Source organism: Vigna unguiculata, chromosome 1 (genome assembly GCF_004118075.2).
Source record: "Vigna unguiculata cultivar IT97K-499-35 chromosome 1, ASM411807v1, whole genome shotgun sequence".
In the NCBI taxonomy this organism is placed as follows: domain Eukaryota; kingdom Viridiplantae; phylum Streptophyta; class Magnoliopsida; order Fabales; family Fabaceae; genus Vigna; species Vigna unguiculata.
The window spans coordinates 40726539-40850507 of record NC_040279.1 but is presented as its reverse complement, the minus strand read 5'-3'; the positions used below and the strand labels follow the sequence as shown (position 1 = coordinate 40850507).

At 32.0% G+C, this 123969-nt stretch overlaps 13 protein-coding genes, 2 long non-coding RNA genes and 3 other non-coding genes across 28 annotated transcripts; 8 read left to right on the top strand and 10 right to left on the bottom strand.

Moving 5' to 3' along the window:
* Nucleotides 1-9083: 9083 nt before the first annotated feature.
* Nucleotides 9084-10396, bottom strand: LOC114174532 (protein SENSITIVE TO PROTON RHIZOTOXICITY 1-like). Its single transcript, XM_028059368.1, has one exon. The coding sequence runs from the start codon at nucleotides 10217-10219 to the stop codon at nucleotides 9146-9148; it is 1074 nt and encodes a 357-aa protein (XP_027915169.1). The 5' UTR covers nucleotides 10220-10396; the 3' UTR covers nucleotides 9084-9145.
* A 4218-nt stretch (nucleotides 10397-14614) lies between these two features.
* On the top strand, nucleotides 14615-19214 carry LOC114192071 (ubiquitin carboxyl-terminal hydrolase 4-like). The gene is given in 7 exon segments (XM_028081646.1): nucleotides 14615-15111; nucleotides 15865-15981; nucleotides 16176-16274; nucleotides 17268-17412; nucleotides 17415-17455; nucleotides 17878-18059; nucleotides 18503-19214. Coding segments are annotated over 7 exon segments (1107 nt in total). The 5' UTR covers nucleotides 14615-14994; the 3' UTR covers nucleotides 18909-19214.
* Nucleotides 19215-24841: 5627 nt separating this feature from the next.
* Nucleotides 24842-29694, top strand: LOC114183209. The gene is made up of 7 exons (XM_028070143.1): nucleotides 24842-25090; nucleotides 25624-25732; nucleotides 25830-25888; nucleotides 26610-26894; nucleotides 27033-27108; nucleotides 27851-27959; nucleotides 29109-29694. Exons 1-7 carry the CDS (start codon nucleotides 25067-25069, stop codon nucleotides 29185-29187), a joined length of 741 nt encoding a protein of 246 aa, XP_027925944.1. The 5' UTR covers nucleotides 24842-25066; the 3' UTR covers nucleotides 29188-29694.
* Nucleotides 29695-29900: 206 nt separating this feature from the next.
* LOC114183218 lies at nucleotides 29901-32771 on the bottom strand. Of its 2 annotated transcripts, none has more exons than XR_003604314.1 (4): nucleotides 32207-32768; nucleotides 30654-30678; nucleotides 30435-30568; nucleotides 29901-30081 (listed from the first exon to the last, which is right to left on the bottom strand). XR_003604314.1 is itself a non-coding variant. In XM_028070151.1 (4 exons), exons 1-4 carry the CDS (start codon nucleotides 32701-32703, stop codon nucleotides 29989-29991), a joined length of 702 nt encoding a protein of 233 aa, XP_027925952.1. In that variant the 5' UTR covers nucleotides 32704-32771; the 3' UTR covers nucleotides 29901-29988. The 2 variants fall into 2 exon arrangements, 1 of the variants encoding a protein (XP_027925952.1); XM_028070151.1 differs by having other exon boundaries at nucleotides 30435-30521; nucleotides 32207-32771.
* A 1139-nt stretch (nucleotides 32772-33910) lies between these two features.
* On the top strand, nucleotides 33911-37963 carry LOC114193365 (asparagine synthetase [glutamine-hydrolyzing] 3). The gene is made up of 14 exons (XM_028083131.1): nucleotides 33911-34175; nucleotides 34479-34617; nucleotides 34781-34876; nucleotides 34969-35110; nucleotides 35392-35487; nucleotides 35602-35696; nucleotides 35910-36071; nucleotides 36142-36222; nucleotides 36316-36537; nucleotides 36674-36808; nucleotides 36947-37027; nucleotides 37116-37202; nucleotides 37284-37391; nucleotides 37600-37963. Exons 1-14 carry the CDS (start codon nucleotides 34096-34098, stop codon nucleotides 37801-37803), a joined length of 1728 nt encoding a protein of 575 aa, XP_027938932.1. The 5' UTR covers nucleotides 33911-34095; the 3' UTR covers nucleotides 37804-37963.
* A 375-nt stretch (nucleotides 37964-38338) lies between these two features.
* On the bottom strand, nucleotides 38339-41741 carry LOC114193373 (TLD domain-containing protein 2). Its single transcript, XM_028083142.1, has 8 exons — nucleotides 41412-41741; nucleotides 40768-41285; nucleotides 40538-40610; nucleotides 40068-40148; nucleotides 39908-39971; nucleotides 39438-39525; nucleotides 39249-39333; nucleotides 38339-38635 (listed from the first exon to the last, which is right to left on the bottom strand). The coding sequence occupies exons 1-8, from the start codon at nucleotides 41541-41543 to the stop codon at nucleotides 38552-38554; spliced, it is 1125 nt and encodes a 374-aa protein (XP_027938943.1). The 5' UTR covers nucleotides 41544-41741; the 3' UTR covers nucleotides 38339-38551.
* Nucleotides 41742-41804: 63 nt separating this feature from the next.
* On the top strand, nucleotides 41805-41877 carry TRNAR-ACG. The gene has a single exon. It is a non-coding gene; the product is annotated as a tRNA-Arg (tRNA).
* Nucleotides 41878-41946: 69 nt separating this feature from the next.
* TRNAR-ACG lies at nucleotides 41947-42019 on the top strand. The gene has a single exon. It is a non-coding gene; the product is annotated as a tRNA-Arg (tRNA).
* A 127-nt stretch (nucleotides 42020-42146) lies between these two features.
* On the top strand, nucleotides 42147-42219 carry TRNAR-ACG. The gene has a single exon. It is a non-coding gene; the product is annotated as a tRNA-Arg (tRNA).
* A 368-nt stretch (nucleotides 42220-42587) lies between these two features.
* Nucleotides 42588-45741, bottom strand: LOC114193384. Its single transcript, XM_028083153.1, has 5 exons — nucleotides 45515-45741; nucleotides 45358-45431; nucleotides 44455-44584; nucleotides 44005-44319; nucleotides 42588-43403 (listed from the first exon to the last, which is right to left on the bottom strand). Exons 1-5 carry the CDS (start codon nucleotides 45632-45634, stop codon nucleotides 43131-43133), a joined length of 912 nt encoding a protein of 303 aa, XP_027938954.1. The 5' UTR covers nucleotides 45635-45741; the 3' UTR covers nucleotides 42588-43130.
* A 3626-nt stretch (nucleotides 45742-49367) lies between these two features.
* On the bottom strand, nucleotides 49368-50199 carry LOC114178800. The gene has a single exon (XM_028064902.1). The coding sequence runs from the start codon at nucleotides 50096-50098 to the stop codon at nucleotides 49523-49525; it is 576 nt and encodes a 191-aa protein (XP_027920703.1). The 5' UTR covers nucleotides 50099-50199; the 3' UTR covers nucleotides 49368-49522.
* A 2366-nt stretch (nucleotides 50200-52565) lies between these two features.
* Nucleotides 52566-73887, bottom strand: LOC114184439 (ABC transporter D family member 1). Of its 8 annotated transcripts, none has more exons than XM_028071750.1 (27): nucleotides 73707-73887; nucleotides 73412-73544; nucleotides 71988-72131; nucleotides 68234-68501; nucleotides 66518-66742; nucleotides 65694-65891; nucleotides 65082-65536; nucleotides 64812-64950; nucleotides 64646-64724; nucleotides 62202-62440; nucleotides 61804-62108; nucleotides 61621-61726; nucleotides 61378-61536; nucleotides 59698-59797; nucleotides 59512-59620; nucleotides 59144-59234; nucleotides 56127-56251; nucleotides 55865-56014; nucleotides 55693-55765; nucleotides 55027-55207; nucleotides 54788-54946; nucleotides 54519-54677; nucleotides 54188-54424; nucleotides 53667-53827; nucleotides 53457-53509; nucleotides 53275-53353; nucleotides 52566-53040 (listed from the first exon to the last, which is right to left on the bottom strand). In XM_028071750.1, exons 3-27 carry the CDS (start codon nucleotides 72047-72049, stop codon nucleotides 52954-52956), a joined length of 3999 nt encoding a protein of 1332 aa, XP_027927551.1. In that variant the 5' UTR covers nucleotides 72050-72131; nucleotides 73412-73544; nucleotides 73707-73887; the 3' UTR covers nucleotides 52566-52953. The 8 variants fall into 8 exon arrangements, with proteins under 8 accessions (XP_027927551.1, XP_027927566.1, XP_027927556.1 ...); XM_028071765.1 differs by having other exon boundaries at nucleotides 71988-72126; XM_028071755.1 differs by having other exon boundaries at nucleotides 73412-73505; nucleotides 73707-73885.
* Nucleotides 73888-74299: 412 nt separating this feature from the next.
* Nucleotides 74300-75242, top strand: LOC114175180. The gene is made up of 3 exons (XR_003602807.1): nucleotides 74300-74439; nucleotides 74675-74803; nucleotides 74884-75242. It is a non-coding gene; the product is annotated as an uncharacterized LOC114175180 (long non-coding RNA).
* Nucleotides 75243-86485: 11243 nt separating this feature from the next.
* On the bottom strand, nucleotides 86486-88369 carry LOC114186889. Its single transcript, XM_028074957.1, has one exon. It carries the CDS (start codon nucleotides 88131-88133, stop codon nucleotides 86772-86774), a length of 1362 nt encoding a protein of 453 aa, XP_027930758.1. The 5' UTR covers nucleotides 88134-88369; the 3' UTR covers nucleotides 86486-86771.
* Nucleotides 88370-93559: 5190 nt separating this feature from the next.
* On the bottom strand, nucleotides 93560-99950 carry LOC114182982 (mucin-6-like). 3 transcript variants are annotated; one of them, XM_028069803.1, is made up of 3 exons: nucleotides 97887-99950; nucleotides 97317-97361; nucleotides 93560-93878 (listed from the first exon to the last, which is right to left on the bottom strand). In XM_028069803.1, the coding sequence occupies exons 1-2, from the start codon at nucleotides 99307-99309 to the stop codon at nucleotides 97339-97341; spliced, it is 1446 nt and encodes a 481-aa protein (XP_027925604.1). In that variant the 5' UTR covers nucleotides 99310-99950; the 3' UTR covers nucleotides 93560-93878; nucleotides 97317-97338. The 3 variants fall into 3 exon arrangements, with proteins under 3 accessions (XP_027925604.1, XP_027925611.1, XP_027925596.1); XM_028069810.1 differs by lacking the exon at nucleotides 93560-93878 and adding an exon at nucleotides 93894-94400; XM_028069795.1 differs by lacking the exon at nucleotides 93560-93878 and having other exon boundaries at nucleotides 96195-97361; nucleotides 97887-99949.
* Nucleotides 99951-105196: 5246 nt separating this feature from the next.
* On the bottom strand, nucleotides 105197-106188 carry LOC114174187 (PLAT domain-containing protein 3-like). Its single transcript, XM_028058979.1, has 2 exons — nucleotides 106019-106188; nucleotides 105197-105916 (listed from the first exon to the last, which is right to left on the bottom strand). The coding sequence occupies exons 1-2, from the start codon at nucleotides 106091-106093 to the stop codon at nucleotides 105383-105385; spliced, it is 609 nt and encodes a 202-aa protein (XP_027914780.1). The 5' UTR covers nucleotides 106094-106188; the 3' UTR covers nucleotides 105197-105382.
* A 10374-nt stretch (nucleotides 106189-116562) lies between these two features.
* LOC114175855 lies at nucleotides 116563-118250 on the top strand. The gene is made up of 3 exons (XR_003602932.1): nucleotides 116563-117319; nucleotides 117515-117652; nucleotides 118147-118250. It is a non-coding gene; the product is annotated as an uncharacterized LOC114175855 (long non-coding RNA).
* LOC114175849 (probable trehalose-phosphate phosphatase J) lies at nucleotides 117904-120844 on the bottom strand. The gene is made up of 11 exons (XM_028060683.1): nucleotides 120355-120844; nucleotides 120102-120242; nucleotides 119925-119996; nucleotides 119704-119796; nucleotides 119514-119576; nucleotides 119324-119425; nucleotides 119099-119176; nucleotides 118943-119012; nucleotides 118571-118641; nucleotides 118325-118417; nucleotides 117904-118248 (listed from the first exon to the last, which is right to left on the bottom strand). The coding sequence occupies exons 1-11, from the start codon at nucleotides 120604-120606 to the stop codon at nucleotides 118180-118182; spliced, it is 1104 nt and encodes a 367-aa protein (XP_027916484.1). The 5' UTR covers nucleotides 120607-120844; the 3' UTR covers nucleotides 117904-118179.
* Nucleotides 120845-123969: the final 3125 nt, after the last annotated feature.

Here is a 123969-nt window from a genome sequence, read left to right as displayed (position 1 = left end):
AAATTTTATAAGATATACAATCCCTACATCAACTATTAACATACTTATTTTTACTATAATAAAAAAGTTATAATTTTAGTAAAAAAAAGCTTTAATTCTATTAATTGTATTAATAAATTTCTTAATGATTAAGGTAACTACACAATATTTCATCTTTAATAATTATGACATATAATTACCAAAAAGAAAAATTGATGTTTATATGTAATTAATTTAATTTTTATGTATTATAAATAAATATTTTTCAAGAGTAATTGTATATCAAGAGATGGATAGGCTTTAAATTGAAACAAAGAATATAGAACATGAAAAATCAAGAGACACTCTAATATATATATATATATATATATATATATATATATATATATATATATATATATATATATTGTTATGAATTAATGGTCGTCCATTGATTTATACAATTACTCATATGATTGATAATCATATTATTCATTACTCTTTATGATGTAATATTTTGTATTTACTATTTGATTTTATATCCTTTCTGGGTTACCATATTGTACCTATAAATAGGACTCGTCCTATCAGTAATTAGACACACATAAAAACAGAAGTTGCTCCCTACTCTCTCATTCTCTATTCTTCCTCTCCTTTGTCTCTCTTATTACCTTTATTTTATAACACGTTATCAGCACGAGGGTTATCCAACTGAGCGTGAAGGCATATTTTTTTTTTCTTTTTTTTCTCCCTAAGAACAACGCTCTATATTCCTTAACCGAGGTTCTTTCTAATCTTTTTCTCATTCACAAACTTTATCTCATTTTCTTTTTTTTGTGTAATGATAATTGTTTGATTTATTTTTCTCTGTCATATTATTATTATTATTATTATTTGATTTTAATAATTTCATACATGAAATTTGATTATATTAATATTTTATGTGCTAGTTTTAAACACGCGAAACGTTGCAAAATTCTCTGTCATAATATTTTTATTATGACGATGATTATTATTAATATTATTATTTTGATGATGATGATTATTATTAATATTATTATTTTATGTGTTAGTTTTAAACACGCGAAACGTTGCAAAATTTGGATTTGTGACCCTTGATATTGTAAGGAAGAATTCCTTATATTGGATTTTAAATGTTGAAATATATTTAGATGCAATGGATATTGGGATACCATTAAATAAAGAAATAAAGCAACTAATTTGCTCATAACAAAAATATTGTGAAAAGAGACTTCACAAATATTGTGAATTTATTTCATGCCTATGCATGGCTGGCTGGACAAAGCAATAAAGCTTTTGATGAAAAATCATGAGATCCGCCTAATCTGCTCCATTCCCAGAAGTGAATGGAGCAATCAATATTATGAATTGATTTCATGCCTTCTTGTGGCTGAACAAAATAATGAGCTCTTGATGAAAAATCATGAGGCCCGACCAACTGGTTCTGCTCCATTCCCAGAAGTGAATGCAGCAACATCTGATCCATATAATCATGGACGAGGTCAAGACCATAATAATAATCGTGGTCGTAATTTTGGCCGTGGTCGTAGCCATGGTCGTGGTCGTGGTCGTGCTATTAATCATGGTCGTGGACATGGTTATAAAGGAAATTTTCAAAGAGAAACTTCATCAACAGAAGTGGAACAAGAATGCGAAAAAGGAAAAAGAAAGGGGTGAAAATAATGGCAAAAAGGCTGAAAATATATGTTACCGTTGTGGTAGTAAAGGTCATTGGACCCGTGCCTGTTATACACCAAAGCATCTTGTTGAACTCTACCAAGAATCACTTAAAAAGAAGAATGTAGAAACACACTTTGCTTATGAAGATGGTGATTCTGATTATGGTCATATGGATACTACTCATCTTGATATTGGTGATTTCTTTTCTAAACCCGATGGAAGCATTGATCACCTTATTGGTGATGGGAGTGTTAGAAAATAATTTTATTTTATGATTAATTTTTAAGACAATGTTTTATATTTAATTCATGTTGCTTTTATATGTACAAGTTTTTATGTTTTTATGAATAAAATCCTCTATTTTATTTTATTTTTTTTTCTTTCTCTCCTCTTACAAAGTAATCTCTAATATTGATATTTATGTTTATATGAAGAATGAATATTGGCATTAACACCAATGATGAGGATCTGTGCCTTGCTGATAGTGCAACAACTCATACAATTCTCAAGAGTAATAAATTTTTCTCTACTTTGGTAATGCGAGAAGTCAATGTTAGTACTATTTCTGGTACTACAAATATAATTGAAGGCTCTGGAAGAGCTACAGTACTTCTGCCAAGAGGTACAAGATTGCATATTAAAAATGCATTTTATTCTCCTAAGTCCAATAGAAACTTATTAAGTTTCAAGGATATTCGTCTAAATGGATATCATATTGAGACAAATAATGAAGGAGATGTTGAATATCTTTATATCACTCAAATTGAGTCAAATAAAAAATGTGTATTGGAGAAATTATCAGCCTTCTCTTATGGCTTGTACTACACATATATTAATGCGATTGAGACGCATGTTATTGTAAGCCAGAAGCTTACAAATAAGAATGAATTTCTTGTTTGGCATGATCGGTTGGGTCATCCTGGATATATCATGATGCGAAAAATAGCTGAAAACTCATGTGGACATCCACTTAAAAGTCAAAAGCTTCTTCAGTCCAATGATTTCTCATGTACTGCATGTTCGCAGGGAAAATTGATAATAAGACCATCACCAGAAAAAATTAGAAATGAGTCAATCTCATTTTTAGAACGAATACAAGGTGATATTTGTGGTCCAATACACCCACCATGTGGATCATTTAGATATTTCATGGTATTAATTGATGCGTCCACTAGATGGTCACATATTTGTTTACTATCAACTCGAAATCAAGCATTTGCTAAGTTATTAGCACAATTGATCAAGTTAAGAGCCCACTTCCCAGATTATCCAATTAAGAAAATTCGTCTTGATAATGCTGGTGAATTTACATCTCATGCTTTTAATGAGTATTGTATGTCAATTGGAATTGAAGTTGAACATCCAGTAGCACATGTTCATACTCAAAATGGACTTGCAGAATCATTGATAAAACGTCTAAAATTGATTGCACGACCTTTACTTATGAAAGCTAATCTTCCAATGACTACTTGGGGATATGCAATTCTGCATGCTGCAGTATTGATTCGCATCAGACCAACAAGTTATCACAAATACTCTCCTTTACAGTTGGTTTTTGGTCAACAACCAAATATTTCTCATTTAAGAATTTTTGGGTGTGCTGTATATGTCCCAATTTCCCCACCAAAAAGGACTATGATGGGTCCTCAAAGACGTTTGGGAATATATGTTGGATATGATTCTCCATCGATAATAAAATATCTTGAACCATCAACAGGTGACTTATTTACAGCTCGATTTGCTGATAGTCATTTTGATGAATCAATTTTTCCAACGTTAGGGGGAGAAAGAAAGAAACTGGAAAAAGATATTGGTTGGAATGAATTATCATTATCTCATCTTGATCCTCGTACAAAAGAGTGTGAACTAGAAGTTCAACGGATAATTCATTTACAAAAATTGGCCAACCAATTACCAGATGCTTTTACTGACACAAAAAGGGTAACTAAGTCGCATATACCCGCTGCTAATACTCCAATCAGAATTGATATTCCTGTTGGACAATCTAATATAGCAAATGAATCTCAAACACGCCTAAAGCGTGGTAGGCCTTTGGGTTCCAAAGATAAAAATCCTCGTGTGAGAAAAAGGGAAAAAAGGCAAGATGGCCTAATCGAGGGGGTAAAAGTCCCAAAAGATTCTTTTGACATAATCAATGATTCGGTTCCAGAAGAACCTCAGGTACCTGAAATTGTTGAAAATGATGAGATCTCAATAAATTATGTCATGAATCATAAAATATGGAATCGAAATAAAGTCAATATTGACGAGGTTTTTGCATATAATGTAGCAAAGGATGTCATAAGTGACAATGATGATCAAGAACCAATGACAATTGAAGATTGTCGGCAAAGAAATGATTGGCCAAAATGGAAAGATGCAATCCAAGCAGAATTAGATTCGCTTGCTAAACGAAAGGTTTTTGGACCTGTAGTTCGCACACCTGAGGGTGTAAAACCTATTGGGTACAGATGGGTTTTTGTACAAAAACGAAATGAGAATGGTGAAATTGTTAGATACAAAGCACGGTTAGTTGCTCAAGGTTTTTCACAAAGACCTGGTATTGATTTTGAGGAGACATATTCTCCAGTATTGGATGCAACAACATTTAGATATTTAATTAGCCTTGTTGCACAAGAAGGTTTGAATCTGCACCTCATGGATGTTGTTACAGCCTATTTGTATGGCTCTTTGGAAAATGATATTTATATGAAACTCCCTGAAGGATTTAATGTGCCCAACAAAGCAAATTCTAAAAAGGATTATTCAATAAAATTGAATAAGTCCCTTTATGGATTGAAACAATCAGGACGTATGTGGTATAACCGTCTAAGTGAGTACTTATTAAAGGAAGGGTATAAAAATGACCCTATTTGTCCTTGTATTTATATGAAAAGATCCGAGAATGAATTTGCCATAATTGCTGTTTATGTAGATGACATAAACATAGTTGGAACTCCTAATGAGCTCACAAAGGCAATTGATTGTTTAAAGAAAGAATTTGAGATGAAGGATCTTGGAAGGACAAAGTTTTGTTTGGGATTACAAATTGAGTATTTAAACAAAGGTGTTCTTGTACATCAAGAAGCTTATATAACGAAAGTGCTTAAAAAGTTCTATATGGACAAATCACATTCACTATGCACTCCAATGGTGGTGAGGTCATTAGATGTTGATAAAGACCCTTTTAGACCTCAAGAAAAAGATGAAGAACTACTTGGTCCTGAAGTACCATATCTTAGTGCTATAGGAGCACTAATGTATCTTGCTAATTATACTCGACCCGATATAGCATTTGCTGTAAATTTGTTAGCAAGATATAGTTCTTCACCTACAAGAAGACATTGGAATGGAGTAAAACAAATACTCTGTTACCTTAAAGGCACTATGAATATGGGCTTGTTTTACCCAAATGATTCAAAATTAGATCTAATGGGTTATGCAGATGCAGGTTATTTATCAGATCCTCATAATGGTCGATCACAAACAGGATATTTGTTCACATGTGGTGGCACAGCGATTTCATGGCGATCTGTGAAACAAACAATAACAGCAACATCGTCAAATCATGCAGAAATTTTAGCATTACATGAGGCAAGTCGTGAATGCGTTTGGTTAAGGTCTATAATTCAACATGTGCGACAAACTTGTGGTTTATCCTTGGGAAAAATGAAACCAACAACGATATATGAAGACAATAGTGCATGCATTGCTCAATTGAAAGAAGGATATATTAAAGGAGACAGAACAAAACATATTCTTCCAAAATTCTTTTTCACTCATGATCTTCAAAGAAATGGTGATGTAGAGATCCAAAAGATTCGCTCATGTGAAAATCTAGCAGATTTATTTACAAAGTCTTTGCCAAGGAGAACTTTTGAGCAATTGGTTCATAGGATTGGACTCCGCCATCTTAATGATGTAAGTTTACATGAGGGGGAGAAATTAGAAGATGCAAAGAACAATATTATATAGAATGATGTACTCTTTTTCCTTCACTAGGTTTTTATCCCAAAGGGTTTTTCCTAGTAAGGTTTTAACGAGGCACATTCTTTTATCAATGGACACCCAAGGGGGAGTGTTATGAATTAATGGTCGTCCATTGATTTATACAATTACTCATATGATTGATAATCATATTATTCATTACTCTTTATGATGTAATATTTTGTATTTACTATTTGATTTTATATCCTTTCTGGGTTACCATATTGTACCTATAAATAGGACTCGTCCTATCAGTAATTAGACACACATAAAAACAGAAGTTGCTCCCTACTCTCTCATTCTCTATTCTTCCTCTCCTTTGTCTCTCTTATTACCTTTATTTTATAACATATATATATATATATATAGACACACGCTCTCTTTCTGAAAATGTATCGTTTAAAAATAAATTTATTGGAAATCATCTATAAAACTGCATTTTTGTATACAAACTCTATTCTAACTAGACAGTTTCCTTATTTTTATTAAAAGTAAACGAATTAAGAAAGAATAGTTGTACTCACACAAGATCATGTCACTATTACATTGCATACTTGTTCAACACGGAAAGAAAAAAAAAAAATATATATATATATATATATATATATATATATATATATATATATAATCCCCTCTAAATAACATAAAAAATTTCCTAAAAGGGAAATTAGAAAATAAATTATGAAGCCGAATATTTGTTCTGCACAACCTAATGTGATCCAATTGTTAGCAAAACTTGTATAATACTGTAACTAGGTAATGAAGCTTCCTATGATCATGATTAATGTTTGAAGTGTTGTCGCCATTATTTTCATTGACCCTGACCATTTTGACCATATAGCTTCCACTGTTCTGTCTAACTTTTCTTGGATATTATTGCTGAAGGTAACACCATGTTCTTCTTCCTTCTCATATTCGCACGCGTTGTGATTGCGAAGAAGATGGGTGGTTGGAAAGCCATAAACATGACTCTTCTTTAACCTTCTCACTCTTTTGTTTTGTTCGTCTTTTTCTTCTTCTTGGGCAAGTAAATGAGGTGGTGGATACTGATCCAAATCTTTGTGTTCCCACTCTTCAATATCCATGCCAAAATCTTCGTCACTTGCACCCGCCATTGCCAACGCTTCCAGAGAAACCGACATTATTATTGTCTCTGCTAGCTGGTCCTACAAAATCAAAGTTTTGTTTTCGGAGTGGTTTAACTGTCTTGTCTCAATTCTCAACTTCTGAAAAATGTTCAATTGATCTTGCATGGTTCTGCTGCAAATTATACTATATATAGGAACTCAAATTGCGCGGGTGCATGGAGAATCACGTGAGATGTTATAGGTCAACCAAACCAAGTACAGTGGTCATAACATAACAGATGATCGAGGTGATGCAATTGCAAACGTAGTGGTTGTCAAATTTCAACCCTAAGAATAGTATGAAGTGGGGCCAGCCGCCATGACTATATCTCGAGCGTGGCTCTATATTATTGTTTCTTTCATGATTGCATTAGTTGATAGTTATCTCCATGATGAAAAAGTTTTTCATCATCTACTTCTTTTACTAAGTTCAAACAACTTTTCTTAAATGATTTTTAACAAGAGCGTTAAGTGATGAAATCGTTTTTTTTTAAGTGTTAATTTATTTAATAATATTATTGTCGTCATATAAAACACAACAAAAACATATTTTTTTTATTGTAGTTTATTTGTTTCTTTATATATGGTAATTAATGTTTTCTAATATAGATCAAGAAATAAAATTATTTGTATTATATTTTATTAAAGGAAAAAATTGTTTAACATCTGACTATTATTTAACAATTTTTATAAAGATACGATAGTGTTAACAAAAATTAATTTTTATATTGTTAAAAGAAAGATAAAATAAATAATTATAAAGAATAGTTGATTGTAGAAAAATAAATATGATGTCAAAATATATATATATATATATATATATATATATATATATATATATATATATATATATATATATATATATATATATATATTCGAAACAATCATCATCGAAGTGAATTTAGAAAAGAAAAATAAAATTGGACTGGATGGGACCCTGATTACATTAACGTTTGTCAATGTATGATACCATTAATTATGTTTATTAACATGAACTGTTTTTATACATGTGCAGAATCTATGAAATATTAGTATACTCTATTAAGGGATATATAAAAAAGTTGTTTTTAATATACTTAAATATTACAAAGTTTTAATTACTTTGATCCTATTTAATGTTATTATTTAAAGTTCACATTTTACAATGATGTATAATATAAAGAAAGTTGTTATTTGTGACAGTCAAGCCATCTCCTATTAGATCATAATTAATACGTAGTTTCAGGCTTAAAATATATGTCTCAATGATAAATGTGTTAAAAATTTCACAATTCAAAAATTTAAGATATATAAGTTGATAAGTTGATGCAAAATTTATCTTAAAATTTAATTTTATGAGATTAAGGTAAATTAAAATCGATTTTTTAATAATAAATGTAAAGATAGTTAATTTATAGGTTTAGAGGTAACGCCTTAAGTTTTGTATCTTCGTCAACACCACAGTCGATCTGAGCATGCACTTGTCTGCATTTCTAGTCTCCATTCTCAAACTATATAGTTTCATGTACATTCTTAATGTACAATAGCTACCTAAGTTATATTTATTATGCCGAATTAATTTTGTCAGATGTTTAAATCAGTGAGATGTCAATCCACTTCATGTCTCATTGTATTAGTAAATGTGATTAAGTTACTTATTTACATTAACAACCCTGCTTTCACTTTATTCTTGATTTATTTACACTTCATTTCCCCCTCTAAGTTACTTATTTATATAAACTACGTGCGTGTTATCTCAACCAAATGCACTCTTAACGAAGAATAAACAAATTTGGTGATGTATTTGTGTCCTCTCAACCAAAGACACTCTCAACGAAGAATAGAAAAAAAAATGGGTATCATCAGCCATGCTAGGTGTGGAGAGACCTGAAAAGACAACCTATGTGATGGTGTTTCAAAAAGGAGCTTGCAAAAAGGGCAGCCCCAAAAAGTGAAGATCGAAACCCTGATTCCAATTTCATATGTAGTAAAAGTTTTCAAACACATCTTTCCTTTTTGGACTCTTCCTCTAATTTCAACGCCATAAGAGTCTACCACCGGCCTCTGAAAGGTCAGTGTCCTACACCTTCAGGACCTTCTCTTCTTTTCTTGTACCAATGAAAATTAGAATAAAGAATAGTTTTAATGTGGATAAGTGTGATATCTTCCAATGTTATAAGAGAATTTTAATGCTTCAAAAACTGCAGCAATTATCACCTTGTTCATTTATTTGATTATTTAACTAGTTTTTTCAGACACAAAATTTGTAATGATCTTTTATTTCGGTGTGTGTTTGATGAAAACTTATAATCCTTCAATAAAACAAAGACATAAATACAAATAAAGCAATAAAATTCAATATGAATATCCCATGAATACATACATATGCAATATCAATTACTCGGAAACCCTAAAACTTCCCTTAAACAGTAGTCATCAATGGATCCAAAATCATCAAAAAACCCTTCCGGCAACTCCTCGTCCCCAAAGCAATTACCCAATCCAAATCCACTTTCGGTCGTCAGCATTGGATTTTCTTCATCACACTCCGCCACTTGCTTCCCTTTATCCTCTTCGTCGCACGCGAGCGCAGGCGCGTGGCCCTCAAACAGCGCAATGTGGCCGAACAACTTGTCCTTCCTCGAGAACGTGGTCCCGCACGTGCACTTCCACCTGCACTCTCCGCAGTGCTTTGCGTGGCTTTTCAAATCCGAGAGCACCGAGAAGTGCTTCTTGTGGCACCGGGTGCACGAATACATCTTTGGACAGTGGCTCCGCTTGAAGTGATTCTTCAAGCACACCACCGACTTCAGCGGCCGGAACCGCCGGTGGAGCTTGTTCCGGTTGCAGCCTTCGAACGGACAAGAGAACCGCATCGCGCGCCGCGCCGCGCCGGTTTCCGACGGCCTCGCCAGTGCCTCCGGAGTCTTGAACTGGTCCCCGTGCGCTCGCATGTGCATGCGGAGATTCGCGTCGCGCCGGAAGCCTTTCCCGCAGATCTCGCAGAAGTGGATGTGCTCCGCGAGGAGTTCCACGGCGTCGAGCTCCACGATTTCACAATCCACGACATCGTCTTCGACGCCGTCATCGTCCTCGGGAGGTTCGAGTTTGGAATCGAGTAGTTGCTTTGTTTTATCGGTGGCGGATGGTTCAGGCTTCGGATACGACGACGCATCTGGTGTGACGGCGGCGGTGGAATGTTGGGAGTAAGTTACGAGGGCGGCACCGTTGACGATGATTTGGTGGATGGATGAGATGATGTGGGTGGAGACCATAGCGATTTGATCGGTGGTGAGAGGAGTGTTGGTGCTGATGGATTGAGATAGGAAGTGCTGTAGAGAATCAATTCTGGTCCGAACCTGGGAGAGGTTCTGAAGCGGAAGCTGAGGGTTTGCAGTTGTATTCGGATCCTGGTCGTTAAAATTTAGGGTCGGATCTGCGTTTGGGTTGAAGTTGAAATTGGACATGATTTCGATTAGGAAGTTCCAAGGCAAAGGGAAAGAGGGGAGAAAGAGGGTGCGGGATTTGGGATTGGGTTGTGTTTGTGTTGCTGTGAACTCACATGGATTCAAGTTAAACCAACTATTTGCGTTGACCCTTTAAAATTTAAGAAATTGATGCAGAGAGACACCTGGGCTACAATGCTGGTACACAATTATAGAGACAAGGAAGGTCTAAACTATATTTTATATTTCACTAGTTTTTTGTTGTGTAAATTAAAAAGATAACAAATTTCATGAAATAGGTATAAATTTAAAGAAACAAATTTATTGAAAGTAATATATTGCAACATTATTCATAAAATAACTAATGTTTTAGAGAAAAAAAAATACTAAACTTCAACTAAATTCCTAACCCATCCAACTTGTTTTATGAATAACTTATTTTTCATGAAAACAAAAATAAAAATTGGGAAATTAACTTCTCTAAACATAGTCTAGTAAAAATCAGATACTTCAAGTTTTCTTTAGATGCGAGTTATCAATTAATTTTTGTAAATAATTGATCTGTGTCGAAAAAAAATTATCACCTTTAGTGTAGTTACGTTTTCACAGGATTCAAATTTGGTACACTGTTTACGAAATCTGAGACTAGTTATTTATTTAGGTCACCAACAAAAATTTATATACATAAACAAAAGTTCCAATAATCTTTATCGCTCAGCTGTTTTTAGGATTAAAATGGTAATTTACTTTATACAGAGTATAGATAAGTATCAAAGTTTTGTTTTCAGAATATTAATCACATTTAATATATATATATATATATATATTACTAATTTCAAGTTGTTCCAACATTTCTTTTAGACAATTTTAACGAAAAATTAATAAGAAAAAAAATCCCTTTTACAATCAAGGATTTAATAACTCAAATTTGGGATTAATCTCCACAATTTAAAAAAGTTATCCCTTCTATTTAGATAATTAGAAATTGCTTCCTAGTCAATTCATGTTTGGTTTGTATTAATATTGCCAAACACTATTTTACGTGATTTTTTTTTTTCGATATACTCCTTTCAATGATATTTGGACCGATGATGTTTGGTTACAAAAGCTAAATCTTTTTTTGATCAGACTATATGGATTCAGAACACAATTTTCTAATTAGGTGGGTAAAAAAAATGTACCCAACGTGAGGGATAAAAATACATTTAATTTTGTTGATTATAAAATTTTTTAAAGTTCAATATAATTAAGACCTTTGATTTTCGGCCATTGACTTTGACCATATACAATAATGGATGTCCATTATCTCGCCTTCATTCTATATTGCATGTCACTTTCTTGACTTCAAGTAGTTAAAAACACAGAAATGATTTTTTGTTTTTTTGTTCATTGATTTTCCCGGGCGTAAGATAAACTCTCAGTCAAGAAAAATATGTTAATTTATTGTTATACTCCTCAACTTGATTAATAGAGTTATTATTGAACTAAATCCTTCATTTATTATGTGTTTACATTGTTATTATATTGAACATGATTCTGTTATTCTAACATAATTTTTCTTTTATTTTTTTACAATGTAAAATAAAATATATTCGTTGAACGCAATTTTGACTATTTTCCACACGTATTCTTATTCACCTAAATCTTAAGACATTAAATATTTTACCTTCCCACCAATTTCTCATATTCTTTGAAAATGTAAATAAGCGATTTTTTTTTAACTACTCTCTTCTTTCCTATAAATAATTTAAATATTTTTTTATCCTGTTTATTTAAAAAATGGCCTAAATTTGAGCTATAATAATAGCTTTATATATGATACAACCACATTTCTTTTCAAGTTAAGTATAGCTTTTCTACAAACTTTACTAAATTAATGTGTTTGATATTTTCAAAATATATAAACGGTTTAATATTTCTTACAATGACAAATGAGGAAAAAGACATAATGCGTATTGAAAATGATACTTGACAAAATTGGTCAACTAAAGAATGGAAATGAATTAAAATGATAAGTTTTAAATAGGACTCTTCCCTTATTGATTGCATTTGATTATCACGACGATTATTATTAGTATGGAGTTTTGTGTATTTGGAGAATAGCGAAAAATATTTACAAATTATTTATTGTCTCAAATTTCAAGAAGCATGAGAACTTTCAAAGTGAGAATCATTTAATTTAGTAGGATTCGTTTTTGGAATTATTTTTGTTTTCACATACGATTATAATATTTTAATATCATGTTTATTAAAATAATATTATTAAGAATAATTATCGTATTTAAAATATTATTTGTTTTGAATTTGCTCTTAAAATGTGTTTGAGAGATTAAAGAAAAATGTGTATATAAATTATTTGTAGTCTCGACTGTTAAAAAACATTAAGTGTACTGATCAATCAATGGCAAATAGACTTTAAAAAGCATTAAAACTATAAATTATTATGTTATATTATTTTAATGAATACTTTTATTTTCTGTATTGATTTTTCATGGTTGGGGTAAGAAGTGGTCTTTCCTATTTTTTTATTTTCTTCTTTTAGGTAGATCCGGTGGAGGTTTTTCGTAAAACTATGTTTAATTTAATGTTAATCTCGTGGCTAAGCTCGCATGTCTCACAAGTAAATGGGAAGGTTCGTCTCTTTCGTTGCCGAATGGTTCATATCCTATGCATCACCTATTTGAGTAAAATAATAGGTTATATTACATCACTAATTTTGGGTAATTAAACGGTTCAATGTTTTAGTTTCATGTTTGTTAACTTTTAAAATATATAAACGTGAGAAATAGATTATTTGACAAATAATTCTTCCTTGATCATATATATATATATATATATATATATATATGATTGACACTGATAATATTATTTTAACAAATTTAAAATTTGAACAATACTAATAATTAATTTCTAATTCAATACGCATATGTTGTTAGTAATGAGAAATTAATAATTGTATTTACATTATTTTGATATTCATACAAAAAAGTATATATATGTTCTTATCGGACTTAGAAATTTTTAAGATCATTTAACATTTTAAACTCCGATGATTCGGTTTCTTATCTAAATTTTCATTTATAGTTGTTGGCCTCAATCAATTCTTGATCTTCTCAAAAGGTTGTTGGTCCTCGTTGAAAAAAATATAGTAACTCTCAAAGCTTCTCCAACTATCAAGTCAAAAAGAGTATAATCTTAAATTCTAGTTGTATTATTATCAATTTAGAGCAAACCTTATAACTACTACCTATTATTCTATTTATAGGAAAGGTTGGTGGGGCTTTACCATAAAAGGATTAGTAGAGGTTCAATTGTTGGAGATTCATATTCATTGGAAATAAGACAACTTACAATATATAAGTGGATGTAATTTTCACTATACAAATCAATCTTATGGGTGTTTAGTGAGACTTAAAATTCACTAGTTAGCGAAGTACCAAAACCACGAGTTTTAGCATATCTTAACCCAACAACTGCCTAATCTTGTTTACTTGCCTTAACTATGTTTTACATGTGTTTATGGTGATGTCCTTTTGAGGTTGATTCGTGTGGTTCCCAATTATTGGACCGCACACCTCGGATAATGATTGTCTGGTAATTGGTCGATAACTATATCATCAACGATAACAAAATATAATAATAATAAAAATAACAATAATAATAATAATTATATCATAACATATTTTATAATATTTTGAAGATATAATAAAATATAATTATAAATTACTTTAATTTTGTTTGTCATTTTTTAAAGTTCTCGTAATTATTTAAATAAATGTTTTCAATATAATTTCATTGACTACCAAATTTATTCCTAAAGATTTATAAAACATTTCATTTTGTTTACGAATATTCCAGAATATAATTAAATCCTATGGAACTAACTTTTTTTTTTCATTTTTCAAATATTATCAAGTGTAAAACATAATTTTCTAAGTTTAAATCTATTGATAGGACAGTTATTTTAGGATACCTCATCATTAACATGTGACACTTTTTTTTTACTACACCTGTATTTTTGTAAATCTTATTTGGTGTCAATTATATTGTTTAATGTGAAAGTATGCATTTTTTATTTCAATATATTTGTAGTTTGGAAAAGGTAAAATAAATTTATTTAATTTTCCAAATTCAAAATTGATATTTGAAGTTATTGTAATTTAAAATATGTTTGTTTTATCTTTCTTTTGAAAACCCTGTCAAAAAATTGTTGCTTATATAGTAATTGCAAGCTGTTCATATGATAATTTGTTTCAATTTTATATTTTTATTACTACACATTCATTTTTATTTTAAAATTATTTAAATATAAGAATAAGAATATTGATTCAAATTATAAACTTTGAAATTGGAGAAACTAAACAAATATTGAAACATTTTTTATATGAAAGCACACTTGAATTTGAAAGTTGATGCTTAGAACCGTTTTTACACAATCTGTCACGTCACGGATATTGTGGAGGGCAATAGTGGCGCGTTCTAAAACTGTAATCACTTTTTCCCCTCTCCTCTTATTTTCGCAAGATTTTTCTCAAACGCCGTTTTGCTTTGCATTTTCTCCATTGCTTCGCCATCTCCATTCGCTCTTCCTCCCAACCAAACCCTCCTTGTCTCTTTTTCTCGCCACTTCCATTGATAACAGAAAGGCATCTTCCTGCGCAACAAACCCTAGCGATTCGAAGCTACGCGCGAAGAGAGGAACAGCCATTGAACCTTCGGCGATGGCGGTGTGCGACGCGATTCACTGAGTTGAACCGGATAAAGATCTGAATCGCGGTGATCGGTTCGACGCGCTCATGGGTGCTGCGGGTTCCAAGCTCGAGAAAGCTCTCGGCGACCAATTCCCCGAAGGGGAACGCTACTTTGGCCTCGAGAATTTCGGCAATACTTGTTACTGCAACAGCGTTTTGCAGGTCTTCGCCGATTCTCACTTATTAATCCGATTTCGAATTCGTTTGTGTTATTTGGAAATCGCCGATTAATTAATTAATTAATTATTATATGGCTGATTTGGTTTTTATGGTTCTCTTTGAGAAATTTTGATGACTGTGTTCTCTGAGTTGTAAACTTGTAAGGAAAACGATGTCGTCGTGAAAGAAGGTCAATGTGTTTAACTTTCAATAGTTTGGTTCATGAATGAATATGTGAATAGGCATTTTTACTTGTTTGCCACGGGATTTTTTAATGTAAATAAGAAATTACCAAGGATGGAATTGAAAGACGTAGATAAACGTTTGAGAATCGTCTGTCATACACGCCTTCAAAACCCCGTTCCTCCTTGAATTTTGTTTTCGTGTGAATGAGCAAATTGTTTCCATTGACTGAAAAAGTGGATTGTCATTTTCTTTGAGTATTGCATTAATGTATGTGCTTTGTTTTCCTTGTCTTTAACTTGAATTTGGTCTACTCAATAAATAGCAGAAATAATTGTCATTTCTGATAATTGGAAAGAATACTGAAAATTGTAGACGGCATACCAGCCATTCAAAATAGATAGACAAATGTCATGGGATTTGTCTTACCTTCCAGCAGCGTAAAGTCTTCCAATTCTGATGAATTATGTTTCGATATCAGTAGTTTGTCACATATACTAGGTTGGAATTTGAATACGTCGTAACCATTTTAATAGTTCTACACAAAATTAGTCTTTTTTACTCTGTCTGCAGGCACTATACTTCTGTGTTCCTTTTCGAGAACAATTGCTAGAGTATTATGCAAATAACAAGAGCTTGGCAGATGGTGAGGAAAATCTTTTGACTTGCTTAGCCGACTTATTTTCACAGGTAAAATTTGGTTTTTCTTTCGTGAGACCTCTTCACAGTTCTTACTTGATTGAGTGGTGCATGATTTGCTATTAGTTTGTGTTATCTTCACGACAAAACAGGCGTTATATCTTTCTTTCTCCAGCTAATGCTCTTACCTGCTTATTTTTTTTTTCATGCTACTAGGTTAACCTATATTGTTTGGTTTGGTATAGATAAGTTCTCAGAAGAAGAAAACGGGTGTTATTGCTCCCAAACGATTTGTTCAGAGGTTGAAAAAACAGAATGAACTCTTCCGTAGCTATATGCACCAGGTATGTGCTTTAAACTTAAACTGACAAGAATGGGCACTCAAAGCAGATAGAGATTACTCTAGAAATTTGAAACTTAGTTTTCTTTACGGTAATAACACAGAATGTTTGTAGGTGTACAGTACTAGGCTATGTTTATGTGTCTGCATGTTTTTGATCCTATGTTTGCAGACGCCTTTTGTGTATGTCCCTACTTAGCTGCTCGTGAGTTGTTTTCTTTACGGTAATAATACAGAATGTTTGTAGGTGTACAGTAATAGGCTATGTTTATGTGTCTGCATGTTTTTGATCCTATGTTTGCAGACGCCTTTTGTGTATGCCCCTACTTTGCTGCTCGTGAGTTGCATCCAATCTAAATATTAGTCTTAGCATTTTATTGCCACTGGGGCACTATTGATAGCAAAATGGTTTAGATTTATATCTTGTAGCGAAACTTGAAGTTGAAGGCTTGGTTAATGACCGGAACTGAGAGTTATGGGCTAGATCTTAGCGAAACTTGAAGTTTGAGGCATGGTTAATGATCAGAACTGAGAATTATGGGCTGTGATACTGTAAATTGGATTCTTGAATTAACCTTGTGCAGAATGGTATTATGTATTATAAACTTACAATTGTAATTTGTGTTCTTCTTATTAATCTTGATTGTATAATTGTGTTTTGAACTTGTTAAAGTGTTAGATACATGCGCTAGTCTTTTGAAACTTGGAGCATTGCACCTTGATTTAATTGATCTTCCAGCTTGGTTCATCGGGTTAAATAATTACAACTTGTTTTGTTCAAAATAAAGGGTTTATACATCTCAATTTGTTTTAGTTTATACCATTCCTTATTTATAAATGTATTGTTAACTCTGTTTACTGGGTCAGTGTACTGTTTATTGCACAATGTCTCTTATTCTTCTAGTTTTTGTTTTTGAAAACACACACACACACACACACACCATTTAAGATTAGAAAACAATAATGTCATTGTGAATCTACTCTATTTTTTTGGTAGGATGCTCACGAATTCTTGAACTTTTTGCTAAATGAACTTGTTGACATTCTGGAGAGAGAGGCCAAGGCTGCAAAAAATGATCAAGAAACATCACCACCTTCTGAAAAGGCTGCAAATGGACCTAATAATGGTCTACCTAATGGCTCTAAAAAGAGCCTTTAGTTACTTGGGTGCACAAAAATTTTCAGGTGATTTAATGTCTTTATTTTAGTATGTTGTGTTAAACGTAAGGGTTTGGACACAAACTATAAGGTTTTATTGATAGAATTCAGGAATTAAGCCAGAATATATGATGACACTAACAGAGGCCCACCAAGTCGTCACTCCTTAAAACCAACTATAGCAATTGAATATGCACACTCCTAATAATCTGTCACATATCCTATTTATGGAATCTATGTATAACTGTTATAAAACATGGTAAATAACTCTTTCGCAGTTACTTAACTTACAATAGCTTCCAAGCAGCACCCGATAACTGTCCCACTGTGTTGTTTGTGCAAAGCTTGGAATATCTATAAACTTGAACTTTGTATTGCATTAAATCTATTGCACTCCCTCCCTCTCGTCACCCTTTAGGAATCTCATTTTTGTGAATTGTTTTGGTCAGGGAATTCTCACCAACGAAACTAGGTGCCTGCGTTGTGAAACTGTGACAGCTAGGGATGAAATATTTTTTGACTTGAGCCTTGATATTGAACAAAATAGTTCAATTACGAGTTGTTTGAAGAACTTCAGTTCAACGGAGACATTGAATGCTGAAGACAAATTTTTTTGTGACAAGTGCTGCAGGTATAAACTTGACTTCTAACTTTGATTTTATAATTACCTGAATACTTTTGTAGCGTCAGCTGTTACACACGGCTTCATAAGATCGATTGTGAAAGAAAAGGGTCAGTTCAGCTAATTTGAATTATGTGCATAGCTGAACCTTTCTATTGCTTGTTTAAGTGAGGATTTTTTTTTGGTTATGAAGCAGAGATTTCAAATGGCTTATAAGTTATATATTATTTGTTGGCATATTGTCATTCCTTTTAATTAAAAATAGATTGCTATAAATGATTTTTTACTAATACTATGACGTCATGTTTCTGGGTAGTGGGCAAAATATAGATGAGGTTTGATAGTTGTTAGTGCGGTGTGTAAAAGACCAATGTAGTATCGTCTGTTTTATTTTTTGTCTGTTTACTGGTCTGATAACCAAGGTGTGAACTTTCTATTATTATTATTATTAGTTTGCAAGAAGCTCAGAAGAGAATGAAGATAAAGAAACCACCTCACGTCTTGGTCATACACCTTAAGCGTTTTAAATACATTGAACAGCTGGGACGCTACAAGAAGCTGTCTTACAGGGTTGTCTTCCCTCTAGAGCTGAAATTAAGCGATACTGTTGAAGATGCAGATATTGAGTATTCTCTATTTGCAGTAGTTGTTCATGTTGGGAGTGGGCCCAACCACGGGCATTATGTAAGCCTTGTGAAAAGCCACAACCACTGGTTATTTTTTGATGACGAAAATGTTGAGATGATTGATGAGTCTGCTGTTCAGACATTTTTTGGGTCATCGCAAGAGTATTCCAGCAATACAGACCATGGTTACATTTTGTTCTATGAGAGCATTGGCTCCGGTAACAGGAACTAGAAGGAGGAGCCTAACGAGTTTTAGGTACTTGAATCATTTGGACTTGTGTTTTTCATCTGTTTATGGTTATTTATTTTTCTTTATTTTATTAAACCTGCTTGAGGAGTTATACGCGATTTAACGAGAGGATACGGGTTGTGAAAATGTATACTTAGCGGTCGACATGTACAGTGGATAGTGGAAGCACTGTCCTTTCCCCCTTCTTTCTTTTCTTTAGCAATAAGAGCAGTGTATATCAATTTCGCCGACAGTGTAATCACGATTTTAATCGTTAAATCAATAGAAACACAATGAAATGTCAAGTCCTGTCCTGTCTGATCAGTATTTAAGTTTTACTGGGATGGACCTAGCTTTGTTTTGAGGAGTTATATGTAGTAAATAACTGAATATAACTTAATCGACATGTATAATTCAAAGTTATATTGTAGTATTTTTTTTATCCGTGAGTGCGTAAATAAAATTTGACGTTTTTTATCCGTTTATTATTTTCATTTTTATTCTAACAACTTACTAATCAGGAGGGCAATTAGGGTAGCCATGCCTACTGCATCAACAAAGAGAAACCAAGTTAGGTTGGGGCCAACTCACCACAATCAATTTTGCCCAATTTTACACAATCTAATATATAATTTACCGTAAAAAATTTAGATATGCATAGAATAAGGATTTAAAATTAATCGAGTCCTATCGGATAATTAATCCAAAACCTAAAATCAAACGTTAAACAATCTACTTAAATGAAAATCTCCTGACTCCAAATTCTTTTGAACAATTATTAAAGAGCGGCATTAATATTTAGAATTACAATGTTCCATATCGATAACATCTGTATTTACACTGGTATATATATAAAAAATTCAGTCATAATGATTTCTTTGTAACTAAAATATTAAGGAAATGATTTTTTTTCCTTTTACTGATTAGCAAACATAGAATCCAAATGGAATAAGGTTTCCGGTGACAGCTTCTGCACTGTCATAATTGTTGGAAGGTGGATCCAAGATTGTCTGAACTGAGATTGTATTTGCGAGACTAGTGACCATGGTAGCGTGGTGTTGTCATACTTGTGTTGTGTTAGGCTGTAAATCATATTGCTCTTTATTTTTCAAGTTAAAAAACGAGGCTCAAGTACGAAAATGGGAACCTCTGTTCTCTAACTGTTTCTTTGCTGGGTGGGGTGCTTTCATAATCACATTAAAGCATTCTGCTCTGTAAATGCTACACTCGTCTGTACTTCACCTCACTCCACGTTTTAATGTCTGTCAAGGGGGATCACAACGCTCTCTATATTTTTCATTATAAGAATGCAAGAACTGCCTTTCTAAAAACACTCTAATATTTTATTCCAGATTTGATTCACACATCTTATACTTTTATTACACTCTGTATACAACAATATCACATTTTAATGTTATGCATTTTCTTCTATAAATTGTTTGTCGGTAGTTGAAAAATTAAAAGATGTACCGCATTCTCCTTTCCTCCTAAACATCTAATTTCAAGTTATATCGGTTAAAATATGACAACTCTTCGGCTATCTCCATTCTTCAATAACCCTGCATAAACAAAAGTTAAGCTCTTGGAGGTTTACTTCTAACAAGTGCATGCAGACATGAGAAGAATATGTTCCGTCCAAAACTTCTTCATGATCAAGACCTCATCAAACTACCCTCTTCCTTCACAAATATCTGAAAAATGCAATGCCTACAAGACTAGGCTTTACTATTGTCTAGTTAAAGTTAGAAACATTTAGTCTGTGCTGTGTCCTTTAGAAATATATATATAAATTTAGAAACACTTAGTATCCACCGTTTTATCTTAAGGCATTAGGTCTGGTAAAGTAAGATATGAAATGAAGTGATCTAGTTTGGCACGTACACGTAGGATCCTGTTATATGCATAGTCCCTTAAAGATAGTTATGTATATGTATACCTTAAAATCTGAAATTTGAATCCTATCCACAGAAACTCGCTGTCTGAAACCTATTGATTTGTTGACTACACCTTGGCCAAAAGGCCTAAACTTTTCTGAAACCTTTCACCTGTTTGATTCTTATCTTCTTCTTTTGGAATCACACTCATGTGTTTGATTTATTTCCACCCAAACCAATTTCGCTTTGATCGTAGAATTGGATAAACAAGCAGAGAGCCAAAGTAGAAAAGGGAACAAACATTGAAAGCAAAAGATAACAAAAACTTTGGACCACACCACAAGGTGTTCGGGTACCGTCCTATTCTGGACCAGTTCACCCTCTACTACTATAACGACTTATATTGGTGTACTTTGATGGAGTGAGCTACATGAGAAAAAGTCTTTCTCGATCACACCTTGAAAAGTGCAAGACACAAGAAGTATATGAAAAACCAGAAATATTTTGGATACAGCAATACAAACAGAGAGGAAAAAAATAATAATATTTTAGATCAATGAATATTTAAATTATTTCTCAGCATTTATTTTCTCAGCAACCACTCTATTATTTTCATGTTCCCTTCTCCCTTATTTCCCTCAACCACACAAGAAACACCTTGAACCGCTGCTATGATTCAGAAAGGTTTGTGCATTCCAATGAATTATTTATTTCAGTTTCATTACTCACGTCTCTTGTCAGGTGCAACAAAAGTCCAAACTCAGCTGAAAAATGCGTTCTGCATACAAAATTTGCAGTAAGTAATGAAACCATGATGCACAAGCAAGCAAACCAACATGTTACATTTTAATTATATCATATGATTTCCATGACTATGATACTTTGACAAATTTCATTAAGGTGCTGCCGTGTGCATTGTTTTGTTAACAAAACTTTCCTTTCCGATATCATGTTAATATTTTGTTTATGGATAACAGACATTCATTAGCAAGATGTAATTAGATATGTGTGTAGAAAACAAGACTGACATATAAATAAATTAAATTATTAAAATAATGAAGACCTTGAAACATGCCAGGGGTGCTCATTATATCAGTGGATCACTGAAATCTGCAGAGCGGGTCAAGCCTTAACCAGCCAAGAGATGATGTGGGAGTTCAAGTTTTGAATGAAATATATATTTTAAATTTAATTAAACTTAAATAATTTATAAATTTGAATATTTTTAATTAAGAGTATTTAGATTTATTTGTTTTTGTTGTTTTCTATCAACAGGGTAATGTATTGTTACTTTTTTCCCTAATTTTTTTCCCTTAATTTATTTCTTTTATCTTCTGTATTTTTTAATTTAGTGGTTAATTCTTTCATTCTACCAATAAAAATGAGTTTACCCATAAGATAAGAGAAATCGAAAAGAAAAGAAAAGACACAAGTTAATAGATAAACTAAAGTTTAAAAAACAAAAACAACAATCATATATAATTTATTAATGAAAAAAATCAAACGGTAGATTATTTAAATAAAAATTATCTTAAATACTTAATAAAAATACACATATTTATAAGATTTAACATATGAACACTTTGAATAATGTTTCATTCACAAGAACAGTTTATTAGCATTCTTAATATTTTAATAACATATTTATATTAATTTTTTTATTTATTAAAATATAGAAACACTGACCATGTTTTGTTGGCATTCAATACTTCTAATAAAATAGTAATAAGGTTTGTGAAAAAAATTATTAATACATACGGAATTACTCTTTCCCCTATAAGATGTGGAATGGGCCAAGATTTGAATATCGATTATGTATTAATGAAATGGGCCTAAATGTCTGATCGGTGGTGGATCTGCAAGACTGTAACCTTGGGGAGGGTGGGTGGGCCCATACATCATTGACCGTCACATATTAAACGCCGTCTCGTGTGTCTGTTGTCTACCTTTCTCACAAACAACATCCAATAATGCAACACACGCACGCGTAACAAAATCCTAAGTCACACCTGTTAAATTAATTCAGGTGAGATTAAGGTAATTAGGTAGTGAGTGATTGATAATTTTTTTAAAGATATTGTTAAATTATAATTTTTAAATGTAAACATTATAAAAAATATTATTAATTTAGTAATAGTTATTTTAAATACATCAGTTAACAAAAATTTTGAATAAAATAATTTAATTAAAATAGTTAATTTTATGTTGCATGTGATGGACATTATTATATAATTATTTTTTCATTCAAAAGAACGGCTTTCAATTTTTTTTCCAATTAGGTCAGATACGTTGGAAGATATATAATTGTATCATATTAAAGGAATAAGTGTTTTAATAATAAAAAAAAAAAAGTGGTGCTAGTGGCTTAGAGTGTCATTTTCTTTATATGTGTATGTATAGAAGAATAAGAATGGAGATAATAAAGAAAGACGAATGTAGAACAAGATGAATCCACCACGGGTTGAGATGGAACAGTTAGTAAACCCGTGACTCTGTTTGTCTGGTTGTCCGTGCCACCCAATGCACCTTTTTTTCTTCACAGCTTTACTCACATCACATGCATTCATAACAAACAACACACACTTCCATTTTTGCCCCCTTCACTTTTTTTAGTATATAAAAAATCAAACACTTTAATTTCATTTATTTACCATTTCTCTCCTCCATATGCCATCTTAGTTTTTAATCTTTAATTTGCCCCATAATATATCAATTGGGCCATTATGTCCCTAAAATTAGTCTAACTTTATTGCTTTTTTGCATTTATGATGATATCTTTTTAGTCACTTTCTGTTATACTATAAATGTTTTTCGGGTTTCAAGGCAGCTACACTACACCGCTTTTAAAATAATTATGGTTTTCTTTTTTTAGATTAAATTGATTGTTATTTTTAGTTTTCATTAATGCTTATTTTGTTTGTTTTCTAATAAGTTCATCCATATTTGGAAAGTATTTAATGGAGTTTTTTTCTTTATCCATAAAAGTAATATTTAACTTGGATTCTATAAGAATTGGTTTGTGAGTTCATTAAAGAGAGGTTGTTTTATAAATAATTTTCTTAAATTTCAGACAACTTGTATTTGTGATACTCACGTTAAAGAACTTAGCTAAACAACTTCTATGAGCCAGAGATATTCTCATAAATAGATAAAGTGACACGTCTATTGAAAAAAAAATTCAATAAACAAAACATTTACTATTATTTTTAATATGTATAAAAATATCTTAAGCACATAGGTGGTTTTATGTGAACAAAATATCCCGTAAAAAGAGGTCAAAGAAAATATAACAGACTTAATGAAGTTTTGATCTCGTATTTTGGTTTTTACTTTTTATTTCATTTTTGTCTTTTTGATTTTTTTTTCAGGGTTAATTCTTTCTATTAATTTCAATGGTAACTATGTGATTATATGATAAGACTGTAAAGATGTTAACTTTAGGTTAAACTATGAGAATATTTAGGGACTAAAATAGAAAAATATTTATAAAAACTAAAATAAAAGTATATATCTTAGATTAAAATTAATGTTATAAGGACTAAAAAAACAAAATATTACAAAGACCAAAAAAATTATTTACAAAAGAGTAAAATAAACCAACATATTTTTATAATATATTTATGTGTTTCAGTAAAAGTACATGACCAAACTTGAACTGTCATTAATTGTTTTGGATAGAGAATTTGACTAATTGTTTCGGATAAAGTCTTTATTTTAATAACGCTTTCTATTTATAACAGTCGGATTTAAAATTTCATTTAAAAAATTCAAATTCATTTAATTTTATAATTTCTGTCATTAAAGTTGTACGAAGTATTTACTAATAACTTTTTTAACTTTTTTACCAAATCTATGAAGTGAAGTTTTGGTTTTTGCGCCTCATTTTTTTATTATAGCTTTTTGGCACCAACAGGACCACCGCTACATTCACCAGTAGTATTCCATAAATGGTACTGTTAAAAAATGAAAAAGGCTGAAAATGAAGGGGCAATATGGTCAGAACAAGAAATGAAGGTGTTTGTCGTTATGGTCGACGTCGTAGTCAGAAGTCTTAATGGCAAATCGCGCACACTGTAGGGTACTATGATATGTATGTATGTATGCGATGTGTAGTGGAGTTCCAACAAATTCAGACCTTCGTCTTCGGTTCAGCTCCTCCGTTAATAATATAACAATGTAACGTTCAAATTCGACTCCAATCCCAATCTCAATTGCATTCTCTTTCCTCTCACTTTTCCCTTTTCCCTCTTCCTCGCAACAACCTAACACTCTCTTTTCACGCCATCAATGGCCGTCGATTCCTCCGCTCAGGTAACATTCTCAATCCTCTCCTAAACCTCAATCATCTCTCTAATTACTAATTCTAAGCTGCATTTTGATTTTGACTTCACCTGCTACTTTTTCCACATTTTGTTTATCTGAATCGGATTCTCAACTCGTGTCGCGTTTTTTCCAACTTGTTTTGGCTGTTACTTCCTGAATGCTAACTGGTTGAAGAAATCGACGTTTGTGTGAAATGCGGAACTAACTACTTTCCAGCTTTGATGGAAAAAGAAAGAAAGGTTGAAAAGTCAGGACGAGCGAGAGTCACGTGAGAAAGTGAAACCGCACGATTTTCGTTCTAGCTTGCATTCATTACTTTACAGTTTAGAATTCAAGTTGATTTGCCAAGAGTCTCACTTAAGATGCATGGATTGAGCTGTTCTCTTTAGATCGCGTTAGGTTGAAAGTTCTCGCTCTATAAGCTATCGCTCACTATTGATTTACGAGTCACATTGTTTAGTGCGTAGTTAAGTGAGATTTGGTTGTTTCCTTTTTCATCTCTAGTCGTGGCTTGGTTGCAGAGAGAACATCAATTTCGGGAGTTTGTGGACGGGAATGGAAATGTCGCTGTCGGTTTGAAGTTACATAATAAACCAACTAGTGGCGATCTTAACCAACAGTTTCCTCTAGGTAATTGTGCTAAATTAGATCATTTAGCAATGTTGTGTGTTGTAGAAATGTATTTGGTTTTTATGGCTCTTCATCCTGTTTTTTTCCTCCACTTCAGAGATTCCGCCGATACTGTTTGAAGATTCTTCCCTTCCAGCTGGATTGCACAGTTCACATGTTGGTTCTTGCTTTCTCATGCACTGATCTACTGTTTGTTTTTACCGAATTATCAATTAATTTTCTAGTTTAGGGAATCTTTTTGTCGCTTAATGGTTGTAATGAGTTTTTAATCGGGTTTATCTTCTATAAGTATGTGTTTGGTTAGAGTTGAGATGGGAGAAACAGTGCATTAAAGTCAGCTTAGTGCGTGCTTGGATTCATGTCCAACATGCATGTATAACCAAATTACCCCGTTAATTTGCATCCATACACAGAAGCTAAAACATTATTCTTCTGGTAGACGCATGAAAGAACTGATGTGAAGGAAAACCAAACCATTTGTGCTAATTGGCATTTTAAGTTTTGACGGGTCCAGGGTGTCAGGAGATACATGTTACCCTACGTTTTTGGTAACAGTTAATGTTACTGAGAACCATAAGACTGAGGAGAGAGGATCAAAATCTTTTATGTAATCATGCTTCACATTGATTATTTTGGTATTCTTATCTGTCCTGATTATAAAAGAAAACGTTTGGACCTAGATTCCTTTTAGTTTTGGGTTTTTAGTTACCCTGAAATGTAAGTCATTGAAGATCCTTTTTCTATAACTGTCAATATATTAATTTCCTTTCATATTTGAATTTTGAACCACTTGACCATTTTTATGACATAAATGGTTTTCTGGAAGTAGCTAAAAACATGATATTTTAGAAACTCACGCCCTTTCCATTTCTGGCAGGCTCGAGATGTTTATAGTATTTCTGTGTTGCCTGAGGAAGATGAAAGCGAAAACTGTGCTTCACCACTAGCTTTCTTAAGCATCTTAGAGGTTCCTAATCAAGCTAAAAGTCCAATGTGCTTAGATTCTCCCATAAATTGCCAAAACTGCATTGATTTTCAAATGAAGAATGATGATGTGTATTCTCAGTGCTCGATTGATATTCCTTGTGTGAATGGAAATTCAGTTTCACATGAATCTTATGAAGAGACAGTTGAATGTTTTAAAACTGGAAACTCACCGACTGTAAGTCTCAAACTCATCTTCTTGACAGTTATTTTTTAAAATATCACATAACAGACAACAGGTGCCCTTATAAAGCCACATACACAAATGTCACCGTGTGTATTCTCTTAAGAGGATTGGTATTTTACAATATTGCAGAGTGTGCTGTGGAGAGAATCAAGTTTCAAAGGAGGAAAACTTATGCAGAGTCTGGTGAATGTCAGCAATCCAAGAGGTATGTCTGTTGTTTTTGGGTACCGTACCTTAATTTTTTTCAATACAGATAAGCTCATATTTTTGTTTTACTGGTAGTATGATTAGATGGAAGGGAGAGTAGTGACTTTCTGAGAGCAATCAGAATAGTTTAGAGCTGAAGGAAGTATTATCCCATGCAACACAGATGGTTGCTTGACCAGAGAATATATGCATATAACATTTTGATAAATAATTCTAGCCTCTCGTGTAACAACAAGGAATAGAGAACTTTCTACTCTGTCATTCAAAAGTGTAAACACAACTAAAACATATTTTTAGCCGATTTTATAATTTTGACTGGTCCTGTGAAGCAACGACACGATTTAAGGTTTGCTTGTCATCTCAAAAGCAAAGCAGTAAAATATAAGTGGGTTTGGGTTTTGTTCTGACCTGACCTTAACAAACATATGAAATACCATAGTTAAGAATAGATATGTTCAACTGGAACTTGAAGACAAGGGTATCAGTCAAAATTCAAATTGTCCAATATAGTTCTTTTGGTTCAAATGGTTAGTTACTTCGTGAAGCCTTTACAATCTGCTGTGCTATATAATTTGAAATTTTGTTATCTTTCTTTTTGGCTTCCCACCCATTTTTTCCATGTTCAAACTAGCAATTACTCCCTTCTTGTACCTGAACACACTGTTACATTTTTGTGTACTTGAATTCAGAAGGTAAGTGATCCAGATGCATGTCTAACTTTCATACTTTCTAATTAACAGATAAACCAATCTCTGAGAAGCTACATGATTTACCTAGTAACAGATGGAGAAGATATAAACGTGCTGCCTCGTTTGATTCCAGAAAAGTTGCGCTTCTGTTTTCAATATTGTAAGTTCATGTACTAAACTTGTCCTTCAATACTAAAATTTTAGTTGTTATTTCATGTGAATATTCTATTTTTTTCTGGTAAGGTATTTTATATAAATATTCTATTATAATGGGTAGTATTTTTCACGATTATAACAAAATAGTATATGTATATCTATTCTTACTTGACTCTACATAACATTATATATCTGTGGTGCTTCTTGATGAATGTACCAAAGTTATAAACTAGTTATTTATTTATTTATATGTTTACATAAATTTCATGTTGACCATAGAAAGATTGACATTTTTTCTTGCCAAACTATACCTACTCTTTAAAACCTAATGAATGATAAAAAGAGGGCAAATTGCTGCTCTGCGTTGCATATCTCGTGATTTTCGGAGTTTACGAGAGATGCTACTTTTGGAATGCATAATTGCGTTCATGAGACATGCTACTTGTGGAATGCATAATTGCATTCATGAGAGATTCCATGCCACTTCTATAATCCAAACATGTGTATCATTGAAGGTAAAAATTTCTCAATTTATTGTTTGTCAAATATATATATAATTATGGAAAGCTCAATCAAAAGAACATTTAACTAGTGGAATACACTAAAAAAAATCATTCCTAGTCTAGTCAATGTTACCAGCATCAGGATGTTATTAATTTGGTTAAGTTTATAAATCATTCATCCGTATCCATCATTCACAATACTCACTCGGTAATTGACCTCCAGAACAAAGTCTCTCAGCCTCCATAAAGCTTTAAAGCATTCCCTACCATCCATGCTAAACATTAGGGGACAGGATTTACATGTCAAGTTTTTGGTGTTATGTTCATCCGAGCAACTGATCTTCCCAGCTGAGTGTCTGTTTTTCCATCCTTCTAGGCTTTGATTTGCCATATAAAAGTGCTTATAGTATGGAAAGAAATGCTCTTACAAATTTATCTAAGTGCATCTAAGACAACTATAGTCGGTGTATCTGGTTTCCCTGTCTACACAGAAATTTGATCTGTATTAAGCTTTTGTTAAACATTTACCTTATCTGAAATGATTACCAACTGATACTGATTGTTTCTACTTTCTATCTTTGACAATTTCTTTTCAGTTTTTCTTATTCGTTTTACAATTAACCATACGTGAAATTGATCAAATCCTGCAGGTCAAGTTTCGGAACATTGGTGTTGATATATCTGACGTTGAGACTTAGGCAGAGAGCTGATGGCTTTGCTCTTATTTGAAGTTCCAATATTTGACACCCCATGTTTTTAGATTTCCAAGCTTCTATGGTTTTGTGTAGTTTAAACTTGACCTTGATTTGTAATAGAGCCGCTTGTGATGTTGAAGTTTAGAATCTAGGAAATTTTATTTGGCACAAAATATAGTTGCGCTTGTCTTTAAAGTCTATTTTATTTAGGACGTGTCTGCCAAATGATCAGTACAATCTAAAGATTAAGCCAACAGGGCCAAACAAAGAGCGTTATTTAGAAAGGTACCAAAAAAGTTCGTGTAAATGGTGTGAAGATGCAGGAAATAAACGTTGCGGAGTGTTTGTGACATGTGATCATATTTTCTTCATTCTTCAGGGTCAACTATGGAAGCCGGAAAGACAGAATAACGGATGCCATTGTATCTATATTTATAGTTCCAAAAGACTATTGAACTTTGTCTGAATTGAACAGATCTATATTTAAGAAATTTTGACAGGTCCAGTTTCAGCAATAAAGCATGATAGCAAAGTCTGAAAATGTTTCCATTCCACCAAAGCTCTAGTGATTTAAAAATCTGTGATGTTTATATGAATTAACTGTGGCTTTTAGATGATGAATTGATATTCTCGTATGTTTAGATTGGCTACATCCTGTAAAAGTAGAAGGGAATCACTAACAGTTTTTTTCCTATTGACATGATATATAACACGTCACAATTCAGAAACAAAGTGTTAGATTCAAGATTGCACAACAAATTACAGAATTTTATTGATAACAAGTGTGAAATTAACAAGAATTTGAAATACAGAATTGCAGAGATAGGCTACTGCCCTAACAAGTAGTTTCCTTCCTTCGACACTGCAAAAACAACGAAACACATCCTCCCAACTGCTCTATTTTCGTATATCTATATTCCATGACTAACTGCCAAATAAAGAAATAACTGTTCATTTCTCCAAATTCTAAACAATAAATACCGCATGAAGATAATTACTACCTATTAATTAATATAAAACAATAATAATTGCCACATTTAAAGAATATAACTGTTTCATACATTTATAAAGGATACACTTTTTTATAATGAATTTTTGCGTCATTTTTCAATTTAAACTATTTTGTCCTTTACCAAATAATTTTTTTTTTATTATTTGATAAAATTACAAATTAGTAATCCCAAAACCTATCTACTATAAAATAACCACATCTAGGCACAAAAGTAATTGCAAATGTTGAATGATTCGAAATCTGACATTTATAAAATATACAACACTTACTGCCTCCATTATATACAATAACCGCAACAGAAGAATATCTTGTGTAGCTTGACACGAGACTTCTAAATCTTTCTTGCCTACAGTATCCTGTGAAGTTCAAATACAGTACACTTTTGTCGTACAAAAAGAAGTGCCTACACAACATTTTGAAATGTAGTATAACATTTAAACAAATATAAATAAATTTTGTAATATGAGTTCCAGAGAAATATAGCTTACCAGAGCTGCAAACCAATCATTCAATCTGAAAGGAGCATTTATTTTTAAAAGAAGTCAGTACCAGAGGTAGCCAGACATTTAGATTATCAAGAGATATGTCAAGAACCTAGCATAAAGAGGGGAAAGGGAAATGGATAGTTTTAAATGCAAAATAATTTATAAAAGTAATTTTTCATTTTAAATTACATCGTATCTTATGAGAATAAGTTAATGAGATGACTACTACTGATAAGGACAAACAAGTATCATCAAAACATGGCAGAATTATATGATGATTTTTTATTTTAAATTACTTTGTAAGATAAGTCGATGGTTATTACTAAAATAACAATTCAGCTATTCTCAAAAAATATAACAGTTCAAACCTTAATAATTTTACAATCACTTATACAAACTCTTCTTCCTACTCACTTCACTGCTCAAACCTGATGATATGGAGCACCGTGAGGATAAACGGAAGCAACTAGTACAATTCCTCACTGAAACTATTACTGTTTTCTATTATTACACCTTGCAATCATAAAATTTATGCAGTTAAAACTCCAGAGACATCATAAACAGGATTCATTAGTAGAAAATACATCTGAGAGTGCATTGCAAAATATGATAACTCTCTCCTATCCTTCCAATTAGGTCCTAATCGTGCACGATTAACACCTGTGTAAACACAAAGCAAAGATCACCACGGACGGTGCTTATTTCCAAAACCTAGCAAAACACAATAAATCACAAATCTATAACATGAACTTTCCACCTTTATCCTCAATGCAAAACAAAACAATAACAAAATGGCCCACCCAAACAACTCAATCAAAATGGAAACAACACTCTAGTTCCGGCTCAGGTTTATCCACCTAAAATCACATGAAACACATCTACCAAAAAAGTAATGGAAAACCGTTATCTAATGATGCGATGAGATTAAACAAGAGCTCAACGCATTGAACCAAAACCAAGAGCTTAATAGTTTGATTGAAAAGGAATTAGTCAAACTGAAATTGGCAATCGATCAATGAAATTTCTAGTAATAAAAGATTAGAAAGAAGAGAACGGTGAAATAAAGAACTGGTAGTCAGTGTAAAATTAGTCACACATGAAGCGAGTGATTATGCCGGTTTTGCCACCTATTGATCGCCTATGAAACGGTACTTTGGAAGACATTGCCAGCACACAACCTTCAAACTGAGATCTTCAAAAACCAGGTCTCTTACATTATTACTACTTATATATGAGCAAAAAAAATATATTAATTAAAAAGATGTTACAGTCTTCGTTAAAACAAAGAAACTATATCATTCTATCAACTTAATTAAACATCAATGTTCAGTTGAAATGGATAACAGAGGGCAACTGCTACCTAGGAATTAAGGGGAGTTAGAATCATGCATAAATGTTTAAGTAAAAAAATTATTGGCATAATCACCACTAATGAACAAAATCAAACCTATCAATCCTCTTGCTATTTCTGTTACACTATTAAGTGAACAGCCACTATAAACACAGCACCTATAAACAACAATAACAATAACTACCTAGTAAAACTACTACCAGACCTCATACTAGACCAGGGGAACTTAGCATTAGCTGCACTCTCGGGCCGGCCCAAACGTCGATGTTGTTGGGCCCTGAAGGGTTGTTGGGCCTCCTTCCTGTCATCGAGCCAGTGACTCCTGGTGTGGGCCTCTTGCTGGACGACGCTGGACATAGTTTGCTTGTTGACCCTCTTCTTATCCTCCTCGACGATTCGGATCGGGTAGAGATCCGGCGAAATGGAGAGCGGGTTCTTGAGGGTGACGTAGGCCTTTTTGTAATCAGGTTTGGCGATCAACAAGCCGCCCCGTTTCTTCTTCTTGCCCTCCATGTTCAGCGTCTGAACCTTCTCGACCTGGAAGCCGTAGAGGGATTCGAGAACGCGCTTGATCTCGATCTTGGAGGCCGAGGGAATGGTCTTGAGCGCAATTTCTCGAATGTTGGTGAAGCTGTTCGGCATCAAAAGCTTTATCGGTAGGTTTGCGAACTGCACCACCCTTCTTCCCATTCTACTTCCCATGCTCGCTCTCAATTTCTCACCACGACACTTTCCCCTCTGCTTCTTTGCCTTCAAATCTGATACTAAGCTACATACTCATTTCCTTATTGGGCCCAACCTATTTTCCTTCTTCCTCACCTCCATATTTTCCTCTGCACCCCCATTTTTACCCTTTTTTATTTTATAATTATTTTAATACCATGCACTGATATTTTTAATGTAAATCACATATCTCACGCTTATCTGTGTGATACTTTATTAATAATTATTAACTAACTAAGTATCTAATTAATAAAATAGTAATAAGTTTATAATGGAAATAGTTTATAACTTTTTATATTAAAATTTTTAATATATATAATTTTAATTTTAATTTCACAATAATAATCATATATTTATTATTTTCTTAAAAATTATTACACACCTTATAATATATATATATATATATATATATATATATATCACATATTATATTATATTATTTCTAAAATAAATATATCAATATATCAAATACATATACTATTTAATTCATATATTATATCGGATATATATCATATTTAATTCATATATTCATATCAAGCCCATATCTATTGCTATTCTCTATTTCCTTGTTTGCGAGCTGTTATTGTGGATATTAAATTTGAGAAAGTTATTGTTAAAGGGGAAGTATTTATAATAGTTCTAAGTCAATTTTCTTTTTACAAGTTTCCGTTTTTTCGTTAAAGAATTTATGTAAAAGTGGGACAGAATCTGATTTTTTTAGTTATTTTTAATTTACACAGAGAAGAACGAAATTTATTCTGTAAAAGGACTTTTATTGCTTTTCGTGGGTTCAACAGAAAAGATTGTGTGGAGAACCCACTCACGCTGTATGTTTTTCTTCTTAGTAAAAATCAACACAGTACTTGCAGATCCATTTCCTCGCTTCTGCTAAACAAAGAAGGCCTTAGTCATTTTGGATTCAGATGGTGTTATTTTAAAACTTACTGTATTTAATTAATGATATATTCATCGCGTAATGTGATTAAAAAATTTTATTTATTTTAATGGAATAAGCACTTTCGGTCCGAATTATTGGCCCCTCTATTCAGCCCACTAAATTTGAGTTTTGTATTAGCAAGGACAGTTAAAAGGAATCCAAATTGGAATCTGGTGTTGACAAAAACACTTGGATTCTTCCCTTTGGCATATTTCTCAAAAAAAAATAAAAAAATACTTATATAAAATGAGAAAAGGAAAGCAGAAAATACGAGAGAATCTTCGGAGTTCTGACAACCTGGGAGAAGTAACCATATTAAAAAAAACGAAAAAAAATTACCATTAACAGTAACACGTGATAAAATAAATACTGAAACCTATCACTTTACCCTGTGTTGTGTCTTCCCTGTGTTTCAGATTTTACTCGCAGCCGCCATGTGCGGAATCCTCGCAGTGTTGGGTTGCGTCGACAACTCTCAGGCCAAGCGCGCTCGCATCATCGAATTGTCTCGCAGGTCGCATTTCTTTATCTTTCTCTTCTTCCATTCGTTTCTCTCGGAACACGAATCTTCGTTTTTATATTTATGCTACTAATCGTTTTTGCTTTCACTTTATGTAGCAAAACAAAAAGATAAACCTTTTTTTTTCTCACCTTTTTATTCTGTTCCTGCTTCATTAAATTATATGTTAGTTCTTTAGAAGGATTTCTTAATGCTAGGCTATGTCTGTTCTGTTAATTAAAGGAGTTTCTTAGGCAACAGAGAATCTCTCTCATTTTTCTGATTTGTGTGTGGTTGTGATGGATTTGAAAAATGTAGGTTGAGGCATAGAGGTCCTGATTGGAGTGGCATACATTGCCATGATGATTGTTACCTTGCTCATCAAAGGCTTGCTATTGTTGACCCTACTTCAGGGGATCAACCTTTGTACAACGAAGACAAGACTGTTATTGTCACCGTATGCGTCTTTGTGCCATTATAAAATATATCTGCATTTTTTAGGAATATTCATTTCACTAAAAGATGCATTGTTTTTGTTTTCTGGATATAGTGGATGCACTTACATGATTTTTATTTTGCTTTCTTATCCTTATACCACATTATTGAAACTACGCCATTAGGTAAATGGGGAGATATACAACCACAAAGAATTGAGACAGAAACTGAGTTCTCATCAATTTCGAACTGGTAGTGATTGTGAAGTGATTGCCCATCTTGTAAGTGTTGTAGAATCAGCCACATTTGGTACTCAGTCTATCATTAGCCCATAAATTATGAATTTTTGTTTTTGTTGTAATTATGACGCCAGTATGAAGAATATGGGGAGGAATTTGTTAACATGCTGGATGGGATGTTCGCCTTTATTCTTCTTGATACTCGAGATAAAAGTTTCATTGCTGCTCGTGATGCTATTGGCATTACCCCTCTTTATTTGGGCTGGGGTCATGATGGTATGTGGCTTTACCTTCTGCTTGTTATGGCATTCTTACATTTTGGAACATATTATAGTTTTTCCAAGGCAAGTAAAAGAAGCGTCTTTTACTCTCCTGCACATAACAACCTTTTTTTTTTATTCTGAACTAAAATAAGCTTTGGATAGAAAATTTATATTTCCTTATTTACTTGGACATACATGTGTTATTTGTTGTAACTTGGCGTGGTTGTTCTTTTCTTTTTTTAATCACATGAACGGATTAAATATGTTATTATGGAAGGACGGGTTTCTTTGCAGGATCAACATGGTTTGCATCTGAAATGAAAGCTCTGAGTGATGATTGTGAGAGATTCATGTCATTTCCTCCAGGGCATATATATTCCAGCAAACAGGGTATCAATAATGTCATTTATTGTCTTCTCTGTTTATGACTCTTGTAATTCCCATACTTTTACATGCAGAAATTGTACCACTAGTAAATACCGTTAAAATTTGCTATATTTGCAGGAGGATTAAGAAGGTGGTACAATCCAACATGGTTTTCGGAGAATGTTCCATCAACTCCCTATGATCCAATAGTTTTGCGTGAGACCTTCGAGAGGGTAAGCTAGTGAATCATGGTATTTGTCTTCCCATTTTTGAAAACTCAATTCTACTGCATTTGCTTGAAAAATGATAGTCACATTCTCATCCTTTCCGTGTGTGTGGAACTTCCTTTGGTGAAATGGAGTCACATACTAACTAACTGATGGCATGGTTGATTGTCATGACATCGTTTTTTAGCGCTTTGCTTTGTTTCACTGTATATCACGCAGGCTGTGGTTAAGAGAATGATGACTGATGTACCCTTTGGAGTTCTTTTGTCCGGAGGATTAGACTCATCACTTGTTGCTTCTGTGGTCAATCGTTATTTGGCGGAATCTGAGGCAGCTCGTCAATGGGGATCACAGTTGCATACTTTCTGCATTGGTTTAAAGGTCAGAATGAGTTATGTTATCCTTCTTCAACGCAAGATATTCTTCATGATCTGACTTTTCCATTATGCAGGGCTCTCCGGACTTGAAAGCTGCAAAAGAGGTAGCAGATTATCTTGGTACTCGTCACCACGAACTTTATTTCACGGTTCAGGTGATCATCTCTCACAATCCATTAATTTTAATTTTTTTTTCTAATGAGTTTTCTATTGCCACTGAGAAGCAATCTTTTATATTGCTGTATCAGGAAGGTATAGATGCACTTGAAGAAGTCATTTACCATATTGAAACATATGATGTAACGACTATCAGAGCAAGTACTCCAATGTTTCTTATGTCCAGGAAAATTAAAGCCTTGGGAGTGAAAATGGTTCTTTCTGGAGAAGGTTCAGATGAAATATTTGGCGGTTACCTGTATTTTCATAAGGCACCTAACAAGAAAGAGTTTCACGAAGAAACTTGTCGAAAAGTAATGTGTAATAATTGTTATGTATTTCTGTTTGATTCTTTTTATGAGCTTAACTATATATTTTCTCCCTTTTCTCTTTATTCTTTTTATGCATTTCTTGTTTATTCAATTTTTAGTAGCTTTGATGATTTGACAGATCAAAGCTCTCCATCTTTATGACTGCCTTAGAGCCAACAAGTCAACTGCAGCATGGGGAGTAGAGGCACGTGTACCATTCTTGGATAAAGAATTTATCGACGTAGCAATGAGTATGGATCCCGAGTCGAAAATGGTATCTTACCTTTATATTTTTCTGTTTTCATTCCATCTGCATAATTGTTCTAGCCCATCTTATGATTAGGTTGCTTGCACGTGCATTTAGTGGTGGATCTTCAGAATTTGGTTACAACATTGTTTCATTTTTGTACAGATAAGGCGTGATCTTGGAAGGATAGAGAAGTGGGTATTACGCAATGCATTTGATGATGAAAAGAATCCATATTTACCAAAGGTTTGTATCAACTACTGCATCATGCTTATTCTCGTGTCTTGAAGGGTTTCGTAGTAATTCTGTTTTGTTTTTGTCTTTGTTTTTTCAGCACATATTGTACAGGCAGAAGGAACAGTTCAGTGATGGGGTTGGTTACAGTTGGATTGATGCCTTGAAGGATCACGCTGATAAACAAGTAGGTTTTAACTTGTGATGTTGAAATTTTCTGATGTAATGCCAAAAGTTGTAATAAACTGTCTCTGTATAAAATGGTCAGGTTCCAGATGCAACAATGCTTGCTGCCAGTTTTATTTACCCTGAAAACACTCCTACTACTAAAGAAGGATACCTCTACAGGACAATTTTTGAGAAGTTCTTTCCAAAGGTAAATTCTATAGTTCTGTTTTGAACAACTACAATTTGAGCTTAACTTTTGTACATATTAACCAATTAAAAACCATGTGAAGAATCTTTACACTATGTGTTGTTGTATCATCAGAACCTTGGCTTCTAATATCCACGCATTGGTTTACTTGTTTACAAATTCAAATCTTTCTAAACCTGCTTCTGATAATGTTTAATCATTTTAACAGAATGCAGCAAGGGCAACAGTTCCAGGGGGTCCTAGTGTGGCATGCAGTACTGCAAAAGCTGTGGAATGGGATGCAGCATGGTCCAAAAATCTTGACCCATCTGGTCGTGCAGCGCTTGGTGTTCATGAAGCTTCATATGAGCATGTAGTGGATACCAAACTTGACAAACCCAAAAATGGACCAATTTCGAAGGTCCATAGTTGATTGTCAACAAAAAGTGTACGCAATTTCTGTTAAGTCAAGTGGGAATTTAAATTCAAGTAGATGAAACTAATGAGAAGCGGGGTTGTTTTTATTTGTAGGTTAAATTTAAACTATTTGCTTTTTTTTTCTTAAATAAATATCTATGTTTAAAAGTTTTTAATCTCTAATTGGACCTTTTCATTACATTTCGATTAAAATTTTGTTGTATAAAAGGACTCAACTGATTTTTTTTTCTAACTAGCTCAGACATTAGTATTTTTAAGAAAAAACATCTGATCCGTTCCTTGTGGTAGGCCTGTTTGAAAATTATTAAATACCGAGGATCATACAAATTACTTTAGCCTTTATTTTTTACTGCATTTTCACAAAGTTTTAGAACTCTCTACATGGGAGTAAAATTATATTCATGCTGATATACGTATAAAAATACCATCTTTTCTTCGGCATTTACCTGGGACACAAGGTCCACATCATAGAGTTCTTTCTCGTCGTTTGGCATCTGCTTAAAGACAAACACGTAAAAATTTGCTCCATCTTATATTCTCAACAAAATTGGTAAACTTTTTTTTCAAGTAGGGACTCCATATATACATGCTTGGTAATATTTACATATAGGTTAGTGCTTAGTCAGAACATATTTTGATACATAACATGTCTCCATTACACTGTAATATGAACTTCGCATTGCTCACTTCACAACACTACAGTTCAGAGGGAAAGTGACCACTACAGATTCCCAGGTAAATATTTACCATCGGCAGATCCCAGGTGCTTCTGTTCTGCTCATTGCTAGCACTTCCTCATATTTTGAAGCATATACAAAGCCCCATAACTGCATGATTATCACAGACCAATTAACTTCCTCACTTACAAATAAGTAAACTCTGATAAAAGTACACTCTTTGCAGTTAACCCAATTACAATTTAACTTTTACCTTGATAAATTGCGAAGTCTTTTAATACAGAATTTGATTAGACAAATTACAAAAATACATTTTCAATTCTGACCAGAGAAAAATACGAAATAGAACTACGTCTAAATTTTGTTCGTATAAGGTTACCTTCGTTTCAGCAGTCATTTCACACTGTTTTAATTTACTTTTTAATTTCACACTGCGTCATATCATTCTTGAAACCTTACAATTTTTACTTCTATATAAAGGTCTTACAAGACTTATACGTTCAACTAAATTTTTATTCAATTGTTGGCAGAAATATATGTTTTTAAGACAAAAATGTTTTTTATTCTTGTGATCTAGAGTATTTTGTCATGTCAGTATAATCCAACAGAGAGATGTTGAAGATTCAAGTATTAAACTTACGACCTAGAGAATGTCTTCTGCAGTGGAAATACCCTAAATGGTTCACAGTAGCTAGCACAAAACAAAGGTTGTAGGGGTGAGGGTGTGTGCAATAAAAAGCAAAAGGAGGAACTTTGTGTTCACCTCTACTTCCTTCACTTCAAAATCTTGAGAATTTGCAAGACAAGGATTCCCATAAGTTTCTGAGACTGAACTTGAACCATTCAATCTTCAAGTAAGAGAGATTATAAAATCAAAAACTCAGGCTCATGACTGAAAGCAGGCTAGCACAGATTCGAAAAAAATTGTACAATGAAAGTACAGAGCTCTTACAGGTCACCATCCAGATAAAGTGCAAAATGACCTCCTCCACCAATTGCTAAATAGTCAGTGTTGCAAAGTGTGAAATAGCGATTGACTCCTGCAAATAGTGTGGTCAATTCAGTAAAGCATGTCATATGCTGAGCAACTTTAGCAGTATAGCCTCACTTTTCTTTTGCATTTCAAAACTCAAATAAAGCCTCTAGCTGCAGCTAAAACTTACAAACAAAATTACACCGTTGTAACATTTTCTTCATTCAATTTTCCAATATTCTACTAGGCCAACTATTAATACCAGAAAATTCATCATTTCTAATGATTCATAGATATCAGAAGAATAGGAAAGTATCATTTAAGTAAAATAAAATCTCATTACCAAGTTAATCAGTTCATGTAGCAGACAAAATTATGGCATAAAAGAAAAGAAAACCAAGCATCCCTCAAAGGGAATTGACTCTGGTAATAATGGATAATGTAGATACCTGTTGGGCGATATATTACAGGATGACCAGATATATTTGTGAAAACAAATGTATTGTTTGTTCCCTGTACAAAATATTTTTGTCAAATCAATAAAACAAGTAGCACAATTGCCGTCAATCTATCAAATAACCAATAGAATAAAATGACTTTTGGCATGACCTGGTATTTTTTCTTGCTAGATGATCTGAGAGGTGCTTCAACAATGCTGCCAAATACTGCTCCTTTTTTATCTCCAACAATCTAGAATGGAATTTATGACGATAAGAACTAATCCTTGATTGGAAAAAAGTAGTTCTCCTAAAATACTAAAGAACAGAATAATGCATATAACAATTTCAACTCGGTACAGACTATAAGAACGCCACAAACCACCTTATAGCAAGAGAATTACCAGGATGTGGCTGTACAATTTGCCAGCATAAACTTGTTTAACCATTAATCTTGTAAATCTGGGACAACATTTGGACACCTTAAGCTACTGCATGCTATTGTTAACTACAGCATATGAACTATTTACATAACATTCAAGCACCATTTAGCATTTGACCTTTACTAATTTTCTAAAGTAGATTAGAGACAGATAGATACAAACTTAAAAGTAACACAGCTGACAAATAACTAAGCTGTACCAGCAAACTCAATCCAGGCCAAATCATGCTTCTCCGGTAAAGAGTGGAAAGTGATATACCATGCCTCCAAGTGCTGCAAACAATGTATAGAAGTTACAACAATGACAGTACTCCTAATAATAACAATAATAACAGTAATAAATTTATCTATAGCAAGATTAAGAACTTCAGAACAGAATACACGAAATCTTGTGTCTGCCAATGAACCTTGATGCACTGGTATTACATACCTGTATAACAACAACCATTTCCTTCCGTGAATAAGCGGTGGAAGAGAAACATATAGAACATTCTTCATACTATCTGAAAGGAGAACCGAAGGTTCAGAAATTTCAGGAAGATCATCCAAAGGCGCAGTCACAGACTCTTTCACAGGTTCAAAACGCCTCATCTCAACAACACCAGAAATCTTAGAGCCACTCCCATCTTCCGATTTCATTTCAAGGTTATCTCTGCGATCATGATAGCGAAATCCACCAATTTTGCGAATGGCTCTGCCAAGTGATTGTTTGCTTTTGGAAAACAAACTTTTCCTCCCACCATTTTCTTTCAGCAACGAGTCTGGTAAAGGGTTGTGATCAGGTGCAGCACCTTTGCTATCATCACTTTGCGCATGCGAGCTTGCATTATCTCCAGGATCAGATGAAGACAACAAGGAATAGAGAAACGCAGTGAAGGATGAAGTATCAGGTCCATCAGCTAAACCACGGATAATCTCTTCATCATTCTCTGATCCACCTACTTCTCCCTGAGACCAAACAAAATGCACACCCAAACTTTACTTTGAAGTAAACACGAAGAAGCTTAAGGAATGAGAAAAAAAGAAATAAAAAATAAGTGGACATAGGAAATATTGCTGAGAGAGAAAACTTACGGAAGGAGGTGTTGGTGTTGGAGTGAGTGGAGGTATCTTGGAGGGTTTGGGAGCGTCGGAGTCCGAGATGGGGTTGAGAAGGACAGAAACAAATTGGGTTGCTTTGTTGCGTAAAGATTGCCTTTTTCCCATTTCTACTTACGGAACTCGAATCCTGGTATTTTCAGAAACATGGGATTTTGTCCTTGTTTCTACGGCACATTTGAGAACAAGATAACTAGGTGGTGAATTTGTTGGTGCGCCACAGCTTTCATCTTCTCGTGTCACCGAATGAACTATGCAGATGCTGACCCCAAAAGCCATACAGCTTAACTTGGTCATCACGCCGCCATGACCAATCTAAATTGGTACCTTTTCATGCAATCAGTTTATTTTGAAAAGTCAAAACATCAGGACTCTATGGCCCAATGGATAAGGCGCTGGTCTACGGAACCAGAGATTCTGGGTTCGATCCCCAGTGGAGTCGTATTTTTCAAAAGAAAAAATAAATTACCTTTGTAGTTTTATATATATTTTGGGAAATCGAAAATATAAGGACTTCATGGCCCAATGGATAAGGCGCTGGTCTACGGAACCAGAGATTCTGGGTTCGATCCCCAGTGAAGTCGACTTTTTTCAAAAGAATAAAAATAATATTTTTTCATGTTTGTAATTGTTTGGTTTTACCCTTTTGTATTTTCACTTGTTTTTATCCAAAAAACCTTTTGCTTTTTTATAATTTTTTGGGCTGTATGAGACTCCATGGCCCAATGTATAAGGCGCTGGTCTACGGAACCAGAGATTCTGGGTTCGATCCCCAGTGGAGTCGTGTATTTTTAAGAAAAAAATTAATTTCTTTAGAAGATTTTGAAAAAGAAAGAACTAGGTCAAACAACCTCTATAGTTTTCAGTCACTGGATATTACATCTTAAGTAACCCATAGCATTTAAATGTTGATGTAACTTCCTGATAAAAATTTCCTTGTATGAAACCATACATTACTTAAGATTCATTTATACATAAATATATTCGAAAACTTAGCAGTGCATCAGATGGGTATTTATCCTACTACCATCTACAACTATATGCGCATAAAGCTTTGATACACAGTATTTGTATCTATTGTCTCTAATTTTCTCGAAAATTTTCTCTTTCATTTCTACCATACTCTTTAAATCACCCGTATCCCTAATCAGATTATGCAAACCATCCATTTCCATTATTTAATTTTAAAAATACAGCTCGGAAGATTGTTCCACTCACAAGTCTACGACTCACAAGTCTACGTTGGACAACAGCATGAAATATTTTTCTAACTACTCAACAAAACATGACATAAGTGATGTTTTCCTAACAAGTTTAAGACAAATGAACACTAAAAGCTCGTTCAAGTGTGGCCGATCTCTTTCATCGTTCAAATGTAAAGTAAGGTTTTTGCGATGTTCATGGACAGTTGAACCTACAACACTGATAATCGACCACACTGACGCTTCTACTGAAAAACATGCGAGTTCAGACATAACGCCTACGTCAAAAGGGATAAATTAAAGTAAAATGCTAACAACACACATTTAATACTTTTTATCTGCTTTCTTTTATTGGCAAAAATTCATGCGAGTCTTAGTTTGTGGAAGAGATCCGTTATTTAGTAAGACTCACGTAAATATCAACCAATAGAAAGTGTCAGAAAAAAAAGTATTAAGAGACTATATCGCTAGTAATTTTGAAGGTTAAAATAACTTAAACCAAGCTTATGCTGCTCTCTCCACCAGGGGGTTTCCGAGCACCTCGCACAGTATCTTTGATTTCTGCCTTTCCATCAGCAAATATGTCACTGCCAGTTATTTCTCTGAGCTTAGCTCTGCTTAGAGGCTTTTCTGCTGAACCTGGAGGAACATCTCCTTGGAAAATATTATTGCCTGTCAGCTCCGCAAACTTCTGGTTATGTATCTTCTTTGATGTCTTCTCAACAGGTGCCTCACCAAACAAGATATTGCTTTGGCCACCTGCAGGCTACAATTTAAAAAAGCCAAAGTTAAAATGAAAAGTTGATCTCACTAAACACATGCACTATGATATTAGATCTTATTTCAGATAAAAAAAATGCCATTATTGAATTCTAGAGTGAATAATACAGGAAACTTTGAAGACAATTAGACAAACTGTCAACCTTTTTCAATGATGCATGTACTGTTTAACTTCAAATCAATTTTACAGGCTCATATTTTGGAAAAGAAATAAACTATATAGAATTTTTTTAATAAATCCATCTAAATAATTTGCGTTGCTCAAGACCTGCGATTGTATTATGATTAACTCGGGTACATTGCTTGACTAATATCTTAAATAAATTTCTTGCCAAACTAAAAGGCCAGATTTGATCTACATTTGAATTTTGCATTTTAGGAGAGTGTAAGTTATATGTTGGAGAACTGTCAAAGGTCAAAATTCATCGCCAAGAAGGGCACAGGCCTACAAATAGCACAGAAGCTTTAGATCAATCCAGGTTGATAACCAGCTTAAAAGAGGGAATTATGCAGTAACACAGTTCATTAGGCAATCATCTAGTATACAATGATAGATAGTGATTCTTTCTCGCCTAGAAGATACTTACATTGGAAACTTTCACTGATGTTCGCACATTTCTGGGAAGAGGTTCTCCCATGTCTTTACTTTCCTTGGATTCCATAGTGCGTGCAGCCGCCACTGATCGCGGCACAATTTCAGGAGGGGGGCCGAATATGTCATTTCCGGTGAGCTCCTTGGTCTTGGCATTTGATATTTGCTTCTTACTCTTCGAGTCGGAATCACTTTGCATTGTCCCACTCAGTTCACGCTGTTTCGCTACCTCTGGGATTGAGGTAGGCTTCTTAGGAGAAATGCTTTCTTCAGTGCTGAATGATATCTGACTAATCCCATTCATCGCTTGCTGAGATGCAATGCAGTCACAGAGAAAACAAATCAAAACAAGAACATTGTGGTCAGAATTGAGTTTGATTTCATGTTTTAGAATACTGATACAGCCACATTGAACCCCAGAGAAGTAAATCATCTGTAAGTATACCTGACATATGCGTATGCTTGTTCTGTTATTGGAATCTGCAGAATTGCCTTCTGATGCAGAATCTTTTCCATTGGCACCAAATATACCACTTCCAGTCATTTCTTTCATTTTATACCCTGAGCATGGTTTGCTGAGAGTGGCAAATGGAAGCATATGTTCAACAAAACATTCATTTTAAAAAGTTAATTAGCACAAAAGCCTTGAATGTATTACACATAAAATAAACAGTAGATCCTGAAGAAATAGATACTGCAGCACACATGTATATGAAAACCACTTTCTACTAAGATTCTACTTGAATTTTTTTGCATAAACACTTAAGAGGACAAGAAAATAAAAAAAAAGGTTGTTGAGCTTTAAATCAACTTATAAACTTAACTTTTATAAAAGCTTTATCAACTAAATTCACCAGAAAGCTAACATGCGTTGATTTTAGTTTACGAAAATAATTATATTACATTTTACCATTGTTCCTATAAATAAATTTATCCAAACAAAGCCTGATTAATTGCTAATCAAAGCACCAAATCACAAATAAACATAGGCTAGCAACAAAAAGGCGGAACCACTAATAGGATTTACGCAGTTAACTAATCAGGCTTACGACACAAAAGAAGCATTCCATTTCAAAGCAGGGGTTAAAAGCCAAAACTAAATAAGTGTATTAAAACGTGCAAGATGCTGATCATCATATTGTTCTCAAGCAATGATATTACCTATCAGATGACGCAGAAGAAACTAACGAGTTTACCATATTTACGAACTAACAAACTAACAAACAGATCGACGCAAACAAGTTTCAAAGCAGATCGAAGAAATGGAGAAAACGAGAAAAGCACTAGCAGATCTGATATGAGTTGTGAACATAACAGAGAATGAGAGATGAACGTTGTCGTGTTGTACCTCTTGGTTAAGGTCTGAGCTTCTTCTTCGGTGAGCTGGCCGCCATGGAGAACCTTGCTGATTCTATCGGAAGGCTGCGATGTGAATGCAGTGAGAGAGAATGTGAGTGCGAGAAAGAGAGAGAGGAAGAGAGATGAGAGAGTGGACAAACAGTGACCTGGCCTGAGCGAGCAGCAGAGGAGGCGGTGGCCGGAGATTCCGGCGGAGGAGTTTCGGACCAAGTGAGGAGATCGGAGGTGGAGGTGTGTGGGTTTCTCACCGGTGTGCCTCTCTGCATTCTTCCGTTAGTTCTGAATCCGAGTGTCAAAGTGAGTCAGGGAGTGAGAGAGAGATGCATACACTACGCGTTACCCCGATATTTGAATTGAAATTGAAATGAAATGAATAGAAAATGTGTTCAAATTTAAATACAAAAAAAATGGGACCAATCTTAAGATTTGAGAACACTACCGTGAAACTCGCTCCTTCTTCGTATGTCTCAGCTTGACACGTGTCCTTTGATGCACATTCGAATGTGCTTTCTCACTCTCTTCTCCTGTTAATCAAAGGAAAGGAACTCAAACCATATTATTAAAGATTTATAATAAAAATAAACAGTGGAATTTATAATATCAGTTAAATTGATCGGTTAAAGTAGTTGGCAATGAAGATAGTCAGCATCCTATTCTCAAAGATCAAATTGTTAGAAAAAAGTTATATTAATATTACCTTTTTATATAATTTAATTGTAAAATTTATTATAAAATTTGGATTTAAAACAAAAGCTACTTATAGATATTTCAATTTAGAATACAAAACCTAATGTTTAATGTGCTATCATATATACAAGTGCTATTTACATTTTAGGTAGCACTTTAATGTGATCATGATATCATTTAAACATGAATTAGTGGTAGAAATTTGTCCTACTCCTAAAGATATGTTTTTTATGGTACAATATTCTTGTACATAAATAGCATGGTCATAATTTTTTGTTTTTATGTAGAAAAAAAGAAAGAAAAAAATAAAGCGAGAGAAAAGAAAGATACACAAGTTCTATTTTGTAAAGTTAGTTGAAAAAGCAATTCATAGATGAAAAACTAATTTAATGAAAAGTTAAACGTTTAGTAAAAAACTAGTTTATCAACTACTTGACAATTGTACGTTGATAAATAAATATATAATTAGTTATGAAATGAAAATTATTTGTTAAGTAATTACATAGTTTTAATAATTATAGTTATACTTTTTATTTATTTTAATTTTTTATAATCTACAAAATTTTATATAAAATTAAATTTCAATTAATATTTGTGTAAAAACTTATTATTGAGTATAATTTAAAATAGTTATTATTTATCAATAGAATAAATAAACATTATGTTAAAAATGAATAATTATAATAATAATAAATAAATGTATTATTAAATAAATAACTTCACAAGTGAATAAAAAAGGTCATAATTTTAAACACTAAATTTTTATTGTTGTTGTAGAAAGTAAGGTGGTAAAAATAAAATGTTACGTGGTGAATTATTTTGTAATACTCATATGAGTAATTTATTAATTTATTGGAAAAAGTTAAAATCTATTCAAAAAAAAGTTATCTTATCAACCTTAAATATATGTATAAAAATATCATTTATCAATCTCATCTCGAATCTAAATGAAATGTTTTATTAAACACATATTAATTTGATAGTAATGAGAGAGAAAAAAACTAAAATCCCAAAACAAAGAGAAAAAGTGAAAATTATGTATATTCGTTCCAAGATACATTGCCACACAAACATGGTTTCGAATGTGACAACAAAAATAAAATATTTGTTTATATTTGTCCATGTCATTTATTCTTTTCTTTTCTTCTACTTTTTATGTTTATTCTCCTTTTGTTCTTATCATTCATAAAAAATCAACTGGGCATTAACATGAAAATATAAATAAATAAAAATGGATGTACAAAACATAATGTGGAGAAGGTAGATGTCATCAATTGTCAATATTGATAATTAATTATATAAGAAATTAGTGGTAGCTAAGTTATGATGATATTAAGATGTATACTAATGCATCTCACTTTAACTGTCCATGTAACAATCATTTTCTTTAATTTTCTCTTTCTAAAATAAAATAAACCTTTTCTTTCTTTCATTTTTTAACATTTTTTCTTTCATCTCACATGAAAGTTATATAAATAATTTAGATTGTTAAAATAATATTTTAAAGTGAGATAAAAATAAGAAAATAAAGAGTATTTACTCTGTAAGTTTTTTAATATGATTCTGATTTAATCTCCATATTTTTTTATTCTTATTTTTAATAAATAGATATATGATTGTTTAACATTTGAATGTGTTAGTCCATCTAAAATATATGATATGGTAGGAAGCTGCTAAAGTGTGTTAACTGTAATATTGGAGCTCAGCATCAATCATAAGTGTACTGTATAAATCAATAAGATAGCTTAGCTCTTTCTTTCTTATCATGATAGAGCTTCATACTTGTCATTTTATATTTTAACCACAAAGTTTAAATAAATAAAACAGTATAGTCATTTTATCTTTTCATACAGAGACACTTGACCTACAAATGTACCTAACACCAATTTTTTCACTTCCATTTATACTTTACTTTAAACAAAATATATATATATATATATATATATATATATATATATATATATATTTTAAATATATATGATATTATTTTAGTAAATAATAATATTGTAATATTGATATACAAAGTAAAATCATATTTATTAAAAACATGAAAAAAATGAAAAAAAGAAAAGAAAACAACTCTTAATGAATAAAAAAGAATAAAATAGTTGTTAGAATAGTTTTATAGAAAACATCTAGAAAAAACTTTTAGTGTTTAAAAATAAATAAATAATTATATTGTAAATGGTAGATCAGGAAAAAGTAAGATGGACATAAGAGATAATCATCTTTATACATAATTACAGATAACATTTAATGTTAATAAATAATAAAATATAAAATTAAATATAATAAATAATAAATAAATTATTGAGATATTTTTTATATTCTCTTATATTATCTCTAAGTTTCTCACATATTTTACTATGACATGTTTTCTTTTGTTTTTTTGAAAAATATGAATTTAGACACAAACTCATTCTTTTTCATATTTTAGTTAATCACCTTCAACAAATAAGGTTAAATAAGTAAAAGAAGAGTAACAATATTTTCCCTGTTTGATTGTAAGAAGCAATTAATTGTTTAAAAGTAGAAATAATATAATTTAAATAAATAATGGATATATTATTATTTAAGTAAAAATTTTATAAATAAAAAAATTAACTGTTCAAAATTTTATTTACAAAAGTCACTATTTTTTAAGATTTTCTTTTTAGATTTATTTTACAGATTTTTTTTAAAATATTTATTAATCATTTCTTATCTTATATCAGAGTCTATTATAGAGATTCAGAGAATGAATAAAGTATACTCGATCAAAATTTCTTTTGGAGATAATTTCTTTCTTTGTCCATTTTTTTTTTTGAGTTATTTTTGAGAGATTGTACAATCGGGTGATAATTTAGGGTGTTCTTTTATTAGAAATTTTAAACAACGAACAGGAATGAATTTGTACCAATGAATTTGAGAATAAAATTTGTATTATTTTTTTTAAAGAATTATCAGAATTTATTACAGCTTTTTAAATCCATATTTTTCTGTTTTATGCATATGTATATATTGTTTATGGACGTTACATGAAAATATATGGTGTTGTTAGAACGAAATCTTACAAAATTAGATTAAAAAAAATAATATATATTTAAAATCATATAAATACAATATAATTTCGTACGGACATTGATGTAAATATTATAACAATAAATATTTAAATTTTTTTATAATATGTAGTATATTACATCAATCACTTTATTCGAAAAAAATCACTTACTCAAATAATTGGTTTATATTTTTAATTTATTTAGCAATAGTTTCCTTTATTTATCTTATATCTATCGTACGTTGGCAACATATTATATAGGAAAAAAAATCTACAGCATGCCCAGACATCAATTAATTAATTAATTAAATATTACACAGTTCTTCAAGTATCAAAACAAATCACTGGGACCACATATGTACAATTACAACATTAATTAAGAAAATGAATTCTCAACAGTGGAAAATGAAAAGGAGAAAATTCATGTTCAGAAAGCCTCCAAAACTGCACCTAAAGCAAACATATCATAATCTTCAGCACTGCAGCATGCATACACATCATGGCCATGTCTGCATCCACACTCATTCCATTTCTTGTTCAACCGCTTTCTCCCAACACTCTTCTTCTTCTCCACAACCACTTTAATCTCCACTTCCACTTCTGCTGCATCATCTTCATCACTTCCACTCATTTTCACCCATTCCTTCAACTCCATCTTCGGTGATTCAACAATTTCCTTCCACGGAATCTCACCCTTTCCAACCACATGCGACCCCCACACCTTGCTTTGTCTCAGCTCCAACACAACCCTTTCCTTCCTAAGCCTTTCCAACAATTCTTGCGGACACGAACAATCTAAGCTGAACGACTCGTTCCAAAAGGGAACATGATGTTTCATGTTTGAGGAAACTCTTTTGGTGCAGAGTTGAACTCTTTTGTCGGTCCCTGAAGGAAGATATACCCTCACAAACAAGTTCTTTGTGGACTTTAAGGTCTCTACGTTTTTGGCTTGTATTATTCTCAGTTCACAGCTGAAGGAAGAAACTTTGTGGGACTGATCCATGAAGATCAAAAGAGGGAATAAAAGCTAAGGGTATGAGAGAGGTTTGTTTGTGTTTGAGTTGTTTTTCAATGTATATGGTTATATGAAGAACACATACACACACACACATATATATATATATATATATATATATATATATATATATAGTGGAATTTGTGTCTGCATTTTATATTCTGGAAAATAATGGTAGAAGTGCTTTCCAGGATCCTTCTCTTATCCTTAAACACTTTTAGATATGATATTAAATGATTTATAACTGGCCAATATGTATCTCAGTTATGATTTATGAGTATTATAATGCCGACTAAGATCTTAGACCATGCATTCAAGATTGTGGGGAAGATTTTGTTTTATTAAACAAAGACCCTTCAGAATCTCGAAAGGCTAGATTTTCCATGCGTGTGGCTCTTTCCATGCAGTTGCCATGGCATTGCAGGGCTTCCACAGAGACCCCAAAAGTGGAAAATTATAATAATTTTTTCTGTTAGTGTTCTAAAGTGCCTTCAACTAGCAATAAACATGATCTTTATCCAACTATGTAACAAGCTGAAACTGTGAAACAATAAAATTTTCCACCACTTGTTGAAAATTGTACGGAGATATACTTTGTTTCTTATAGTTTCATTATAATGTTATCTGATTTGATTTTCTTACATTGTTAATTGTTTACTACTGCTATGTGCGCCACCTGGTTCAGTGCCGATTTATGATAAGAGCTTAAATACGATTTTGATCTAAATAAAAATAATAAGTTTTCATTTTAATAGCTGTTTTTTATATATTTTATTTTTTATTAAATTTGAAATCATTTTTCTCATAAAATATTTGAATTTTTGTTTTAATCTTACTGAAATGTACATTTTTTGTTTATTTTAATTTCTTTAAAAATTTCAATCGTTATTCTTAATTTAAAATATTAATTTTAAGATAATAAATAATATATATTTTACGAATTTTCAGAGTTTTTTTTGTTAATATGTGTGAATATTATATTCCAAGACTAGTATGTAATTTAAAATGAATATTTAACCTTTTTATTTAGTATATAAATAGTTAATCAGTACCATATACCATAGGGATAAATTTTGTATATTTCAATTTAAGAGTGACAAAAAAATAATGAAATTTTTTATACATACCATATACTATTGGCAGTACATCAAATCATTAAAAATGATTTTGGAGTGCATTATTTGAAATGAAATCAATGATATAAAAATTATTTTGTTAAAGCTAATTCTAACATTAAGTGTTCTACATTAAGATGTTTATATTGAAAAGTAAGTTAATAGTAATAGAGGAAATCAAATTACCTTTCTTCCTCACTTTTCTTTTAATCCAGTTATTTTAATAAACAGCTCACATTTAAATGTTAATTAAAAGAAAATAAAAATAAGTACGGAGAATAACGTATAATTATTTTTACAATAGTTTTATTCTTTCTAATAGTAAAATCTACTATAATTATTTTTACGAATAACTTATCCTTTCTTACAATGCTTAAAATACGGTCAAATGTATATATCTCTTCTAGTAAAGATTTAAACCTTAATTCTTTAAAGTTGTTACACAATACTCAACTTTTATATGTAGGGTCATATAGTTTAAATCAAAATCAATATTAATTGAAAACTAATCCCTAATGTGAAATTATATATTTAATATGATACTTATGCCCCTTTACTATGTCCAGACAAGTAACAACTTGGAAAGACATTCTTTTTTACTTTTATAGAACAACTTGGCTATTGAATTTAAGAGTTTATATGTAAATGACAAAAGAATGGGTACGATTGCATTGGGGTTGGGTTATAAACTTGTAGCTATGAAGTAGTATCTCCATTACAGAGAATGAGTATGCAAGCACTATCTTCGCATCGCGATTGGTGTACTTGTCGGTGTATGTTAAATAGAATGTATAGTTGGAAAACATGAATAGTTGCCAAAAATCAGTTAAATATTCTAAGTGCGCCACTGTTAATTTCAATCACATAGTAATTGACCTTGCAAAAGGGCTCATTTAAGTGAATTTGGATGAAAAAATATATATCTTTAACAATAAACTTGTATTTTAATGAAATTGGATGACCTCAAACCGGTGAAGAACGCTGTAGTAGGAAAACAATGATAGATACATGAAGAGATAGAGACAGAGAATATGATCCCCACGTTGCAAGAAAGTGACGCTTCTGTTCCTTACGGATAATAAGATCATAAATAATCCGGTATTCGTTAATAATATTTTTCTAAAAAAATTAAATTAAATTAAAAAATAAAAATTTTAAATTTTAAAAATCCAAAAATTGACAGACATTTCATTAAGGTCGTTAGTAATTTTTTTCTAACAAAAAACATAATTAAATCAATTTTTTCAAAAATTAGGATAGAATTGAATTTTTTCTAAAAAATATAATACACTTCCACCAAAATGAGAACAATTTGAGTAATTAAATCTTTAAAATATGTCTAACAAAACTACTGGCGGGTTTATAGATAAAAGAATATTAATAATTACACATCCAATGATTACAAAATATGAAAAAATATCAACTACCTAATAATAAGATGGGGGAAACCCTGTACATGATGATTGATTATATACTGCAGGGATGAAGAAAGGATCGTGCACACTAAAACCATTTTGGCTATCGTTGCTGTTTTTGTTCGTTTACCCCACAATGTACGGCGCAAAAAAATGAAGCTTGGACAATAATATGATAAGCCGAAAATGAAAAGAAAAAAATACATCATCGGCAAGCCTAATATCCGCGTACAATCAGTCTGTATATGTTTAAGAATCGGCAACATCTAAAGTAGTAACGATGGAAGTCAGCAGCAACAGTACCTTGCGAAAATCATTGCTTGATCGAGCGAAGTTCCCAATTACCCTCGCCATCAATCAGACGCAATTCCATGGAATGATATGGTATTAACGCGGGACGCTGAGAGGACAGGAGCGAAACCAATTATTTTGATGGTGACGTGAATGGTCATTATGCATTCTCAATTAGATGTTAACCAGCTAAGTTAAAACTAAATATAAATCAAATAGATTTATGGCTGCCAAAATCCCCATTGTAGATAAAAAAAAGAACAACAAACTAGTGATCTGCTCTTGTTTATCTACATTTACTATGATAAAATTTTAATTTTTGTCGGTAATTATAGATTCTTACTTGTGAGGAAGTAACAACTGTGATTCCCATTTTTTTGGCTAACCCATACAAGTGTTCTTCGACATCAACGCTAGTTGCACTGCCATCAATATTTTTTTAAGTTAGTAAAACAAGGCTAACAACAAAAGAACAAGTAAACCATTCCACAAGAGATAGAGAATGGCATAAGTAATCATACATACTTGGTACACTCGTCCAGGATACCAAATTTAGGCTTATGGAAGAACAACCGTGCCTTAAGAACACAAGATAAAAGTTAAAATCCAAATAGAAAAAAAATCATGAACAAATTATAATGTCTTACTCAACGGAGGTCTACGCTATATTATATTAATTCTTTTTCAGAAATTTAATAAACTCTGGTAAAATAAATATAGGTTGGATTTACATACCATGCCTAATCTCTGCTGTTCTCCAAGAGAGAGAATGTCTTCCCAGTTTAGATTTGCATCCCAGCCTCTATTGTCTCTTTCTAGAAGATAATTCAACCGAACATTGTCTAGGATAACTTGCAGGTGTTTGTCCAACAATTTTCTAGGGTCATGGTTCTCACCTGAACAAGATTACAATGATCAGCACTAAAATTGGGGTGGAGGAGGAATCCCTTAAAATGATTAAAAAAGAAAATGTTATTGTTTCACCAGAGAAGATGAATTCCAAATTAAATTAAAGAAAGGAGAAATCTTTAGTGCTGTCAACATGACTAACATCTAAATTATTTCACGAACTATTGCAACTATATCACACCTTGGAATGTCAGCTAGTAGAGACCAATAAAAAACAAAGCACGAAGCATCATTTTAAACAATAGTTTAGTCAAATGAATAGCTGTGGCTAATGCATAGTCATGTAGCATAATTTTTTATTCACAAGGGTATTCTGGATCCTGTGTTATTTTATGCATCCAAGATACCTTTTCCGTACATCTTCAATGCTCTCAACTCTGCTTCCTCATGAGACAGTGGGTATATGATTTGATCCCGCAATGTTCCCAAGCAAGTGTAAGGCCGCTGAGGAACATAAAAGATGCCAGAACCTGATCCAGCCTCCAGATCCGCATCATCAGATGGTCTAGAGAGTCTTCCACACGCAATTGGCCAAAGTCCTCTAAGAACTCTGAAGATGGAACTTTTCCCACTTCCATTTGGACCTTTGGAAATGTGAAAAACATTATTTAAATTCGAACCACAAGCAATTTCACCCTTCTAAAAAGAAAGGTACAGTAAAATAACAACTATACGAACCAGTAACAAGTAGGCTTCTATCAAGCTCAATGTCCCATGTCAACTCTCTGGCCAACATCTTCTGGGAAGGGGTTACAATATCAACCTTAGAAAAGGAAATAGCATCTTTGGCATGATAATCCCTCATTGGAAATGTAACACTTCCATTGATAGAGTCGCCTGTGTCATCGAAGCAATGGTTAACACATGGGGACTGACGGATTATTATTTAGATTTATTGCTGTAAAAATAGTAAGATATTATTTGATGTTCTTCAAATAATGAAGTACCAGACTGTGCTGCATCCAGAAGTTCTTCAAGCTCAAAAATCCTATTAATACCACCAGAAAGCTCTACAAACTTTCTGTTCAATTCAAGAATGTCGCCAAAAGCTAAAAAGCTTTGAGAAACAACAGATGCTAAGAACCTCAATGCATGTGCCAGCTCACCTTTAAGATATTACAGCGTATGTCAGTGGGGGTAAAGTGGGTGATAAACAGAGTAACTGGGATCAGTCCAACAAACCTACCCTGAGTATTTATTGAAGCTCGGTCTCCCTTATGTTCCATAGCATATAATAAGCTCAGCAACCAAGTCACATTATGAGGGAGTTGCTTTGTGATAAAATCATCCAGTATACCAAATAGCCACTTCTTTTTTAGAAGGTATTTGGAGTGGGAGAGAAGCTCCCTAAATCTTGATTCAACCATCTGCACAAAGTGAAGATAGAAAAATTTACACCTGTAATATTCAATGCAAAAGAGTAAGGTAAATAAAAATAAATGGGGTATATTTTCCTTTTAAACCCAGAATATAATATAATCACATGCCCCATACTTTGAGCCTTACATCATCAACTAAATTTCAAAACACCAACTCATGCAAAAGTTGTGCAATGAGGGTTAGCTTGTTCAGGGAAGCAGAAAATGAGATCATGAAAAGTTAATAGTAGAGTGAAAAGACAGTGGAATGGAATGGTTTTTATTTTCACTCATTGTTGCCTGTTAAAGCCATACTATGGTGTATCCAAAATTTGAAGGATGAAGTACAAATAAGTTGTATGCACTCTGAAGAATTTCACATTTTGAATGTGCTGAGGAAGTGAGAAGTAATTTTCATTCTAAAGTTTGCACAATCTAAAATAAACACTGCCTTAAAGTAAAGATATTAAACATTGTTTAGATGAGACGCTCACAGCTTTTTCTCGAGCTCCACCTCCAAAGAAAGCAACTGACTCAGCATGAGTACAGAGCCTTTCATGCATGAACCTAGCAGAAGCACAAAGTGAAAAGGTAAGAATCATTTCAACAGCTCTCACTATTTGTCTAGTGCCATGATAGAGGCAGCAGAAGCTCTTATAGATTCACCTAAACATTCCTTCAAGTTGTTGCTCTTGGCTTATCAAATCACCAAAATCAGGAGTAACAGTTCTTAGAAATCCAAGACCAAGTAGCATGTAGGCGTAGAGTATGGCAACCCCCCTCTGACCTGTTAACAACTTCATTCTCCACGTGAACCTTTAGAAAAGTAGTAGTTATGAAAATCAACAGAAAAAGGAAACATGCATCAAACGTGTTCAAGTTCTAGTAGTAAAAAAAACCAACTCAATTTTATTAATGAGGTTCTTACCACAAAATATCCACAGATGGCTTTACCAATCCAGTGACCAATCCAGACAAGTCTGATGTCAACTTCTCCAAGTCTTGAGTTATCCTCTGTTCCGCGTCAATATTTTTGCTTGCCATGTGAAAGACCTACAAAAAATATGCATGTAAAATTTTGAAACCAAATCAGAGGGATGTGCCTGAAGAGTTTACGAGCCAAATGCAAAGATTCTGATTATTTATAATATTTATAATATAACAAATAGAAAGTCATACTTTCCATCCCCAATACTTAAAGCTAGGATTCAATCTTAATCCCAAGCAATAACTTAGGAACTATTTTATATGTGGCGTCTTTTAAGATTCTAAACGGGCCTTAGGAAGGTTCAGATACCTGTGCTTTAATAAATTTAGGATTAGACAACCTTTTAGTTCCCATAAAATACACTTCCTAGGTTTTTAATAGAGTTAAACAAAGAAAAAGAGTGAAATCTCGTTTGTAAGCTGAGTGGTCTTTGACACATTAGCAAGTTAGTTAGCTATTCTGTTAAGTAGTTAGCACAGTTTGTTAGACCATTGGTTTTCTGTTAGCTGATTAGTTAGGCTAACTTGCATTGCATGCTTTAGATATAGATTTTTTTATGGTATCCACAGCTTTATGAATTCGTTTATGGCTTCCCATCCAACAACTTCTTTTTCAGCAGTGTTTCTCCCACATTCTTAAAGTTGAACATAATCTTAAAGGTTATCGTCTCAATCATTTCTGTGCTGCACCTCATACTCCAAGTCACTCTCTACAACAAGATTGCATAGCTGATCGAGAGAATCCAGCATTTCTTAAATGAGAAAGATAAATTTCTAATTCTTTGATTTCAATGGCTAAAACTGTTTCTGTTCAAGAAAAAATTAGACGCTCTTCTTGATTCTTTTCCCCTGGGGTGCGAATCTCCATCATTTCTGTGCTGCACCTCATACTCCAAGTCACTCTTTACTGAAGATTGTATAGCTGATAGAGAGAATCAAACATTATTACAAGAGAATTGCAAGATCAATTTCTAATTCTTTAATTTCAATTGCTGAAATTGTTTCTGTTCAAGAAAAATTAGACGCTCTTCTTGATTCTCTGCCCCTTGAGTGCAAATCTCTTGTTACTCTTGCCACAAAGATATTAGAATGGTTTGACTTTGATGATGTTGAGTCTTTACTTTTGGCAAAGGAAAGTCCCATAAACAAGCATAAGGAATACTAGCATTCCTATGTTGAATTTGACCCAGGTCAAAACTATTGATTCAGTTCTTCACGTTAGGTGAATTTTACAAAGTTTCCATTTATTTACTACAAAATCTCGATTCCAGTTGCTGCGGTGATTTGACGGTGGTTATGGCAGAAATCAAGGTAACTCCAACATTCAATGTCAAGTCTCGTATAAATCTCGACCTGACACTTCTTATTGTTATCACCAATTCAATCCAAACCACACTCCCTAGCCAAATTATTTCTCACCAACAATATCCTCCTCCTACAGCATCATATCAATCTTATCAGCCAACAGCATATTATGCTTAACAACATTTACCTAGTTAGAACACTGACCCCTATCAATATATTACACCTCCGTCTCTTCACCCTCCATAGGTTCCATCTACTGCTACTATTCCTTTACACCAACAATAAAATTCTCAAAACATAAAACCATCACCGCAAACTTAAGTGGCTAATATTATAACATAACATCAATTCCAAAACTGGTTTATAGACTTTGGAACTTCACACATGCTGAAAATATGGCTACTGTTGTTGTTGGATCCAGCTTTTACTATGAAACCAAAAATTATAATCAATATTCATGACATAATTCTTTCTACTTAAAAGTATAACAATTCAAATGCTACAATTCGATTGTAACTTCACCCATTTGACCTCCTTCATTAGACAAGTATGCAACCGGCAACAATTTCCTTTTCCTTTTCGGCAATTGTCGTGCTAGGAATTAAATTGTAACCTTGGTTCTAATACTAATTGTTGAATTCATCTTTTATCATTATATCAAAAGTTATAGTTAATAGTTATGATACAATTCTTTTTATTTAAAAGTATAACATCCCAAGCGTTACAATCAATTGTGACTTGACCTCTTTGGCCTGGACAATTGATGCAACTTGCAACAAAAGTTCCTCTTACAAACCGAGAGCATGTATTCCTGGGTAATGGTCAAGGTTGGCCAATAAAATCTATTGGTTTTGTTTCTTTTCCCTCTTCTTTTAATTACAGTAATTTATTGCATCTTAATCATATGTTGTTTGTTCCTAATATCACAAAAAATCTGGTGTCAGTATGTTTATCCATGATAAAAGAACTTTTTTTTTTTTAATTTCATCCTACTTGTTATTAAATCAGGGACCGATCACAAAATCTTGTCACATGGTCAACTCAATCTGGAGGACTCTATAATTTCTCAAATATGCTTTCAAATTCTTCACAAACTTCTTCTATTTTTAAACTTAGTGGTCTCTGCCACATCAGCAAGTTAGTTAGCTATTCTCTTAAGCACTCAGTTAGCACAGTTTGCTAGACAAATGGTTTTCTATTAGCTGACAAGTTAGACTATCTTGCATTCCAAGCTTCATTGTTTGTTATAAATAAAATTGAGAAATACAAGAAATAAAAACACAAGTTACTTTTATTCCTAACACCAAAACATATAAAGACCTGCTTTCCAGTTTCCAGGGTTATCATCCCCATGGCTCCCTTCACATTTCTATCTACCATGGGAGAAGGAAATATATTGATACAAACTTAATGGTCATAGAGAAATGAAATACCAAAGTAGTCAAGGAACCGAGTTGAAAATTAAGTTAATTTTGAAGAGAGAAAAGTGTAATACAAATAATTAACCAACAGACAATATTATTTCAAGAAAAAGATCCATGTAAAATAGTACAAATGTATTCAATCATGATAGATCAGATAACTAATCAGTCATGCTTGTGTTGAAGAATTTGGTGAAGGAAAATAATTAGTGAACAATTCATATTCGATTACCTTGTAGAATGCATTGTTTCTCAGGTAGTTTTCTAACAGATGTTGTGTCAAACGAATTCGCCACCCCAGTGCTAGTCTGGCTGTCAAGTGCCTGAAAAACAGGATATTTGAAAGGTTTGTGTAAGGTCAGCAAGTTTAAACCAGCACCACCCGCAGCCCCGCCCCCTCCACTGTGCTTCAATGGTTTAGAATCTTTTTAACTCACTCTCTCCCTCCCTCATATATATATATGAAAATTTTCCATTAAATAATGATATAATCATCTTTGAGACATAATAAACAAAATCATCAAATTTCAACTGGAATCACGTGTGAACCTGGTGCAAGATACAAGAAACTGAGGTCCCAGATGGACTTGTGGTACCAACCTTATAGAAGGAGCAATGAAAGAAGATGCAGCACTTTGAAGAACACTTAAACCAATTAACCGAATAAAGGAAGCTTTATCCTGCTCCAAAACAAACTTCACAGTGGTACCTGAGACCATAATTTTTCATTTTTTAACAATTTACACATTAATCTTCAGAGTATTAAATAGTCATAGGAGAAAATACCATTTAGTGATGCAATTCGATCTGAGACCCATGTTCTTGAAACAACGAGAAAAGCGACAGCTAGCAGTTGTGCACCTTGTTTATCCAGTATAGTGGGTACCTGAAATGGAACATTCCACATAAGAAAAAATGTGCCTGAAAAGTACTGTAATAGATCAATCAAAAGCACATTGTATATTCTATACAAAGTGCTTGGGTCCTGGCAAGTGATGAAGGAAATAATGCACAGACAGCCATGCATATGCATTCACTTCATCCCATCAATGCCGTGTGATTTCAAATGCATCACTTAATGTCACGCTTGATTTATTTAACACGGTCAGATTTTTGGGTTCCATTATGTTATTTATGAGGAAATAATTTATTTTCAGAAAGTTAGGTTGAGTCCGTCTACGTGTTCGTATTTAGTTTGAATTTGTGATTTATAACTTGTGCCTTTCAATGTTAAGGTCTTACACGTTTCGTAATTAAGAAAGAGAAGTAGAACTAGTTAAAAGCGGTTTTGCCCATTCTTAGGACAATGATACTATGACTTCCATTTTTTAACTTTCATCCTTTATTCTCTTAGGTGACTTAATGTGAATCATTGATTAATGTACCACTATCTTTTCTTTTGAACAAATCAATGATCCACACTAAACCATGTCAGGGAGTAAATCATAGGAGTCAAAAAATGGGAGTCAAAGTATAATTTTCTTTTTTCTTAATATTCTGACAAAGGATTATAAATTTCGTATGGATGCTGTGTGCAGTGTCATTGATCCTTGAAGTAAAACAGTAACGAATGGGAAAATATAAAAAAAAAAGAAGAGGGACTTTTCATCCGCATTTTAAAGTTGTACGCTTGTTTACATTTCAGATTAAAAAACAATAAAAAGAAAATCTGTATAAAAAATTTGAAGAGAAAATCATAACCATCAGTTTCCCAAACAGAAAAAGAATGAAAACAAAATTGCCTACTAGTTAGCCAATTTAACACCTACTTTACTGTCATGACCAGTATAAAAGGAACATTAAATTGATTTAAGAAATGGAAATACAAATGATAGGAGTTATAATTTCCACAGCCAAATAACAAGACCTAACAGTTCCATAAATAAACTCTAATGTTGTGTTTGGATCAAGAATTTTCAAAGAGTAATTCATTTTTATATAAATTTAAAATGTTTTATGGCAAAACATGTTTGAATAGCAAATTTAAGAATATCGAAATTCTGGATATTTATGAGTATTTTAATTGCATAAAATTATAAGATTCCAAATTTTGACAAAAAGACAGGAATTTGAAATTCTTGATACTCTCATTTCTTACATCGTCCTTTTCTTATTAAAAATTAAAAATTAGTTACTGTTTTATTTTAACTTTCAATTTTTAAATATATATTTAATTCTTTTGGATATAGTAGAAATTAAATTACCCTGTCCAAACTAAGAATTTGAAATTTAAGAAGTTTGAATTGATTCATCCAAACAAAACATTTTCAAGTGTAGGAGTTTTAAATTAAAGAATTTAAATTTCTAGCGTTTCAAATTCCTTTAAATTTTAAAATTTTAAAATTCTTCATTCAAACAGTCTAGAGGCATTCAGAATAAATCAAAGTGATGGAAGTTATGAAATATACAGTTCCACACGCAAATGAGTAAAAGCCTTACGAAAGCATATTTACAGAAGGTACTCACCAATACTCTGCACATGGCAGCTACTCTCAATGGCAATACCCTTGTATTACAACGGAGTTGGGGAACAACAGAAGGTGAAATTGTATGATTCATAGAAGGAGATGATGATATCACCTCTGAAAAATATGACTGTTCCTTTGGATTTGAGAATGCAGAATCCTAGATAAAAAGGTGTCAAACTCTTTACAATCTAGTAAAACGAGAACAATGGGCAAAAAGAACCAAATCAGAAAATATCCAAACCTTTTTGCTCGTGGAAAATGCCCGTTGAACTGCCTTTGCATCACTCTGTCGTTTTGTTTCTGATGTCTTCATTGTATCAATCTCCATTTCAGTAGGAGAGCCCTCCCTGGAGTTTAAATCTTAACCTCAGACAATAACATAACTCCAAATAGAACAATAAAAACTGCACGGTAAAGTTCCAACCTTTTATAGTGTACACTCCATCCTCCTTCACCATCTAAGGATAAAACCACATCATGAAATGCAACCAATGCTGGACGATGTGATATGGTAATGCATGATGTTCCCATTGCCCTAACTTTAGCACAAAACCGTTCTTCCATATCAGTAGTCACAGCACTTGTGCACTCATCTAAAATAGCAAATTTAGGCTTATGGTAGAAAAGTCTTGCCATGCCCAACCTCTGTTGCTCGCCCAATGAAAGTTCCTCACCCCAGTTTACCTCCTTTTCAGGAGGGTAACGATCCAACAGATATTCGAGGTCCACCTTGGGTACATACCCACATAAGTTCCATCAAAAAAATTATCAATCATATTTGCGTGAAATCAAGAAAAACATGGGATTAAATGTGAACTTTACATTTTTTAACAGCTCCACCATCCCGCGATCTGTGAGTGGTTCAATCTCTTGATCTACTGTAATAGGATAAATCAACTGATCTCGAAGTGTTCCTACAGCAGTGTATGGCCTTTGGGGAACATAGAAAATCTCCTTATTAAGATCAGAGCCAATTCCAGGTTTCACAATATGTCCAGATATCAATGGCCAAAGGCCACCTAGAACCCGGAAAAGAGAGCTTTTACCACTGCCATTTGGACCTTCAGCGAAAGAAGCATTAATAACATGTTAAACAATCAACCATCCCAAATCACAGTTTAAAAATGACTCTTCCAACAAAGAAGTAGAAAATAAATAACATCAACTGTCAACGCTAACTTAAGACCAAGAAAAATAAATAAAAATAGAAAGGGGAGTGCTAGCAACACACACTTTAAAACACGCCATTCTTAGTCGAAATTTATTGAAAAATACCTATATAGAGAGATAGAGACCAATTAAATGGAAAGTACGTGTTAGGATACACAAAGAAGAGAAATTAGTTAAAATAGTTAGAATATCCGTGAGTTAGTTACTTGAGATGTAGTTAGATATAAACAGGAAAGAAGGAAAGGAAAGGGGGAGGGAGGAGATTTTTTTAGATTGAGCTTTAGGTCTCTGTGGAGGGGAAGCCCTTGAAGAAGAGAGTGCTCTCCTACTTTTTGTTCTTTTCATTCTATTCAATAAAAAAAAAACCTTTATTTTCATTCTCTTCTCAATTCTTGGTTACTAACAAATTGGTCCAACCTTTCGAATCTATTGTGAAGGGTCAATATGGAAAGGTGTTTGAGTGCGTTGGAAATATGGGCCAGTAAACAAGGGAAGGTGGTTGATAAGCTGAATGCTGATATGACTGTTATTAAAGAAAGTTTGTCAAACATGAAAGAAATCAAAGAACTGTTACAAGAACTTAAGAAAAGCAAGAAACTATCTGAAGGAGGAGAGTACTTGATTAATGATGAAGAGAAGAAGGAAGAAAGATATCTACATAGTACTAGATCAGATGAGAACGGAGAAGAATTGTTGAGGCCTTGTGTTAAAACAGTGGAGTTGCCCATGTTTGAAGGGAATGACTCCTCAAGGTTGGTCTTTTTTTTTTTTTGTTATGATCGGCAAATGTTAGTTGTTAGTATTACGTTAGTTTTTGTGTTAGTGAGGGGAGTTGAACTCAAAACCTCCTCCACCCTCCCTTCTTTATCACCAATTCAACCCTATAACTCCTCAAGGTTGGTGTCACAGCAAATCAAACACTAGAAGATCAATTGTAGGGATATTTCTTTGCAGGGATGCAATCTAACATTCAAAATCAGATTCCACCACAAGATCCAAAGGACTTGATTAGAGCTATGGAAATGGTTCAAGATGTATGAGAATGTTCAGCAATGAAGAATCACACCCTCTATAGTGAAGAAAAAACCAAAAAGGAAGTGAGATTTGCAAGAGAAACAAAAATTATGGAGGAAGAGGGGATGCATCAATAAAGAGTGAAAAAATTATGGACTGTGAAGGTCAATTTCTTGATAACCCAATTACAAAGTTAACCAATAAGAAAGTTGGAGATGCAGCCAAGCATCATTTTTTCCCAATCTCAGATTTACATACTATAAATAAGAAAATTTTGTTGGACTTAGATTTGATAATGAAGGTGGTTGGAACATCAATGACATTGGAATCTTGGAATTTCAACTTACTGGGTACAGAGACTTTTATACAAAAACCACTCTCATCCCCACCACCACCCAAGCCTCCATACCTGAATTTGCATGCAGTAACCAGTGGGTTCCCTCCCAATGATAGGACAGCATCACAATGATTTCAGGAAGGATAGATAATGATTATGGTGATGGAGATGAGCCACAGGATCAAGCTTCCACTGTTCCAACCTTGAGGACAAGGTTGACTTTTGAGGAGTGTATTATTAGGATACGAAATCAGTTAAGATAGTTGGAATATCCGTGAGTTATTTACATGAGGTGTTACTTAGATATAAACAGGAAAGGAGACGAAAGAAGGAGATGAAAGGAGAAGGGAGGTGAATTTTTGTAGATGCAAGCCCTTGAAGGAGAGAGTGCTCTCCTATTTTTTGTTCTTTTCATTCTATTGAATAAAAAACCTTTCTTTTCATTCTCTTTAAAATTCTTGGTTCCTAACAGTTGGACCCACTAAAATTTGTGAACTTTAATAGACTTCAACCAGTAAAAGAGACTAGAGAATGTGCTAAAAAGAATGTACATGTTGGTAACATCATTTAAAGAGAGGGCTCAGATACCTGTAATCAAAAGATTTGGTCCTGATTCAACTCTAAAATTTGTGATTTTTAATAAACTTCAACCAGTAATAGAGACTACAGAATGTAATCAAAAGAATGTGCATGTTGGTAGTATCTCCCTAGGAAAGGCCAGTATTTAAGGAGAAGGTTCAGATACCTGTAATCAAAAGATTTGATCCTGATTCAACCCTAAGAGTCAGATCATCCACCAAGACATTACCGGTGGGAGTCACAACCTGAATTTGGGGGCACCATCACTAATAAAAGATGATAAACACAATATGAATTCAAGGATGATAGATTATTGAGCAGATTTCATTTACCTTCACACCATCAAATTCAATGTAGTTAGCTTCACTTGTGCAATTTCTACTTGCTTTCCTTTGAAGGGAAGATTTCTCATCCACCAAACTTAAGTCCCTTGACACAGCCATTAATTCACAAATGCGATCAGCATACCCACTGTAATACATACAGATAGGTCAGAACATAGAGGCAGACAAAATGGATCTTATAAAGTATTGCATATAAGGCACGCAATAAAAGCCTCTCATCAACTTCTAAAAACAACTGAAATGAAAGATCTAACAGACCTGAGACGACTGAGCCGTCTTGCACTGATAGAAAGAGTTCCTAGAGACTGAAATAAAGAAATTATGACACTAGTATGATATCTAAGATTGCTTAACATCTCTGCCCGCCCTAAAGTTGAGCTGTCGGGCCTTAAATGACCAGAAAAGAAAGGTTCAATAATCAAAATAACAGCAACAGTAGCACCAAGGTACTTCAATAATAAGTCTTGAATCATCCCAAACCACCAATGGTCATGTAGCACATTATGCACATGCCTAACCAAGGTTTTAAACTTCTGTTGAATATGAGCTTCTTCTTTCCTCTCTCCACCATAGAATGCTACACTTTCTGAGTGAGTCCTTAATCGTGAGTGAAGCTGTCGATACTCTCCTTCCAATTGCTGCTCTTTAGACATAAGTTTTCCAAAAGAAGGAGAAAAGTTCCTGATCACACCACCAGCTCCGATTACATATGCCTGAAAAAGCCATAACGGTAGATTGACAAGTCAAGCACTGAATCTAATATCAGATCTAATATTAACCAGCTTCCAGACACAAGAAAATACTCCAGAAGTATGAATAGAAGTGCCTAATCAGAAATTATAAAACAGAATAATTCAATTAAAGAGATACCAATATCCAGAAGACATATTTTGGGCTAGCATATGAACACAAACGCCAGGTGTATAGAAGTCCATCAGTAACGGCTGTGAGATCATCCTGCACAATTTCACTCAACTCTGAACAGAACCTTGGCACATCACTGGCAATTCTTTGCTCTGGGTTAGTTATCCGACCATCAACATGCGATATTTTGTAATACACCATGTTCTGAAAGCAAAACAAATGATAAATATAAATCCATCACAAGAACTAACGTGTAATAATGCAATTTTTACTCAGCCAATTGTGAGAATAATCTCCTCATACAATATAAAAGTATGAGAATGTCAGCATAGCATACTTGGAATTCGAAAAAATCTTTCGGATAGTTATTCTAGTTCGAGAAGCAAACAGTTGGTGAACATTCGCAAGTAACTTCCACTTAATACAAGATCTGGAAAAACATTCCAAATGGTCCAGGACAGGAGCAGCCCAAGAGCCAAAAAATAGCCAGCTGGACAATCAGAGCTTTTTCCTTTCGTTTTACTATCTTTAACAAATTTAAATTCATGTACCCACAAAATTAACAGTTCATAACCAACTATGATGCGTGTTATTTAAGCAATAGAAGGTACAATCGGGCAAATTCTGAAAATATTGTAGTTAATGTGAAAATAGACTGGCCCTTCATGTGAAAGATGAGAGAAAAAAATAAGAGAAACAACATAGGGAGGATAGTAGTCAAAAAACTAAATATTTAAGACAGTAGGCACGAGGAATATATAATATGATTGATAGTTCAACTCAGACAATCTAAAGTAAACACAACTGACATGCAATTTAACAAGTTATACCTCAAAATAGTGGGAATGGATAAGCTTTGTCAATATTCTTCTGAAATGTAAACTCAAAGTCCCTGTTATATACTTTGACGTAGAATGAATGGTTGACAAAAGGAAACACAAAAGAATATTTTCTGAAATTAGCCGAAGAAACAAAGGTACACGTCGAAGAAAAGCAGCACGAAATAGGAAGCCTTGCACTTTAGCCAGCCTGTTGCTCAAAGCAGTTCGCAACACCTGCAAATACATACAATTCTAAAAGTCATTAATTTTAATCTCTTTGTCATTTATTTCTTTGGAGAAAGGGTGTTAAACCAATATATACAATTTCTGATATCCATATACTTTTCTGTATACGAGGACCAGTCTCCAAGGTTTAGACAAACAAATAAAATATTCATTTACTGGCACAGGCTTCAATACTGAGATTCTAAGTGCCCATATTCCAAAAGGTAGCAAGTGTAAAATGCATTCTTACACGGTCTGAGCAAGCCCGTATACTATACACACCTACACAGTAATAAAGCTAAACCATACTTATGTTAAGATCAGAACTAAGAGCTCTGGTTTTATGAAAACTTCAAGCTAATAAGATACTTCCTATTATAGAAGTATTCCGTTTTTCCTTCCAGACCATCCAGCTATCACAAGCTATACGGAGGTGAAGGAAATACGGACTTTTGACATGCCAGAAGCATAAAATAATGCAGTGAAAGGAATAAAGGAAATTCTTGGTCAAGTTGATTTTCTTTTTATTTATCTTCTCTTAAGGAGGGCTATTTTTATATTTGAAAAATTATAACTCTTTCCATTCTGTACCTTCTTCTTTCAATATGCAAATAATTTTTTTTTTTATTTACAGCTCTACAGTCTACACTTTTATGGAACACTCCACTCCAAATCCAATAAAAGTATCAGATATTATTAGATATTGTTAGATATAATGCCATTTGTATTAATCATGAAATTGGCTTAGCCCATATTTTTTGTATGTTATTTTTATTATAAATATATTATCATATGTGTGTATTCTACACAAGGGATTCCACCTATGCCTCTCTCTCTTTTATTTCAACATCGTACCTAGAGCATTAATCCTTGCCTTCACAGTGAACAGAGTGCTAAATTCTTTTCTGGAAACTGTTTTATTTATGACATTATTTTTAATTTCTTTTTTTCTAGCCATTCTTTTTTTCATCTCGCCACCCTCTTTCCAGCTCCAAAAATTTCGTTGTGATCAAGGTTTGTTGGAATTTTTTCACCAGTTTAATTATTTTCTGTCTCTACAAATACCTATGGGCTCTTCTACCACTCCTACTTCATCCAATCCTTCAAGTCAGCCTACTATCTTTAAAGAATTTCTCAAATGGTATGAGGATCATCAAAACTTTGGTTCCATCGCTACTGTTGCACACTTAGGTATATCTTTTGTTGCCTCACTCATTCCAACTCTCATGGCCCTTGGTTTCTGAAATCAGGTGCCCCATATCACATTAGTGGTAATAAAAACTATCTGGTTTTTATTGATCCCTTTCACCAATATAATGACTATATATTACATGTGGTGAGCTCTAAATCAGGGCTACATTTCATAATTCTAAACATAAATAGATGTCATAAAAAAACATGATGAATACTTGAATATATATACACACATTAAATCATGCCTCATTTTGAAAAATTGAAGGAATGCATGAAGCATAATCATCCACAATAAAACAGACTTACCGCTATAGCAACTAAACCTAAAAGATCCCTTGCACCTAATTTTCCCATGTCAGTTAGTATAATTGAAGCAAGGAGTTGGAGTGACTTCAACCCTTTCTTTTGTTTATTTTTTGATACATTAACGCCAACCTCCTCTGTGATTTCTCTATCACTGTTTTGCCCATTGCAATGTCCAAATAAATCAGGTTTACTAACTCTAAACCTTGATTGCATATATGCAGCTGTTCCTCCAGCAATTAAGATACCAGATGCAAGTAATAAAGTTTTCCTGTCATCAACCCCATGGAGAAAGCATCAGCAATGTCACAGTATATATGCAAATTAGCTAAACAACAGTAGGTTTCAGTGGTCCCAATCAGCAACAAGTTTGGTGTATTATTATGAATTCAAGATACTACTGCTACTTCGGAAACAGGGTAATGAGCAGAGTAAAACAAACACTTCTCAAATAAATGTGACAGTAATGTCAAAATCAAAGAATTTTATGCAAAGTTAATCAACCCAACAGAACATGCATTGCCTTTAAAAACAATTGAAATAATAGAGAAGGGAATTTCAGATCAAATATGAAAAACTGTACAAATGCTTCTGCCAAGACAGAATTGTCTCCTTCCTGAACAATACTCATTGTAAGTTTACACTTCACGATGCAAACCATACCAGATAATTTGGAAGTTTTATGGGTCCTAATGGCACTCCACACAAAATATAGAGAGGAAAGTAGGCACTCCATGTCTATTCTACTTTTTGGAAAAATATAGAGATACCATAAAGAAATATTAGAAAAAGAGGAAGAGAAGAAGATTGAATAGAAAATAAAAACCACATTTATTAAATACAACAATCAATTTTGACAAATGGGAAGTTAAAAGGAGATAAAGATTAATAGAAAAAAATCAGTTTCAATAAGCAGTTAATAAAGGAGTATGGAGGAACTGAAAACCAAAATGGGATGTTACCTTCATTATTGCTACATATCAATGTTATAAATTACCAAGATTGCATCATGTGCATACTGTAAAAGTATATATAAGCATTATATGATGTGATCTTTGTATTTTTAGATGAAACATGAATCCCTGCTCAGTACTGCCAAAATTCCCTCACAGGTATCATGTGATGTTTGGTCTTATGTACTGCATTTTGGATGATGAGATTTGTGGGAGAGTAGGTATTAGAGATATTTCTCTTTTCTCTTTAAGGTCAGTTATAAACTGACAATAATACTTGGAGTTCTCTTATCTATATAAAGGTTTCTATAACAAAGATTACAAATCCTTTTAGTAAGTACACATTCTTTTAGTGTCACGTTTTTCATATAATATGGTATCAAGAGCACGGTGATCCATAACCAAATTATAGCATATAAGTTGGTACAAACCTCACCTTGCAGACTAGTTTTATGAAATTAAATTAAGCTTAAAGTACTTTCAAATAAGAATGATGGTTGAACTTCAATAAATAAGATTAAAACTATTTTAATTGGGGTGCTCACAATTTCGCCTTTTTCATGAGTATGTTGTTTCTCTTGATATAATCACAGAATAATATGCCCTCATAATCAAAATGGAGTTGTTGAAAGAAATCATTGTCATATTGTTGACAGGAGTCTCACTCTTCTCAGTCAAGCCCCCTAACCTCAAAATTATAGGAACCATGCTTTCATCACTGCAGTTTATCTCATTAATAGATTATAGTCTGCATCTTTAAACTTTTCTGTATCATATACACAATTTGTTCAAACTTCTTAGCCAAACCCCCTTGCCTCTAAACTATAGGAACCATGCTTTCATCACTGTAGTTTATCTCATTAACAGATTATCATTTGCATCGTTAAAGTTTTCTATATCATATACACAACTTTTTCAGACTTCACCTGATTTTGGATTTCTCAAGGCTTTTGGATGTCCATGATTTCCTTTACGAAGGTCATACAATTAACTCTTACAAGCTGGACTTTTGTTCTCAAGAATATATCTTTCTTGGATATTCAACATCTGATGGGGTTTATAAGTGTGGGAAGATATACAACTCTAAAGATGTGCATTTTAGTGAAACCAAGGTTCCATATCCTGAGCTCTTCATAGATGCTTTACAGCCACCTAATTCTTCCCCGATAATTTCAACTACTATTCCTACTGTTTCATCAACTCAAATACAAAGATCTACTGCACCTTCTTCTATTGAACCTTTGTCACCACCTACATCTTCTTTATTGGTCTTTCCTGTCTTATCTAATTCCTCCACTATTTGTCACACTAAAATTTCTCCTTCTTCTAGACCTTCCAATACTCACTACTAAAGGAAAACCATATCAAAATCTGGTATTGTGAAACCTCATATTCATCCTACTCTTCTACTGCCAATACGGAACCTAAACCCATCAAACATGCTCTTTGTGATCCACGTTGGCTCTCTGCTAGGAAAGAAGAATTTCTTGCTTTACAATGCAATAAAACCTGGACTCTTGTTCCTCTTCCTCCACACAAAACTGCCATACGATGCAAACAGGACTTTAGAGATAAAGAAAATCGTGATAATACTTCACAAAGATATAAGGCAGGGTTGGTTGCTAAGGGTTTCAATCAGCAACCTAGGTTTGAATTATTCTTACACTAGGTCTTAGTAACAAGTGGTTTATTTTCCAGTTGGATGTTCATAATGCCTTTTTAATGGATTTCTGAATGAAGAAGACTAATATGATTCAGCCACCAAGTTTGGATGTTGTTAACACTTCTCATGTTTAGAAACTTCAGAAAGCTATTTATGGATTTAAGCAAGTCCCACGTGCAAAGTTTGTTCGTCTCAAAACAACATTACTGCAATTTGGTTTCAAAGAAAGCAAGTGTGATCCTTCTTTACTCACCTACAGTCATCAATCTTATGTTGTATATTTGTTGGTATATGTTGGTGATGTCATTATCACAAGCAACTCTTTTTCTTTCCTTCAACATCTTAATCAGAAAATGGATTCAGCTTTTTCACTAAAACAACTAGATATTTTCTTAGTTTGATAAGAGTGTTTGTCATGCAACTGATTGTTCAACATATTCTTAACCATGACTAACAGGTAGACATTCTTACTAAACCTCCACCACTAAACTTCTTTGGATTCAAACGTTACATGGTGAACTTGTTATCCCTCATTGTGTTTCAGTTGTTTATTGTGACAATCTTAGAGTTGTTAATCATTCTCGTAATCCCATTCTACATTCCAAGTCAAACAGCACTTCATTTTCTTTGTTTGAGAAGAATGCTTGCCAAGCAACTGATTGTTCAACATATTCCTGACCATGATTAGTGACAAAAATTCTTACTAAACCTCCATCTCCTACAAGACTTATTTTTCTTAAATCCAAGCTCACAGTGGTTGATCTCAAACTGTAATTCACCCAGCTTGAGCAAGTGGGAGGGTGTTAGAAATATTTCTCTTTTATGTTTTTCCTTTATAACTGTTGTAATTCTCTTATCTGTATTTGGTTTTTGTAACAGAATTACTACTCTTTTTTAGTGTGTACACACTCTTTTAGCATCAGTTTCTCCAGTCAATAGTAGGCAAGGGGGAAGAGCATACAACCAGGTGTGAAACAAGTATTCTTCAAAACATACCTAGGAATAATGAGCAGAATAGCTGATAATAATATGAAATTGATATTTAGATCAACAAACAAACAATTTGAGTCTAATGGTAAGCCAAATTCAATGCTTGGTACGAAATTAAGAATCGCTAGAAAATAAAAGTACAGATCAATACCTTCTTGAAGCCAGAATACTCTGGCCATGACGAGTTAGTTGCAACAGTTGAAGAGAAGACATTCTCGAAGATCAACCTTTCCCGTATAAAAAAATCAATGGGTTGTAGCTTCTCCTCTTTTGGTCACAAACAAGAAAATCTAGCCTACATTGAATTTCATACAGAAATGATAGCTAAGTCAGCAGCCAGAATACTTTAGGCACACAATTCTTTTCAAATTAACAAGGATCCCAAAGACAAGTCAAACGATGTGAAAATAATGTTTACGTGTAAAAACTGTGTAGAATTATGTCCTAAGGTTACACAAAACGATGACCTGAAGTAATCAAAAAGGTTTGATCAAATAACTACAGCTTGGAAGCTAGAAATAAAAGACCAAAGTGTTGCAAAAGCTATTTCTTGAGACTTAATAGCCTTGATGAACACTTTAAGGCAGAGACAAATAAATTAGGGCATTTGCATGCATCCAAAATCTCAAATGTGAAAACATAGCCAAGCGGAGATGATGCACAAACAAATATCAGGAAAATTAAAATTATTTTTTGAATTATCTTTATTCCATTCCCTCCTGTACTGTGGTTTATTTCTTCGCAAGAACCATTTTTTTCCATCATTACAAATTGTTAATGATCGTACATAAATCTGCAAATACTACGTCATATAATCTGCAAAGGGATGTTGCCATTTGCCTTTCAAAAGTTTATGGGAACTTTTTATCTTCTCAGTAACCAGTTGCACTTGTAGATTACCCACTGAGCAGATCACATGTTCGAAAATAAAATAACAAAAAACGAAAAAGTAAAAATTACTCGATGACTATATATTCAGTACATTGTTCCAATCCGAATCAACTGATAATACATACACCCAAATGCCTCAGCGCTGTTTGTTTCTGAGTTTAGTTAAGGTTAAAGTAAGCATACCACTAAAGAAACAAACAGTAGAAATAACCCATTTGCCTATCAAACCAGTTAACCTATGAGACGTGGGTACATTGTTCCTCAAACAGTCGGCTAATCCGGACTAAGCCCAAACACTAGTACTTAATGTTACACACGATTATATATCAAATCCTCACTTATTTCTCAAGTACACAAGTCAGTCCATGTAAAATACTAAGCTTTGTCACTTTTTGATTTGCTACTACTTCACTCCTTCAAAACGTGTGTCTTCTTTAAATATATCCTACGAGTGAATAACTTATCGTTTCCGTTCTGATACTTCTATATGAAATCCTGCTGTATCCATACCCTAGGGTTTTTTTTTATTATTGGCACTGTACCCCTACGCATAAACGATTTACACCACGAAATGCAGATTGTAGACCATAACGCCGAGGCTAAAAATCATGAAGAAACAAAAAAGTATTAACCACGCAATAGTATTAATCAAGTAGTAGAAGAAAAGCGAGAGAGATAACTAACATTGAACGGTGGATAGCATTAACCATGCTCTATCACGTTGAAAGCATGGTGAGAGAGCATATTCCCCTCTAAGGAATAGATATCATCGATTGTTCTGAAAAAGTGAAAAGTAAAACTCAGCAACTACCAGAATCTGCAACGAAGTTAAAGTCATTTCATTAAACACTGGAAGAAAACCTCAATTACAATTATCACGTCGATCATCAACCGTTATTAAAGCAGATTCATGGAATTCACGCGTGGTACAGAGTGTGGAGCAGTGAATTCAGCAAAATAGAAGACATTGGAACAATACCTATCGTTTAATTTAGCTGAGAAGTGAGACACGCGTTTGGAGATTGAAAAGAAGAGAAGAGAAAGAAGAAAATGAGATGAGTTTTGGCCTACGGCGGTATGGTGTGTGATCGGGTCGGGTCCTTCATTCGGGTGGAATATATGGATAACGGAGTATCTGAAAATCAACGTATTTAGAAAGGAATCACAGCATTGAATATAACACCCACGCCTTCAATGACGCCAAATTTGTTTTCAATATATTAATCTTCTAAATTACCATGTAATGTGATTATGCACGAAAGTATGAAATCCTGTTTTTTTTTTTACATGAGAATATTGGGTACGTTTTTCCTATTCGAAATGTGAAACTTCTACTATATATCTAAAAAAATGTTAGGATAGTGAAGTTACTGAATTGACCATTCTAATTGATTGACACGTGTCTCAAATGAAGGATTTTTTCGTCTTTTCTCTCTTCTTTAAGATTTCCCGCTTCTTCCTCCTCAATGGCTGATAAAATTTTTGAAAGAACCACATTCAATGCTTGATTAAAATCTTGATTGACGTCTGACAAATAATTACTATTTTTTTTGTCTTCTCCGAGAAAAACTATTCGCATTCTTCTTCTTCCACAAAAATTAAATTTACAGAACCAGAAGAAAACCCTCAAGGTTGTCTTCTTCTTCTTCTTCGTCTTTGTCTTCGTCTTCTTCTTCTTTGTCTCCTACTCCTGCCGTCATATCCAGTTGAAGGTAAGTTATAATAACCCAACTTTGTTTTCGAGTTTTCCTTCTCGATCTTCATAAAAGGGTTTTTTTACTTCTTCTGATAACTTATCCTTCTTCATCTTAATCTAACTTTTTTTTTTTGCTTCTTAATCCGTTAACATCTGAAAGTTAGGTATTGTTTAATAGCTTGAGTTCTCCTTCATTAGAGGTTCTTCTTCTATTTTTTTAACTAAACTTTGTTTCTATTTTGTCTCTGCAGGTCTCCTTCATCAAAGGGTATTTTTCTACTTTTTATTCGGTGAAATATATCCAGACATTCTTTATCTTTCTGAAATTCTAGGGAGCATAATCTTTCATCTATGTTTGTGTTCTCTTCGGTCTTGATCAGGTAATATTTATTTTTATGTTGTATTCAGACGCTTTTTTTTGTTGTTGTTGAACTTAGGTACTTCTCCTTTGATGGTGTAGGACATATTATGGGTTTGATTTTCTTCAAAACTACTGTGATGCCCTAATCATGCCAAAAAGACCATCGATTATCGATTATCAAGTTGGTGCGTGCCATTAATTTTTCCCTTTTGATATATTTTCTTGCTAATGGATCACCAAAAAACCAAATTATTTTTTTAGGTTTTTGAAAAATATTCAAGATTTGAGGTGCGGGAAGAGATAAGAAGGGGCACAAATGGAGGGAGCTTTTGGCTACAGAAAACCATTTCTTAAGTTGGACTTCTTTAAAAACCCTTTTTATTTTATATTATTAGTTGGTGTGTGTATTTTTTTTTCTACGATTTTCGTAATCAAAAGCAGAGACATTGTTTCCTCTTAGTAAAAGGGTACTTTTTTTGTTGAGCTCTATTTGATTTATTTTTTATTATGGTTGTAATTTTTATTACTCATTTTGGTTTGTATGTGTTGTGAAGGATAATTCATCAAATATTCAAGGCTGCCAAATCAATCAAGGATAATATGGCTTGAGATATTTGTGTCATTAGTAATTAAGGAGGCACTCCTGAAGGTAATCTGCTTTGAATGCTTGAATTTTTATGCTCGAAGCCTCAAGCAAACTGTTTTCCATTTTAAATGGTTTGAAACAAGATAACAATGTTGTACCCCATTTTTATCAAGAAATATAGCAATCACAATGATTTTCTGTGCTCCAATAAGAAATTGCTCTTGATTTCTATCAATTTTACAACGGCTCATAATGTTTGAAAAGAATAAGCATTCATGCATATTTTTTCTTTGAAAGATACAAGGTGCTTCATACAATTCTGTAAAATTATAAGTTTGATTGTAGGAACTTTATTCAAGAGCAAGAGGCAAGAGGCAAGAAGAGGAGTTCCTCTCTTTCTGTGAATAAATTTCTTTTGTCTACTTGATGGTACAAAATATACACATGTTAGTTATATCTATCTCTACATTTTCAACTTTTGAGGAAATTAACTAAATTTAATGACAGCAGGAATGAGAAATGCAATCTGGTGAGACAACTATCTTAATTAAGCAAGGTTAGTAAATGTCTTTGTAAATTATAGTTATATTTTAACATTTTACTTATATGATATTAGTCTTAAACTTTGAATGTCAAACATGTCAAATTTATATGTTCCAAATTATTCTTCTCATACTCGGTCAAGATTATTCTTTTAATGCGAGCATTCATAAGTTGGTAAAAGTTGTTTGATATTAGATTTTGTTCTAAAAATATATGGATTGTGATATATGTTAATGGTAATGTGGTATATGAATGGACAGATCGGTGTCCCATGGTACAAAGAACACCTTCTTCAGTAGACATCTCTTGGTTCTATTATTGTCATAATTCTTATGAGAACTATACAGTATTATCTGATGCAATTATATCTCATGTAGGTTATTTAAAGAGTTATAGGACCCTTCAGATATTAGTGGAATAACTGAGGTATTTATTTACACTTCTAAAGTTTAGGGTAGTCATTTTGAGATTTCTGTCATGGGAGGTGCATTATTTCACACCATCGGAGAATAATGCATAAGAGCACCTGCAAAACTTTGATGTCAACATTTGGCCTTTTCTTGCAAAGTATAACTTATGATAAAACTTTGGAATTGTAATTAGTGGTAAGTTTGTCAAAGCTCTTATACTTTTGTTGTGTTATTTTTAGATATTAGAAAATAGTGCATGAATAATTGCTTCTAAATCATACTTAAAACTAAAGTTTTATTTTATTCTCATAATTTAATAAAAGTGGTTAGCAAATTGGTTTTCTACAAGATTTTCAATTTTCTCCTAATTGTAGTGAATAAACTATATATCATTGAAAATTCATCTTTATCATCTTTCTCATTAGCTTTTTCATTGTGCAGCAAGTGCATACAAAAGTTTTAGTCTTTTGGAAGAGCAATATGCACAAGGAGAAACAGTTTTGAATGATGATGGTGGAAGAGAAATCCAAAGAATTACAATTCAACATCAGAGCAAATACAAAGTTTGGGGTCCTCAACACTAGGAATAAATCCTTTTATTTAAATTTTAGACTTATTTTCATATTTGAAACATTTTAATTTAAAGCAAATTGTTATCTTCATCCTCGATTAGTCTCTCTAGCTTGACTAATACCAACTAAAAGGAATCATGGACTACAACTTGAAGATTAGTTAGTTTGGCTTTTTAATGAGCATGCCAAATGTTGTAGTTCCGTTAGGAACTAATATAGTTGGTACGTTTTATCAAGATAGGTTGCGAGATGTAATATTGTTCAAAACTTTATTAGCTTATAATATATTTTGTAACCTTCTCATCTTTATCACTATAATTAGTGATTGAAAATGACCAAAATCCATGAGCAGAACAATGTGAAAATAAAATGTGTATATAACTTAGGATTTTTTCAAACAATTACAGATCATTGGTTATGTATTAGCTCAAGTAAGTACAAATTGGAATGGATTTATACTATCAATAATTATATGATTTGTTTCTAATTTTTTTTTAATTGACCAATTAATTTCATTCATTGTTTTTAATGTTCTAATTATGAATGGATTTTTTTTTATTATCAATTAATTGATTTCATTAATTATTTTAAATTTCTTTAATTATAAATGGAGTTTTAATTGGTAATTGCTAATACTATTGTAATTATTAGTATTTTTGTTATTATTATTTGAATCAATAAATTAAATATTTATTATATATAATAATAATAATAATAATAAATAAAATATGTATATAGCATTTATTATGTAGCGCATAAAACTGATATTCTAATATATAAAATTGAGTTTATGCATCACAAAATAGATTTTATATTTATATTTATGTTTTATTATATTCATATATATATATATATATATATATATATATATATATATATATATATATAAAAATCTTTGTACAGATGTGATAAATGATTTAAAAAAAAATAGTATAATGTTTTATAAGTTATTTTATAATGATTTTTTTATTTTTTTTCTAATTTTTAGACTTCTTCTTCTTATTAATAATAATAATAATAATAATAATAATAATAATAATAATAATCAAAAAATATGTATACAACATTTATTATGTAGCGCATAGAATTGATATTCTAATATATAAAATCGAGTTTATGCATCACAAAATAGATTTTATATTTATATTTATGTTTTATTATATTCACATATATTTGTTTATAAATCTTTGTACAGATGTGATAAAAGATTTAAGAAAAAAATATAATGTTTTACAAGTTATTTTATAATAATTTTTTTTTATTTTTTTCTCTAATTTTTAGACTTTTTATAAATATAATAATAATAATAATAATAATAATAAAATATGTATATAACATTTATTATGTTGCGCATAGAATTGATATTTTAATATATAAAATCGAGTTTATGCATCACAAAATAGATTTTATATTTATATTTATGTTTTATTATATTCACATATATTTGTTTATAAATCTTTGTACAAATGTGATAAAAGATTTAAGAAAAAAAAAGTATAATATTTTACAAGTTATTTTATAATGATTTTTTTTATTTTTTTTTCTAATTTTTAGACTTCTTGAGTTTTTATTGTCAAAACAAATAACATCTAATTGTGAGTATGAGTCTTACTTACTTTAAGTGTACAAGTATATTCATTGTATTAATTTATCGATGTTGTACTCTCTATGTTCTATAATTCTTTAAACAAAAATAAGAAAACTAATAATACATGTCATATATCATAGATAACAGAAATTATAATATTAATCCCAAATTCTCAATATCTAAATTGTATCCAACCTAAAAAAATTAAATGTCTCATAAAATTTCAGGATCCATACTAAATATATTAAGAACTAATTTTAATAATTGTTATAGACGAAGACATGTCCTCAGACCAATTCCAATACGGTCTCTAGCCCGAAATCCATTTGCAGAAAAAAAAAATTGTTTCCACCCATAATTGAGATAGAATTGTCTCACATATATTTATAATTATACATAACTAAATTATTTAATTAAAATTATTTAAACAAATTGTTGATTTAAATATAATAACAATAATAAATATTTTAAAAATATTAAAAACTAAGAAAAAAATAAACAACGACCCCGTATTATTATTATTATTATTATTATTATTATTATTATTATTATTATTAGTATTATTATTATTATTATTATTATTATTAGTATTAGTATTATTTATATATACATATGTTTCTATTTAAAAAAATTACATCAATTTTGTGTTTTATTTATTTTTGTATGAGACCATATTACATAATATATCTACATTTAAAAATTTTAACATCAATCTTATGTTGTATTTATTTGATACGGGACTATATTACACAGTATGCCTACATTTTACTCTAACAACAACGACCCTAACATATGCATTTCATCTTAATGTAATATACATATGTTTGTATCTGCATGTGTTTCTGTTACTATATTTAAAAGTGTTAACATCAATTTTATGTTATATTTATTTTGTACGAGGCAATATTATATAATAAGCCCACATCTTACTTTAGCAACAACCTTTGCAGTATTTCATTTTAATCTAATATACATGTGTTTATATCTACATGTTTTTCTATTTAAAAATTTTAACATCAACTTCATGTTGTATTTATTTTATACGGGACCATATTATACAATATGTTTGCATATTACTTTAACAATGACACATTGATACACATCTTATTTTAATACAGTATACATGTATTTATATCTACATGTGGTTTTATTAAAAAATTTTAACATCAATTTCATGTTGTATTATTTTATACGGGACAATATTATATAATATGTCTACATTTTATTTTAACAACAACGTCCTGTGAATACACATATTATTTTAATATAATATACATGTGTTTATATCTACATGTATTTCTATTTAAAATTTTAACATCAATTTCATGTTATGTATATTTTGTACGGGACCATATGACACAATATGCCTACATTTTACTTTAACAATAACTTGTGCATATGCATTTCATTTTAATGTAATGTACATGTGTTTCTATTTAAAAATGTTAACATCAATGTCATGTTATATTTATTTGTGTGGGACCATGTTACATAATATGATTACATTCTACCTTTAGCAACGATCCATGCATACTCATTTCATTTTAATATAATATACATGTGGTTGTACCTACATGTGTTTTTATTTAACAATTTTAACACCAATTTTATGTTGTGTTATGTTATACAGGACAATATTACACAGTAGGTCTACATTTTACTCTAACAACGACTCGTGGATACATATTTTATTTTAATATAATATACATGTGTTTATATCTTTCTGTTTTTCTATTTAATGACTCATACATACGTATTTCATGTTATATATATTTTTTGTACGGGGCCATATTACACCATATGTTTACATTTTACTTGAATAATGACTCATACATACGTATTTCAATCTAATATAACATTCAAGTGTTTATATGTACATGTGTTTCTATTTAAAAATTTGAACATCAATTTCATGTTGTATTTGATTTATACGGGACCATATTACATAATATGTCTACATTTTACTTTAAAGATGACTCATGAATATGCATTTTATTTTAGTATAATATACATGTTTTTATTTATATCTACATGTGTTTATATTTAAAATTTTTAACATCAAAATTTCATGTTGTATATATTTTATACGGGACTATATAACATCATATGCCTACATTTTACTCTAATAACGATACATGCATATGTATTGCGTTTTAATATAGCATACAAGTGTTTATATGTACACATGTTTCTATTCAAAATATTTAAATCAATTTTATATTTTATTTAATTTATACAGGACCATATTACATAATATACTTACATTTTATTATAACAATGACGTATACATATACATTTTAATTTAATTTAATAATAATATTATTGTTAATAACATTAATATTATTATTATAAATTATTACAATTTCTAAATGTAGATATATCTAAATAATAAAATTAATTATATGTAATTAAATCAATAATAATAATCATTTAAATAATTGATTTATATAATAACAACAAAATTTTTATTTTAAAAATTACATAACATAAAATGAAAAAACACGACCCGTGCGGATGCACGGGTCTCCTACTAGTTCCTTATAAAAATTCTGAATTCTGTTTCAGTTCTATTTGGAAACAGACAAAATGTTGCTGTATAAAACTGAGTTAATGCGTAGGTCGTGTTGCTTTAGATGAGGTAATTTTTGAATTACTTGTTTAATGGTGAGACTTTCGTCTATTATGGAGATTTCTTTTATCAAATTACTAGGTGTAGGGATGAAGAATTGAGGGCTACAAGATTATTATTAGAAATGATATTATTGAATAAAAATATTTAAAAAGTATAACGATACTATAATAATTAAAATTTTGATAATTTTTTCTTATAATCTGAATTGACATATTTGAAGTGAGTTTGAAATGAATTTAGATTTTCTGTTGAATTTTGTTGTGTTGTTTCTCTATTGTACCTTCATAATACACTGATTACCACTAATTTTGATGTTTTAAAATATATTAAAAAGATATTTAAAATACTAACACAGTATAATTTTAATACTCAACAAAGAACAGTACCGAAAAAATCAGTAAAAAATCTAGACTCGTTTGAAATATAGAAAAATAAAAAAATAAAAAAATAAAAAATTACTTAAAAAATGACAACTCAGATTCTTAAGAAAAAGTTATCAAAATTTAATTGTTATAGTAAAATTTTTCATTTAAAAAATATGATGCAGGGTAAAAGTATGAAACTCTTTAATATATATTACAATTTTAAAAAACAAATATGGCTTGTTTATTATACCTTTTACACTTAAATAGATTTTTAGTCTTGTAAAATGAATTTTAATTTTGGTTTCCATTGAAAAAATAATTCTTAGTCAACTAAAATTTTAAAGTTATTATTTTGTAACACTAATTTATTACTTATATGGTAAACGACAAGCCAAGCATCATATTCCTATAACCGTAAAATAAAAAGTAACTAAAAGGTTAATGACTACAAATTTTAGAAAATTAAAAAACTAAAGCAAATTCTATAGAAAAAAACCAAAGCTTATATAATTCATAGGTACTAAAAATAACTATTTCAAATATTACGAAGATGAAAAAAAATATAAGAATTAAAAAAAGTCATGTTCCAGAAATTAAAAATATATTTAAATTTTTAATAAAGATCAATGGTTGAATACTATATTGTTTCATAAACTGTATTTTTTTAATCAAACGAATTCACAAAATAATTTTTTATCATAAATATAATATATATATTTTAATTTTTGAAAATTATTTATTTACTGATATTTTATTTTAAAATATATTAAATTTAAAATTAAGCTAAATATATTTAAAAAAGGCTTAACTAATTTTTTTCTCTCCTAAATTTGTAGATTGTGTATATAACTGGTTATAGACTCATGCTTGTATTTTTGTTTTGTTTTTTAATTTGTATTAAAATAATTAATATAATTATTATCATATTTAAATAAACAATTTATTTTTATAATTATATTTAAGTGTTATAATTATGTTTGAGAAATAAATTAATGGATTGTTTTACTTACATTTATTGATTCAAATAATAATAATAATAACAAAAATAATAGTAATTATAATAGTATTATTAATTAATAAATAAAGAAAATATTTAAGTACAATATAAATATTTATTAGAATAATAATATTATTAATAATAAAAAATTAATAATTAAATAAATAAGTTAAATAATTAATAAAATCAATTAATTGATAAAAAAATTGAAAACTTATGAAATAAAAAATAATCCATTCATAGTTAGAAATCTTAAAAATTTTAAAACAATTAATAGAATTAATTGATCAATAAATAAAAAAATAAGAAACAAATCATATAATTATTGGTTGTAAATCCAAATGTTTTAATCTTTTAAAAATATTACCAATTATATTCAAAATAAAACAATTGTTACTTTAAAAGAGAAATAACAAAAAGGATAAAAGAATCAAAAATATTTCTTTAGAATAATAACCTTAAAAGTGAATGTCATAGATAATATAAAATGTAAAAAAATATAATTTGACCAAAACTATAATGATGGGTAATTAAAAGAATTAATGCATAGTTCTAGACAAATGTGGGTACCAATTATTAAAGGTTCTAAAGCAAATAATTACTACATAAATTTTGATCTTCATTGATGATATATTAACTAACAATTAAACCATACATTTATCAATTATTATATTATTATATGATAATATATGTGTTAGACTATTTTGAATTTTAAAATTGTAAAAGTAAAATAAAGTAGAATGTAAAATAAATAATATATATATATATATATATATATATATATATATATATATATAACATTTGAAAATAGTTTAGATGTGAGTTAAAAGTCTTATATATTATATAAAGTCTTATATTATATAGAAACACAATATAACTATAACTAAAATATAAAAAAATAATTATATATATATATATATATATATATATATATATATATATATATATTGCACCGATGCAGAGACCATTATTTGACAGAGAAAACTATAGATATTTAATTGCCTCTAAGCAAAATTAATTTCGTTCCTTGAAAACGTTTTAGCCCAAGTATGCAATATATCCTTTACGTCATATTGACAAATTTAATCATATAATCATAATATAAACTGATTCATTAAACAATTTTAATTATAAATAATCTCATAAACCCTAATCCATACACGTGCTTCTTCTCCAACGATACACGGAGGAAGAAAGTGAAAAAAAAAAAAAACAAATCATAGATAAAAATACGTGGTGCAATAATTTCGCGTTTTCTTTTCTTCACGATCCTTGTTTTTGTCGACTTTTTTTAAGCACTGTTTCACCAAACTATTTCAAACACGCGATCTGGAGACAGTATTATTTTCTAAGGTTAGGTATTTGTTAACTATTTGTCACTTGCAATCTTAAAAGTTCTTGTAAGAAAATATACAAGTACCATCATTTGGTTGAAAAAACACTTACATAAAACTTGTTTGCATGTCTCTGGGTGCATCTCTTTGTTCTACTTAATTTCAAATTATTTATATTTGAATCTAATTTGTGTCGGTGATTTGAAAAAAAAAAGGATAATAAATTATCCTTTTTACTTTAATTAATTGTTTATAACAATAATATAACACACACGTGATTCATTTATCTTAATATTTATTTTATTATGTCGTAGTATTTTTTTAATTAAATAAATTATTTAGAAACTCTAAATAGGATAATCAATATTCTTCTTTACTTTCAATGTGTTTATTTTATTACTTAGAGACATTGTTATAATTATTATTATCTACTACTTTTTTTCTATTGTTACTGTTAGAAGTGTGGGACTTCCAACCGTTACTGTTGTTATTATTCTTGATATCAATGTCGTTACCACAGCTTCATATAATTATTGTCCTAGCCATTACATCATCTATCATTATTTTCGTCATTTTGTCAATATTTTTTTATTGTTATTATCTCTTTTAATTTGTGTTAATTTTACCATTTCATCTTCATTATATGAACTACCACTAAACTATTGTCATTATCGTAATCACAAACAATTTTGTTATAATTATTGTCTGTACTATCATTATTACTTCTTTTTTTTTTTTACCTATTTCATTGTCAACATTATCATATCATTTTTTTATGGTTATTCTTATTTGTACCTTTGTCATCATTGTACTTGTAAATATTACAATATCTCTCTCAATAATGAGTCTCTTCTATATTGATGCATTTTCTTCAAGTGAAAACATATACTTTTACCTTTATTCATATTTATTGTTTTTAATATAGTCTTATAAGACAAATTAGCAACTATAATACCATTAATGATATTTTTGAAGATGATTCATTTTAGAGATATTACGTGAATGTAATTTGAGATCAACCCACACAAGGAATTATATCACTTTCAATCTAACACTTTAAAACAATAAATTTATAATTTTCTTTTATATGATAATCGACATTCTCATTTTTATCCAATGTTAGATTTAAACTCACACTTGAATGTTTAGCAAACTTCAAATTTAATTTGAGAATCTCCTTATGTATATAATAACAATCAATGGTATTATGGATTGAATGTGCTTTGGAACCAATAATATCCCTTCCTTTAAACTTAAAATGAACAAAGCTCAATTTAATGTTATTTTTCAAAAATACCATTATCTTTAAATTTAATAATCAAATATACATTTCATTATATAAAAAATATAAATAAATAAAACTACTAAGTTTAATTATTATTATTATTATTATTATAAAAGTAGTTATTTTTTTATAATTTAACCAAGATTAAATATAAAAGAGAACAAATTACTATAAGAAAATCTCTTCTCAACTGTAAATTTTAGTGACAAAAAATTATTAGTTACTATATTGATCAATTTAGATATTAATCTACAAACTAAAAATTGTTAATAACTAAAATACTTATAAATTAATCACCACAATGAATTGATCTTTAAATCTGTCACTAACATTAACTATAAAGATTTTAGCAACCAAAAAATTAGTTTCTAAATTTATATATAAATTGGTTATTAATAAAATAAATTTAAAAATATTTTTTTTAATTAAAATCTTAATAACTAATATTATTGACCAATTCTGAATGACAAATTTAAAAACTAATTTAGAAACTATTTTAGTTAAAAAAATATTTTTTAATTAATAAATAAGTCACTATTTTTATCTAATAATAAATTTTCTAATAGTTAAATTAGGAATCTTTCAGGCAAACGTACAATCCGCCGGATTAATACGTTCAGAGAAGAAAAAAAAATTGTGCACCAACATTAGCGACGAATGTAAAGACGATATAAATGCAGCATTACGCAATTAGGGCGTGTTTGGTTGGAAATCGAAGAATGAGACAGCATTAAACCGCGAGATTTTGACTAGTGTTGGGGTAAGTAACCTTTTACATGAGATGACGGTGGTGACGCCCACACTCACTTCTTCAGAAAGCGACTTTCATCTAACCACCATGGACAAATCAATGAACCGCGGACCAAAAATTGATGCAGAATTTCTTAACATACCATACCATACCATGTGGATATTTTATTTTGAGTGAGATTTCTTAATCTGTCACTACTGTTGTGGCCAAGACAAGAGAAAGCCATGGTTCACGCTGCGCTCAAGTTTCTGCCATACCCCCAAATGGCTAAAGCCACTTGTCCACATTTCATTACACCACCGACACATTCAAAAACCGTCGGTGCTTCATTAAATTACTATCATAGCCTCCTCAACCACGCACCATGGTTGTTCATTTCTTGCAACCTTGTCCACATGCCATTAATTGGACGCAGTAAATCACAAATGTACTTGCGTTTCAAATATGGACTCTGCCACTCTGTCCCACATTCTTCTTCTTGCTCTTTTCAATGGGGGAAGAGAAGATCGAAATAGTGCTGTTGTTTGAGGTAAAAAAGTGTATTCTTTTTTGGTAAATGAATCTTCTTTTAAGGTGCGAATTAAATTACCGAACAGCGCGGCAACCAGTGAAGCAAATAAATAGAGAAAAGACACTGGTAAACCTTAAAACCCAGATCCAACAATTTTATCATTTGATTCAGGATGATGCATCGTACAATAATACAATTATACAGGGATCAGGAACTCCATTTATTTATGGAACGAATCTGAATGCTGACTGATACAAATTAAAAGCCAGAGCCTTGCGGCATTTGGCTAGAATGGAAGTTTGGTATGTTGCTTTGATAATTTAAGATTTTAATTTATAAAAGAAAATGCGAAAAATTGTAAGTATAATGTAGCTAATAATAATAATAATAATAATAGGTAATTATTGACTAATTCAATTTTTCTTGCCCTCTTCTCCACCCTCTTCCAAGTAGGTCTTCTTTCTTCTGTCAGCTCCAGCAATGACACAAATGAGGCAAAAACACGTGGCGTAAATGGCGTGAATCTTCCAATTGGTCTTGGGCGGTTGCTTCAGCACCACCCTGTGAAACACCGTCATGTAGTAGTGCAACCCGACGGAGAAGCCCACGAAGGTTTGGGCCAGGCCCAGAAACTTGGAGCCCAGCCCAGACTCAGTGGAGAAGACCAAAACAAGATACATTACGAGGAGCAAAAGGTAGAGGACGTAAGCGAGAGTTTGGAGAACCTGCAGGCAGAGATACGTGGAGCGCGAAGTAGAGAAGAAAAACCTGAGAGGTTCAACGCCGGTGATGAATGAAGAGAGACAGAGAATGGAGAAGTAGATAGCGAGATAGGCTTGGATGAAGATCAAGAGTTTTTGCAGTGAGAAATAGGCTTTGATTTTGTTGAAGAGGAGCGAGGCCAATAGCAAAGGTATCAAAGCGAACGCGCAAGAGAGTAAAGTGGCAATGGTGGGTGCGTACTTGTTTCCGACGTAGGGTTTGAATCCTTTCGTCATCTCTTTGTTGGCTTTCGTGATGTAAGCTTTGGAGGTTGTGGAGATTCGTTCCAGGTCAGGGATCAGTGTTTGTTGGAATTTCTTGGGTAGATCTCTGAACTCCGAAACCAAATCATCGTCGAACTCGTCTTCCAGCACCCAACTCGGTTGCGATTGTTTCTTCTTACCGCCACCGCTCTTCTTGTCGGATTCCGCCTCATCCAGCTTCGTCTTTTTACTCGCTTCCTTGTCCTTTGTGGCGGTGGCTTTTGTGGTTTTGTTCTTGCCGCCACCCCCACTCGTTTTCGCGAGATCCAATGAGGACGGTTTCTTGGTGGAAGTCGAATTCAGCTTCTTGGACTTTAATGCGGTGGAATTGAGTTTCTTCACGACAACCTCTGTGTCGGTGATGAGTTCGGTTTTGGTTTTGGGTTTTGGTTTGGCTAACTTGGTTTGGTTTTTGAAGGAATTGGGGTAACTGGATTTGACGGTTTTGGTCTGGTTTTTGGAGGAGTTAAGGTTGCTGAATTTGACGGCTTTGGTTTGGTTTTTGGAGGAATTAGAGGGCTTGATCAAGGAGGTTGTTTTGTTTTTGGTGGATTTCTTTTTGAGGGGTTGTTCGAACTCTTCGTTTTCTTCCTCCAACTCAAACATTCTCCTGGCGGTGCCACTGGACAAGGCTCTGCTTTGAGGATGAGATTCTGAGGAAACAGTGAAAAAGCAAAGAGAAACAAAAAGGAAGAAAAGAAGAGAGAGGAGGAACAGGTTTCTGCAACGAAGGTACAAGAGTGGAGCCATTGGGATCTAAAGGGTTGTGAAGAAAACGAAGAAGAAGGTATATAATAAAGCAATAAATAGATATAACGGTGACTGGGTCTAGACCTAACCCACAAAGTTATGAATCAATCTGGGAAATAGAGGGAGTGAAATGGTTTTATAGTTTGTACCAAAACAATTACACTCCTCCTTCTTCTTCTTCTTCTTCTCCTTCTACACTATAGTGTTATGGGGCCATGTGAGAGAGAAGCTAGTAACTGAAGTGAGATTGAAAATATTTATTGCGTGAGTGGGAAGGTGCGCATGGAGACAGACAGTGTGGACTTCCTTCACGACGCGGTTTCAACTTTCGACTATTAATGATAATGATAATTATAATGATAAGGATACCATGTAATAAATTCTTATTATAGCATAATTCTCTTATGTCTTAAGAAATTGCTAAAAAAAATCTGGCATTAGATTTGTTTACCCTTTGTTTTCTCCATTGACCAATTATGCATGCATATGGGAATTCGGTGAAAATCAATTTTATATTACAACAAATAGGAATAACCAATTGCTAATGTTTGGACTGAGTGAGTGAGTGAGTTTATGTACTATGACTTTCTTAGGTCAATAATAATTTGAAGGAGTTAGAGACAAAGTTTTAAAGTGTAACGGAATGTGTTCGTCTGGCCCAGAATGTTGCTTTAGAGTAAGAATTAGTTGTCATGAATTATATTTTACATTTTCCATGTTTTCACATTCATGCACCCATCTCAATGGATTTCTAATACAAACAATTATTATTTGTTTTACCCAATTTACACTAATTAATACCAATTTAAATGCATTAACAAGGAAGCATTTATTTTTCTGTGCATTTTTCAATTAATTAAACGAAAACGTAATAAATATAACTTAATGAAATAACTACTATCACAAGTGGAACTTAACGTACCAAAAATAATTACATTTAAGCGTATTGCGATTTTTTTATTTATTTTCTAACCGTTCTGTTTATCAGTAAAATGGTACTTAATTTGCGGTAGCCAGATCTGGAAAGTTTATTCAAAAAAAAAAAACAGCTGATAAATTAGTTGAATGTTAAAAAATAAAAAAAGCCATGTGAATATGAAATTCATATAGTTTTTATTTTACATACATACTTAAAAAACTTTTAAGACAGTTAGAGTTTTCTGATTATTTTTCTTATATTAAAAGAAAAAAAAAACAAGTAGACTAAATAAACACTGTAGCAGTAATTAATGGTATTATGTCGAACATTATTAAGTAGGTGGATAATTAACCAACACACTATTGACATGTGAAATTTAATAGTAACAGATGGGTGGATCGCGGATCTCGATAATGCTAATTACATTACACTTTGCCTAATTAATTCACATTCACAAAACGCTACGACTTTGACCACACTACACATAAAAAAAAATTAGGCAACAATTCACTCCCACTATTATCACTCTAATATAATTCCACTATCATTTTAACTATCTTTTAAATTGATAATTATTTGAATTATTCAATTTTTTAATAAGATATAATTTACAAAACCCGCCTGGTCTGTAAACACTAACCCTGAAAAAAATGAATATTCAAAATGTTAGAAATAATAATAATAAAAAAAAAAGTTCTTTCAATTACAATATGGTCCCACAAGAAAAGACACAAGCTGACCAAAGGTTGAAATTGTTGACTTTTTTGTTCCAGAAATTCTGCTTTCATGAATCTAACACCATGCTGGTAAGTCTGATTCATACTTTTTGTCATGTTTGAAAATTTAATTTGAACACCACCTACACTTATATAATATTCAATCCTCTAATTTTTAAAATGTACATTAGTTCGAAAACCATTACGCACCTTTCTCATACATTTTCAATAAATGACATTTATTTGTTTATATTTTTAATAGTATGACCTCACTTTTTATTTTGATTTTTTTTTTAAATTTTTTTGATAAATTAGTGAAGTTTGTCCTTGTTATGGTGTGCAGGTTCTAGATATGAAATGTCGGTGCCAAATACAACCTTACCACCCTGTGTTCTGGTTGTTTGGCCCCATTTTTCACCCTTTTTCTTCTAATTATTGAATCTAAAAAAACCAGTGTCCTCCATTGTTAGAACAAATTATTGTGAAAGAGGACATCAAAAGCAAAGACAAAAAACAAGAAGCTTAATTCCAGCCAACAACGTTTTGAGTTTGAATTGATAAGTTAAAATTTATGATCCAGAAGCATAAGTGTTCGGTTGTTATTTGTTAATTTATGAGATGAGAAGGACCCACATGATATAAACTGAACTATGGGGTCAAGTGTTGCGTAGTGTTGGTGAATCAACTTGTATTTTCGAGCCACTCACAGTCAACGTTTTCCTCTTCTGTTCAAATTCAATTATTTGCTGATGGGGAGTTGGGAGGGATAATAATTTAAGATCTGTTAAGGGCTTACATTTAATTAATTATTTTTGGCGATAAACAGTTTATACTTATACGGTAATTGAAAACAATAACAATAACAAAGTTGGTGATAAAAAAGTTGGTGATTAAAAAAAATCATCAAATCGTCAAGAAATATTTTATACTTTTACGTACACTACAAATATAAAAGTACAAAACATTTGTTTTCTATTGATTGTTTTTAAACAGAAGATATGAAATTTATCATTAAAGATACTCTTAGTTCGTAGAGTTTTCTATATGGATTTAGCTAACTTTTTTTAAAAGCAAATAGCACTAAAATACGGAACGCGTATTAAAAAAGTCAAACATTTGAGATTCCGTTTTCGGAACATTTGATTGTTCTCAAATTAATCTGTGAATATGGTACGGAGAACGGAGTCAAACAAAGATTTTGACTTCAATAGTTTTGTCCCTATCAATTCTTCCACCGGATAGTGGGTGAAGATTTTAACAAAATCAAAACTTAGAATAAGATATGTGAAGTAAACTAAATATATTTTGTTCACATAATCCAATTAGATTGTCATAGCTTTAAAATTTAACCTTTTATAACCAAAAAAAATAAAAATCTTTTTGAGCAAAACATGTAACAGAGTAAGAGAAGTGAAAAGAGAAAAAAATAAAGTTTCAGAAGGATGGAATGGCACGAAAGTTTGTCTTGTAATCATACTTAACTTGTATGATCAAATTGAAACTTCACTCAAAGATTAAAGGTAAGATTTCCCCCAAATGACATTAATGAATTTTATCTTGAACATGAAATCTTGATTATTCTTTTTTTTTTCATGATTTGAACTCTGAAAAGTAATTAATGAACTGATCCAGTTTAATGAATAACCAACCGTGACAAGGGACATATTTGAAATTAAGTTAAAATTTACATTTTTGAAATTTAAAGTAAAAAATTCACATTGGGGTGAGAGAGGCTCGAACTCTCGACCTCAGGATAACTCAGAAGCTATGAGACCTACGCGCTAGCCAACTGCGCCACCACCCCATGTTTGGTTGCTTCTGTAGTAAAAGTATCATGTTATAAATATTAGGGCTACAATATGTTTGGGCTAAAATAGGTCCATTGTTTGCTGAGTGGCCGAAATAGGTCCATATGTTTTGGGCCTTTTGGTCCATACGAATGCATTCTGCCATTTTATATTTATTAGATATTGAGTATGATGAAATGCAATTCTCATTTTATATTTGGGTTAAATATGTTTTTAGTCCTTAACTTTCAGTGAATTTTAGAATTAGTCTATTTCGAAACTTTGGACTAATTTAGTCCTTCATCTTTCGAAATACGTAGATTTAGTCATTTTAATAAAATTTTGTTAGGTTTATTTGATGTTTCATACGCATTTCAGGATTGTATTTGAGTGTTATGAAACAAGTTTGAAATGTCAAACAAAATTAACAAAATTTGATTAAAAGGATTAAATCCACGTATTTCAAAATATGAGGACTAAATTGGTCCAAGTTTCGAAATGGATTAATTCCAAAATTCACTGAAAGTTAAGGGACCAAAAACATATTTAACCCTTTATATTTTATCGTTATTTACTTTTAAAAGAAGCATCTGTAATTTTAAAAAATAAATATATGTAAAGTACTATTAACTTAATTTGTTTTTATTTTATGCAAATACAGTGTTTATATTTTTTTAATTCGATAAATAAGAACATGCAAATGAGCCGGGTTTTAAAATATATTTTCCACGGAAGAAATAGCCTCTTAAAATATCATTCTAATAAAAAAACATTTAAAAACATAAATTTATTTTATTTTTTATTTTTATAATAATAGAATATGAGATTTTAAACCGTGATTTCAATTTAAAAAAAAATCGGTAATAATTAAAAAAATCTGTAAAGAAACTGAATTTTTTTATGACAAAAAATTAATCTCTGTAGTATAATTTGAATGGCACGAAACAGCATTATTTGAAGGGCTAGGGTTGGTGAAAGTATGGATAGTGGCAGACAGAGTAGAGTTCGTGAAAACCACATCTGACCCACTTTATCACACACAATATAACGTCAACACTCTAACTAAGGACTCTCCTTCCCTTCAAAATTAACCTTTTCAAAGTATAATTAAAATACCATTAAGGGGAATTACTACTTTTATATCATGTTTTTAGTTCAACCAGCTGAAGCTAATTATCTTTTATAAATCATATCTTCACTAATAATTTTCCATTTAAAGTCCTATCGGACATAAATAAACTTAACAAAATTTCAATCGTTCACAGTTACTACCGCTTTGATTCGCTAATCATAATACTAATCATTGGTGTGATGTGTGAATAATCTGTGCCATGTATACGCAACGACATCTTATAGACCATTTATAAAGATGTGAATTTTCTATTTTAATTATTTGAGTGTTAAATATTACACAAATTTAAACACTTTATAGAAAAATTCACACTAATGTGAATATTCAATTTAGTTTGATTAATGAATCCTACAATTAAGATAAAATTTGAAATATTTTCTTTATTAACACATCTTTTATTTACTATATGGAAATTTTAAACAATAGTTATCCTACATAATGTATTTTAATATTAAAAAAATATTTAACAGCGAAGTCTACTAGTGTATAAAAAATATTTAACATGTATTTTTATATTAAATTTGTACATGAAATCTAACTACAGTGAAGTCTCTGTCATTTATTTTCAATAATTTAGAATTATTTTCTAAACAAAAAATAATATTTTTATTATTTTAATTTTTTTTTGCCTTGATCAGTAAATAATCATAATTGCCAATATTCTAACAAATATCTTTCTATTGAGGATGTCTCCACTTATCACTTTATTACTTTGTAATTTGGTACACTTGTAAATATTGTAACAGATATCTTCTTATCCCTAGATTACCTATAAAAGTGTATACATGAAAATGCACAACTCCAACATTGAGTGTGGTGACATAAAACGAACAAAAAGAAAAAGATATGATTTGAATAATGCTAGGAAAGACTAAGAAGGAACAACAGTAACACAGGGAAGTTTAATTTAGTTTGAAACTTAAGGAGAGGGATGAACAATGGGACAAAATACAAGCATACACACGCACACAAAACGAAGCAATTTAGGTGACAAAAATAATTCTACTGTAAAAGTTGATGAGAAGTATTTCGATGGTTGTGTTGTGTAAGTGCGAAAAGCAAATATATTTAAACGTTGACTATTGAGTAAAAGTGTGGAATTTGAGGAGTGAAAACCCGCGGCTACAGCTGGTTCTGGGGCCATCTTTCTTTAACTTGCATCCATGAACAGGGCACTCGTCAAGGAATGTTCTAAAAATGAAAATCCACGAAGCATCAATTCGATCCACCAAATAAAACTTTAGAGGCTGGATTGGACATATGCTGAAAGGAAGATAAATACTAAAGCAGCACAAAATAATGTGTTTATTTATACATGCATTATGAAGAAAAAGAAAATATTATGATCATTATAAATAGAGGAATGGCATAGGTGTGTGTATATATATTATATAGTGCATAACAGCACGATTGATTTCGCGCATATTCCATAATCGTAGGGGGTGGAAAAGGGTTGATTAATTAATTCTAGTTTAATGTTTGGAATCACGAGTGAGGAAATCTAAAACCTAGATTTGTGGGACAAGACATTATGTTTAATGTAATTTAAAGGATACGGTGTGGTTTGTCTTTTTCCGGCATAAGGTACTTGAATCGATGCTTTTCCCTGTGAAGGAATGGTTTCGAGCAAAGAGGGGGAAACAGTGCAGCCTTATTCGCGACGATGCTTAAAGCTGTTCATCTTTTTGAGCTTAGGCTCAAAATTGTAGGACACTGCATGTTTTCCGATAACTACTGTTACTATCATTCATGTAAAAACTTTGTTAATAAGTGTTATATGTTTTGAAATGTTTGAGACACGGTGCAATTTTTGAATTTGATTGGTATAAATTTATAGAGGGAAAAAGAAAAAGAAAAGAGAGAACTTTTTGCAGCTTGGGTGTGTGTGTATGAGCCTTAGAAAATGATGAAAAAAAAGCATGATTGCTAAAGAGGAAGTGAAAGGTTTGTTCATTGGCATGGGCCCTAAGATGAAAAAATGTCAAAGGTCACTTGGCATCAAATCTAACACAAGGCCTGCCCCTAACAAATCTCTCAAAATCCGATGCCTAATCATTTGAGTTTTATTTAAATTTTTCATAAAGTCTTCCAAGTTTATTAGTGTAAAAAAGTGCACCCTTTTCTTTTCTCAAAGGTTTTTCATGATTCATGTGCCTCACTTTACAACAAGGGATTCAAATTTGTTTTTTGAATGTCATCCATGTTCACATATATCTATGTATCTCCCTCTCATGTCTCATCATTCAATTTTTAAACCCAAAGCTGAAATGAAAAAAGATCATGATATATCAATCAAAGAAATAAAAAAGATTACAAACTTTTCATGCAAAGGCACAACACAAATCACTTTAACTTCAAAGATTACAAGGGAGTCTCAAGCACAAGACTTTCTCATAATTTTTTCTTCAGAAATCTTCATAATTGAACATTAATATGAGTGGCTATATTTTGCTTCTTTTGTCACAATGATGTCAGACATAAAGATGAAATTTTCTCAGATATTGCTTATCACCTCTCTTTCAAACCTAACTCGTTTTATCGATTTAAATGCACTGTCAAGAGAGTGGGGTAGACCATCGCATAATATACTTAGTTCGGAGAAGATTACTTTAAAGCTTATCTTTAAAGTGTGTATTTAAATGAACTCATAAAATTTTGACATGTCAATATCAAAATGTGCTTTGGATTAAATTAAAGATACATATATTTATACCTGTTCGCTTGTATTTTATTCTCTGTTGGTTGGTTGTTCGCAGATATTTTTTTTTATATATAAATTTAACAAAATTATAAGCATACCATAAAAGTTTTAACAAAAATATTTATTCAAATCAACCCAAAGTCGTGTATTAGGTAAAATTAAGTGAGATTTAAGCCCTTCTAGCACATAGAATGGACGTACCTGCATCAATGTTAATTACTGCCACCAAGCTTTTTCCTTTACGTGTGAATGAACATAATGAATTATTTCTAAATACAGAAGTGAATCATTTCCATGTTTGATATATAATTTGAAACTTCACATGTTTTCTGTCTTGGCTAGGCGATATGGACCATATGATTGTTGTTGTTGTGAAGAAGAAGAAAAAAAAAAGTTGATTTTTCCACGGACTGAATAAGGAAATTTGCATTAAAAAAATAGATGATGGTGATTTTTTGGAGGTCAATTATTTGAAGTAAAGAGATTAATTAAGGTGATACTTAAGAAGTCCAACCAACTAATAATAAACCATGGCATGAAAGTCTGATTCCATTGAGTGGTTTCTTACTTTCTTTCTTTCTACCTACAACAAGTACTTTTAAATTTATAGAGGTTCCTTGCAGATCCCACATGCATTAAATCCATCGAGATAAAAAGTCTTATTCATGAGTGTAATAGAACATGCACGCGTACCACTTTTTTCCTTTCTCTTTCCTTCTTCACACTAATAAGCGTATGGTGCGAAATCGAAAACAGACAAAAAGTGATGGAGAGCTAAATCAATGCTCGCTTTTTTCGTAATATCATTTTTCTTTCACCCAATAACCTTTTTTTTAAATTTATTTTAATATATTCATAATTTGTTCACCTGCCCACATCTTTCGCACATCATGCCTACATATTCTATACCTAGTATAACTAATTATACGCATAAAATATTCCTCAAATTCAATCAACATTATATTAAACTCATCATTCAAATAAACTTTCTTCTTCCGTGAATCCACACCGTCATTTTTCTAAATTCAGATCAAGGAATAAAACATTTTATTTAAAATCATGTTTTTTTTAGTTTTAAGTAACAGTTTTTGAAGTCACCCACTGATACTTGCCAAATTTAGGCCACTCCACTGTTCGCGTTACCATCAACGCAATAGTTTAAGAATCAAGAAATATTAAATATTTATTAAAAATGACAGATGATAGTGATAACATAAATGTTCTGATAAGGAAGATCATTTTTTTTTTACTTAGCCATCGTCCTAATCCAAATATAAATTACTTCCTTCAGTAATAATCACATGGCAGGTTTTTTATAATTTGTTTTCACCCTTTGATGTTATACTTTTAATAGAAAAAAAACAAAAGCCTGTGATTAATTATCAAACAGATTCTTTATCATGTGTTGAGAATTGAATGCAAAAAATTATTAATTGTAGCATTTAAAAATTAACATATGAACAGGGAATGATTTAAATTTTGTTTTGAAAAATAAAATATTAGTGAAGGTGTGAATGCATGGAGCTATAGCTGGAAACTGTGGAACACATTACATTTGATAATACATACACCTGTATGCCGGTTTAGTTTAGTTTATTTTGAAAGTTAATTTTGAACTTGTACTTTTTTGTTTTGATAAGGTGCTGAGAGAATGAGAAACTATTTTTTTATGTAAATGTCTAAAAAACACATGAACATGTCTTTGATTTTGATAAAACGAGATTGCGGCAACTTAGAATCCCCAAATCTTGCCACAAATTACTCCTAGAATCTAATGACCGTCAAATTAAAAAATTGGAAAAGAGAAAAAAAAAAAGTGTAGAAGAACAGAAGAAGTGTGCAAGGAAGCAGACAAAATGGCAAACAAACATTAGAGGTAAAATCAGAATAGAAGGTGCGACAAAAACAGGGAAAGAGAGGATACATACAGTTTTGTCTGTGTAGTTCAATCTATGCTGCACATTGTACATTCTCTGAACGATAATTTCACACAAGTCAAAACCAAAATCCATATACAGTGACATGAACACAAACTGATACTGCAGTTTCTAGTTCACCAAATAGAGACACAAATTATGGAACAAACGTCCAAACGATCGAAACCTCTCCAGGATTCTTTCGTGTGTGTGTGTGTATATATATATATATATATATATATATGGCTGTGTATATATGTAAATCAAAACCAGAATTGAGATTTTTTTTAGGATAACAAACAAAAAGAAAAAGTAGAGAAAGACAAGGTAGAACTACTTATTTACGCATAATTCTTCTAATGGAGCCAAAAATAGTGTTTAATTAATTTGATGGTCATGGTTAAGCTGAGGATACCAATTACCAATATTCTGTCTCTCATCACTCATGAATTAAAGCGTATGAAATTATATTTATGAATCTATCTCATGCCTTTTTTACTTTGTTCATATTCTTTTCCCATTTGATCGTTGGTTGGTTCCTGCTCTAATCAGAAGAACAATTAATCCACGATTCAACCATACCTTCGCTTCTTGCAGCCACAGCACATTCCGGTGCTCCCTTCTCTCCATGAAAATCCGAAACACTGCTTCTGTAGTTTAAGGTGGCAGTAGCAGTGCCAGTGCCTCCACTCAGAGACCTCAAAACCCCTCCATCATTGCTGCCGCCAATTCTTTGGGCCTGGGCCCAGTCTGCCGAAGAAGGACCACGCATGTTGTTGTTTATGCTTATGTTGTTGTTGACCCTCGACAATGCTCCATCTGATGAAGAAGTAACCAAGTTCATGTTTTGATGATGATGATGGTGATGATGATCACCAACGTGCGCATGGCTCAATCCCAGTTCTTCCAAGCCACCCATCTTGAGGTGCGAGTCCACGGCACCGGGCGTGATTTCCAAGGAGGGTTGTTGTCGTTGCTGCTGTTGTTGTGTTTTGGAACCAAGAAGAACAGAAGAGTCGTTGTTCCCGAGAATGGATTGGAGGCTGAGAATTGGGTTGTGCATGTTTAGGGAGTGGTGCTGGTAGTGAATGGGGGTTGAAGTGGAAGCGGAATTGTTGTTGGAAGGCAAGGTGTTCAACATGGGAGAAAAAGCGTTGTTGTGTGGGATAGAAGAGGGTTGAGCTTGGACTTTGTGTGCAAAGGGGCGGAGAAGATAAGACGGTGTTTGTGTTTGCGTTTGTGAAGGAGGTTGTTGTTGTTCTAAATGAGAGGAAGCGGATCTTAATAACGCGGAGGAAGATGCATTAGAAGAAGCAAAGAGATCCAACCTGGTTCTCGGGAAGTGCGAGGAAGTGAAAGGAGGGGCTGGGATGCCAGTAAATTCCTGAACCATGGCTCGGAAATTTGTGGTGTCCGTAGTGAGCACAGTAGTTGGTGCACGCCTAGAAGCTCTCGACCTCTTCTTCGGGTTTCGAACCACGTTGGTGTTGCTGTTGTTGGTACTGTTTTGTTCAAATCCTCCTCGTGGAGAAGCACTTTCCGGAGCGAGAGTGGTGGGAAAAGCAGAAACAGCAACGTTAACACCACCACCTCCTCCTCCTCCGCGTGGTTGACTTTGACCTGCTCCCAGTTGAGTTAACAGAAAGCCTTGGCTGCTGCTGTTGTTGTGCGTGGAGGGTGAAGAAGAGGTAGGCATCAAGCCAGCGAGATCGGGTTCGGATCTGGCAACCGTGTTCCACATCATGTCGAGGTTAAGGATTTGGCTGGCGTTGGGGTGTGACTGCGATCTTTGTGTTGGATCCAAGTAATTGGATAACGGGTCGAAGACGTGGGTTTGGAAGGGAGGAACATGGGTGGTTAACGTTGTTGGTTGCGGCGGAGGAACCGGGTTGTTGTTGAGGAAGGCAGAGATGGAGGATGATGAGGAAGGGTCGGCGCGTGAGTCGTAGTCTTCATCACCGGCGGTGCTGGAGGATTGCATACTGCCACTGTTGGGCGAATCCATGAGAGCCGAAAATGGAAATACGTAAGAGAGAGGCAGAGATATTTGTTGATCGGTTATTGGTTATTACTGGGTGTGTGGGAGAATGAGGTAGGGGTATGGGAGAGGATAGAATTAGCAACAGAGAGAAGGTGTTTGTGGTTATGTGGAAGGAAAAGATATATAGAGAGAGTGTACCAACAACACCCACGTCTTTGAGGCTCTGATCTGCAAAACCCGTACAAAGTTTGTGGGTGTGCTCTCTTCTTCTTCCCTTGCTTTTACTTAATTTGTCTTTCGGTGAAATGGAGGATACACGTAAACAAGGGTGTATTTAATAATAGTTGCAGTTTGCAGAGAGAGAGAGAGAGAGTTCTGAGTTTGGATAGCTTGAGAGTGAGAAAGAGAGAGAAAAAGAGAGAGAAGGAGAAGGAACTATCTTAGGGTTTCACAAGTGAAACAGAAAAGAGTGAGTGTTTTTGTGTGAAAAAGAGGGGCCGGGGGGAAGAAGAAAAGGATGGTTCTCTAGCCTTTTCTTTCTCTTAAAAAAACACCCTGCTTTGGCTTCTGCTTTCATCTGGAAAAAAAATATCAGAGTGGGGTAGACATGGTAGCTATCTAGGGTGATGCCACCCTCCAATGGTCAAAGTATGTGAGAGTTGTAGTTCTGATTTCCTACTCCCAAATCAAGAAAAAAAAAAAAAACAGATATATATGGAGTTCAGGGAGAGAAGATGTTATTAGTAGCTTAATTATATTACGGTACATTAAAATAACAATTCAGAAAATTTGTTTTTTACTTTAGACGTAAAAAAGTGAGGAAAATAAATAAAAATTAAGAAAAGTGAATCGGCATGTTTAGGTTTCCAATACGCATGTGTACATAATATCTTGATTTATGCACATGATTGTTTTGATACACTACTACTTCATATCCCTGGACTCATATTCATGGCAAAAAAAAAATGAATCAATTTACTTACTACACTAAATTATTTATATTATATATAATACAATATAGCAGCAAAAATAAAATATGCATAATAAAAAGAAAAAAAAAAGGTGAAGGAATCTTTCACAGTCTTGCTCTGCTAAAAGATGCAGAAGGAAAATCATGATATTTATCATGTAAGCCTATATATTCTGCTTTCAGATGATTGCTTTTCTGTAACATCTTTCTTGTGTTTGTCATTCTCCTGTGTGGTTGAATAGCTGAATCAGTTCAACAACATCCAAATTCGCTCCAACGATCCAAACTAAATAGCAACCGAGGTGTTGCCTTTTATCATTATTATAATTATTATTTGCAACTCCCACCCTCACCATTCAATAATAAATTTAATTTAATAATTTTCTAAATAATCAACTTGGTTTGAAGAATATGTAGCGGTCGTTGTCACTTGTACGTGTAATATTTATATGCCTTCTCCTTTTTGATACACCTATGGTCTGTATTTGCCCCCTAGCTATATATAAAAAAAATAAAAATAAATAATCATATATATAATATAATGAAATTCATACCAAACCAAACCATGTACACCCTTTCTCCCACGTCTTCTAGGTCTACACGTAATAGATGTACGCAAGATATATATAATTCACTGACCACAATTTTTTTAACCACTTTTGGCGCTAATGACTCATTTTCAAGTAGGGTTGGAACTTGGAACTTGGAACTTGGAAATTTGAAATGGAAACTCATTTTAGCTTTGGTATGTATTAATGGTATATGTAGTTGTTCTGATGGAAATTTTTTGCAAATTACAAAAGTTTGGAGTTGGAGAGAGAGTGAGAGAGAGGGTGTTGTGATTTCCCAACACATGTTACACCAATCCTTAAAAGTATAGGCTTTTACTATACTTTTAATTAAAAATGAAGTATTTTTTGGTCTTACAGGGACAAGCTTTTCAGAAGTCCTTTAACGTGAAGAAGATGGGCCCTCACGATATCGTTTTCTGAATTCAAAATTTTGTTTTTGATTAAAGATTTATTGTGGTTACATTTATTTGAAGTTCTTCTCTATTGAATGCCACAAACACGCATTTAAAGTAAATGAATATAGAAGATACTCTCACTGCGATTAGTGAAAGCGTGGTCAAAAATGAAGGAGGACCGAGACTGCACCCAGAGAAACAACGTGCTCACACTCCGCCACTGTTCTATTTATTTCTCTCATTTTTTATACATTTTTATTTTTATATCACTTTTTGTATGATAAATATTTTTCCTTGGTGCAAGATACACATTATTTGAAAGGGTTAACCGTAACGATTTAATAATTTTTGTTTTCATAATTTTTAATTTCATATGTAGAATACAAAATTAGGGATGACAATATGGGTCTGGTATGTCAAACAGACATGCAGGCCCGCGAAAAAAACGCAAGATGGACCAGGGTAGTGAATATGCAGGCACGTAGTAGTCCGGCTCATATAAGTCCATGACCCGCATAAAAAAAATCTTGCACTTGTGTATATTAGCTATTTTGCATTAACGTTTCAAATTTTTATATAATTGAAAAAAGTTAAGTATTATGTATTTTTTAATGTGCTCAAATTTAAAAAATACATTGTGTATGTCATAGTATGAATATAAATATGATGAAAATGTTGAATTATCAATTTATCATCTAACTTCCAAAAGTCTTTATTTAATTTTGTAAACTTCTTAAAGTTTCTCAATTTTTAAACATCGAAAGTTTTATCATATGAACTCAAAAATAAATTAAAAAAAAAACAAATCAGCCCACGTACCAAGTAATATGTCTGATGGACCAATGATTACAGCTCACATAAATTATGTGGGACAAGATGGGTCAAACCTAAACGGAACAAGTCACACCTAAACGGGTCGGGCTGGCTCGCATTGTCATTCCTATAAAAAAATAAATAAAATCTGAGTTTGATTTTGATTAATTTAAGATATAGATATTTCTTTCTAATGTTTGACTTAGTTTGTATGAAAATTTTATCCATTTGAAAAATTACTTAAAAAAATATAATATATGGTTAGGATTCAGATTTATAACAACTTTACCTCTTCCTTTTATTCTAATATATATGATTATACTTACATACATACCTATATATATATATATATATATATAACACGTAAAAATATAATTATATAATGTATAAAAATAGGTCAATTTATCACGTGAAAAGTTTTTATTACATTTAAAGTATGTTGATTTTATTTAAATATGTTTTTGATTAAGTTTAGTTTTTTAATAAATAAGTTAGGCAAAAATGAAGCCTGCCTAGCCGCCTTTGACCTATTTCCTGGTGGAAGTTGTACAATTTTAGTTTTTCTGGTGCATAAATAACGCCCAAGTTCTAATTACTACTCATCACATTAATTAAATAATTAATAACAGAACTTTTATCAGAGAAAGAACGAATGGAAAAATTCCGCAAGTTATTATGCACCATCTTCATCAGAACCCTAATTAAATATCCAAAGTAACTTTTTTCTATTAAATATATTATTAATGTATATCGATATAATTTCTAATACAATTTTAATTTCTGATAAACAAAATTCCTATCATAGTTCCACGGCTAGCATCTCTAAGATTTTTTGTAGTAGAATATTGTGATTTTTGTATTTTTAAGCAATTAAAATACCAACGGTTGCACCGTATATATATACTGTATTTGGCGACTCCTTGAAATGTAGAAATACATAGGCACACGTGGCCGTGCATTAATCTGACCAAAACTGTTGAACTAATTATGTATGTAGTATTGTTTAAGTTACTTGAAGATGTAAAACTGCTTTAATTTGTATTATTATTATTAATTAATTAATTAACTGGATGTGGTCACGTCTCCTCCACCTACAAAGATAAGTGGTAAATCAAATAAAGATTGGGAAATGATGATGGGACCTCTAACCTCTAATCTAATGTCCATTATTCCAAAATCCATGCTTCAAATCTTCCACACACTCATCATCTTCACCGTTTGATTTTTCTTCATCAATGTATCATAATAATGCTCATTTTTGTTGATTATCTTCTCATGACAAAACACAATAAATTGAAGTTATAATTATTATCTGGTTTTGGATTGGGGGGCCTCATGCTCCTTCTGACACAAAACATACACCAAAATGCTTTTTCTTTCTCGTAGAATGCCCTTTCAGCATATGCACCAGCCAATGAAACAAAAGGATCGAATATTTTTTGTTTCTATAATGTATTTTAATGCTGTAATTATATTTAAAGATAAGTGAATAAATATTATGGGGACGAAATGTGAATATACTCTTGTGATGTAATGGAAAATAGTTTATGTGGGGAAAATAGACTTTATAATGTATTATGATATAGTATTATTTTAGTTAAGCCTATTTTTTCTCAAATAACCAAAAATTAACAATTTATATTATAAGTAAGCAGTTCCTTTATTTAATTTTTGATGGTTATAACACATTCCGTTGTTCTGGTAGAGCGAGAAAAGTGTGAAATTCAATTGTCTTTTTATTTCCTTTTGTGTCGTAATTTTCTAAATATAAAGTATGTGATTTTCAAAATTTCAAGGTACCAAAGTTTAAGGAGTCTTGCATTGCCTATGATAAAGGCCTTGAGCATGATCCATATAACTCTTTTCCAGCGTTTACTTCCTGCACCCCACAATTTCTTCGCTCACGTCCCACACTGTGTAAAAGTGAAACATGAAAACCTACCTAAAGTATCTCTTCCAAAGTTTCTTTATTCTAGTGGGACAAATTCTACTACACTTAATTGAAGAATTTTGAACGGACACTAGAAATTTCTCTATGATTTTGCCATAACACGAAGTTTAATAAGGAGAAATTTCTCTTCAGCCCATAAAGTAATAGTAGTGAAACAAATTTTAATTATTTGAACAAAAATATTTATAGTGGAAGATAAAAGATAAATATGGGACACAGTAAACAAAAGATGTAGCGTGTTGTGATGTTGATTGTATTGTTTATAAGTATGTCAATTTCTATTGCATCAATTCATTTTGAGAATACAAAACAACTTTGCTTTATTTGTACATATGAACATTCATATATTAAAAAAAAAACTTTATACAACGTTGAATTCTCTATCTCTTTTCAAAAATATTTTTGTTCTGAACATTTTAACCGGCCATACTCGCACCCTTAACTCCATCTGTTGGGTTGTTTCTTCCTGCACCTCTTTCAATTTCTAGTTGTACCTTTGTACAAAATTTCATTTTTATGTAATTCATAGGTTAAAAATGATTTATAGGTTGCCTAATTTTTTTTTTCAAAATATATAATCTGAAAGCCAATTTTAAATCTGAAAACTAATTAAAAAAAGAAAAACAAATTTGAATTATATAATTTGAAAATATAAAATGACTATATAATTATACAATTCAAATATTAAAGGAAGTTAAGAGAAAATTAAAATTTTAAATTATAATTAAAAATTTATTTACTTATAAAAATAAAAGTTTATTTATATAGAAGTGCAGAGAGAAATTTACGATGACGCAAGAAAGACCGCCACTTGTGAAAATAGAGAGGAAGTTTTAGCTCCGAGGCTAGGTGTTTGGGCCCACCTCTAGTATCTTCTTAGACCCCAAATTCTCATTTAATAATTTCTTTAATTATTGTTATTTCTATTTTAAAAAAAATCAACTAATCAAATTAAATATTTCATTATTCAAAGTCATATTTTTTCAAAATAATTAGGTGTATATACTTTATAATTTTTAAACAAAACATAATAAAAAAATTGAAAAAGTGTAAAAGATTAAACGCGAGTAATTCAATTTACGAAAAAAAAAACTAATGTTACAGTTAAGCCAAAAATGTATACTAAAAATATAATTAATAATGTGTTTCCCTCTTTTAGAGTTTTTTTAACACACGCAATGCAGTAGTCATTTTTCGAACATAACCCCAGTACATAAAAGTCCTGACGAATCTTATTCAATACTAATAAACAATCTATAAATACAAAGGGGTAGTTCTCAGTAATGCCAGAACAACCTTAAGGAGAAAGCATAAACAAACCGAAACAAAAGCATCCCCGAAAAAACACATGTTTCGCAACACAACTACCGCACAACAGAACCACAACCATCCACAACTACCACTTCATAAATAACATCCCTGCCCGCGAACGTTTCAGGGCCGAAACAGAGAAACCGGACCCAGGCCCATTTCGAGAGCCGACGACATCGGTGAAATGGGCTTTAGAACGGGCCAGACCCAAGACGTTTGGGCAGTTGTTCCTTACAGTCCAGAGCTGATAAGGCGACCTGTCGGTTGCGATCCACTGCTCCACCGTGAACAACGACTGAGAGCAGTTCGCGTGGACCCCGGTGGAAGTGACCTCGACGTAGTTTACGTACCAGCCGTGATGGGGCCCCGACCCGTCCGAAGTTATATTGATGGCGCAAACGGGCTCATCCAAGCATGGACCTCTACCGCTGAAAATGTCGAGATTGCCCCGTTCGAAGTAGTTGTGACCCGGCTCCATTAACCCGCCCCAGGTTTCGAGGTTGGTGATGTATATACCGTTGCCGAGCGCGTCGTAGAGCTTGAGCCCAATTATTGAATCGGTTCCTCCATTGAAGATGGAGCCCGTCCGAATATAAACCGAGTAGACACAATCATCATCCTGCATCAAATTAACATAAATATTTCTTTTATTAATTATTGACAAAATTAAGATAAAAAATAAAAAGGAAAAGAAGAAGAGTAACGTTACAATAAGGCTTACCGATCTAACGGTTGAGACGAAGCATAGCGAGAGTAGATAAAGGAGGAGAGGGAGGAGGCGCGTTGGGGTTGCCATGCGAGTGAGATGAAGATGGAGAAGGAGAAGGAGTGGGGTGGGTTAAGTTTGATGACTAATGAGCAGAGAGTGTAATAATATAGCTCATAGATGGCACGTTATAAATACTTTCTTTCCCAATTTTTTTCTTTTTATTGATTTTTTTTTAATTTATTATAATTCACGATCTTTTGAGTTTGGTATTTGATTTTTTTTTCTTTTAAGATAATTATAGTTTTAGGTTTTCTTTAAATCAGCTTGATTGATGCTTCGAAAGTGAAATATAAATGATTTCGTCTTCAATTTGTCTGTGGTGAATTAGATTAAAGTTTGTATTTGCAGTGGATTTTTCATAGTACGTGGTTAATTGACTTTGATACATGAGCTAAAGTACGCATTAATTTTTGTTTTAATGGTTTTATTTTTTTACTTAACTGGGAATGGGGATAGTTTTAACTTAATTATTTTGTGATTATGAAATAATGGTATGATTATGAAAATTGTCTAAATCAGAAATTTTCATAATAGGAATAATACTGGATAAATAGTTATAATTTTAAAAACGAATGGTGTAGTTCCACCCTTGGTTGAGAATTCCGTCATCCATATGTTATCATAATAATAATATGTCGCTGTCTTGATTTAATGTCATCAAATAAGGGTAGAATATGCTGGTCATCGCCATAAGGTTCCATTTTACATATAAAAATGAATTTTTAAAAAATACCAGATTCATTATTTCTGGTTTAAATATATTTTTGTATAAAGAAATGTACGTTGATTTTGGTCTTAGTATATCTTTCTGCTTTTTCATCTTCCAAAAGTAAAGCTATTATTTTGTATCTGTCTAAAATATATGAATTTTGATATTTATTTCTTCAATGATGACTCGATTTTTTATTAATCATATTAAATATTAAGATGTATTATATAATAATATGAACTACAAATAAAACTTTAACCCTTAAGTGATGAAAAATGAAAAAAAGAATTACAATAACTAAAATAATTTTTTTGATAATTTTGGATTAAAGATATATTTCATAATTTATGTTTTATTATATTATATATGAAATAAAATGAAAAAGAGGGAGTTCATTGTTGCCGACGTGATGGGACCCAGAAATGGTAGCTGACAATAATTAATCCCCAGTCATTCCAAATTTCAGAATTCATTTCCGTAATAAAGACTAAATTAATTGGAAATTGTAGTACGAATGTGTTTGGTTTTAATAAAATGTAAGCAATTTAAAATTCAGAGAGCAGGAAATAAAAACCTAAACTCACAATACTAATATTTTAAATTAAACTAGCTTTTCAATACGAGTTGAGATTTAAAAATTTCAAATCATGTAAACTAAATTTTACTATTAGAAATATGCAACTTACAAAAATAGTAACACAAAAATATTAACAAATTCTTCATTAAAAGTTAGGTATTAAATAAGGAGGCAATTATATATTAATAAAATAAAAGAAACTCAAATATTTAAGATGCACTATTTTGGCATATACATACAAGGTAAGTTTTTTTTTTTATGTAATTATAATATATAGAAATAAAACTTTGTAATATAATAAATTATTATTTTAAATTGTAAAAACTATATTGAAATTGAGATTTTTTTTAATTAAAGTAAATAAGTAATAAATGTATTTAAACAGATGACATGAAAAAAAAATGAATTAATTCTAAACAATCATGAGAGATATGTCAATGATTGAAATAACTACATAGGAAAGATACCTCACGCATGAAAAAGAAGAGAGTACGTTAATAATGTCTAATTAGAGGATTAATAACTTTATTCTCCAAGTTAGAGAATATAATTTACAGGGAGTGTATATTATTAAAAAAGTATAATGTACATGTGTGTGGGTATTGTAAATTTTAAACGTAAACTACGAACGTATATATACATAAAAAAAAGAAGAAGAAGAAGATAAGAATACTTTGGAATTTTGTAATAAATAACAAATTTAAATTAATTTTTAAGCTCTTTATCTAAAAAACGCGTATAAAAAAAGTAAGATTAGACAAGTAAATTACAAGTTTGATTATATTTGTTTTTGTTTTAAAATTAAATTTTTATATTTATTTTTATTTTTATTTTTATCCTTATCCTTATTAGTTTGAGATTCATGTGTTGTCATCATTTTCTTTGAATAGCAGGTATATATCATTCTCATGATCTTCTTTAAATTTTAATTAATTTTCTAAAAAAAAATCACACTAAACAAATATGTGATTTAAATAATCACTAACACACACACATATATATATATATATATATATATATATATATATATATATATATATATATATATATATATATATATATATATATATATATATATATATATATATAAAACTAAAAATATGTTAATATGTCATAGGTAATATTCAATCATACAATTAATTCTTTAAGAATATAGTATATAATATATGTTTAGAAGTTTTTACAAGGAAAAATAATTAAATACTTTCGTGTGTGTGTATATATATATATATATATATATATATATATATATATAATATATATATATATATATATATATATATATATATATATTATATATATATATATATTATATATATATATATATATATATATATTATATATATATATATATATATATATATATATATAATATATATATATATATATATATATATATATGTATCCATAAACGAGTAAGATTTTTGTAATAGCTACATCATTCGTCTTTGTTGAGAGCTCTTTGATCACACTTTAAGAGGTCTTTGATCTCAGTTGAGAGGTCCATGATAGGTCTCTCGTCTCTACTGATAGGTCCTTGGCCATTTATTGAGAGGTTATGTCTTTGTTGAGAGGTCTCTAGTCATTTACTGAGAGGTCCCTAGTAACTTGCAGAGAGGTCCATGGTCACTTGCTGAGAGGTCTCTAGTCATTTGCTGAGAGGTCCATAGTCACTTGTTGAGAGGTCCTTGACCACTTACTGAAAGGTTCCTGATCACTTGCTAAGAGGTCCCTGATCACTTTCTGAGAGGTCCTTGGTCACTTGCTGAGAGGTCCCTAATCTTTGTTGAGAGGTTCCTAATCACTTGCTGAGAGGTCATTAGTAACTTTTTGAGAGGTTACTAGTCACTTGTTTAGAGGTTCGTGGTTACTTGCAAAGAGGTCCTTGGTCTCTGCTGAGAGGTCTCAGATGACTTGTTGAGAGGTCATTAGTAACTTTTTGAGAGGTTACTAGTCACTTGTTTAGAGGTTCGTGGTTACTTGCAGAGAGGTCCTTGGTCTCTGCTGAGAGGTCTCAGATGACTTGCTGAGAGGTCTGTGACTTATTGAGAAATTCCTGGTCTTTGCTGATAGGTCTATGGTCTCTACTGAGATGTCTTTGGTTGAGAAGTTCTTGGTCACTTGCCGAGGGTCCCTGAACATTTGCTAAGGGTCCCTGATCACTTGCTGAGAAGTCCCTAATTTGATCACTTGCTGGGAGGTTTCTAGTATTTGTGAGAGGTTTCTAGTGTTTGCTGAGAAGTTCTTGGTCACTTGTTCCATTGATGTTTTATATCGTTTTTTGTGATCTCAATGGAATCATGGTCTCATTTTTTTTCATTTTTGTTGTATAGAATATGTGAGAGAAAAGCGGCTACAACGAGAGAAAGACAGCTACAATCATGCTTGGTTTTGCATTGCGAAAGGTAGCAAGGGTTTGGGTGCAGAAAGAAGGGTTTTTAGGTGAAGAAGATAAAAACATATGTTGAATTCTTTAATATATAATTATGTGGAGCAAAGCAATGATAAATTTGGGGGTGCAGGTGCAGGAAGAAACCCAAAAAACAATAATCGTATGTTATCAATCTGGTCCGAGAAGCCGTAATGAAACTCCGATTTGGGCCTTGGTTATTTGAAACTGGGCCTAGCTCGTTGATGCACTAGGTATTGACGAGGTACTTGTTCTTTGTTTACTTTTTCTGCGACACATTGAGGACAAAAAAGGTTAAATTATTTTTTTCCAAAACAAAAATATCATCAACTAACTACACCATTGGATGGTTGATGTACCGGGGCAATACATTAGTATCTGCTTAAAAGAGATTGTGTTTAAATACTTTGTTTTTTTTTTTACAATTGAAAGCATGTTTTGAAATCATTAATTGGTACTTATATAATAACTGTTTATATTTGTTTACGTATGTTATTGTACACAATTTCCGATGGGTTTACCTATGACAGAATAATTATTTAGCAAATGGGGTGGGTGCTTGACGCCACGCATATGCTCTGTCTGAGAATGATTTTGGGTGCTGTTAAAAAATATTAGCATCAATATTTTAACTTTTTATGATAAATAAAACAATTACTTTCTATTTTTTTCGTCGTCTCAAAAAAGTAAAATACATACAAGTTAATATTTTAATTTGAAATAAAAATATAAAGATGTGAGATCCATCGTGGGATCTATTAAAAATAAGATAAAAATCAAAGTTATTTACAACTAAAGTGGAAAGTGGTAGGTATTCTTAAACATGTGGTATCAAGAGACCTTCAAAAAAATATGAATCCCAGTTGAATTATTGCAAAGGGGTGTTTTAAATAATTCAGCTCCGCAGTAAAATGGTGTATTTTTATTTGAACACGAAAACTTAACATAATATATGTAAATCAATTAATTTTTTGTACTAAACTATTTAGCTCAAGCTTAAATCTTAAATATATATATAGTTAAAATGATTATTTCAAAAGATTTTTTTTTTCAGTGATTATTAAAAATTAGACTTTAAAGTTAAGTCAATCAAGATGCCACTTCTATATCATAAATTGCTCTTATCATTAATTTATGCAAGACTTACAACACTAATAGTGGAACAAAATTAATAATAACAATAAACTTAATCGTCTCTATTATTTGTTGTTGAATCACAGAAATAAAGTTGTGTTTGTTGTTGATACCGCATGAAGAATGAGTTGAAGGCGTGGTGAAGTAAAGAATCCTAAACGAGTTAATTGTTTTGTAACCATTACTGTTGTGGTAAAATGCGTGCTAATGAACAGTGAGAAACAGTAGCAGTATCAGAGAACCCAGCCCAAATACCGTTCCAGAATATGAGATATTAAATACAATAGTGATATCATGACACGACATCTACGTTAAATAATTCATGAAGACATAACGTGCCATGCAATAGTTCCCTATCGTATCCTAATTTGTAAAATTTGAGGAATGGGCATAAGCTCTTAGCATATTCTTCGTTGATCGTTACCCCATTGGAAACGTTATAGCACCTAACAGTAAACTTTTCCACAAATTTCCTCAACCAGGACTTATTCCATTCAAACAAATTACAACGATTCTCTAAACATATATTTCTATTGTTTCCGAGATATGGTCACTGTTTCTTCGACTTTGTTAACGATTAATTAAAGGCGATTAATTAAAGGTCCATTTGTTGGATTATTTAGCAGCCATTTTGGAAATGTTTCATTACACCACTGTTCCAATTTAAACTAATGTTCAGCATAGGTTCATACTGTTAGGATCAAAAGCTTACAACTAGGCCAAAAACTATAGTCATTGGTCAGGGCACAACTCTTTTTACTTAAGAGTGTAATATAAACTAAAGCGCTCGATTTATTCGATTGTAACCCGGTTCACTTGACTTCTGTCACGGAATAATTGATGCCACTTACAACAATTTCTTCCAAAACAATTGTTCTACTAAGAATCTCACTCTTGGATTGTGACTTGGTCTTCCTAACTTCTTCTACAGGACAATTGTACAACCCGCAACACATAACAACAATCTATTTTAATATTTTCAAACCGGAAAGCCCCAGAATTGGTTTATATAAGTATTAAAAACTAGTGTTATGTTACGATAAAAAAGAGTGTCTTGTTTGACGAACATTCTATAAACTTGGATAACGTAATTGACCTACTGTTCAAATTGACCGTGTTTGTTAATGAGCCATTTGGAGAAATTAACATAAACGCGAATGTCGAAAACTGTTTTGGTTTGTCGAAATGAAACTGATGATGCCAAAGTTAACATAAATTAATGTTTTGTGGTAATTTGGCAATAGAATATCGAGTCACTGACTACCAGGACCATGGCATTGGGAACCCTCTGACCTGGCAAATTTTGGAAGTATCTGAGACGAGTAATCCAAATCTATAATTATAACCATAAAAGGTTATATCTACTTTCTTAAATTTAGACTTTTGTGAGTTCGCTTTCCACAAATCGCTGGCTCATGTTTTGTTTTCTTTATTGCATTCTGTATATATTGTGAGAAATACTTTACACTCGACAGATATTGAACATTTCAGATGCTTTCACACTGTTCCTTCTAAATAAAAATGCACTTGTCAAACAGGACAATTTTAATGTAACTGGAATTGTTCATGGAACTTGGTCCCATAACAGTCAAGAGGACCCCATCTCCTCTTTATTTACTTGAAAAATCTTCATCATACTAAATTCAAAATCAACAGTACTTGTTTTATTTTTCTGCCTTCACATGAGTATATTCTTTTTAAGGTAGTATTTTTCGAAACACGATTGGATGTTATAATATAATCGTATTTTTAATTACAAGAACTTTATTTTTATCCCTTCTCATCATAGTTCACCTTAATTGGTTGTAAGCCATCGCATTATTTTTAATATCATGATAAAATATATTAGAAGATTACTTAAGACACGTTTTAGATGGTAATGGAGTGGTTTTGTATAAATCATCATATGAACAATAATGATTTGATATTAAATTATGCTTCTATTTTGAAAATGTCTAAGAAAATTTAGGTAATATAGAGCAATGTTTCTTGATTTAAGAAGAAGAAAGAAAAGATAAACACTACACGTGAGGTATGGAGCAAGTAGATAATATAGTGAGGTGATATGTGGAAGATAACACCTTGTTGAAATAGCAATTATAGTGCAGTTTTTGGGAGTGGTGAGTGAGATTTGGTTTTCTTTATTCCAGTTAAAAGGCAAGTGGGTGTTTATATCCAAAAAAAGAAAGTGGGAAATAATGTTCTTAGTTCAGTCGTCTTAAAATATATCTTATGTGCATGTTGGCAGCAAAAGAAAAAAAAAAACCCAGAAAGATTAGCGAATGGGTAAATGCCAGATAGTTATATTTATCAAAATTGATTGGAATACTTAAAGCAGTTGATGAGATTCTCATGCTCATAGTTAAATAGTGAAATAGAAGGAAGTTCATAATCAAAAGCTCGAATTCAAAGCCAAGATCCAAATCTCTTTGGCAAGGTCATATCTTGACAAATTCCTGGATAAGGACCAATCTTAATTGGCATTTCAATTGTTGTTCACTATTTGAAACCCGTTTTGCTTAATTTGGTGCATCTATTTAGTCAAGATAAAAAGAAGGAGGTAGAAGAATCAATGTGAAAATGTGGGAAAGTTAAATGAGCGTTTTGAAAAGTTGACAAGTGGGTTTTAAAGAACTGATGCGAAGATTTATTAAAACAAAAAAAAAAGGTATAAAAAGAAAGAAAAATAGCTTTCCAGAAGGCAATAAACCGAAAAGAAGTGTTGGATTAAAGGAGTAACATCTTTAAATCAGTTCTTCATTATTAAGAAAGTTGAGGTATTGAAGTTTAAAATAAGCGTGCTTTGTTGTGATGAAAGGGGCCTTCCACCTTTTCCTGACTGTGCTAGAGCATGAACAATACAAAGGCACATGCTTACTTGCAAAACCTTTTTCTTTTTCTCTTAAATGCTTAGTGGAAGCAGTCATTGTAGCAGGAAAATATGTTTTATTCTTTTTCTCTCTGATTCTCTTTTTGGGTTCATTCGTTGTTGGAAATAACATTTGTGTGTTTTGTTCCAATATTATTTATCGTAATTAATTAAAAAAGATTCGGCTTTTAGCCAAATTCCCTCTCAGTTTTATCAATCACATACAGACACAACACAAGTCACATTTGATGCTTTATTTGTTCTTCATTTCACTCACTTATTACATTGTAACTGGTTCCTTCCGAATGTGGTGGTGTTCCCCGTACAAGTTGCATTCAACAATATACTTGCCGCTCGCATCGTCATGCATGCATAGTGTTTGTATAAATGCCTTTTCATTTGTATATTTTCCATATTTAATTGTACGTGTTTACCCCTCCCACAGTAGCTTTTGTGTGTTATTCATTCCCGTTACCATCACCCAGTGGTGTGTGAACACGTATGGTGAATAGCCAGAGTGGGAAAATAATTGTTTAATTGCACGTGATACTGTGCAATGGAACATCACCCATCATCAGCCAGAGACATTGAAACAGTGCTCGTGTAGTTGCAGTCCATGTATAACAAGGAGCTTTCAGGTTGGTATAATTAAAACCTGTTATAATAATAATATTAACATAAGTGATTACAAGAAACTAGGTAGTAGTAGCAGCATTGTTGTGTTCCCCATTTTAAGGGATCACATGGAGGTCCATGTGGGCGAGGAATTTAGACTTTAGCAAAACACAACCAGTGAAAACTCAACTAAGACGATACTTTATTAATTTATAGCTTAACTAAGAGCATATCGTTGATTATTGAGATGATTTGAAAAAGAAATAATAAGTTATGTGGGGAGAAGTGACAAAAACGATGGTATTCGCAGTCATTTGTGGGCTCGACCCTCAAAGCGGGGACCGATTCCCCAAAGCAACGAACACAGAGAGGTGATACTCAGCATTTTGGTTTTGCAGCAGTGAGAACCAAACACGTGTAATCAAGGACCATTGCTAACCAGCTAAGCTTCTGACACCCTCAATGTCAATGCCACTCTTCCTGCACAAACCAAGCTAAGCTTCCCAATACTCTATCTAACTTTTATTCTATACTCAATAATACTACTTTTCTATTACTCTTAATCACTACTGCTATAACTTCTGCCTATAGCACTTGTGTTCACAGCTGATATGATTAGTGATAATTATGTATTCTTATGACTCAAGGTTTTATTTAAGACCTAGAGTCTTATTTTGTGTGACATGTCAAAATATTGCAGTATGAAGATCTTATAACTCATGTCTTAATATATGATCTGTGCAATGATGGAGATTTTAAGGTGTCATGATATAAATTCTTAATTTACTTTTGAGAGACATACTATACCATATCTTTTAAAACCTCATTTAGTTATGTCTAATTTACACTTTAACCTACAAAACATTTATTATTATAGAATATTTATCTCAAACAAAAACTACTTTTAATAAAAAAGAAGTAAACATTTATTCCTATAGTTTAAAATCTTATTTAATATCCAAAGTCTTTACATTTATTTAGTGTGGTGTCAGTATGTTTCAACACAGAGGTATTAAGTTCTAAAGGAGTAATTAATGGTTATTCTATAACTTCTGTTCTATATTAAGTAAGTGTCACCAGCTCTGATACTAAAGGTCTTTAAAAAAATAGTATTTTGAAAAGCTTAAGTTCATAAAAATAGTTTATGTTATCACCGTCATTTCTCGTTTATAGAATGCACGAGGAAATGTAAATATTGTATTGTAGCTCAACTTGCAAAACTAAACTGTCATTTACATAAATTTTATATCTGAATTTTGTGGAGAGAGTTTCAGTAAAAAATTGGTGTAGTTATCATTGTAAGTAAATATGCATTGACTTGAAAACGAAACAATTTTCTTAAAAGTAAAAACTTATGATTTTAAAGTAGAGTAACATTTCTGTGAGTGACATGACTACAGAGGAGGAGTTCACAAAATAACAAACAATATTAACTAGACTTAAATTCATAGGAAGGAGATGACATTATTTTTAATTTAAAATCTTAAAATAATAAATTTATGAATCTTGTTCTTATATGATATTGTGATACTGAACGTTTTTATTTTTACAAGATATAGGATTTTGGACTTGTATTTGAATTTCTAGCGTCGATAGAAGAAAAGTAAAGAGAAGGGGAGGTGGAGAAAGGTATATGTTCCACTTTTCCTACTGACCAATAATTGAAAGTTACAAAAAACATAGTTTAATTGAGGCAAGGCATCAATGATAGAGAGAAATCTAGTGGAGTTCCTCTTTCCACGTCTGACACAAGGTGAGGCTTGTCAATAGATGGAGCAAGCGTCTCTTCTTCAAATATCTATCTTAATCTTATTCTTCCCATCAAACATCTACTTTTTAGTGGATTCCAACTCTTCTTTCAACCACCTCATATGGATTCCCTAACCCAGCATTAAACTTTAACTATCACTAACCTAACCAAATCATTAACCTTCCTCCTTCACAATAAATTATTACAATCTTCTTTTTTTCTCTCTGCATAACGCACAGAATCTAAGCTATAATCTCAGGCTCATTTTCTTCTTTAATACTGCCACAGCTTTTCTGCATGTGTATAATATGTGTGGTCAATTCACATGGCCTTGGCCTGTGATTAGTTGAACTGAACCCTTTATAATAGTCACAACAAGCTATATATTATAATATATGATGCCAACTCACATTTCTACTTAAACAAACCCCACATTTGGTTCTTAAGAATGGAATTATACCAAAACAAACCTTTCTCGTTTCTCACCTTTCCTTCATCAAACACTCAGCATCGGTATCCGTTACCAATATGTAAAATCGAAGCACCTTTTTCATACATGGGACACCAAGTTTTGTTTCCCAAGTTAACGCCATGTGATTTAAAAACTTAATTATCCACCCAACTTGCTCACAGTATCGAAAAATTGCTGAATTAGAATCGAACCAAGACTTAATTTATTGGTGTAACTACCAAATCCATTCATCCAAACTTTCTAAACCACCATTTATATATTCTCTCCCTTGCTTTACAAAATGTTTATCTAACTAGCCAGAATCAAACAGCTCACACATTCCACAGTAACTCTTACATCTGGGAATTCAACTTTCTGACACCATAAGGGTGAGTATTAGTGTTACTCCCTTTTCTGTTGCTTCTCTCTGTCTTTCTTTGGTTGGTCTACTGCAGTACATGAATCCATGATGCTACCGCTAGAAGAACTAAAAGGAGCATTTACAAATGTCAGTACTGCATCACAGAATGAAAGACATGAGATTTTTAATCTCTGTACGGACAAAGACACACTCATTCAAACCTTCACTAATGGCCTAACCCACAACTGCAACTTTTGAGTCAGCTTCAGAAATCTTGTGACAAGGTAGTTGATAAGGGCCCATCTTCATGCTTCAGTAGTCTCCAAGTATTCAATTCATAATTATTAATGGCGATGGAGCTTATCTCAAACTCAAGGGTATCTTCTTGATCAAGGAAATCTGGTTATTCTACTATTATATTGCATGTTAGTTCTCGTTAATTATGCGCAACATTACATATTACTTGAATTAACTTTTCATATTAGTGACTCAACTTGCTTTTACCGAAGAACAATGTCCATTGTTAATTACTACTGATCTAAGTCTAACGAAGACAAAAAATATCCTTGCAGAGAAGGAAAGCAATAATTGAGAATGATCGAGCATCAATTCAGCCATGCGACCACTTTCTCTTATGTTTTTTGTTTTATTAAAGCAACAGATATGATTGATGTGAAACGACATCACTCCTTTCACTTCTTGTTCCAATGGTGAACACAGACTATCTCTTCATAAGTTTATTCAAGGTGTCATAATCTAATAGCTTGTCACACTCCTTTTCCATGTACTGTTTCTTAGAGGAGGGGAGAAGACATACAAATAAGTTTTTCCAAGTTTCCGAACAAACAAACAAACAAACGTTGTCAACCTTGGTATGCTCGTTTGTCACTCATTATTTTTCGCAAACAGAAGTTGTAACATGGTAATTAAGAAGAGTAAGACAAAGAACTGAAACCACGAGTGAGAAAACATACTTGATCGTACTTTGGTAGATGTAACAAGGAAGAGAAAATTTAATCCATTCAGACTTGCATCTGAAGGCTACACTACTACTACTACTTAGCTAGCTAATTACGTGAATGTAGACATCCTTGAAACTAAGAACAACACTTTTGTCTTTCCTTTTCCATACATTTTTGTTCTGACCTGAACAAGAAATACAAAACATCCATTCTAACCAAGTTGAACTTCCTTTTTATGGCAGGATAGGGATGTACATGTCATTTCACATTCTCATTTACACCCGGGAACGTGCTCGTTGGGACATATGTTTCCACTCCACCAAGCGTTGAAGAAAGTTCATCACCTGCATGAAAGTTATATTAGAAAAGGCATTGGAGAAAATTGAGTAAGAAAATATGAAGTCAGAAAATTCTGCTTGCCTCGTTTGGTTCTTGTAAAGAGTAAGATGCACTCGTGTCTTTTGGAAATTTGGAGACAAGAATGCCAAAACCTTGTCCTCTTTCTCTCAATTTCTGCTCATCAGAAAAATGGGAAACATTTAGTTTTTCAAGCTGTAACTATTCCAAATAAGATAATTATTACTACACAAACTACCAAGTAAAAAGAGCTGTTTTTCGTAGGAAAATTTCTACTAAGAAAAAATAATAATTGAGATCTTTGGATACCTTGAAAGCATCTTCATCGGATCGATCATCGCCGATATAAACAGGAAAGACATCACTGCAATTGGCCAAACCTGTGGAAAATTATTTGGGATTGAGATGATGGTGGACAATTTAAAATAAATTTCAATATAAATTAAGATTCTCACGTGTCAAAACAATGTTTAACGGGTAAACTAATCACGTAGGGTATGGGAGTTTTCCTTTATTATTTGTAGCAGTCAAAAAAATTCTGAAGAGTTATCCAACAACAACTGAAGAGTACAAACTTGTACGTAACTTTGAGCCATCTCAGTAATACGTGTTTTATAAAATATGTCTACCACATGTTCAATTTTGAAACTAAAACGTAGAGTGTGTTAAACAAAAACTCACCAAGGGACTCTAATAAAAATTCCAGGGCCTTCCCTTTGTCCCATTTAATAGTGGGACGAATCTCTAGCACCTGTGTAAAATAAATGACTATCTCTGAGTAATTAACATGGCAAGAAAATAGATCAAAAAAAAAAAAAAAACAGAAACATGGCCCACCTTTCTTCCTTGGGTAAGTCGGAGCTTCGGGTAGTCCTTTAAAACTGATTTCACTTGGCGTGCCAGGTCACTCCATTTCTATGTATAGTGCATTTGGTTTAGACTTTTTCGTGAACAGAGAAATACTCCACACAATATATATATACATAAAAAAAAAAGAAACTCGACCAGGAACCAAAACACTGCAAATAGTTATAGCGAATGTTCATAGCTTATAGTTTGTACCTTTTCATCAACACAACGAAAATGAACAGAGAGGCAGAACTTGTTGTTCTCAACCATGGCTCCAGGAGTTGATTTGGTCTTCTCAACCAATTGCTGGTACACCTGAAATTTTGCACACCCAAAGAAATTAAAAAAAAAAAAGTGATCTTTAGCATTGTGGAAACAAAACCATTTGGCTCTCGAGACGAACCTCATCAATCATGGGAAGAAAATCGCTGGCAGGTTGAAAAAGAATTGCCTCAGCTTTGCTATCCTACGGACCACAACAATAAATGCAAAAGTATGAAATTTCATAAAAGTTGAAAATGTTAGGTGTTAAGAATGTTTGCACTGTAATAAATAAGGTATAAGGTATACGTACGCCACAGCTAACTACTCACTTTGTTGTATTTGGAGCTTCTTGTTGGCCCTTTAATATCCATGCCATGGCTTCCTGCATAATATAGCTCTGCCAACTGAACAAAATTGTATACCTGTTGTTTCCAAAGTTACCCAATATTAGTTCAAAACATTAAAGGAAAAGGAAAGGGGAGAAGAGGAAGTACATAATAAGAGCACGAAAATTTACTCTAACCAACTAACTTCTCGAATAACATTGTACCTTGTCTTTGCATCTTCCGGTCACTATGGCAGTAGGAAAACACCTAGCAAGTTTCCTCACTGTTTTTCTCATCTGATACACACACACAGAGACGCACAAGAAACGGTTTTATAGATTTAGCAGACAGCATGTAGAATAAGTCCAAGGTTGGAAAACATGATAAAGAATGAAACTAACCGAATGAGACATGAAAGCACGGTCAGGATCTTCAACAATTGGGGAAAGTGTGCCATCGTAGTCCAGGAACATGACAATTTGTTTTCCCTTTGACGCATCAATAATTTGGTCAAACATGTCTAATGCCGACGGGTGGTGAAGCTGTTTGGTAATAATCATAAAAAACATATGTTACTATTAGCAAAGTCAGATCCAGTGTTGGAATCCGAACTTGGTAAATTAAAAAGTGTGTTGATTTTAGAGTGGTTCTCACAATCCAAGAGTTTTGCTCCTGAGAGAAAGAAGGTGTGGATTTAAGATGGGTGGGAGAGGAGGCTCTCATGGACTCAACCCATGCATTGATTCTTTGGTCTCCATTGATTTCAAGGTTCTTCAAAACCCTCCTCCTTGAAATAGAAATGTACCCTCCTGGTGCTGCTGGTGGCTTTTTTTGTGCAGGTGTTGGAAAAACTGTTAGGGAAACTCCAGATTTGGTGTCAGACACTACCACATTCTGCTGCGTCATTTTGACACAATAATCTCTCCAAAAAAAACCAAACGCTTATGTTTTGAAAGGGTGTATCTGGTTTTGGCAATTGGTTAAGTATTAAAACCAAGTTTGAGAGACAGTAGCTTACGTTTGAGAGGTGGTAACTAACTAACTAACCAACTAACTTCAAGTGTGGTTGTGGTTTAATTATTGCGAGAAAGAAGAAAGAGTGAATGAAGAGAAAAAAGAGTGAGAAAAGGAGAGTGCATATGAGTGAGGTGAGGGAGGAGGCAGAGTCCCCTGCATTGAATTTATAGTTAAGAAAACAGAACATCCAAAACACTTTGGTGGGACCCACTTAGCGTTCCATAGGAACTGGGGCCCACAATTTTGCCAACCCGATATCCCTGTGGTCCCCACCCTACTCCAAACACCTCACCGTCTTTCCTCTTTACTACGTGTGTGTGTTTGACTATGGACAAATGGTTATTTATGTCAAGAAAAAAAAAAATTTATATATATTTAACTTATTGCAAGAACAATAATACATACTTGTGTTGTGTGCATATATACATACGTATATATACGTGTGATGCGATGTGATGTTTGAATGAACGCAAATATACACCTTCTTAGGCAATTCACCCAAAAACAAAAAAACTTTTCAACCGTGTTAAGGGATAAAACATGTTATCTTATTAATCGATTGGACAAATGTTTGATAATTATGCTAAACCGTGTTAAGTAATAGAATGTAACTACGGTACACTGTGAATCTCTGAAATATTTCTGAATTTTAGTTGTACTTAACGTAGAAAAAAAAAACTTAATGATTTTACTCTCTATATTTTAATAAAAATGCATATTTTAAACCGATCTGTGAAGCGTATTGTTTTTTTATAAATATAAGAGAAGTTAGGTCATGAGCCAGCTCGATTAATACTGACTAATGATGATGTGTTGAGTTGGGTTCTTGTATACAAGTACATTTTGGATTAACTAAGAAATCTAATTCGGGATTTGAATAACTTTTTAAATAATTTATTGTTAACAAATTCATGTGCGTTAACGTCTTGGTGCTTATATAAAAGATGTGAATATATCACAAGAAAAAAATGTATTGGTCAAATATATTCTTACAACGCACCCAATGAATGACATTTTTTTACAAAAAAAATACGCAAAATATTGAAATTGTGTAAAGTAACCCGATGAATGATTTTAGTATAATTATAATTATTGTAATAATTGTATTAATTATAATATACGATATAATTAAGTAGGCAATTATTAGTTGTTAATGACATTAGTTAATGCATTATTAATTGGATTTTTGTTGGGCCTTATAGGGCTTTCAGAATTACGTAGCCCTGTGTAGTTAAGAAATGGCCACAAAACGAACAGTGGAATGAAGAAAAGCAGGAACACAACAATAATTTCATCCTCTTTTAAACCAATGAAGGCTTCATTAGTCATATAAAAGGAAACAACCATCACTTTTGAAACTTGTACCTCTGCTTGTAAAAAAAAAAGAAAACGAAAGAGTTATTTTTTATCAAAACAAACCAAAGAAAAACCTTATTCAAAACTTTATCTGTTTCAAAGGTTCATGTCCATGTTAAATTTGAGTATGATCGTGCTCAAATTGATCCATCACATCTAAAATATAAGTTATTCATGTAAGGCACTTAATAAAATTTTCAATATAAAACTTTAAATTATTGAAATACTTTTAATGAATTAGTTTAGTAATTTTAAAATTTATACTTATTTTTTTGTGCTTATTTCCATAACTTATTTCAAAGGCAATATTTGATTATTTAATCTGACCAAGTCCAATCCCATTGTGATTCCTAATCCTTTCGTACTTTTTAATGTTTTTAAATAAATAAAAAACATAATTTATTGACAAAATTATGTTTTAATAACTTTTTATAAAATTAGTTAACTTAATCATTGACTCGTGAAAACTTATTTTAATTATCATATTTTATTTTGAAATTTTTTTAATAATTTATCATGAGATTTTATCACTTTTTTTAGTATGAATTTTAATGATAATATAAATTTCATGTATAAATATTTATTGAATTGTAAATTTTAATTGTGTACAAACACAGATTCTACATATATTGTAAAAATTATATGAAAGAATAACTTTGATATTCATATAATAATTCATTCAATAATTTATATTACATTTATCTGATGTGTCTATATATCTCTCAATCATATTATTATTTATTATATTTCAAGCTTTTCTACTTTACAATTTATTTTACACTGTACAACTTATTTTTCAAATAACATTTTTCACAAAAGAATACGAGGAATCACTCAGTAAATGGAATCATTAATCACTATAAATTTTGTGAAAATGGTTATTTTTCTACCATTAATGCTGGAACTGCACTAATTTTAAAGATTTTTTTTTTAAATGACATATGAATTATTCCTTTCGTGTATATATATATATATATATATATATATATATATATATATATATATATATATATATATATATATATATATATATATATTGTTAATTAATTTTTATTCTTATAGTATTCTTTCTCTGTTGATAAAAAAATACAAAGGTTGGTTTATGGTGCAAAGAGGAACAATGTGAAGATAGGTATTATAAAGTAGATTTCTACGTGTGAGTCATTCATTGTCTGAATAAAACAATTTGTTATTAATCTTTGCTTGATACAGTTTATCAGTTATATGCATGCATGTCAAAACCACCAACTTGTGTCTGTTTTCTTCGTGTTTGAGATCTAAAAAATTTGGACATGATATCCTACTAACAATTTCTTTCTTTCCAAAAACAAATAAAATAACATTTTTATTATTTATTACCGTCAAAAAGTGAGTTAATGTATAAAGTTTCTTCCCTCATTTATCATTTATCTCTTTCTCATTATAATTTTTCGTTATATCTCTCTGCTTTTCCCAATCCGTGAAAAACATTCTTCCAATCTCTTTTTCTTTTTAATGTAACATCTAGTCATCATTCGATGCCTAATCTCCTTTTTGTCTCCATATCTTCCGTAAATTTTTATGGTTTATCCTTCTTAACTCTTTTTCAAGTGCTTTAATAATTTGAGAAATATGGAGGAAGAACCCTGCTATGAATAAAAACAAGTACAGAAGCATAGAGAAAAGTTGGAAAAGGTGATCAGAATTTTGTTATAAGGACACTTTTCAACCTTACTATGCTTCTATATACGTATCTGATTATGATATGATCATGATTATGACTAGCAGCAAACTTGTGGATTCAGTTGTTTTAGCGGTTTCTTGTCGATGGCTCAAACAGTAATTAGTTTTGGTTTACATGTGCAGAGGTTCAAAACAACGTTTGACCCAAGGAAACTAATTTACATGCATGTAGTA

What these genes read in the sequence shown, in the direction of transcription:
- LOC114174532 (XM_028059368.1), bottom strand. Translation starts at nt 10,219, where the DNA reads ATGTCCAATTTCAACTTCAACCCAAACGCAGATCCGACCCTAAATTTT.
- LOC114183209 (XM_028070143.1), top strand. Translation starts at nt 25,067, where the DNA reads ATGGCCGTCGATTCCTCCGCTCAG. An exon ending in CTGGATTGCACAGTTCACAT is followed by an intron (nt 25,889 to 26,609) that starts GTTGGTTCTTGC and finishes CATTTCTGGCAG; the next exon opens with GCTCGAGATGTTTATAGTAT. An exon ending in GCGCTTCTGTTTTCAATATT is followed by an intron (nt 27,960 to 29,108) that starts GTAAGTTCATGT and finishes CAAATCCTGCAG; the next exon opens with GTCAAGTTTCGGAACATTGG.
- LOC114183218 (XM_028070151.1), bottom strand. Translation starts at nt 32,703, where the DNA reads ATGGGAAGTAGAATGGGAAGAAGGGTGGTGCAGTTCGCAAACCTACCG. An exon ending in TTCCCCTGGTCTAGTATGAG is followed by an intron (nt 30,679 to 32,206) that starts GTCTGGTAGTAG and finishes TGCTCCTTTCAG; the next exon opens with ATTGAATGATTGGTTTGCAG. An exon ending in TATTGTATATAATGGAGGCA is followed by an intron (nt 30,082 to 30,434) that starts GTAAGTGTTGTA and finishes TTTATTTGGCAG; the next exon opens with TTAGTCATGGAATATAGATA.
- LOC114193365 (XM_028083131.1), top strand. Translation starts at nt 34,096, where the DNA reads ATGTGCGGAATCCTCGCAGTGTTGGGTTGCGTCGACAACTCTCAGGCC. An exon ending in ACAAGACTGTTATTGTCACC is followed by an intron (nt 34,618 to 34,780) that starts GTATGCGTCTTT and finishes CTACGCCATTAG; the next exon opens with GTAAATGGGGAGATATACAA. An exon ending in CTTTCTGCATTGGTTTAAAG is followed by an intron (nt 36,072 to 36,141) that starts GTCAGAATGAGT and finishes TCCATTATGCAG; the next exon opens with GGCTCTCCGGACTTGAAAGC.
- LOC114193373 (XM_028083142.1), bottom strand. Translation starts at nt 41,543, where the DNA reads ATGGGAAAAAGGCAATCTTTACGCAACAAAGCAACCCAATTTGTTTCT. An exon ending in CAACACCAACACCTCCTTCC is followed by an intron (nt 41,286 to 41,411) that starts GTAAGTTTTCTC and finishes GTTTGGTCTCAG; the next exon opens with GGAGAAGTAGGTGGATCAGA. An exon ending in GGCCTGGATTGAGTTTGCTG is followed by an intron (nt 40,149 to 40,537) that starts GTACAGCTTAGT and finishes ATTCCATTCTAG; the next exon opens with ATTGTTGGAGATAAAAAAGG.
- LOC114193384 (XM_028083153.1), bottom strand. Translation starts at nt 45,634, where the DNA reads ATGCAGAGAGGCACACCGGTGAGAAACCCACACACCTCCACCTCCGAT. An exon ending in CTGCTGCTCGCTCAGGCCAG is followed by an intron (nt 45,432 to 45,514) that starts GTCACTGTTTGT and finishes TTCACATCGCAG; the next exon opens with CCTTCCGATAGAATCAGCAA. An exon ending in GCTCAGACCTTAACCAAGAG is followed by an intron (nt 44,585 to 45,357) that starts GTACAACACGAC and finishes TGCCACTCTCAG; the next exon opens with CAAACCATGCTCAGGGTATA.
- LOC114178800 (XM_028064902.1), bottom strand. Translation starts at nt 50,098, where the DNA reads ATGGATCAGTCCCACAAAGTTTCTTCCTTCAGCTGTGAACTGAGAATA.
- LOC114184439 (XM_028071750.1), bottom strand. Translation starts at nt 72,049, where the DNA reads ATGTCTTCTCTTCAACTGTTGCAACTAACTCGTCATGGCCAGAGTATT. An exon ending in TTGAATTTGATGGTGTGAAG is followed by an intron (nt 64,725 to 64,811) that starts GTAAATGAAATC and finishes CCCCAAATTCAG; the next exon opens with GTTGTGACTCCCACCGGTAA. An exon ending in CAACTTGAAGGAATGTTTAG is followed by an intron (nt 55,766 to 55,864) that starts GTGAATCTATAA and finishes TGCTTCTGCTAG; the next exon opens with GTTCATGCATGAAAGGCTCT.
- LOC114186889 (XM_028074957.1), bottom strand. Translation starts at nt 88,133, where the DNA reads ATGGCTCCACTCTTGTACCTTCGTTGCAGAAACCTGTTCCTCCTCTCT.
- LOC114182982 (XM_028069803.1), bottom strand. Translation starts at nt 99,309, where the DNA reads ATGGATTCGCCCAACAGTGGCAGTATGCAATCCTCCAGCACCGCCGGT. An exon ending in TGTGGCTGCAAGAAGCGAAG is followed by an intron (nt 97,362 to 97,886) that starts GTATGGTTGAAT and finishes ATTATCGTTCAG; the next exon opens with AGAATGTACAATGTGCAGCA.
- LOC114174187 (XM_028058979.1), bottom strand. Translation starts at nt 106,093, where the DNA reads ATGGCAACCCCAACGCGCCTCCTCCCTCTCCTCCTTTATCTACTCTCG. An exon ending in TCGTCTCAACCGTTAGATCG is followed by an intron (nt 105,917 to 106,018) that starts GTAAGCCTTATT and finishes AATTTGATGCAG; the next exon opens with GATGATGATTGTGTCTACTC.
- LOC114175849 (XM_028060683.1), bottom strand. Translation starts at nt 120,606, where the DNA reads ATGACGCAGCAGAATGTGGTAGTGTCTGACACCAAATCTGGAGTTTCC. An exon ending in GTGCTTTCATGTCTCATTCG is followed by an intron (nt 119,997 to 120,101) that starts GTTAGTTTCATT and finishes TGTGTGTATCAG; the next exon opens with ATGAGAAAAACAGTGAGGAA. An exon ending in CCGATGAAGATGCTTTCAAG is followed by an intron (nt 118,418 to 118,570) that starts GTATCCAAAGAT and finishes TCTGATGAGCAG; the next exon opens with AAATTGAGAGAAAGAGGACA.